This window comes from Hippocampus bargibanti, linkage group LG14, assembly GCF_051943395.1.
Source record: "Hippocampus bargibanti isolate YZ-2025 linkage group LG14, ASM5194339v1, whole genome shotgun sequence".
NCBI lineage: Eukaryota > Metazoa > Chordata > Actinopteri > Syngnathiformes > Syngnathidae > Hippocampus > Hippocampus bargibanti.
The window spans coordinates 10,435,108-10,579,286 of record NC_142747.1 but is presented as its reverse complement, the minus strand read 5'-3'; the positions used below and the strand labels follow the sequence as shown (position 1 = coordinate 10,579,286).

Sequence of the window (144,179 nt, the reverse complement as noted above, 5' to 3'; positions counted from 1 at the left end):
AAATGTTTTCCAAATATAAGGCTTCCTTCCTCACTCACTTCCTCTACAGGGGAAAAGGAATCTGTGTCTGTGAGTAGTAGTTGTGAGACCTGTAATGGCTCAACATGACTTCACATATAAGGCACACCTGTTTCATGGCACTGGGTTATCTTTTCAAGAAAATCAAGTCTTTTGGGTGCACCTTATACACTGGAAAATACGTTCTAAACGTGCTATCGTGTACGTACCGGACAGGTCATTCTTGGAGCTCAACTGTGACAATGACTCCTTTTTTTGCTTTGAGTTGCAGATAAAACGGTAGGTAACAGTGTGTTATAGGAGCTAAAAGAGCTTACAATTTCATTCAGCCATCCATGTTTGCATCTGCGTATCCCAACGCGGTCAATAAAAAGACTTAATGACACTCTTCCCGACAAGCTGTATGCACAATCCACACAAGCTTCATGTATTTGTTTTTTCAGATTCAAGTGGGCTTGCAAACGGCAAGGAAGAAATTAGGGTGAGACTACCAAACGGAAGGCCAAAAACCTAATTCACATGATTCAAGAGCAACTAACCAAACATGAACCAACAGTGTTTATAAGAACATAGAACCCAGTAAAACAAAACAAACACGTAAAGAGCAAACTGTCCCGAACAATGATCACTTGAGCAACAACATGAACGAGGTCAACAATACTCTGACAAACTGCTGAGAGTTTGTCGGTCCTTAAACAGATGGCTCCCAAATGACCAAATTGGCAGCAGGTGAGAACACAGCAGGGTGGGTTCCACTCTGTCACCCGCTGGTGAAACGAAGAACAAGTTTTTTTCTGATCATGTTTGAAATACTGCATTCCTGATTTCATCATCCATGCTCTACTTTTCAGTATGCTAGAGAAACTGTCTAAAATGGTCAAAACAAATGTCACATGCATAATATTGAAAATGTGGCCCCAGCATTCCCAGTTAATTGTTTGTTTTATTCATGGAAAACGCTTCTGCTCACAATTCCCTGAGCCGTTTGTGGCAAAAGTGAAAATAAAATGAAATAAAATAAAATAAATCAGATTATTGCTAGATTGGAGTCACATGCCAACCCATCTGACCTGGATCTTACTGATTTTCCTTCCTGAGCTCAAAAGATTGAAAGAAAGAAGATCGGTTATATTGATCGTACTGCTTATTACGAAACTATTTTCATTTCCCGGCAAATGTCTATTCTTTTATGTATAATTAGTTCCTGTTAATACGATACCTGATTATTACGTTAATCCGGTTACTACGGTGCCCTTTTCATCTCCCGCAAGCCAATTTGGTCTGCTTATATCGATACAAAAACAGCTTAAGCTGAATTGATACTTGCGTAAGGATTTCAACACAATACCACCATTAGCAAAATCTGTATCGGTAACACCGTTGGTCACGTGACCAGCTTTCGTGTCTTGCACTGTGTAGCAGAGCTGCAATAGCATCTGAAACATACTGTAGTCTTCTTATACAGTATACAGTTGTTCAACACCAATTTCAACCATGGGGAAACAAGAATTGTAACCTCGGAAAGAAGTATAAGGCAATAGTGGCTGTGTAGGAGAATCCAACAAGGAGCAAATCCTCCATTGCGAAGGAGTTCGACGTGCCGCAGAATACTTTATCAACGTAAGTAATGTAAACGTTTCAGTTTTGTATTTAATTGTGTTGTATTCAGATATCTTATTCGCTTGTAATAATTACTGTTTTTCATCCAGTATGTACATGCTGCCGTTCGTGGTTTCTCTCGTGTATATAGAACAATGTCGAGTGCTACTCAGAGTCACTATTGCAAGAGTGCGCTATGAAAATAAGAAATGTTTTTATCTAATGCACAAGTTTATGTTTCACTTCACTACAGTACAAAAGCATGCTAGATATGCAATCCACGAACTCAAGGAGAAAATTACATGCCATATCAAAGATCCCCCTTTTATTGACCACTTTTTAATGCAGTTTGGCTCAGGATCGGATATATCGGTAGTCCGGTTATATCGATATTTTTCCAACTCCTGAGAATATTGATATAACGAGACGTTACTGTAAAAGGACCTATTTAGAAGATATACACAACAATGGAAGCTACAGCTGCGTGTTTGCTTTCAACATTTAGCTTGTAGTAGACGTGCACATTGCATCATGACATCCCTGATACACCGCTGAAAAGGATGCTTTGATACTCTCCTCTTTCATCTAGAACTGCTTTATGTCAAAAGAGGGTACACCAATTGCTGAACAATGAATGACTGTGTCTTTGTGTTGTCATCCTATTTGTTATTTAGCTTTTTTGTACTTTTGACTTCAAGATGGCGCCCCGAGAGTTGCTGCCATTCCAGAAGCTCCTGTATTTTGTTTTTGTACTTCTTTCTTTCCTTTCCTTTTCCTTTCATAACTTTGCTGCTGTGGAATGTAAATTTCTCCACTGTGGAACGAATAAAGATACATCCAATCCAATCCAACATAAGGTGACCATGATGACGGAAATGTGGAGGATCCCAGAAAAATATTTCCAGGGATGAAAAAGGGAATGACAGAGAAAGTCTTGAAAAGTGTGTGAGAGCCCGCAGAGCTTTTTTTGATGGGGGAGAAAACTTGAAATATTTGTCGTGACACCAGTGCACAAACTTTTCCAACACTGCTGGTACAACAACTGCTTTGCTTGACTTGACACATTTGTCAAGGCAGAACTGAAAATGCTCATTTACAAGTAAAAAGAAAGACACTTGCTTTGGGTTCCAAGTACTCACTGACTCCATGCAAAAGATTCAAATTGTCAAACCAATCAGTTGATGAGCTTCCGCGTGCATTGCTTCCCTTCAAGCGCAGTGTTTAGGTTGCAATTTCCATGCCACGTTGATCCATTTATTGTACTGTATGTGCTCCCCTTATCCATATGGATGTCTGTGATTGCATGAAGGCTGTTAATGTGAATGTGAATGCTGGCATACTCAATGAGGCGTTCTCAATGAGAAGCTTCTGTTAAAAGCAGGAGATTAGATTGGCCATGCCGTGTTATAAAAGAAGAACCACGTGGAAGGAAACCTTATGGGTGCCATTGTCTCTTTACATGAAAAGAACCATTTCTCTTGCATTTTTTTTGTTGAAAAGATAATGGTGGCATAAGTTTGCCCAAGTACTCCAAATTGCCACTGTCATGTAAATAATTGACAAAACAACACTTTTCGGTACATCTGTATGATGCTTGATCTTTATTTCAATAAATACTTAGCCTCATTGAATGCACCATAGCTAATTTTGGAAAACTGTTTTTGCGACTGATTTTAACTGCCTCCAAAAAGCAGGCTATAAATTGTGTGTCAGTAAAAACGGGCTGTTGTGCAAGAACTGTCAGTGGGTGTGTTGTGCGTGATTTCCCAAGATCTCAATCTTTTACGAAATAGCGGTAGCTAAATTGCTTTTTCAGTCTCTTATAGATTCTGGGGTGCTGTTGGTGACTGGTTTCAAAATAATCAGTTGATCTCAGAAACATCAGTTACATATTCAAATCTTCAAGGCAAAGTACTACAGCACATTTTCTTTTTCTTTGTTTTCTTTTTTGGTCCTCGCTGTTCATGGTGAGTTTCAGTTTCACTTCAGGCAAGCAAGTTATGATGGGATGATCGGCACGTTTGTATCTGTTAAAACACTGTTTTGGGGGCATTGGGGTTGTATGAAAATGAAATTCAGAAAATAAATGGATGGCTGAGTTGATGGAATTGAAAGTGTTATTGGAAGAGACAAACAAACTTATTCCCAAGTTCCGGAAAAAAGAATACACCAATATCCACATCAAAGATATGCTTTGCTCTCTTGGGATCGTGCATGGCAGCTGGATCTAACATGGGTAAAGATTACATTTCTAAACTTAGGACAACACACCTGGAAACCACACGTAGGAGAGGCCAGCACGAATTACCGGCATCACGTGTCGCTAAAATGAACCAGACAATATAAAATGTCAAGCTCTGTCATAAGTTAGATAACTTCTTCTTGTGACTGGCTCAGAGTCAGCACTTTCGATGAGCCAGAAGCTTAAAAATTGGACAGCTAAATGAACAATGTGCTGCGATAATATTTTCCGTTGACATTTCATCAATGTTCACAGGAGCAGACATGTTCAACCTGCTGCCTTTCATATTGCCTGTGCTTCGCTGGCATTGTCTTGCATGCTATTTTACACCTGCCTTTGGATAGATGTGATATTTAAATATAAAATAGCAGCCAGTAAAATGTGTCTCATGTTTCAAATTGCATGAGCTGAATTGACCAATTTGCATGTACTGTGCTACTCCTACCACATCCAAATTGAACCGCGTGGCAATTTATAGCATTTGGCAGACAGAACCCAGGTTGTGACTGATTCTTCCATCAACTTCCACATCTGTCAGCTTCGACTCTGCACCCACAACAGATATGGTTTGACAAATAATGATCATACTGATACCCCTGTGTGGGTATTGTGATTAAAAGATGAAGAAACAGAGGTGTCGAAGGACTACCATATCCGAATGTTCCAGTGGCAGGCCGTGGATTTCATCGTTAGGCCTTCAGTAGTGCTCCGTTTCAATGAATCCAGACTGAAAAAAGTGTGGTGTGATTTATTACAAGTCAATTACAGGGTACCATTATTCAGGAAATAACAGACTGACCTTAATGATGTCCATTTTTTTTGAAAGGTCCGTCTTGAAAATGGCTTGAAAATCGATGAAAAGGTTTCTTCAGCCGTCATCTGTACTTCTTTGAAGGTGTCGGACGTTTCAAAGTCAAAAAGTCAAAGTTAAAGTCTTTAAATATCGATATAACCGGGACTATCGATATATCCGACCCTGTTTGCATGTAATTTTCTCCGTGCGTGCATAGAAATAGTATCGATATAACCGGGACTATTGATATATCCGATATCGATATAACGAGACTTTACTGTATATCCCTACTATCCAGATATGGCGGTGCCGGACTCTGCTATGATAGGTCCCTGCTCTCAGGTTGGGGGGAGCAGAGAACTACTCCCTGCCACTCCACTGATTGTTCCTATTGTTCTGACTAACGACTGGCCTGAATGCCTCACTTCCACCAGTATCACCTCATCAGTATTCCTAATCCTATTTTCCCTAAGTAAACTGTTGTACGAACGATCCAAATTGAACCTCACCCCACCAAACCGGTTTAATGAAGGATTTAGTTGTTTTTGTAAAATTGCTTCTTTTACTCCCATTTCAAACCATCTGTGTTCTTTCCCTAAGATATTAACCTCATTGTCGTCAATTGAGTGGTTGCTAGCTTTTAGGTGCATATGTACTGCCGATTGAGGCCCACTAGTATTATAGTTTAGTCTTTGGCAACACAAAATGGCTACTTATTTCAAACCGATAAACACTTTAAGGCAGAAATTAGTGCATCCAAAAGATAGGCTGCCAAATGTAAAACAAAGCAATGTAGTTTATTCAATACATTGTAAGAATGAAAATTGTAAAGAGCAGTACATTGGGGAGACTAAACAAATTCTCAAAAAAATAATTTATCAACATCGCAGGGATAATAGAGACTTGGGTCTCTATTGTTATGGGTCTCTAAGTCTGTTTGTCTCTTCCAATAACACTTTCAATTCCATCAACTCAGCCATCCATTTATTTTCTGAATTTCATTTTCATACAACCCCACCACCCCAAAAAAGTGTTTTAACAGATACAAACGTGCCCATCATCCCAACAAGAATTTATGGGCAAAATATTATTAATTAGTCGGTGATTCAGATATTTTAAGCCAGCAGAGAAGGCCTTGTAGGTTCTGAAGGCCCGCTACTGAATGTTCTCTCGCTTGGAGTGAACTACAATTGACACCAAATAAATCATGGTCACTAAAAACCATCCATATTTATAGTCATGCGACTCAAGAACGTACAGGGAAAATGAAACGGATCAGCATTCAGACAAACAAATAAAATCTGAAGGCGGTGTGAAGACCTCGGACGAATACGTGCCCTTTCTCCATCACATAGAATGGACCGTAAGTTAACACCCTTTGAAAATTAATCACTTTATTCGTTCTACACTGGGATGGAAAACTAGTTTTATAAAGCATAATTTTCATGTGAAATGACTTCAACGGTAGCCAAGTGGTTAGCACACCGGCTTCGCAGTGCAGAGGTCGCCGATTCGCGTCCCGGTCCGGCCTCCCTGTGTAGAGTTTGCATGTTCTCCCCGGGCCCGCGTGGGTTTTCTCAGGGTCCTCCGGTTTCTTCCCACATTCGAAAAACATGCATGGCAGGTAGATTGAACACTCCAAATTGTCCCTAGGTGTGAGTGTGAGAGTGACTGTTCTATGACTTTGTGTGCCCTGTGGCTGGCAACCAATTCACGGTGTCCCCCGCCTCGTGCCCGAAGACAGCTGGGATTGGATCCAGCACCCCCCGCGACCCTAATGAGAAATAAGCGGTACGGAAAATAGATGGATGGATGACTTCAACGTCACATTTCATCATTGTTGGTGAACATATCGCAGTGATATTTGAGAGGGAGTGATTCTTCTATAAAACTAAGGCTGAATGTCATGTCTTTCTGAGTCACGTCTCGCTATGAGCACGTGCGTGAAGAATCACGCACAGAGAAATGAATATGGTGCTATAACTCTGGGTAAATATTCACACTTTGAATTTCCCTGGCAGCTCCAGAAGCAGCACTTTTTCTGCTTCCACAGAGCAAGGTGAACTAACTTAATGAAAGGAATATTTGAAAATAGAAGCTCAATGCTAAGACCCAGAAAGCGATGCGGCTGGAAGCAAAAGTCATGACGAGACAATCGAGGAATGGGAAGAGGGCTAAAATGAAGTTGAGCTGGAAAAAAGCATGCATTCGACTGATGGCAGCCAGGTAGAGTTGAAAGAGGTGACCCGGTCTAAACCTCCATATCAAGGCTCCAGGTCATGCCTTTTTCCACCTAGTGTGGTCTTCCGTGCTGTCATGTATCACATGGCAGTCTTGTAACTGACTTAATGATCCAAATGCTGTCGGTCGGAAAAAAAACATATCTGAGAGGAGATGAAGGAGTACTGTCTTGGAGTTTTGTATGCACGAATAGATATGACTGAATGTTCCACTTACAACAAAAAACTGGCAAAGGCTAATGCAAGGGAATGACATGGCAGTCAACCCAGTTGTTGATAGCTTGGCATGCACAGACAATGTGACAAGTATTTTATAAATGAATCAATGTCCACAATGCTGCTGCTCGCTTCTTGACTGGTACTCGTAAGAGGGAGCACATAAATCCAACACCCCTTCACTGGGTTCCCATACATTTTAGAGAGTTTTTCAATATCTTATTATTTATTTTCAAATCATTAAATGGCCTCGATCCTCCTTACCTCTCCGATCTCAATCACCCCTACACAACTTCCTGGCGCCTCAGGTCTGCTGACCAGACATTAGATGTGGCAAAAACTAAACGGAGGCTCAGAGGGGGGTATTCAGATTTGATCTTAGTTTTACTCCCTTGTGCTTTCTACCATATTTGTGACTGCTTTATTTTCTGTATATGATAGTTGTCCATGTTAAGCGCTTTGTTACAGCTTCAGCTGTTGTTAAAGCACTATTTAAAGGACAACCTACGTCACTTTTTGGTTTCTTAACTGACATCAGAAAGACGTTTTATAGCATCTGAAATACCCAAAACACGCAGTATGATATTTTTATTCAAATGCAAAACACCAATAAAAATGACTTAAAGTGTCCAAAATCTGCAAAAAAATTGAGCTGCGAATTGGGCATTTTCAGAAAGTCCCGCCCCCAGTTCATGACGTCACGCCATTATACATACAATGACGTGATGGAAGGACCGCTACAATGCGTCTTTTTGCGGTCAGGGGCGTTCCTTTAGTGATGTCACGTACAGACTCGTCACCAACTCAAAAAAAAGACTTCCTGAATATTCAGCGCGAGAAGTCATTTGAAGCCATTTTACAAATTATGGACACAACTTGTCCGGAGACGTCGGTTGTCCTTTAAATCAATGTGTACTGTATTGTATTGTAATTAAACCGTTGGATCAGTTCAAAGCATTTTCAGTTCAAAGCGTTTTCAGATCAGTTCAAAGTGTTTTCAGTCTCCATATTCTACAGATTTGGTCGTTTGCAATGTCAGAAGTATCATGTGCATAACATCTTCCCGTTAAATAAGATGCACTGAGGTGGCTATCACAAAAGCAAATTGGTAAATATTGTCTCTGATCCACCGTCTCCTCTTTCCTCTCATTAATACCTGAATTTGGCACAGGATTGTTTGGCCTAAGAAAGCATTCTGAGAGCAGGTTCTTAGCATCTTAAAATACTAGCCAAATGAAAACGACATTCCACTCTCTCTCTGCATCTCTTGCTCCCATTCCTACTTTCTCCATGGGGAGTCTTTTATTATTTATTTCCACTCTTTTGTCCAGCTGCTCCCTGTTGTCATATAGCGCGTAGTCAGATCGAAAAAAAATGGATACATCTGGTGCCACCCCCCAACCCCTTCAACGCCATCTCACATCAACTGTTTTAGTGGAAGGCAGTCGACTAAGCTGTATTGTTATTATCTTTAGGACTGACAGACATCAGATTTTGATTACGACAGACTGGATTAACTGAATGACCTCAGAAGTAGGTAAACAATAAAAAGAATTGCCGGAGGAATGTCGGCCATTAGAATTACATACATAGATACTAATGGGTTTAAAGGAACTTCAATTAAAATGTGCAAACCGTTACCGAATAAAGTCCAAAGTTAGGTCTGATGATCTGCTACCGTTGTGAGAGGATAAGCGGTGCAAAGAATGGATGAATGGGTAGGTGAATCTATCAGCCCAGCCATCGCAATGAGTAGGACATTTTTGGGGTTCTGAAATATTAAAAGGTTTATATTCCAAGATTGGTGTTTGTCTAATTATATTTCAGATGAGTACTGCGTGTATAAAACTCTAGAGGACAGATGTATCTTTTCTTTGTCAGGAGAAAAGAAGACCCTGTGGCACATCACAAGATAGGATAGTTACATGCTCACAGTGCTTGTTGGTTTCTATAATCAAGGGCACGATTGTGTTTATAATTGGGATTTTCACTGGGTTAAAATGCATACGCACTCAAAACCATCTTAGACAGCAACAAAATCGTACATTAATGCCACACTGAATTGACGCTGAATAATTTATCTAGAGTTCTTAACTGACATGCCTTTCAAACCACCGTAAAAAATTGGTCATTGTGACGTGAAATGAATCCAAGCACTTGTGCTTCTTGAGATCGGTCTCGGTCTCTGCACACGTGACATATTTTGAGTGAAATACCTCTTCCACCTCCTTCCCTTAGGCGGGCCTTATTGAGATATTGAGATGTGCATAAAACCAGCAAGCATTCCAAAATCTTCTTCCGTCTGACCATGAAGTCATATAAAATTATAAAGCCCTTAATTACAAAGTATCAATAGGGATCGCAAAGGATTGAGAAATATTGCAAGATAAAATGAAAATAAACAAAAAACTGGACTACTGTATTGGTATAATTTAAAACAGATTATTTTCTTACATACAATGTATTTTAGGTGTTCTATAATGTATAATATCATAAATAGTGGCTTTGAAACTCTGCCTTTTTGCATAACAGTTTTGATCTCTATTTCGTACCGCTGGACACATGAACGTGTTCAAGGACTCTGTACATCATTTGCATCATCGTCATTGTATCATAACAAATTCCGTACTGCTCACTTTGAACCACATCATCAGCGCAGTTTTCATTTTATTATAATTACTGCACTACTCATCACCTCATTATATCCTTGACCCGCCACATCATTTGCCTGGCTGTCATTATTCGGTCCATCTGTGCAACTTGCTATTCTTATTTTGCTCAACACTCTCTTCCTGTATCCTTGGCCTTAAATGCGCTCTTTTTATATGCTGGTTGTTTGCTGTAATGGCAATGTGTCTCGAATGACCAGAGACAAACTCTTGAGATGTTTTTAACAACTTGGCCAATAAAACTAATTCTGAGAGACAGAGTGAATTTTGTTGTCATGAGGCCAAAAATGGTGAAACATCTCAGCGTGTTTTATGCAATCAAGTATTGTCACAAGAATCCACAAAGCAATCAAAAGCAGCCTTCTAATCAAGACTAACATGTTGATATAAATAAACCTGTATTTCAAGAAAGATGTATTGTATTGTATTCCCTTTAGGCATAGCGCCATCTCGTATAAACATAACTCACCCTATATTGTATGAATATTAATTGAAGGTATGCCTTCTAAGTGTCTATTGTGCAGAAAATACAGTAATTAATGCTTCATTTTTATCATCATATCCCACAATGCAAAACATATCTGATCTTGTTTGACATAATAAAGATTCATTGTTGAAAAAAAACATTACAAAAGGACCTTGGAAAAAAAGTAATAAATCAAAGGGTTACTTTATGGAAAGGAAATTGCAATTAAACTGTTTTTCATGACTGTTATATATAGATGGGGCTCAGTGAGCTGTCACAAATTTGCAAAATGTGCTGTAATTTCTTATTATTTTTATGAAAGTATCACATAGTTTGTCGAAAAAAAATTTTCCTATTAAATCCCAACTATATCTTTCTCAGTTTAAAAAACTGAGAGACGCGATATTGTATATTCACTTTTAAATTACCCTCAGTTTACAGACACTGTCATTCACACACAAACATGAAAGAGTTGAATGCTTAACCCCATTTGAAGTATGTCACTATAGCAGAACTAACTTAAAATGATTAAAGACATCCACTTGCATCCAATAAATGAGTTTATTAATAATGATCTTCGGGTGTATAGCGAGGGTTTCAATACTTACTATGAGCTTACCAACATAACCGAAACTAATGTTGTGCATTCTATTTCTTTTCTGCGGAGCTATGGAGTCTTTAGCTCAATTGCTCCCACTGTGCATTGGATCTTGCCGTTCACTCCTTTCTATTATGCAAGCATCTTTATTTAATGGTGAAAAAAGCATAATCTGTGAATGTTATTCTAAAAATGTGGATGCGCAAAAAAAGGCCTCTTCATTCCCTCCCTTGCCATTATGTGAGGTGATGTTAAGCCCCTTTTCCACTCGGCGATACAGTTGAATTATATTTTCCCTGGTTTGGAATAGTAAATACTTATCAGGCCCGCGTTTCCATGATGTGTAGGCGGGATGCCGCTTCAGTATATGGTACCAAAAATACTGTGTAATCATTGCAGCAAAACAACACCGAACTTGCCAATGGATTAAGAGCATGAATGCATCATGGTACAGCCGGTTCTGATATATTTCAGAAACAACGCTGCTTCATATTTTCCTTTTTTTCTGTATTTGGAGCCATGTCTGCGGTGCGGCACCTGTGTGTGACTTTCTACTAGGACATTAGTTCTTGATGTCGCTTGGCTGTCACTGCCGACTCTGACCGAATGGGCTGGGCTCATCTTTTTGATGATTCCGATTCGCATTAATGTGTGCAGGGAGTTAAGAGAGATTTGTTTTGATTTGAAACTCCAACCCAGTTTGTCAGTAACATTCCAGTGATAATATGAACATCAGATCACTCTTTTTTTCTGTCAGCTCCCTTCCTAATGATCGAGTGAACTTGTTATTTACCTAAAAAGTGTATGTGCGCTTTTACTTCCTCGAGAACCGAGCACATGCAGTGAATCTTTCCTCTTGTCGGATACAGGTACATTAAATGAATCTGTCAACAAAATGAGGCAGATAAAGCTGGAATGTGATATTAAGTCCCCAAATCCTCCTCCTCTTCTGTCAGTATAAAACTAATTGCTTTTGAGAGACCTTGAGTCAAGAAATTCAGATGCCATATATGTCACAAATATTATAAAATCCTGACAAAAAATGAGACTCGTTTCCAATTTTGAAAACAGACGACAGTCAAGGTCAGGAGCTTTAATTGTATAAGAAAGTCTTTTGAGTGCGTGTGTGCGTGCGTGCGTGCGTGTGTGTGTGTGCCCATACCCGGCCGTCGCCGGAGCTAGACGGCCGCGAGGGCTACGCCGCGACGACCAGGAAGCCTTGGGCGCGAGCCCGGGTGGAACCGCCGCGGGTGCAGATCTTGGTGGTAGTAGCAAATATTCAAACGAGAGCTTTGAAGGCCGAAGTGGAGAAGGGTTCCATGTGAACAGCAGTTGAACATGGGTCAACTAAGGGATGGGCAAGCGCCGTTCGGAAGCGCGAGGCGATGGCCTACGTCGCCCCCGGCCGATCGAAAGGGAGTCCGGTTCAGATCCCCGAACCTGGAGGGGCGGAGAGGGGCGCGCGGTCGTCGGCGCCGTCCGTTTTTTGGTTTTCTGCGCCCCCGCCGAGTCTTCGTCTCCTTTTGGGGCGCGGCGGCGCGAGACGAAGACTTGGCCGGGAGGGGGCCCGGGCGGGGGGCCGCGGTGTTCCGGTGCGGCGGCGGCGGTGCGCCCAGTGCAGTGACGCAAACGATCCCGGAGAAGCCGACGGGTGCCCCGGGGAGAGTTATCTTTTATCGGTGAAGGGCAGGGCGCCCTGGAATGAGTTCGCCCCGAGAGAGGGGCCCGCGCCCTGGAAAGCGTCGCGGTTCCGGCGGCATCCGGTGAGCCCCCGTCGGCCCTTGAAAATCCGGGGGAGAAGGTGTAAATCTCGCGCCGTACCAATATCCGCAGAAGGTCTCCAAGGTGAACAGCCTCTGGCATTTTAGAACAAGGTGGGTAAGGGAAGTCGGCAAGTCGGTTCCATATCTCCGGGACAAGGATTGGCAATAAGGGCTGGGTCGGTTTGGCTGGAGGGCGAAGCGGGGCTGGGCGAAGGGGGGCTGGGCGCGCGCCGCGGCTGGGGGAGCGGTCCCGCCGCCCGCTCCTCGTCTCTGTCCGACCCGGGGCGCTGAGCCGTCCCGGCGGGAATCGGGGTTGTACGCGGGTGGTGTGGCGTCGGAAGGGTGTCGCGGCGCACTCTGCGCTGCGCCCCCGACCGCACCCCCACCCGCCGTCGGCTCCCCGCCGGGCGTCCGCGCCGGCCCCGGGGGAAGGCGGTCGGGAGAGAGTGTCGTGCCGGCGGGTGTCGGCGGCGACTCTGGACGCGCGCCGCGCCCTTCCCGCGGATCTCTTCAGCTGCGGCGCCCGGCGGTTTCCCCTCGCGGCGGCCACCTCAACCCGTCCTTCGTCCGGCGGTTTCAACCCCTCCGGCGGGGGCGGGCAGCGGTCGCCCGGGGCGCGTCCCTCCGCCGGGTGGCCTCGGCCGGCGCCTAGCAGCTGGCTTAGAACTGGTGCGGACCAGGCGAATCCGACTGTTTAATTAAAACAAAGCATCGCGAAGGCCCGCGGCGGGTGTTGACGCGATATGATTTCTGCCTTGACCTCAAATAAAGCAAACTAAAAATATCCTTCCTGGATCTGGGTGAGTGAACTTTTATCTTTTTTTTACACCTGCATGCTGTCTCGCCACACAACAATTGGTGGCAGTGGTGGGATCGTTTCACCCTGCATGAAGAAGGTGGGATCGTTACACCTTGCTGAAGTGGAAAAGATAAGAGGAAGCCAAGATGCAGAAGGTGGGACGAGTAAGAAGTCGTGTAGCACGGGCCAACCAAACTGGACTGAAGAGTTCTGAAGGGGATCAAGGAAACCAGAAGCTTGAGTTGCTCCATGAAGATGCCGTTCTTCTTTTCCATGAGGCGTCTGACAGTTGCCAAGCCACGGATGGAACTGAGCAGAGTGAGATGGAACCAGTGGTGAAGCCTAAGACTCAGACAGTGAGTAAAAGCAGAGCTCAATTTGATGAGGAATTGGTGAAAGAAATCAGAAATTTCATGCAATATTCTCAACATAGAGAGGAGATGTTGATGAACAGATCAACCAATTAAGAGATCAGATGCACCACAACAAGCAAGAATGGACATTTGATAGTCGATCGAGTCAACATTATCCTCCTCTAAAACCACAGCCCCAAAACACTGACCCTCGAACATCCAGGCCAATAAACCTTCCTCCCGCACAAGAAGCTCCCATGTTGGATTACCTAACATGCCCAACCCCCACAGTGTCCTTGTCCAAGACAAGCTGCAATTCCCATGGTTTCTAAACCCAGAATTCCAGAAAGAAACGGAAGATGCAGAACGTCAGAAGCTGGAAGAGGATCTCCAGCGAGAACAACAGCAAGAATTTATCAGAGAGAGATTGGCACCCTGGACAGAAGGTGTTAATGTTACCTACGGGACCAAGTAAGCTACTGGCAAAGTGGCAGGGCCCATACGCTGTGACTAGGAGAATAGGACCTGTCACATGAGATTCTCTGCCCTGACAAACAGAAGAAAAATGTTATTGCTGATTATTTGAAAAGAATGTCTGAACTCTGAGGAGAGGGTGTGAATGATGTCATGATGCCAAAAGAAATGTTAAATAATGTGTTTTCTGGATTTTGGATGGGAGAAAGGTGCGCATTTCTCCCCATCCAAAACAGTAGAGTTGGGCAATCACTAATTGACTCTGAGAAGGTGATTGCAACCACCTGGTAATGGCCAATTGCTGCTGGGTCCTGATTGGCCAGAAGCTCAGGTGAAGCACCATTAATACCAGACTGAGCCAGTCACTTTGACGAGGAGGAAGAAGAGGGAGAAAGGACAGCCTGGAGAGCAGTGTTACCTGTGGTCAGCCGAAAACTGATATCCACCGCGACTTCAAATAAAGAAAATTCACAATACCCTTCCTGCATCTGGCTGAGTGAACTTTTATCATCTTTCCACCTGCTTGCTGTCTCGCCGCACGACAGTGTGTGTGTGTGTGTGTGTGTGTGTGTGTGCGTGTGTGTTTGTGTGTGTGTGTTGCAGAGGGAATGCTCAGGGAAAACCGCTATAAAAATGTATCTAGTAGTGTAAGGAGATGAAATAGAATGAAGGCGAGAGAAAGATAGTCGGCGATTGATGAATGTTATGTCGAATAAAAGATATATTAATTGGACACATAAATAGATTGATTCGTTTCAAATTGTCTTGAGTGCGTGACTGTGTAGCAGGTTTAAAAAAATAAGCGATGGGGAATTAGAATGATGGCATATTATTTATGCAACCCACACTCTAAACTATATTCATACGTACACATGCTTCTTCCTGGATCAGTGAATTCAGAATGAATCCGCATAAGAGTCTACCTGAAATACTTGATTGATTAGACATGCATTAAGAAGGCAGCGAAAGCACATCAGAAAAAAACAGCCTTAAGATCAAAAGAACAGACCTAGAATTAAAACAAGGCAATCAAGTAAAAAAAAAGAATATTGTGTAAAAAAAACAAAAAACAAAACAATTCACATTTGTGATCAAAAGCAAATGGATAAGCAGGACAGTCAGAGAAGAAAACATTGCATAAACGACTGACTCTGGGTTTATACGTAAGTGAGGGTTTTACAGGGCTACGTTTGATTCCATTAATACCCGTATGATTTTGTATTTAACATTTCTAGCACAATTTAGTCTCTCAAGTGCTGGTACTGGTAATGTCTCCATGAATAATGCAACAATTCAGAAATCACTCCAGCACATTATGACACACAACACAACCTGTCATCCTACATTTGTATAATCATATGTTACCTTTTGGCATAATGGTGATTCTATTTCTCATGAAATACAAGTTATTTTGGCGGCTATTTTTCCAACTCCCAAAGTAAAGTGCTTGTCTAACTCAAACCCCTCATGTCCATGTTTGTGGTTTTCATGAAGTTGCTATGCACTCCGCCCAAAAAACAGTAAATTTGCATTAAAAACTATTTAAACTGCAATTAAATCCAACAAGCAAATCTATATCAGCCCTGCCTTGTTTTGGTAGAATCTAACCAGTTTGTGACATTTTGATTGAAAATTCAGTCACCCGAATAATAAGGCAGAAAGGACATGAATCCACAGGCAGTAAATTTCAATCAACTCCCCACTGCAATGTCTAATCTCATCTCTGATTAGAATGATGTAATCTTCCTCAATGATTATGATCAGAACTTTGTTTAATGAAAAAAAACAATAATCGTCTTTGTTGCTTTCAAATCATGTATATATATATATACAGTAAAGTCTCGTTATATCGATATTGGATATATCGATAGTCCCGGTTATATCGATACTATTTCTATGCACGCACGGAGAAAATTACATGCAAACAGGGTCGGATATATCGATAGTCCCGGTTATATCGATATTTTTTCGGACTCCCTTGAATATCGATATAACGAGACTTTACTGTATATATATATATATATATATATATATATATATATATATATATATATATATAGTGGTACCTCGGTTCTCAACCATAATTCGTTCCAGGATCGTGTTCGAAAAGCGATTTTTTCGAACACAGAAACCACCTCTTTGCTCCTGTCACTTGCGAGTTGAAAGCGGAGGGGGAGGGGGGCTGCCTCTCCCGGCCGTTCTCCACCCGCTGTGATTCTATAATCACGGACACGGGGCATTTATACGGTTCGCGATCACCTCGCCAATGCCGGATGATTGACTCAACTCGCCACCGTGCCTGGACTCTTCCTTCGATGCGCGAGTGTATCCGGTCCGAGGTAGTTTCCCTGCGTCCTGTAAATTTATGTCATCTTCCGGGATTGCGTAATTTTGCACCCTTGTGTGCCATGTGCTTTTTGGCGTAGTAAGCGGGTCGGATGCCCTGCGGATGCCCTGCCTTCTTACTCGCTGTGTTTTCTTTTATTTGTGAATAAACATCCTGCTTGGGTAGTACGTGTCTGCTTTGGGATCCCAAACATTCCACTGCCACAGCTGCAGCTGCCGTCACTCTCGCTCGGAACGTGACAGCCACGGATGACTCGGCTACAGCATGTTCTTTTCTCTTAAAATATCTGTCCAATGACACTTGCTCTCACGCCCACAGTCACATCACTAGATTTCACAGCCTCCTTATTCTTTAATATCGTACTGATCGTAGATTTCGCCATGCTGTATTCCCTCGCCAGATCAGACACTCGCACACCTCCTTCATATTTTGCGATTATTTGTTTCTTAAATGCAATCGTTGTACGCACTTTTCTTTTGTCACTTTAAGCAGCACTTACTTTCTTTGGAGGCATGATTAGGGGCTAAAACTCTTCGTACACCGATATTAAACGCTAGAGCAAAACGCAGCATGTCCGCTAGCGACAACAATTGGTCACGAACAGAGCGATACACTCGTGCGCCGCTCAGCTCCCCACCCTCGCGTACGCACACACACGTCATATTGGCGTTCGAACATCGATTGATGTTCGAACGCCGAAGCAAGAATATCTCAAATATTTTGTTTGAACACCGATTTGTTCGAATAATGAGGCGTTCAAGAACCAAGGTACCACTGTATATATATACAGTAAAGTCTCGTTATATCGATATTCAAGGGAGTCCGAAAAAATATCGATACAACCGGGACTATCGATATATCCGACCCTGTTTGCATGTAATTTTCTCCGTACGTGCATAGAAATAGTATCGATATAACCGGGACTATCGATATATCCGAGACTTTACTGTATATAACTGCCAGTGATCAGATACCCTGCAGGGATAATAAGATGGTCAAAGGAAGAGATTCAGACCACGGATGTTAAGACCCGAAAACTCCTCACCATGCATGGAGGGCTCCATCCCAGATCCAGCACACTGAGACTGTACACAAGCCGTAAGGAAGGAGGCCGGGGACAAGTGAGTGTGAGAGCCACTGTCCAGGATGAAACATCCAAGCTCCATGAATACATCAAAGAGAAGGCTCCAACGGATGATGTTCTCAGAGAATGTCTCAGTCAATGGGGAACAGAGGATGAGGTGCTGGAAGAGGGACAATCATGGGAGGAAAAGCCCCTACACGGGATGTACCACCGAACCATAGCAGAAGTGGCTGATCTCAAGAAGTCCTATCAGTGGCTAGAGAGGGCTGGCCGAAAGGACAGCACTGCCCAAGAGCAGGCCCTGAACACCAGAGCCATAGAGGCAGGGATATACCACACCAGACAAGACCCAAGGTGTAGGTTGTGCAAAGAGGCACCTGAGACAATCCAACACGTAACTGCAGGGTGTAAGATGCTGGCAGGGAAAGCCTACATGGAGCGCCATAACCAGGTGGCTGGCATAGTCTACCGAAACATCTGTGCGGAGTATGGACTGGAAACCCCAAGGTCAAAATGGGAAACACCTCCCAAGGTGGTGGAGAATGACCGAGCAAAAATCCTGTGGGACTTCCAGATACAGACTGACAAGATGGTAATGGCCAACCAACCAGATATCGTGGTCATAGATAAAGGGCAAAGGAAAGCTGTTGTCGTGGATGTAGCGGTCCCGAGTGATGGAAACATCAGAAAGAAGGAACATGAGAAAATCGAGAAATACCAAGGGCTCAGAGAGGAGCTGGAGAGAGCCTGGTAGGTAAAGGTGACAGTCGTGCCTGTGGTGGTCGGAGCACTCGGGGCAGTGACCCACAAACGAGTGGTTGCAACAGATCCTGGGAACATCGGATATCTCGGTCCAGAAAAGCGCAGTGCTGGGGACAGCACGAATACTGCGCAGAACCCTCAAGCTTCCTGGCCTCTGGTAGAGGACCCGAGCTAAAGATGGGGGACAGACACCACCCATGAGGGGTGAGACGAGGATTTTTTTATATGTATATATCTGGCTTGGGCCAGAGAAAAATGAGCACAAAAACATCATCCAGTGTGGGTCCTTGAGCAAGACCCTTCACGCTAATGCCTACCTCACACAATGAGACACAATAAATTGAATGACATGCCGGCTCAGACGTCGCCCGGCCAAACAAGGTAACAAGGTAGAGGACCCGAGCTAAAACCAACACAGTGCATAAACTCACAACCGAGATATATATATATATATACAGTAAAGTCTCGTTATATCGATATTCAAGGGAGTCCGAAAAAATATCGATATAACCGGGACTATCGATATATCCGACCCTGTTTGCATGTAATTTTCTCCGTGCGTGCATAGAAATAGTATCGATATAACCGGGACTATCGATATATCCGATAACGATATAACGAGACTTTACTGTATATATATATAATCAAAATTCTATTTAAATCTAGGCAATGGAGGAGTCTACTTCTAGCTTTATTTTGTATTTTTTTATGAACAATTGAAGCAAACTATTTCAGAATCAGAATCAGAATCATCTTTATTGCCAAGTATGTAGAACACACAAGGAATTTGTTTCCGGTAGAACACGCTGCACTAGTATCGTCGTCAAAAAACTGCTAAGTGGCACTATACAGTTCCATTTTGGCTACTGTTGAAAGAGTTCAAAGAGTTAATGGCTTGGGGGAAGAAGCTGTTTAAATGTCTGCTGGATTTGGTGTGCATGGATCGGTAGCGCCTGCCTGACGGGAGTAGCTGGAAAAGGTGGTGGGCAGGGTGCGGAGGGTCCAGTAGGATTTTCCGCGCCCTAGTTTGTATTCTTACAGTGTGCAAGTCCTTGAGAGTGGGTAGGGCGGTGCCAATGATTTTTTCCGCCGTCCTAACTGTCCATTGAAGTCGGATTTTGTCCATTTTTGTGGCGGCCCCGAACCAAACGGTGATGGAAGAACACAGGATTCGATGACAGCCGTGTAGAAATGTTGCAGCACCTCCTGTGGCAGGCCATGCTTCTTTAGCAGCCTCAGGAAGTACATTCTCTGTTGGGCCTTTTTCAGAATAGAGTTGGTGTTGACCTCCCACTTCATGTCCTAGGAGACTGTGATCACCCTCTGCCAGATAATTTGGACCGTGAAGGTGAATGATGTGATGATAATGCATTTCGATGGTGCTAAACTAGTTTAAGAAATAATCACGTACATTTAAGGGATTACATCTCGATTCCTCTACTTCACCCTGATCCCATTTAGCTAATTGGATATTCCAAAACCACTTTCCAATGAAGTTGTCTCTTGTATAAAATGTAATATAAACACATAATATAATGCTTCATAAATCCACCATCAAATACACAACAAAGTCCCCGCATATTCACCCATTTTTAATTGCCTGCCACATTTCAAACAAGTTGAGACTGGCACATGTGACTGCTGTCTTTCATCGCCTTTCCTACAATCAACACTCACAAAGCATGTGGGAATTATTCCATATACCGTATTTTCCAGTGTATAAGGCGCTCCGGAGTGTAAGGCGCACCCCCAATGAATGTTGTATTCTGAAATATTTTCCATATACAGTATAAGGCACACCGGAGTATAAGGCGCACCTTCAACGAATTAAGAAACATTTTCCAAAAATAATACAGCATATAAATATAGAAATGTTTTCCAAATATAAGGCACACTACTGTATAAGGTGCTACAGTAGAGCCTGGGTTTACATACTACTTTTTGTAGAGGGCGAAATTGGGGTCGGTGGCTGCTGATAGGAGTTGCGAGACCTGTTGTGGCTCAATATTACTTCACATATAAGGCGCACCCGTGTTGGGTCGAGTCATCTTCTGAGGAAAATCAAGGCTTTTGGGTGCACCTAAACCGGAAAATACGGTACTTGCTTGATGACCAGTTTATGTTTCATTTTTTAAACTTTTTACACACACACACACACACACACACACACACACACACACACACACACACACACGCACACACACACACACACACACACACACTCACACACACCCATTCTCTATCTCGTGTGTGCGTGTTCTGGTGTGTGTGTGCATGTGTGTGTGTTCCGCATTAAATTCTTTCACAGATGTTGGAGTTACCAAGACACGGGCACTCATCCCAAACCATCAGAGATAGTGGCTGTTGAACCTGCTGATAGCAATCCAGACAGTCCTTTTCCAAATCCATGATTTCCCAGAGCAGTTTGAAGTACGGACTAGTCAGACCAGAGGACACTGTTCCTCTTTGCGCGAGTTCATGTTGGTTCATATTCATATTTCGGCATGTTGTTGATTGATTTTTTTAAATAGCTAAAGGCCTAAAAACCATTCTCACATGGTTGTTGAGTTTGGGCTATTAGGAAAAAAATCTTATTACAACATCTCGTCAATTTAAAATTGTTGGTTTGAAAATTCTTTGGAACCAGCAACATTTTTAAATAGATGCCATTCGTTAAAAAAAAAAAAAAAACATGTCTGGCTCCATTTGATTATATTTTATGCAACCACTTGATGATCTAAATGTAATTACATTGTTGTTATAGGGTTGAAAAGGTCATTCTGTCCACATCAAATTATTTCACTTATCACTTCCTGTTAAGTGAGCGCAAACCTTTACCAGTAGTCATGCAAATGGGCGAGTTCATATCAGGTCTTGCCTTTGAGAGACCAGTTCAGATATGTGTGGCTTCATCTTGGCAAGTGCCACTCTCATGTCATTTTCGCAGCAAAGTATGTTCCCTTTCTTCGATTTTATGTCCAGCATCGTCGAAAAGGATTGCTCGCAGAGATGTGTTGTAACAAATGGTATAAAAAAATAGAGGGCTTTTTTGGCAACAACTGGATACTTGTTCATTTGTTGACACCAAAACGTTGAGACCGTTGTTGTTTTGAAGCGTTGCTGTTGAACCTGGCTATGCAGAATTTCAATGATTCTTCTTCACATCTGCTGCCTTCGTTGTTGTTGTAAGAGGCTTACAAAATAAAAAGTATTCTTTTATCATGTCGTCTTTCACGTAGCGCACAAAAACAGCAAACTGGCTTAGATCAGCAACGTCTGTGGTTTCGTTGAGTTGAAGACTGAAATTTTGCCGGGCTTAAAATCAGTTCCGCGACTACTTGAGCGAAGATGTGTTTACTCATGTCTTCTATACTGTCACTGACAGTATCATTTGAAAGGGGAATTTGGGATAATTTACCTTCGGCCGCTGTTCCGAGTACCAGATTCACCATCTTAAATGCAGCTGGTTTTAACAGTGTTTCACCAATGGTGTGTGGCTTGCCTTGCTTTGCGATCAGGTAAGCAACTTCGTACGATGCTGTGAGGAGGGATTTGCTAACAGTACAAATCCAAGAACAGGCAGAGTGGCCCTTTCATCGAATCGAGCTATCTTCACCTTGAATTCAGCAAGTGTTGTGTTCTTGTATTCCCTGTCTCCATGCAGCTTGATGAAGTGTTCCTTTAGTTTTGCTGGTGCTAAGCTAGAGTTGCTCCATTTGGCGTTACAAATCATGCAAATAGGAGGTTCACTCCCATCATGTTCCGTGATATATGAGAATGTTGTACATATTCCTCCGGCCACTTTCTTCTTTTGCCCGACATAGTATTGATAAAATATAAAAACGATGTTTACTGCAAGATATGGGCTAGCACGTTCATTCGTTGTGAATGGGGGAAGCAGCAGCAGTCTAGCTGGCCCCTCTTCTTCTCTCCCTGTATTCAATTTTCCATTTTGGTACGATTCTGACTCTATACTGCCCCCACAATTTCCTGTGGTATTTCTGTGTTTTGCCCGGAGCTCTGCCGATTGCTAAACGGACATAACAACGGACAAAACGACCTCTGGGGCCGAATGAAATGTTCAGTTTCCGTAATTAACAGAAGTGTGTCAGCGGAGGCTCCGCCGAACCCCGGAGATCGTCCCACCAAACCCCAAGAGTTCGATCGAACCCAGGTTAAGAACCAGTAATCTAAGCGTTCTTACGCTACATTGAATGTTTATGTAGTCCTTAAACTCAATATTCTGTTGGTTCTTCTATTTGAGTGACAATGACAAAAACCCGGGCACTGGAGTGGACACATTTTTACACGTCTGGCAGTAAATGTGTTAAAAAAAACATGTCTTTTTTCATTCATTTGTATTCCATAAATGGAAAAGCCAGACAATTTTTGGGACTTTTCCTTGAATCTTCTTTTGCAGGTTTTTTTTTTTCATTAAAACCAAGGAAATAGTAGAATCGTGTTTATAGTCTCAACTATGCTCTTTTTGTTTTATATTTCTTAACTATTTCCATAAAAAGTAGCGTGAAGCCTTTTCGGCTGTTACCGAGTTGAGTGTTTGTCATATCACTTCCAAGGGCTTTGATTCTCACTGCTCTGTCCGCTGCCTGTCGTATTTGCATTTTTTCATCCTCCTCTATAGAAATTAACATCATTCCGGACTTCCTGCCTGCCCTTGTGGTGGTTAGCTTCTATTTTCCCATGACTATCATTATAGACAATAATGCATCAACTGTGGAGCCCAGGTGTCACACTCCAAGCCCGGTGTTTGCATTCCTCCATCCCCCAACTAATTGACCGTCATATTTTTCTTCCCATCTGCTGAATATTCACCATCTAATAACTGCCTTCACCATGTTTTGTCACATTATACACATTAACCGTTGCCGATTTGGACTGTCAACATTGGTTTACAAATGATACTTGATGACTGGAGGGAAGGCCAAGGGCAAAAAATAGAGTATCCTTACCGTTAATTTAAATAAGAAAAAAAGATGGGAAACCGCCAGAGAGCTGATCTATTTAGGGCCACCAACCATCAACGTTAGGAGCAGTGTGGAAAGGCGCAGACAGTAGTTGTGTATTGTCATATTGACGGTGTATTAAAGTGCTGAAGAAAACAAGTGTTTGGTGGGGGTGAAACATGAGGCAGAAATGCAGGAGGAGAAAATAATAGGAGCAGAGGGGGGTAGCTATTGAATACTGATTTAGGCGATGTTCACAGTAGTCATGTAGTCATTAGCACCTGTGAAGAAGATAATGAGGACAACACATGACACGGCATCATGTTCAATCAAGAGGAATACTGTACCTACAGTGCCAATGTTCACACAGAAACGCTAAATTGAGGGGCATATATGATGACCGATTTTTGCAATGTGACTTTGATTGCTCTTCCCAATCCTAATTTCTTATACAGTTTATTCAGTCCCATTGAAATATTTCTTAAAGGACAACCGACACCTTTGGACAAGTTGCATACATAATTTGTAAAATCACTTCAAATGACTTCTACTGAGCACATTTTACAAAGATTCCACAGTATATAGCTATATTTTACGTTTTAAGACTCACACTTAATGTTCATGAAGTCTTGTTTTCGAGTTGATGACGATGCCTGAAGTGACGTCACATTTGGTACGCCCCTGACCGAGAAAGCGACACACGATGCATTTTGGGTACTTTTTTTGGTCTGAAAACACCGTGTTGATCGTGAAAAGTAGAAGGAAAACTACATAAATAACGCGATGGTGAATCGTTGTGTCGAAGCCAATTGCGGTAACACGCATAAAGAAGGTGTAAGTTTAGATACATTCCCAGGGGACAAATGAGCCAATTTCCAACGGAGCGGAGCAGTCGAGCACCAGCGGATCAAACGAGGAAGCTACCCAGAGTTAGCGATTTGGCGCTTGGATAGCGGAAGTCTGATGCATGTTTACTCATTTAGACACACTACATGCTAACTGTGAGCTCACCTGGTGAAAGAGAGCAATCACCATTTTAGTGGAGCAAACCGATCGGACAAACATCTACTTTCCACCGTGTCATTTTTTACTCTATAGCGCTGTCGGAGCTTTCTCTCTTGTCTCAACATCCATGATGTTCGTGTGCTTGTTTGAATTGTGGTGGTCTCCTTTGTGTGTGTGCGTAAAACCCACCCCCCAGTCTTCTACCACGGATTTTAACCAATCACGGGCGGCTTTACGGCTATACTATACTATAGGGATATATATATATATATATATATATATATATATATATATATATATATATATATATATATATCCCTAAGAAGCATGGCATACGAAAACAAAAACAAACAAACAAACAAACAACTACTAAATTGCAAAGTCCACCCATTTTTTTATTAAAATATTCACACACCATAAAAATTACATGTACAAAACTATAACATTTCAAATTGATTTATATACACATACAAAATATAAAGACCAAAGGAAAAAATAAAGGGCAAACATACTGTAAGGGAGGTGTGTTGGTTAGAGTGGAGACTTGTGTGAGTCTCTTCGACAAGAACTGTAAAGAATCAAGGTTCTTCCTCTGGAGCAGCTATTCTTTCAAATATTCTGCAATGATGATGATGATGATGAAGCAAATGACCATGATTTCAATGGAGGCTGTTTTGAGGCGGACATATCAGAGACAGTACTTATTGATCGTAAATTCCACCTGTATGGGCCAAAGCAGGGGAGGAGGAAAGCGATGCTAGTGACGGTCATGCGTCAAAATGCTCAATTGGAAATCTCTCCCAGAGAAATCAAATGAAACTCATGATTAGACTTCAGGTAATTCATGATGGCCGTAAACTCCATTCAATGGTACAAAATAATGATGCGATTACCATGTAAATGGAACCCAGACCACTGAAAACAATGCTGTAAGCAATTTGCAATCATAAACATTCATTCCGCAGTTGAAAATATTCAACGGCAGTGAATGACAAGTTTAAAAAAAAGATGAGACAGAGTTCTTTCATTTTTTGAACTGTGCTTTCCTCTTAGGACTTGAAAGATGTGGGCCTGAAAAGAGAAAGAGAAGATGAGTTAATATTGTTTTTCAATTCTTGTTTCCACATGTTTTTTTTTATGGTATTCATGATAAGTTGATAAGTTTTTCACGTGTGAGTGTCTGCGTGAGTGTGTGTGTGTGTGTGTGTGTTTGTGTGTGCGTGTGTGTGTGTGTGTGTGTGTGTGTGTGTGTGTGTGTGTGTGTGTGTGCATGCATATTCACAAATGTATTCATACAACCTAAGTGGACAAAATATGTATGACATAAACATTCCATTCACATCAGACGTCTGCAAATGTCCGCGACAAACATAATTCGAAACTGTGTTGTATTTACAAATTGATGTCTACCAATAAATCAACCTCCCTGTTTGATGCTCAGACATCTGCGTTCTGGTTAAATGTTACCCTCTGTGCAGTCCAGTAAACCCTCACTCATTAGCATTCTCGCCACAGCGGCAAAAAGTCTGCTTTGCATTGCTGTCATCACATTGCAGAGTTGCTTCACTGCTCACAATATCTTCAATCACATCACAATGTTTGGATTCACGTTTCCCGTTGCTTTGATTCCTTTTCTAAGAGCCCGCGTCATCTTGACTCATCTCATCTCGCCGGACAATATCGTTGTTTTTTTCCTAGTAATCCCGACAGTATCTGTCTGGCTGTTTCAATACTTCTCAACACTTGGTGTCTGTATATTGTTTTTTTTATGTGTCCAGTTTCTTTCACACCAAAGGTCTATCCGGGGTTGTTTTTGCAATCCCCCCTGCTCACTTCTGACATCTTCATGTCTTTCTCATCTTCAGCCTTCATGGCCTTCCATGTCAAGATGGTTTAATTTCATAGCGATCAGGACATCATCACACTTCTTGAAAGATCAAACCGCCTCGATGATACGGTGCCCCAAAGATTTGACACTAGCAAGAACAGGTAACGTCATTTCCTCATACAGCCTGACATTTTACATTAAAGCTCTGACGAAGGCGTAAGGTAATTGAACACCTAAAAAAAGCAACTGTCTGGAAGAAAATAATCTGTTTAAATTAAAAAAAATATTAAAACTCAGCATTTCTTGATATATGCTCGAAACTGACACACCAGGAGGAAACGAGAGAACTCCAACACTCCATTTTCCAAATGCTGCACACTGTTTCATCCTGCTCATAAACAAATGCACTGCGTCTGCACAAATACTATTCTTCTCATTAGAAATCGTGGGGATCAGTCATAGGCCATAACCTTCCACCTTAACTATCATACAATTAACACTAAAATTGTAAATGAACAAAATAATGACCATATTTACTCAGGTGTCAATGAAAAACTGACAGAGAGAAATAGTCGCAGTGAGTAGGAGACAATGCCAGAAAAAGTAAAGTGTTTTCCGGTGTATAAGGGGCACTGGAGTATAAGGCGCAACCTCAATGAATGATGTATTTTCAAATGTTCCATAAGTAAGGCACACTGGACTATAAGGCACACTTTCAATGAATGGAAAGCATTTTCCGAATAAAATATATAAATATATCAAAGTTTTCCAAATACTGTATAAGGCACACCACACTATTAGGCACTACAGTTGAGGCTGAGTTTATGCCTGACTTCTTCTACAGGGGGAAATGGAGTCGGTGGCTGCTGACAGTCGTTGCGAAACCTGTTGTGGCTCAATATGACTTCACATATAAGGTGCACCTGCATATAAGATGCAGGGTCATTTTTTGAAGAAAATCCAGGCTTTTGGGTGCGCCTTACACACCGGAAAATACTGCATTCACAACTCACAACAAATCCCAACCGTGTTGAAATGTTTGCAAGTTTAAAAAAACTCTGCTATTTTAAATTTAGCATTTCAAATCATTTTATTTTGCAATACTGGCAGAAAATTTCAGAATGCATCTCACATCTCCAACAGAACAAGGAACATCACCTCAACCGAGCCACTACGTATGTTCTTTCTTCCATTTTCCGCAGCCTTATCTTACTGACCAAACGTTGTGTCCATAATTTGTAAAATCACTTCAAATGACTTCTACTGGGCGTATTTTACAAAGATTCCACGGCCTATAGCTATATTTTTAAGACTCAAGCTGAATATTCAGGAAGTCTTGTTTTCGAGTTGATGACGATCCCCTACATGACATTACATTTGGAACGCCCCTGACCGAGAAAGCGACACACAATGCATTTTGCGGTACTTTGTTTGGTCTGAAAACTTCGTGTTGATCCGTGTTGATGGCGAAATTAGAAGGAAAACACATAAATAACGCGATGGTGAATCGTTGTGTGTTGCACCAAGACAACAATTTGATATTCGCTGACACAAATTCCCAGCAGACAAATTAGCCCAATTCCAACAGAGCCTGGGCGCCATCTTCTGCATTTTCTGGGTGCTACATTGCTGTCATTGACAGCTTGAATTGATATGAGAGGACCCCTTTAATCAATTGCAAACGTTTATGCTTTCATCTTCAGAACTATTTGAATCATATTCATAACTGGATGAGTAACAAGAAAGCATCTTCTCCGAATCTGAAGCCATTGTTTTGATTCTCGAGCAAGGCAAGACGTCTTGGCGTGACGTCACGAACTGGGGGTGGGACTTTCTGAAAATCCCCAATTTGCAGCTCAATTTTTTTGCGGTTTTAGCACACTTTAAGTCATTTTTATTGGTGTTTTTCATTTGACTAAAACTATCAGCCTGTGTGTTTTGGGTATTTTAGATGCTATAAAACGGTTTTCTGATGTCAGTTAGGAAACAAAAAATGGTGTCTCTTTTCCTTTAATTATCCTTTGCTTCTTCTTTCTTGTCCTCCTCCCTATTTTTATAATCACCCTCTTTCTTCCACTATTTCCTCAGTTCCCATAAAATAAAGCTGCTTATCATGTTCAGCTTTCACCTCTGCAGCAACACCAGTTGAAACCATAAAGTCACATTTCATGATAAGCTATCAGTGGAACATATGTACAGTACTTGTATAATACATTATGTATTACCAGGGGGGGGGGGGCACATCGATCTATAATGAGTAAGTGTGTGTACATACAGTCGTTTGTGGATGAACCTCTCTCAATCTTTTTGTTATTTTTATTTTCCTTCTATCACATTGTCACTCTGGCGCCATCTTAAACTATGAAATCTTTGGATATTTTTCTTCAGTCTTGGCTGAGTGTTTTTCTTTTTGCTGTTGGCGTTGTGGAAGAGCAACACGACATTGGTGGAAAGGGCATCGTAAACATGGTTTCCATTTCCTTTGTTTTTCCCTTCCTGGAGCAAACTTCCGGCAATGTTTGTGTCATTATGTTCAGGTGTGGGATCAATTCAGGAGCAAACATACCCGTTTATCTTGCTGTATGAGCCTTGTGTGAGTCTTTCCAGGCCATTTCCAAAATGGAGACTGCTGCAAAGGAAGAGATAGTTGATAGAGACCACAGTTACTTCCAGGACGAGTAGAAAATGGCATTTTATTTTTTTCACTGAAATACGAAACAGACTGGCTGGTTTCAACAATCGTATTTTCCGGACTATATGGCACACTGGGTTATAAGGTGGGCCAATGAATGACATAGTGTAAAACGTTTTCGAGCTTTTGAAAAAATATTGAAGGTTTTTATGTGTGCTTCATAGTGCAGAAAATAAGGTAATTTAACTCATTCCCTGCCATTCCCGATCATCATCATATACAGTAAAGTCTCGTTATATCGATATTCAAGGGAGTCCGAAAAAATATCGATATAACCGGGACTATCGATATATCCGACCCTGTTTGCATGTAATTTTCTCAGTACGTGCATAGAAATAGTATCGATATAACCGGGACTATCGATATATCCGATATCGATATAACGAGACTTTACTGTATTTGGGAATTTAAAATATGATGTTGAGCGCCATTCCCGAATTTGTTCGGGTTTTGGTTTTTCTTGTGGGGGAGTGCCTATCAAGCGCTGGTCAGACCTATGGCAATGCTTTTTCCCTTCCACAAGGGGCCTGCATTTGCCTTTTGTACACTTGCACCTCATATTACTCCAGACCCATATACTGTAACTTAGGAATTAACTTTTTTTTAAAGAAGAGAGTCTAAGGTTTCTTACGCTGCACTGAATTTTACGTAGTCCTAAAACTCGATATTCCATGGGTCCTGGAATTTGAGTGAAAATGACAAAAGCCCTGGCACTGGATTATACACATTTTTTTTTCCGTTTCCTTTCATTTTTTTTCTCTTACTTTCACAACTTTGCTGCTGCATGTGTTATTGTTATTATTATTATTATTATTATTATTATTATTATTATTATTATTATTATTGCACATGTGTTGCAGTGAATGAGTTAATATCAAGAATCACGACAAGATGGAAACTACAACAAAGCGGCCAGGAAGAAACACCGTGAAGAATAAAATTAACTGAAAGCTGAATGGTTGGTTCCTATGTTGGTTCACAGTTATTTTCATAAGACTCTCTTCTCATACTCTGTGGCCATATCTTGTCTTACTGTCAATTGTGTGACAGTTTGTTTCTGCGGCCAAAAGATGCAGTTGGTATTTTTGGCATTGACACATTTATTACAAGAGAGGAGCTAGACTTTTAGCCTCAAATCCACAGCCAGCCACTGTTGTGTGCAAGACACAAATATCTTCAGGAAGGACACGTCTGATGGACAAGAATCACGGAGACGGAGAGTGTGAAATCCATGTGAGTCAGACACCAAGAGAGCCAAACAATAGGGAGTAACGCTTTTTTTTTTTTTGCTGCATGTTGAGAAATTGCCAGCGAACTGTAGTAACACCACACTTGCTTTAGCATGAATGAGTCTCTTATTGTCTAGCCGACAGTAATTAAAAGACATTTAAGTAGCACTCATCCAGTCACTGTCAACTGCAAGTGTTGCTGTGTTTTGGAACGTGAGACACAGTGGACGGACGGGGTGACTGACTGTGGCTCAATGAATGAGTTTTCTCAGTCTGCTTGGGTTAATGGGCTGAATATGACTTACCTGGATTAAAGATAACCCCAAAACGGGCAGGGGAGTTTTTGAAGTCATACAGTCCCTTGAAGGATGAATCCAATGGAAAAAGGCAGGGCCATATTAAAATATTTTTGACTGGCACAAAAGATGCTCTGCTTGATCGAGTCCAGTTTCTTTTGCGCCACATTAGTGATGTAACATTTCCCATACATATCCAGGAGAGTCACTTCTTCTTCTGGAGGTATGAATTGTCCGGAATGAACCACTCAATTTAAGGGCTGTGTCAAAGTTGAAATCCATCTGACAGCAGCACATCTGCCTTTCATGTGATTAGCTAGAAGGAATACATGTTGGTTTTGCATCTGTCAGTGCTCCTAATGTCGGTTGCAATCTGGATGATTAATGTGTGAGCAGTCTTGACATCCAAAATACCAGTGGTCAGCATATGTAGTCGATACAAGTTGAAGGGGATTCAACAGCCAGTCTACTTTCTTCATCCACTTGATACTTGTCCAATCGGGGAGAAGATCGTTTACAATATATTCAATATGCATTTTATGTCAAGTCATCATTTGTTGCCATTATTTTCATTTTTTTCTTCTTTAATAATCCAGTGAAGTCTGCAGCATCTGCTTCGACTCGATCTAGTAGCTTTGCTTAAATAAGGTGAATTCTGCGTTTATGAGTGCACAATGTGAACTGATAAAGACGATCCTGCCAAGAAGTGGACCTTGCAGAAAGTGGTCAATCACCATTGGCACAAGCACAACGATGGTAATCCAATCCAGAAATGACACAACAACGAGTACAGGAAACAAGATAAAAGAGGACAGCGGTGGTTTCTTCTTCTTGGCTTTCTCTTATGTGTGCTCTTGATTTCAACAATTCAGAGCTGAAACCTCAGAGTTCTAGAAAAGAAGAAGAGAAGAGAGGACAACCTTGTGATTTGAATTCAGGTGTGAAATAACATAATTGGATAAAGACTGGAATCACAAGAAAACAAGGAATCACAAAGGGTGCCCTAAATACCTTGAAATGAAAATGTTTGGATAAAGGGGATTGGGAAGTCAGGGATTTGGAATACATTAACAAAGGTGAAGTCCCTTCAATGGGCCAGAATTTTGCAATTTTGAATTTGGAGTCATTCTAGGATGTGGCCTGAGGGCATTTTCTCCTCATCGTATTATTTTTAGGACATTTGATACCCTTCTATTGTCCATTTCTACTGTATCATTTATCATCTTTGCTGCTGTGAAATGTAAATTTCGCCACTGTGAGACAAATCAAGGCAAATCCAATCCAATCCAATCATGTTTGTCCCAGGAAAAATTATATCAACACCATGTTTTTAGAATCTGATATTGTCCATTGACTTAATTTGCTCACCATGCCAATGAAATACATATATGACCATCTACAACTGTGAACAAATTGCTTGACGGTTCTGTGTTTTGATATTCTCGCTCAGTAGTAATTAATGAGTCATGGTATGAATTCTCAGTAGTATCTATATTCTTTCTATTTTACCGACAGGTTATGTTATTTCACTAATTACAATGTGGACGATATGTGTGACAATGAGATAGATGGAATTGAATGGAGAGGGCAAGATGTAAAACAAGATTTAGGTATATAAAGTAATAACGTGTTGCAAGGGAAAATATTCAACAGGGAGAAGGTTGTGAATTGAAAACAGCAGCAATTAAAGACTCAAAAAATTGGAAAAGACTTGAAAAAGACACTTGGGGAAGAGCAGGAGACAAAGCGGGTATGAACAGTCTAAAGAAAAGGCTGCACGCGGAGGGAGCCTTGACAAAGGAAATTCATTCATACATGACCCTTGAGTTGTATCTTTTTTTGTTCATTGTGTTTTAAGGCATCGAACGTGTTGCCTCAGATTATTAAAACTAAAACAATACTGTTTTTAATCAAGCAGTCATTTCCGACCACTTAAAATATTTGTTACAACAAAAATAGTACTTGTGATCTTGGGATCACAATTAATTTTGTCAAATGAAAAAAAATCTCCATACTCAAACGATGAAAAGGTTTCTTCAGCCGTCATCTGTACTTCTTTGAAGGTGTCGGACGTTTTGCTTCTTAATCAAGATACTTCTTCAGCGAACTAAAGTCTAACTGGTAGTATCTGCCCTATGTATATATCCCTACTGTCCAGACATGGCGGTGCCGGACACTGCTATGATAGGTCCCTGCTCTCAGTTCGGGGGGGAGCAGATGACTACTCTCTGTGGCTCCACTGATTGTTCCTATTGTCCTGACTAACGACTGGCCTGATTGCCCCACTTCCTCCGGTATCATCTCATCAGTATTACTAATCCTATGTTGCCTAAGCAGGCTGTTGTACGAACGATCCAAATTGAACCTCACACCACCATATCGGTTTAGTGAAGGATTTAGCTGTTTTATGAAAATCGCTTCTTTTACTCCCCTTTCGAACCATCTATGTTGTTTCGCGAAGATTTTAACCTCATTGTCGTCAAATGAATGGTTGCTAGCTTTTAGGTGCAAATGTACTGCCGATTGAGGCCCACTTGTATTATCCCTGCGATGTTGATAAAGTATTTTTTTGTTAAAGTCTTAATTTGTTTACTCTCCCCAATGTATTGCTCTTTACAATTTTCATTCTTACAATGTACTGAATAAACTATATTACTTTGTTTTTCATTTGGCAGCCTATCTTTTGGATGCACTAATTTTGGCCTTAAAGTGTTTATCGGTTTGAAATAAGTAGGAATTTTGTGTTGCCAAAGGACTCTGTAGTTTTTCAGAAACTCCTGCAATGTAAGGTACTGCTACTCCTCTCCTTTTTGTATCTTAAGAATTTTTAGTTTCATTCCCTATTCTTTCTTTCTGACATTTGTTAAACGACAACTGAGTTGTGACCACAGTTTGTGAGTTTGTTGCGTCACACGCGTGTATGATTTTGAAGTGCGCTTTTCAACACTTTCATGTCTTTCAATTCCTTGATCTCCTTGATGTGCGTATCACCCTGACGCATAGCACACGCTTGCAAATTGTATAAAAGGAGCGGTCGCGGGACAGAGAGATTGGGCGAACCACGGGGCTCACGCCGGGCGTCGGACGGACATCACGGCACAACTTGCTCAACTCCACGCCACGATCAAGCTCTGCGCGTCACCTGCCTGGGAGATCTGACAACGAACCTACTTACAAATAAAGAGAAACATCAAACTCTTTAAGTTCCCTCCTGATATGTTTTGACTCATTTTTTCTACCTTTGATGCTTGATGGTATTAGTTTAGCCCTATGATGGAGGGTTCAGATAACTCCTAGTTTGTGTTGCAGAGGGTGGTTAGAATCGAAAAGTAAGTATTGGTCAGTGTGCGAAGCCTTTCCTAAAGACTTCTGTTTTTAGCGCTCTGTCCTTTTTTATAATTACTTTACAATCCAAAAAGGCTAGTTGGTTCTCTTTATTGTCCTCGCGAGTAAATTTAATGTTGATATCTACCGAGTTGAAGTGACTGTGAAGGATTGAATTTCTTGTTTTTTAATTATGACAAAAGAATCGTCCACATATCCAAACCAGTGTCTAGGTTTTGTCCCCATACTCAAAAGACATTGTAATTTAGAAAAGAAGAAATTTAAACATGCTTATCTTATTCTGACAAGCAAGACAGTTGAGCTCAGAACTGTACATTTTGTCTTGCCTGTCCATTTTTTTATATTGTCTTATTACTTTAAATGATTAGTGTTAGCAAGTTAGGAATTTTTACATGCCAACATTAGTCATATTCCAATAAGTTAGTGCAATTCTACATTGTTTATTCCATTGTTGTTTTTTGTTTATGACATTCTATAATTTAGGGGTTGAACTTATTAGCTGTGGTTATTAGCTGTGGTTCTTCACAATATTTACGATGCTGACATCGCTATCACAATCATGCTTTTAGACATCTTGTGGCGGCAACCAGCTACGTCGACTCTGAACTGCAGTGGTATTTTCATACAGAATGGTACGCTTATATCACATCATATCAAAATTTGATTTGGGAAAAATACCCATTTGCAAAAGAGGCAAGATACAAACTTTTGAGTCTGAGACAGACAGTATTCTACAAGCATTGGATGTCAATCATTACTCATCAAGTCATCTCATTGTGAGGCCAGGTGACTGTCACATCTTAAAAATTCTCCACTCGACCCTACGAGGCTGTCCATCATCTGCTGGTAGAGGCAGTGGAGAGATGGGGAAGGAGAGAAAGAATCAGCAGCAGAGACAACAAACCAGAAAGCAGTGAACAATTCAGACAGACAGCAATCATAGTGAATAGCAAAGGGAGAATAACAAACACAGCAGGAGGGACCAAGGAGATGTACAGTATTCATCGACGCAGGTGGTAGGTAAGAATGGAAACAAGCATGAGGGTTGAGAAAGAAAAAATAGTGATGGTATTTTAAGGCATGGAAGAAGGACAGGTTACAAGGTTATGGTTGGGCCACGGGAACAACACACACAGCTTTTCACGAATACTTAAAGACATCCTTGTGTGGAAATAAACTGTTTTCCAATTTTGGCTAACCTTGTGGGAGGCTGCACTGCTGCCCTTGCTTAAGGCATTTCAACCTCACGCATTATATCTCTCAAATGCATTCACAGTCCTGCAGGGTTTTGGGAGCTGGCCCTGAGTTTTTTTGTGCGCACACAGATTTCCACTCCACTGAAGAGAATGTTACGTTGACCTCCCAAGGGGAACTTTTAACCCCTTTAACATGAGGGACTACACAGGGCAAGCTGCTGATTGTTCACCAAAGGATTGCTATCTGACAATTCAACACATTTAACAAATATGATGAACAGATGTTCCACTTGTTTGACAATTCCAAACAATTAACTTTAAATAATGAATTGTGTGACAATAAGCTTTTACTGCATTATATTGTAATACAAAGGCATATTTCAATGGTGATCCGACCGACCGACCAAACGACCAAACGGCTGGACGACCGGCGGACCGACCGACATAGTAACACACACACACCCCAAAGCACCCTATCAAAACCCACAAGACTAATCTATAGAACCAAAACAAGCTAAAATCCCACAATCTACTGTATGAGTTTTCAATGTACGCTCCGTAATGGGGTTTCTCTTCTTATCTGTCACAAGCTGTGTTCTTCAGCAACTCTGACTCTGAGGCTCCCTCTGATCAGACCAATGTTTCCTGTCTCTGCAATGCAGCAAGCAGTGAAATGTATCATCGGCTCATTTTATACCCCCAGAAACCTAAATGTCTCCCTTCAAACACATTTAAGCGTGGCTCAACGTCATATGGTTTGCCCTAGAAGTGCCAACGAGTGAACATGCCAGCAAAGCAAATCAAAGTGCACAAAGGAGACCTGTCACTTTTTTGAGATTCAGAAACTAATCAAATAATTATTTTGTTCGTCTCTCGTGTGCATGCAATTTGCTGGATGTTCGTTACAATGAAAGTATTCAACCAAGTTTGGTTTGGAAGGGGATGAGGTGAATAAACTCTAAAGTGAAAAGATACTAAATACAATGGGATCAAGGTTTTTTACATGAAGACCAAATCTCATTATAGCATGAACTCAATGAAATATCTTCCAAAATTATAGCCTGATGTAGCTGCAATGAACACCCAAGGCCAATATGGCGAACTACTTTTGAAACACTTGAAGTACGCATGCAAGTACTTCTCTGCACATTAATCTTAAAAAAGGGGAGGTGGACATTTTCTCATGATATAATCGCAGACTTCATGGCAGCATATAGGTCAATTAACTGTTATAAAAGCTCATAGAGGTGAAAACGTTCCCTGAGCTCGATGGCTCTTTGCCGCTGCATTATCTCCCCTCTGCCCCGTGTACGTATCCTAGACTCAATGATACTTCATTTCCAGCCACTCATGGAAGCTAATTGAATGGCTAACCAGACCCCGATAACACATTTCAACTTCAGCTTTTTAAGCCTGATGTGTGAAATGGTTTGTCCATTTATTCCTTCTAATTTTCTGAGCAGATTTTCGTTTGGTGAAAATCTGCTTTTGAGGATTTATTTTTCCTTTTTTCCCCTACAAGATACAAATGATCAAACTTACAGGCAGATACCCTGAGTCCTTGTTTCAGATTGTGTTGTTTGAATATGTGCAACCAGGGAATAAGTCAGCCATCATAAACTTTTATTAGCTTTAGAATAGCCTGTTCTCCCCATGATTAAGTTGCTTAATAGAACAGTAAGATTCGTCTTGTATCAAGGACACATTTTTAACGGTGGCCCAGAGGCAAGATTAGTTTTTTTCCTCCCTTCTTAGCCTCTGACACAATCAAATTTGCTCTGTGATCCAAGTCTGCCGCATTTGGTAACTGATGTGCAATTGACAACGTTTAAGTTTGGAAAAAAATATTTTAAGCTTTACAAAATGTGACTCGAGATCAGTTTACAATCTTTGAATAACAACAATTTAATTTCAAACAGCATGACCAATGGTTCAGTTTGTCAAGCTTAACTCATTCACTGCCATTCACGAATTTATTCAGGAATTTAAAATATGACCGAGAGCCAGTGACGTGCAGTCAGTGGAGGCAGGGGAGGCAGTGCCTCACCTGTCATCATGGAAAGCTGTCATGGAAATATCAAATGAAAAAATAAATTAAACAGTTATATGTATTTAGTGATTTGTACTTTAAAGTTCTTGTCCATTTAACTTCACCGTTTTAGGATTTTTTTCTAAATCGCTGAATTTTCACATTTACCGTTCAAATACTAAGTAGAGACGAGCAGTGAGGCACCAGCCGGCTGATCCTCACTATGGATTGCGCAATCACTATGCTAACTGTGCTGGCTTGCTCTGCAGTTAGACCGCATTGCTGTCCTTCTACATATCGCTATTAAAGCGTTCAAACACGTTTAGTATATGAACTAAATTTCTACAGTTTAGCTGGTATATATAATGTAGAGTCATTGTACATTATAAACACTGTACTCCAGTGTTTATTTTGTTTTATTTTTATCAAAACGCTGTGCGTAGGTGAGGCACACAGTTCTCCCGCCTCATGACAGGCAGGGGGCGCTTGTGATTCCAGAGATACTTCTTACTCCACGTCTGCAGAATAATAGAATTAGAGACAGAAAGCTACAGTAAACAGTTAGCAAGTAAAGTGCAACCCTGCAGTCATTTTTTCGTGTTGCTTGGCCTCACTTTCAGAATGGAGGATTACATATCTAAATTGAAAGAATTTTCTAAACTGGACTTTCAATCGAAGCAGGAGGTAATAATTAAAGGAAGACCAACACCGGAGCTAAAAGGTTTGCCTCAGACAACGGGACACAATAATCGCTCTTTTCAGGCGGACTGGTACACACGAAAAGGCTGGCTGTGTGGATGTCCAGCAAGAAACCGCCTTTTCTGCTTTTCCTGCCTTCTGTTCTCAATTTGTGACAATGTCTGGAGTCAAATGGGATATTGTGACCTGAAAATTTTACAACGGAGCCTCATCAAAAATGAGCGAAGACTCAACATCAGCATCCACAATGCTAAGGTAAAGGAGAACCGGGAAAATATCTCATCAATGCCACCTGCTTCCTTGCCAAACAACAGCTGGCATTTCGTGGAAATGATGAAAGTAAGGGCTCTGCTCATCGTGGCAACTATGTTGAACTATTACATGCTTTCGCTCAGAAAGATGACAGGCTAGCGTCTAAAATTTGACAGAGGGGCCGGGCCAGGAGCATTTGGAGGGAGTGTTTGGCCGGAAATACTCCGAACAAGTTATGTCCATAATTTATAAAATCACTTCAAATGACTTCGACTGAGCGTATTTTACAAAGATTCCACAGCATATAGCTATAGTTTACGTTTTAAGACTTGCGCTGAATATATGAAGTCTTGTTTTCGAGTTGATGACGATCCCCATGTGACGTCACGTTTGGACCGCCCTGACCGAGAAAGCGACATACAATGCATTTTGGGTACTTTGTTTAGTCTGAAAACTTCGTGTTAATCCGTGTTGATGGCGAAATTAGAAGGAAAACACATAAATAACGCCATGGTGAATCGTTGTGTGTTGCACCAAGACAACTATTTGATATTCGCTGACACAAATTCCCAGCTGACAAATCAGCCCATTTCCAACGGAGCTTGGGCGCAATCTTCTGCTTTTTCTGGGTGCTACATTGCTGTCATTGACGGCTCGAATTGATATGGGAGGACTCCTAGAATCAATTGCAAACATTTATGCTTTCCTCTTCAGAAGAACAAGAACAAGAAAACATTTTCTCCGAATCTGAAGCCATTGTTTTGATTCTCGAGAAACCTTCTGAAACTGGCCATTTCCGGATTCATTTTGAAGTCATTTTTATTGGTGTTTTTCATTTAACTAAAAATATCAGCCTGCCTGATTTGGGTATTTTAGATGCTATAAAACGTTTTTCTGATGTCAGTGGGAAACAAAAACAAAAAATGGTGCCGGTTGTCCTTTAAATGAAAAAATAAATTAAACAGTTATATGTATTTAGTGATTTGTACTTTAAAGTTCTTGTCCATTTAACTTCACCGTTTTAGGATTTTTTTCTAAATCGCTGAATTTTCACATTTACCGTTCAAATACTAAGTAGAGACGAGCAGTGAGGCACCAGCCGGCTGATCCTCACTATGGATTGCGCAATCACTATGCTAACTGTGCTGGCTTGCTCTGCAGTTAGACCGCATTGCTGTCCTTCTACATATCGCTATTAAAGCGTTCAAACACGTTTAGTATATGAACTAAATTTCTACAGTTTAGCTGGTATATATAATGTAGAGTCATTGTACATTATAAACACTGTACTCCAGTGTTTATTTTGTTTTATTTTTATCAAAACGCTGTGCGTAGGTGAGGCACACAGTTCTCCCGCCTCATGACAGGCAGGGGGCGCTTGTGATTCCAGAGATACTTCTTACTCCACGTCTGCAGAATAATAGAATTAGAGACAGAAAGCTACAGTAAACAGTTAGCAAGTAAAGTGCAACCCTGCAGTCATTTTTTCGTGTTGCTTGGCCTCACTTTCAGAATGGAGGATTACATATCTAAATTGAAAGAATTTTCTAAACTGGACTTTCAATCGAAGCAGGAGGTAATAATTAAAGGAAGACCAACACCGGAGCTAAAAGGTTTGCCTCAGACAACGGGACACAATAATCGCTCTTTTCAGGCGGACTGGTACACACGAAAAGGCTGGCTGTGTGGATGTCCAGCAAGAAACCGCCTTTTCTGCTTTTCCTGCCTTCTGTTCTCAATTTGTGACAATGTCTGGAGTCAAATGGGATATTGTGACCTGAAAATTTTACAACGGAGCCTCATCAAAAATGAGCGAAGACTCAACATCAGCATCCACAATGCTAAGGTAAAGGAGAACCGGGAAAATATCTCATCAATGCCACCTGCTTCCTTGCCAAACAACAGCTGGCATTTCGTGGAAATGATGAAAGTAAGGGCTCTGCTCATCGTGGCAACTATGTTGAACTATTACATGCTTTCGCTCAGAAAGATGACAGGCTAGCGAGTCATTTTGGGACATCCACTATATTTTCTAGCCTGTGAAACAGAATACAGAACGATTTAATTGAAGCAGTTGATGATGTCATTAGAAATGACATTAAAAATGAGATCGGTGCAGCCCCATTTGTTGCTGGAGAAGTAGACGAGATCATTCTCAGCACTGAAAACATACAGTCGGAACAGGACTGATCAAGGATGACTTTCTTCACTGGCAGTGATCTCCGTTGAGACAGAGAGACTTTTAAAACTGAAGAAAGATAAGGAAGGCTTCTACAAAGAAGTTATTGATGCCTTTCTTCAGAAGGAGCGACGCATGGACTAAAGGTAACACGATAAAAACGTTTTTTTTTTTAATTATTTTTTTCTATGCTACAGTTTGTATATATAAAAAATGCTGACATGAAATTTTAAACAAAAGACGTTAACTGTTGCCAATCAAATGGTGAATAAACTACTCTGTAGAGTTCATATGTTTGTAAATCTGACTATGATGACGTCAGTGCCTCACCAGCCATGAACCTCATCGCACGTCACTGCCGAGAGCGGCATCCAGAATTTGATCAGGTTTTGTTGTTTTCATGCTTGGGTGCCGATAATGTGCTGGCTAGACTAGAGCAATGTTTTTCCCGTTCCAAAAGGGGGCAACATTTCCCTTTCTTTTCCCATGTTAGCACTTTGTTCCAGCTTCAGCTGTTGTCAAAGAGCGATATAAACCAATATGTATGTATTGCATGGTATTTTGTACAGGGGCCGCCTTTTCAAGCTCATATAACTGCAAACCCATATACTTTAGGAATTAACTCATTTTTTTCTGAGCCTGAATAGAGTCTGAGGTTTCTTACGCTGAATTGACTGTTTATGTAGTCCGAAAACTCAATATTTTGTGGATCCTGCAATTTGAGTGACAATGACAACAACCCTGGCACTGAAGTGGGTACATTTTTGCACGTCGGGCAGTGAATTAGTTAAAAGCTTGACCAAATGAGCCATTATTGCATCGTATGTCAATCTGCCCTGTGCAACTCATTCTGGTCTGGCGGGTCACTTGTGTGTTGCCAAAACCATTCACGTGGCTATCTTGACTTGCATATAAACTTCAGTGACATCCCATTTTTCATCCATGTGGCCATTTGTGTTGTTCGCCGACATTTCACAGTCATGACGGCGTGATTTTTCAGATCACACCCTGATGTTGGAGAAGCCGGCGATTGCCAGATGGAAAAAAGTGATTAGTCACCCCAGGGAGCGGGCGTCCCAGCTCTCGGGTCCGGTGGCACTGTACTGAATACAACAGTAAACACGGTGGGTCGCACTTGGTGATTTATGGCTCGGACGCAGCTGCTCAATCATAGAAACCCGTTCCATGAAGCCCTCTCTGCGTTGCTCTTGAGGTCATCTTAAGGTCATAAAAAGTCAAGTGGCAATTGCCTGTGCAGAAGGGTGCCAACCTCCGCACACTATCGACCTCAGCATCATTAACCTTTTGTCATTTGTACACAAGAAATATTTTCCTTTTGATATATTGCAATAACATAAGAGTAATTTGAATATCTCAGTGTTCGTGAGGCACGGCTTTCATGTGACTCATTCTCACAAGGACGCTTCTCCGCTGCACTCCTTTAAATGAGCATACGTCATTCAAATCATAGTCAATTCGTATTTTGTTGTTGTTTTTGCAAGACTGTTTTTTTTGTGACCTCAAAGTAAGCCATCTTTTTAATCGCTATTGATTAAATCCCACCACCGCCATTTTCAATTAAATACTGTCTATCAATCAGATCAGATTTCCCTTCCACATTGTTTGTGTGGTGTATTCCATATTGGTTAGTGTTTCTGCGCCTATTATACATTGTCACCCTGGAGAGGTTCACTTAGACTCTGACTGATTCCAAGGAGAATAGGCCATATTTACAACAATCACTTGAGGGAACGGAACCCAAAGTGTGAGTCGAAAAGTCATCAAAAAGCGCGAATAGACAGTCGGAAACTTGAGCTGTGAATTTGCCTCGTTATTTCCAGTGGTGCAAAGAAAGCAAGTGTGAAGAAGTGAATACTTTGTACTATATTAAGGTCAAGAAGTATATATTATTAATTATGACTCGGTACCTTGTTTGTTTATTTCTTTCGAGAAACAAAGTGGGGAGTAAAAAAATAGGAGTGTTTTTCTGATTTTGGATATTTTGCTTTGTATGTACTTTGGATATTGTCATGGGAGGCACACACACACGCACGAACACACACACACACACACACACACACACACACACACACACACACACACACACACACACACACACACACACACACACACACACACACACACACACAGACGCAACACTCTCATGAAGGCTTGAGAGTTTTAACAACTGAAAAAATGAAGAATGCTAACTTCTCTCCAAACAAAGAAACACGTATCCAAACGCACATCACAATCTATCAAATCACAAAGCGGATAAAAATACCTTACTTTCTGAGCTTGGATACCAACATAATCGAGGATATAATATATGAGTACAGAAAAAAACTGTAAAATTTGAAGTGAGCCGATTGTACGGAAGAGGATTAGGGCCACTGAAGAAAAATATGGTTGGCAAAATTCTGACTTTAAATCTCAGAATTCTGACTTTAAAGTCAGAATTCTGACTTTATTCTCAGAATTCTGACTTTGAAGTCAGAATTCTTTTCATTGCAACTTTAAATTCAGAGTTCTGACTTTATTCTCAGAATTCTGACTTTAAAGTCAGAATTCTGAGATTAGAGTCAGAATTTTGCCAACCATATTTTTCTTCAGTGGCCCTAATCCTCTTCCGTACGATTATGGGTAGTGGAGGTTCGGAATTTTTTTTTTTGTTTAAACACAGCTTTGTGTACTAACCCGCATGAATACTTTTGCATTTACCATTTATTTCATAGGTAGCATGAATTGAGTGTATAATAGAGAAGCATAATGTTATTCGTAGAGATGTAATTAATGTGTAAGCCACCTGAAGAATTTGTATAACGCAATTTGTGATGAAATACTTGCTCTACCAAAGGATCCAATATATGATTGTGAATGCACACATCACAATGTGTGTGTGTTATTCGAGTGTGGCCAAATTTGATCATTTTATTTCACACTCGCTCGGTTTCTACTACAGTATTTCCTTTTTCTTTTACTGTAAGACTTTTTTCTCGTTTCTGTACACTACATCAATTTTTTTCCCCTGTGAACTGTTTTTTTGCGTATTTTGCCCGCAGCTGCTTGCCTCCCCTCGCGGTGCTCCTTGTCCGTCGGCTCTCTACCTGCCAGTTCCTTGGGAGAGGTGGGCTCTCTGACGACAGATGGCGGCGGTCTGTTTTTCATCTCAATGGCCACCCTGGAGGCAAAGCGGGCTTTGTTGGGTGAAAGCGACTCTTCATTGCCCGTAAAGTCAGTCCGTGCTTTTATATTCCGTCCACCGGCGTCCTCTACAACCAATGCAACAGTGTCTCTCAGGTTGTTGCTCGGTGACATGGGCCCAGAAGGACCCACTGCTTCTTCATTCTGACAGTCAGTCACTTTTGATGCAGAGCGAGGCAGGACGTGGGCCTCACCTCCACCCCCTTGACCATTGCTCTGCTGTCTTGGCACGGTTGTAGAAATGGCTGATTTTCCATGGGCTGTCCCTTGCTGGCTATAAACTTTGTATCGTATCATTAGGATAATAATAAAAACCAAAACGGACGCCACAATAATTCCGCCGATGATTATGATCATAGTTCCTCCCAAGAAATGACTGTGTAATGCTTGACACTGGCTGAATTCTGTGTCTGTCGTGAATGACAAGCAGCCCAGAGGGCGCGTTGCAGTCAGTGAGGTGACAACATCGTCGAACACAGCAAGGACGCACAGGTCATAGCTTCTCCCGGCAGCAAGGTCACGAACCAGGAAGTCATTGGTGCTGGAGGGAATCATCCTGAAAAAGCAGAAACATCAGAGAAAAAAATATGTGAGTTTCAGGCATGAAAAAAACAGATGTCATTGAACACCAACAGTATTTGCTGTTGAAACTCAATCATCAGAACTTCATTTACAGGATAGACTTTTCTCAGAGCTAAAATGTCAGCATTGGATTAGATTAGATTGGATTAGTCTTTATTAGTCTCGCAGTGCATACATTTACATTTCACAGCAGTAAAGTGATGAAAGGAAGAGGGAAGGAATAGTAAGGAAGGAAAGTAGAAAAAAAAATAACAGAGCTGCTGTCAACATGACAACACAAATAATAATAATAATAATAATAATAATAATAATAATAATAATAATAATAATAATAATAATAATACAGTAAAGTCTCGTTATATCGATATTCAAGGGAGTTCCGAAAAAATATCGATATAACCGGGACTATCGATATATCCGACCCTGTTTGCATGTAATTTTCTCCGTGCGTGCATAGAAATAGTATCGATATAACCGGGACTATCGATATATTCGATATCGAAATAGCGAGACTTTACTGTAATAATAATATATTTTATGTCAAGCGCCTTTCAAAACTCTCAAGGACACTTTACAGTCACAGACAAGCATAGATACAATTATAAATAGAAACGAGATAAAGATACACAGAAAAGGCAATTTTAAATAGGTGGGTTTGGAGATGGGAATTGAAGGTGGGAAAATAATCAATGTTGCGAATGTTGAGAGGAAGTGAGTTCCAGAGTTTGGGGGCAGAGCAGCTGAAAGCTTTGTCCCCCATCGTGCTGAGACGGGCAGGGGGGGCGAGAGGGAATAGACATTTGAAGGTCAGGTAGGTATAGGGGACAAGGTTATGGATAGCTTTAAAGGACAACCGACATCACTTTTTTGTTTCTTAACTGACATCAGAAAAACGTTTTATAGCATCTAAAATACCTAAAACACGCAGTATGATATTTTTATTCAAATGCAAAACACCAATAAAAATGACAAAGTGTCCAAAATCTGCAAAAAAATTAGCTGTGAATTGGGCATTTTCAGAAAATCCCGCCCCCAGTTCGTGACGTCACGCCAATACGTCTTACATTGCTGGAGAATCAAAACAATGGCTTCAGATTGGGAGAATATGCTTTCTTGTTACACATCCAGTTATGAATATGATTCAAATAGTTCTGAAGAGGAAAGCATACATGTTTGCAATCGATTAAATAATTTATTCTGTGCCATTTTGAGGCAACATTGGGGGGAAATGGATCACAAAAAAGAGGCAGAAAATGGCGACCGAGGTCCTGTAAGGAATTAATCAGCCGTTTCCACAGGCTGATAAATTCCTTATATGGAGCTTGGTCGCCCTCTTCTGGCTCTTTTTGGTGCAACATGACGTTTTCAGACCAAACAAGCATAGCAAAATGCATTGACGTGATGGAAGGACTGCTACAATGCGTCCTTTTTGTCGGTCAGGGGCGTTCCTTTAGTGACGTCACGTACGGACTCGTCACCAACTCAAAAACAAGACTTCCGGAATATTCAGCGCGAGTCTTAAAACGTAAAATATAGCTATATGCGGTGGAATCTTTGTAAAATACGCTCAGTAGAAGTCATTTGAAGCCATTTTACAAATTATGGACACAACTTTTCCGGAGACGTCGGTTGTCCTTTAAATGTATAAAGAAGAATTTTAAAGTTTATTCTATATTTGACCGGGAGCCAGTGGAGCTCTTGGAGGACGGGGGTGATGTGGTTAAAGGATGAGGTTCTGGTGATGATCCGGGCTGAAGAATTTTGGACTAGTTGAAATTTGTGGAGAAGTTTCTGAGGGACACCAAGGGGAAGTGAATTGCAATAGTCAATCCGGAAGGTGACAAGACTATGAACAAGGATAGTAGTGGAGTGAGGGGTGAGAGACGAGCGAAGATGATTGATATTGCTTCGGTGGAAGTACGCAGATCGGGTTAAGTTGTTTATATGGGAGTGGAAAGATAGTGTGCTGTCAAGGATGACACCCAGGCTTTTTAACTGATGGGAGGGAGAAATGGTCGAATTGTCAATAGTGAGAGAGAAACTGTTAGCTTTGCGTAAGGTGGATTTGGTACCAACGAGGAGAATTTCAGTTTTTTCGCTGTTAAGTTTGAGGAAGTTATGAGTAAACCAAAGACACATTCATTCAATCATAAGCACTTTCTGCACCCTCTTTGTCGTATGAAGCAGTTCTAAATGAAAAAGGAGAGGATCAAAGTGTCCTTTTCACCAGTGGATCAGGGACGTCATGGTGAAATGTGCATGTCTGCTACGATCAGCAATAAAACTGATAGTTTCATCGCATACGTCTTTAGAAAGTAGAATCTGAAATATTTATTTATGGAATGGCAAATTACGGATGCATACTTGGTAAACTAATTTCAGCTCTGTTGAAAACAAATACAGTAGATTGTTTCATTTTTTTTTGTTTCTGGGGAGAATGTATTGGAAGACCACACAATTACAGAAAGCAGGATGATAATGTTTATATGAATGTGTTTCCTGTGTTCTCTTTTATGTTCTGTGTGTTTGTGGGAATAACATTCTTTTATTGTCGATGCAAGTCATTTTCTCTGGTAATCAGGCCGCCTGAGGCAACTCATAAATACATATACTGTAATTACTTTCCAGTCAGTGCATGAACTTTTATCACTTTCATTTATCACCAGTTTCCAAATCCAAAAGAAACACAAATGATATTTTAGATGTATCCTCAATTTACTGTCAACTTATGTACAGTTTTAAATGGAAGATCCTGTATATTTAGCTCCATCCTGACTTCAACCTGTTCCAGTGTTTTTCTACCCAGAAAATGTATAGCTTTGTCTGTCCTGTTATTTTGTCTTCTAATTTAGTACTGCAACTGTCTGTCTTGTCTACTTTATGATATCTTGCAATTCTGAAAAAAAAAACGGCTATGGTCACAAATGACATCAACAGATCCTAATCAAGCATCAGTGTTCTCGCTTTGATCTCACATCATTATTGTCTTGCAAAGAAGAGCGACAGGTTTGTGAGGCATCCTCGTTTTCAATGCAGTATCACAAGGCCAAATCCTATGTGCACATTTTCCAGTGGAGAGCGTGACTGACATTTCCCTTCGCACAGCACGTTAATGCAGATTGCCAGCTATGTCTGTCCACGAGATTGACCTTTTCAGGCTATCTGCATTCAGTTACGTTGCTTGATGGGAAGAAGCATTCTAAGTAAGTATTGTCCATCAATCAGCTGTAGGGCACTCAAAATGATGGCACGCACACGCGCGCGCACACACACACACACACACACACACACACACACACACACACACACACACACACACACACACGCGCACACACACGCACACACACACACACACACACACACACAGACACACACACACACACACACACACACACACACACACACACACAGACACACACACACACACACACACACACACACTAAATTTCATGCTGCCACATTCAGAGCCCCGGGTTGTGACTGTTGATATAAAAAAGAACGTCAAGTGAATATTTATGTTAATGCACTCTGGCTGTTTTTAAAATATTAATGTGCCAATTATTCATCAAGCGCAAGCAGGCCAGGACAGTGAAGGGTAAAGGTGTGATAGCAAAGTCATTGTAGCAGACAAAGTTTGTGCATTCAGCTCCATACATGGCGCCCTTTGAGAAAAAATAAATAAATCTAAAAAAAACTGATGTCAGCAACAGGAATAAAGTCTCATCTCATTATCCGTCCCGCTTATTCCTCATTAGGGTCGCGGAGGTTGCTGGAGCCTATCTCAGCTGTCTTCGGGCACGAGGCGGGGGACACCCTGAATTGGTTGCCAGCCAATCGCAGGGCACACAAAGACATACAACAGTCACTGTCACACTCACACCCAGGGACAATTTGGAGTGGTCAATCTGACTGCCATGCATGTTTTTGGAGTGTGGGAGGAAACCGGAGGACGCGGAGAAAACCCACGCGGGTCCGGGGAGAACATTATTATAAAAAATTATAACAAATATAGCATGACCATTGTCAGGTCAGTATCCACAGAGATCCTAGCTTTAATTCGGAAAACATGAATCTTGTAATTAATAATTCAGTGTCGTCATCTTGAAATTGGAAAATGTCCCCCTTCTTTTTGGGCTCAATCCAAAGCCCTGGAGGAGGAAGTCTCAGCACTTAGAAACTAAGGAGGGACATTTTTGAAGTTATTTAGGGCTGAGCGAGCAAAACAACACTCTTGGTAATTGAGGGTACTGTATACAAATGACACGCAAAGCATTCCATTTGGATCTCAACCCTCATCTGCCAAAAAGACTTGAGAATCATATTCAATTTGAACATAGGTGACAGTATGACAACATGAAATTATAACTTGACTCCTCACACAATTGTGGGAGACGCGTAATGGAGTCTAATGTTTCAAGCGGTGGAGCCCAGTCAAGGTACTAACTGATGGGTAGATAAACTTGACGTGTTTGGACAGTATTTGGCTGACAGAGGCAAATGCACTGCGTATGGCAAATTTCTACGTCCACGGGAATGATGCAAAACCAAAAACACTCAGACATACAAAATGACAAACAAAAAAAACTAAATAAAGGCTGCAGGGGAAACATGCTACAAATAGAAACAAAGTGAAAGCACAAACTGACAAGTGAATGAAGTGCCACATACTTTATTGCCATGAATTGTACAATGATGATTTTTATATGAAGTTAATAAATAAATCAGACAAACATTTCTTACCCCACTGGGAAAAACACACACATTATGCTCTGGTTTTCTTCTTTGATAGATATGCTGAGATGCCTTGTTATTTATTGAACATCTTTGTCACCGAACAAAAATCTACTCCTCTGCCCAAAAAGTAGGATAAGTAGGATCACACACAGGTGGTTGAAATATCCGTCATTACTTACCTCATTCACTGCCCGACATGTGCAAAGATGTGTCCACTCCAGGCCCAGGATTTTTGTCATTGTCACTCAAATTCCAGGACGCACAAAATATTGAGTTTTATGACTACATAAACATTAAATGCAGCGTAAGAAACATTAGACTCTCTTCTTTTATCAGAAAAAAAGAGTTACTTCCTAAATTTTATGGGTCTTGAGTTATATGAGCTTGAAATGCGGGCGGCTGTCCAAAATACATACATATGGGTTTATATAGTGCTCGAACAACAGCTGTAGCGGGAACAAAGCGGTAACATGGAAAAAAAGCCAATGCCCTTGTGTAAGGGAAAAAAAACATTGGCTGACCAGCGCTTTATCGGCAGTCCCAGCAAGAAAAAAAAAACTTGAACAAAATGTCGCTCCACGTCATATTTTCAATTCCCAAATAAATTTGGGAATGGCAGTGATTAAGTAAAAATATTTATTTTACAATTATTTATAACAAAACAAAAAAAGTATCATGACTTCTGCATCGTCCATTTCTATCAACTTTTGAAATCCACTTCGACAGACCATTGTTGAAAAAGATGAACACACCGCGGCGTTGTGATAATGATTCAACAAAATAAAATTTATGAAAAAAAAACAAAAAAAGTACATGCTCAAAATTCAGACAACCCCAAATGAATAAATAATGAACAATAAAATAAAATAAAATAAAATAAATAAATAAAATAAAATAAAATAAAATAAATGCATCATGCTCCATGCTGGCATGGAAATGGCTGGCATCAAACACAAACCTGTGGTAAATGTCATCTTTTTTCCCCCACAAATCAAGTCTTTAAAAAAACTTTCTCATTTTGACGATGCATTATTATTGGTTTAGTTGTCTGATCCTTTCTTTTTCATTCCAATATTGAGAATTGTGTGAACAGTAGCTTTTGTTTGAAGGTAATGCTCATATGACAGTTCAAAGACTTTCACTGCTTCAAATTAAAGAGTGCTTTGACAACTTGCCACTTCATGAATCAAAACATGTAGATATTGAAATACAGTTCTTATTTGAAGAATGTCAGTATCATTTGCAACAATTTAATAATAAATTCAAGAGGTAAGAGTAGATTTTAATGAAAATCCTATAATGAGGAAGGGGAATGGCTGCATGTGTTCTTTCTGGAGCAGGGAATTAACATCCCTCTGTGTTAGACAGTGGTCAAAAATGACATGACCGCATAAAGGCGGACTGCAGGGAATGGAGACGGCTGCAATAAAAGGAGATTTCATATTGCATTGGTGGCAAGAGGTAATGGAGATGGAAATATCAAATTTCAAATTATGAAATGTCCAAAATCTTTCACGTATCATCATGGGGAGAAAATGTATATATTTTGTTTGGCTATCAGGAATCAAGAAAAAATATATAGCCTCATGGCTTATGATTTAGAAATGCATGACTCATACTTTCACTCAGGGTGAGGACAAATGATTGTCGGGATGAGATCAAGTCAGCACTCATCCTGAATGTTAATAACGTCTTCAACAACAAGGTTTAACGTTTAACACTCGCAGATGGATGTATAAGTAATCCGGTCAAATAATAAGAGCGATACAGGATTTATGATGCCTTATCCTTGTGGCTCAGTCAGCCCCCTTTGTGAAAGAAAAACACGCTTGCCAAGGGTGTGTCCCGAGTACAGACACCTACAGTTGGAATAGGCTCCCTTGTGGCCACAACCCGTGTGAGGATGAAGATGTTCATTAAATGAATGTATGGATTAATGGTGAGTATACGTATATGCCGTTGGTGTCGGGAGGAATTCACATTCTCTCAAATTCTGCATTTTTTAGAACACCCCAAAACCAACGCCGTGTTTGGCTTGGCAGATTCCACTATTTTCCAGTGGCGGGCCATGCGTGTCACTCCTAGGCCTTTAGTAGTGCTACGTCTGAATCAATCCATAACTGTGACTGTGGTGTTATTTACTACACGACCAGGAAATAACTTAAGGAAATTTAAGAAATACTGTGATTAAACTGTTCAAAGTTTTATTATGAACGTGTGGATTCATGATAACCTCATGAATGTGCAATATTATTTGCTATTTTTGCTAGCTTCAGAGCTGTCCAACCTTGATGATTTCCATTTATTCACCAGAGAAGGCCTTGAAGGCCCACCACTGGTATTTTCTGTACAGATCTCAATTTTTCCTCTTTAGATGTCTGCGACCAAGAGTTTGCTTGCTGCAGGGCATTCCTACCAGGCTTCATCAATGCCCCACCCCCTTTCACTGTCATAAAGTTTGTCTGTGGGGAAATAAATAACGGCCAGGATTTGAATTGCTCTCTTCTGTCTCCCTCAGTTTTCCCTTCCATTCCTTCCTTCCCCAGGCAAACAGGAACAGATAATCTGGTCAGAGATTATTGTGAGATTAGTTAGGTCTGAGGTAGGTTATGCGTGTGCACTATCATGTGGCGAGAGCAAGAGTGTGATGCATGAGAATTGGGAGGTTGAAGGGGGTTAGAGTGACTGACTGTCGGAGGACAAATGAACAGTTGGCCAATTCGACTACAGAGAAATAGGCGAACAGATGCGACACCCACAATCACAAAGAGGGGGGCACGGCCGGACATGCAGCGTAATCTGCACGTGGCTGAGAGGTTGCTGAGCAGTCTGACTAATATTTATCTTCTGACGGGAGTTGAAAAATTAAAAAATAAAACTGTGATCTATTGTTTTCTTTCACTCACAGAACTCTCAGTCATTTTTCAGGTCATGTGAAAAATGCCAGCCACAACCATTTAGCTTCCATTTCTTCGATGTACTTTTAAAGAGAACACACCATTTTATAACTACAGTATTTTTCATATTTGATGATTTTTTTTCATGATGGCATACAAAATTCAACAACCCAACCATGCTAAACATTTAAAATGAGCTGACACGAGGAGGCAAGGAAAACATTTCTAAGATTGTGCGGGATGATAAAATACCATTTAGGTGTGTGTGTGTGTGTGTGTGTGTGTGTGTGTGTGTGTGTGTGTGTGTGTGTGTGTGTGTGTGTGTGTGTGTGTGTGTGTGTGTGTGTGTGTGTGTGTGTGTGTGTGTGTGTGTGTGTGTGTGTGTGCGTGTGTGTGTGCGTACTGTCACTCTCTTATGGTTTGAAAAGAAAGCCTCGATTGCTCGGAGTGTCTCAAGTGGAGTGAAAACAATACATCAGCAGTTGATGCGTGATAAAATATAAATGATGTCGGAGCTGTTAGAAGTGCATTAATAGACACCACCACAACAATTGATCGAGGCAAAAAAAAGTATATTTTTGGAACAATTGTATATTTTATTGAAGATGTGTCATAGAGGTTGTTAGGTTTCCCAAAAGTCAGTCTCTGCCTTCCTGAAATTTGCATTGATTCCTGATACAAACTTGCAGCCCATTTAGTGAGTTGGAAAGCTTATACTTTGTTAAATATTTTTTTCCGGACCAAAATTAACCAACCATTAGTGCAGGAAAAAACAGCCATTGACTCATCCAAACCCTTTCAAGTTGCAACACGTGTCACAGCTGCAATAGTCATTCCCCAATGTGCTCTAATTTCTGAGTGCCTATTTAATGCAAAAAAAAAAAAAAAACAAGACACAAATAAAAACATTCCCCCACTTTGCTTCTATGTGACATTACATTCGTTTCAACCTTCTTTCCTGCTACATGAGCTTCATGCCTGCTGTTTGAAGCTGCCCCACTTTAAACAGCAGGCAGGAGGTTAAGCATACACATCTTATTAAGATACGGACATGCATTTATCACAAGGTCGAAAAATAATCCCAGGATAAGAATCTTGGAGTGCTGCAGCTCTTGTTCAAGTGGATGTGAAAATGCACATCTGTTCCCTGCAAACTCTGCCCAGTTAGCTTTAAATGTTGACAATGTGCCAAGACATTAACAATGAATTTGTCACTGCTAAGGTGGTGCTTCCAGGGATGTTGTCGATTTGTTTTGGTTCGCGCGAGAAGTATAATTTCCATGATAAATGCTTCAAGATTGGCAAAGATTTACACACACACATACGCACACGCACACACACTCACACACGAACACTACAACATCCAGCAGCAGAAAAAAATACTGAATGATTCATTACTTAAAAGAGGCGAAGGTTAAAACCTGCTATAAAGGGAATTAATATTGTTTTTTTTTCAGTTTATTTGAGCTGCCAATGGTCTCACAGAGGTTTTACATGGCTCCAAATATGTAATGGCCAGGGAGCGCGGACACACACGCATACACACATTGTGGCAGACATAACCATACAGGGGAAAATGTCAGTCTCTGTCAAGCAGAACAATCTGACAGAATCAATTAGCGGATTGGGATAATGGTGAAAATGGCATTAAATTAAAGTGACAGTTTTCCCCATAGGCACAGTGCTTTTAAGAACATTAAACATCTAAACCAAGAAGGCGTGTGTATGTGTGTGTGTGTGTGTGTGTGTGTGTGTGTGTGTGTGTGTGTGTGTGTGTGTGTGTGTGTGTGTGTGTGTGTGTGTGTGTGTGTGTGTGTGTGCATGCGTGTGTGTTTGTGTGCATGTGTGTGATTCCAGATTTTAACTGACAGTGGCACGGATTACTCAAATCAAATCACTACGCTCTGAGTCTAACCTTTGTCTCATTCTTGGAATTAAGATGTCATTACCGAAGCCAACCCAACCAAAAACAATGACATGGATTATGCGATGTCTAACAATGGTGTTCAATCACCTGGCGTAACAACAATGGACAATGGATGTTTTGAGTTGCTCCTGGCTTTTCGCTCACACATAGTGTACACATGACTACCCAGCTTCTTGAAGGGACACAATTTGTCATCAGAATATTTTCTTCCAAACCCACATTTCATTTAAAAAAAACATTGGAGGAATACATATCTTGTATACTGCATGTGCACTATTTATACTTCACCAGTGAACCAAATTAGTGGGATTAATGTCACTGCACTGCAAAAATGGTTTGTAATATGTTTTTAGTGAATAGCTCAAACTCTGCAGTGGGAACACTCTAATTTTAAACAGATTCTTTTCTTACAGACAGTGTATTGTAGGTGTGTTCTGTTTTGTAGATGTATTCTGTTTTTTTAATACAACTATATAGTGGGAACATTCATTCGTGTGCCTTTCTGGTCAAATCAAAGCAGAGTCCCCTGTGCAATCTACAGCTGTAACAAATGAATAGGACTTGAAGATCGGATATCATTCCGATACCTTGCCAAAATGAAATGATTGGTCTACAGAAAAAATATCCCATATTAGCAATCCTATGCAAGCAGTTTTATCGTCCCTACTGAGATCTTATCAGATGGATATCTGTATCAGACAGTACTCTCGGCTGCCGTATCGGTATTGTATCAGAGATTTCGCAATTCATATAGGAGGTGTCAACACCTCCTATATGAATTGTGAAAAGGCCCGATCAGCTAAAATAGTCACAATTTGGGGATGCAATAAAAGGTCTCAGAACAGTGGCATATTTGTTGTGTCGGTTGCAATCTGCTCCAATGTGTTTTGTGCAGCAATTTCCGTTAGCATACATCTGACCGATCGACAATAAAATGCATTATTTGGTGTCAACTATTCTGTTTGTCAATTAATAATAATCATCATCATCATAAAAATAATAAATTGTATTTAATACATTAATTTATCTAAATGAACAAAAGTAAGCCTGGGTAAAAGACACAAAAATGTTCTCAAAGCATTACGGAAGAGGTGAGTATTAATTCTGCATCTACAGAAAGGAGAACAAACATCTGATTGTATCTCAGTCACTGTGCCACGATCAGGTTGGCGACCAACGGGTGCTGCTGTCGGCCCCGCCTGCACCTGCACAGGTGTTGGTCATTCCGATCAGTGGCAGACTGTCATGTTCTGGTTGGCGACCAACGGGTAGTGCTGTTGGCCCCGCCCTCAGTTGCACAGGTGCTGGTCGTCTTCATCAGTGGCAGTTAAAAGGACTCCCGGCACGACCATTCGGTGTCGGGTCATTGTAGTGTGTGTTTGCTGCACCCTGTCAGGTTTGTTTCATCTTGGCAGATTTTAACTCTCGGTTTTCTTTGATACTTTGTATTTTTCTGTTCAGATGATTTTGATGTTTTAGATTCTGTTCCTGCTGACTTTATTTTAATACAATTTGTCAAACACAACCTGCTGCTCCCTCCTGCCTGCTTTTTTTGGGATCCACAACCGCCATAACCACCTTGCATTCCGTGACACACTGTCTGTGTCTTGTGGCATTAAACTCTACTTATCTTGCAGACTGGCAAAGAGAAGTTATGAATGTATGAACGGAAACATTACAGAAATCAAACAATTGTATGAAGTAATTTTTTTCAGGATTTCAATGTGAATTTGGGGCACCTAAGGTTTTTTAAAATACAAAAAAAATGAATTCACAATATTCTAGACTCATGTTGGCTTTAGCAAATCTCTCAATAATGACGTAATCCATCTGTCAATATTTGAAATCAATTTTGCATATATAAACAATGCAACGCTGCACAGCTTGCACACAACATATCGCATGCCACATGAACCCTCCCAATAGTCAGAGATGCAAATTCAGTTTTTATTCAAACAAAGTGCAATCATAAAACCAGGCAAGTATTAAACCCTGATCAACCATCAGGGTTGATGAGAGATGGTGCAATGGGTGTCGAAGCATCCACCTATGTGTAGTTAATGCTCAGAATATATGTGTGTACGTGAGTAAAAGCCTCTCGGTGGCCTTTCAACCATATTGTAATGGAATTTGGGCCATCTCAGAAAGTAAAAGGCAAAAAAAAACTAACTTATTCATTCACTGCCATATGATGTGCAAAAATGTGTCCACTCTAGTGCCAGGGTTTTTGTCATTTTCCCTCAAATTGCAGAACCCACAGAATATTGAGTTTTAGGACTACATAACCATTCCATTCAGCGTGAGAAACCTTTGACTATTTTCTTTCATCAGAAAAAACAGTTCATTCCTAAATTATATGGGTCTGGAGTTATCTGAGCTTGAAATGGGGTGGTTGTACAAAATACAATACATTACCTACATATAAGTTTATATAGCGGTTTAAGAACAGCTGAAGCTGTAACAAAAGCGCTAACATGGACAAAAGGCAAATGCTGCGTCCTCGTGGTACGAAAAAAACATTGCCAGAGGTCTGACCAGTGCTCTATCGCCACCCACCCCGACAAGAATAAACAAAACCGAAACAAGACAACAAATTCAGGAATGATGCTCTATGTCACACTTCTTAATTCCCAAATACATTCGGGAATGGCAATAAATGAGTTAAGGACTCAATAAAGTTGATTGACTTGGTGAGTGTGTGCGCTAATATTTTTGTATTCATTACAGTGCTTTTATCCAGGTGTTTATTTATTATTTTGATTTTTTTATTTGTGTTTCCTGCGGCCACCACTGGTGGACTGATGGACTTTAAGATGTCTGGGATCTGCACCTGGCAGGAAGAGGGGGTGCTGTCTTGGTTTTTGTTTGTATTGTGTTTGGTTTTGTATCCTTGTGTGTCTGTTTTTTTCTTCTTCTTTAGGTTTTGTTTCCGCCTGTTCTTGTCACTCGTGTCCCTTGTGTTATGCAATCAGTTCCATTAACCCGCGGTGACTTGTCCTGCTTTTCCTTGTTGTCTCATCAGTTTGCTTGTATTCTGTTGTCTGGCTTCTGTCAGTCTTTGTCGGACCGTTTTTGCTGTTACGTTGCTTTGTTTTATTCTCAAGGGTTTTTGTTTGTTTGTCCCTTTCCTTTTTTGGGAGTTTTTTCAGTGTTTTGTTTGTATATTTGAGTTCGCCCTGGAATGTTTTTTTTTCTTTCAATACATTTTGTTCAGTACTCCCTGGTTCTCTTGGGTTTACTACCAACACGCACACATGACAGATTTACTTAACAAACAGACCAATTTGGAAGCACAGCTAGTCTGTGGCTGCAAATTAGTCTGCTGTGGCCACGAATGAGCGTACTGTTCTATACTTTGGGCCCAATTTGTTTATCTCCCCCATGCCATACCGGGCGTTCTTTTCCTTGTGTTTCTAAATAAGTTAGCAACAAGCAAATCATTTCATCCTTTACAAAGTACAGAGTGTATTGCGTTTTACCGTTATGCTTTTTTAAACTCAGGTGTTTTCACCTTTCCTTATTGTGCCACTTCTAAATGTAAGCCCCTCCGAAAAGGTATCTGCACATTCTAGGCATCAAGTCCAGTATACCTGACACTTATAAACAGATTACACTGTGGACGAGCCAGACAGGACAATTTTCTCCTCGCCTTAAGTTGTCAAAGTAGCATGTCATCCCATCTAACCACATACCAAGAAAGAACAGTTGTCAACAATGTTCAATTCCAGGTATCCAGTGATGAAAATCCACGGAAGGTGAATTGAAGGTCTAGCAAGAAGTGGATACATTATATTTGCACTTCTGACGTGACATCATTGAAATTGAAGCGTCATAATGGAATTGGAGTGGAACCCTATCATATTTTGCTTGTGAACCTAGGATACTTGATTACCTGAATTTCACATTGCTGTGCATAAACCACACCCAGGACATCCAATACACATATACTATATATAAACATATAGTATATAATAGTATCACAAAACAGATGCAGCAGAGCCACTGCCTCAATTGCCACCAACACCAAGGCACTATCCGTTTTTCTACCTCAGTTGGTTTGTGGCCTCTGTTTGTCCACTTAACTTAGTGAGTAAATTTTCCCACTGGCCGTTTTAAAAAAACAGCAAGACGCCTTTCGCATTCTGCACCCTTGAAACACCAGACTGCAGAAAAATGTGAGTTGCTTGCAAATAGGAAAACCTTTTTTGATGGGGATTAAAATTCACATCCCAGGAACACGCCACTCCAAACGAACCCATTGAATCTGTTTACACTTGTCAGTCCTAAACCAGCTTTAGGATGTATTATGGAAAGCATTTGCCAGTTTGAGTCCCAGTTATCGAGGCAATCGATCGGCAAATTGTCCATGGCTCATCAAACACAGGATGTACTGACCAGTTCCAAAGAGAGAAAGATATGCCCATGTGTGAGAGAGAGAGAGAGAGAGAGAGAGAGACAGAGAGAGAGAGAGAGAGAGAGAGAGAGAGAGAGAGAGAGAGAGAGAGAGAGAGAGAGAGAGAGAGAGAGAGAGAGAGAGAGAGAGAGAGAGAGAGAGAGAGAGAGAGAGAGAGAGAGAGAGAGAGAGAGAGAGTGCTTTCCATATTACATCCTAAAGCTGGTTTAGGACTGACAAGTGTAAACAGATACAATGGGTTCGTTTGAATGTATTGATAGAAAATGAGCCGTGAAAATAGGGGAGAATATAAATAGACTTTAAGAGAAAATGTGCACTGAAATACAGAACATTAGAATGACAAAAAGATCAGAAATGCGTGCAGAGGATGTCCTTTTTTTAATGAGCCGTTCTGAAACTCTTGGAAACGTATTTCGTTTCAAAGTTGGATTAAAGCCTAATTTTATATCAATCTAAGTGGGCCATAGGGGGAGAGAGTGAGAATGAGGTCAAGGGTTGTTCATGGCTTAAAAATCTTGTAAAGGCTGCAAAAGATTTCTTTGATTTCAAGTGATTTTCGATAGACAATGCAGGTTTAGAAGAGCTCAGGAAAAGCATGCTTCATTTCATACTGTCAAGTAGTTTAAACAGGCTTGTTTAAAATTCTGCTTGGAATGCATCTCTAATTCACAGCTCTGTAACTCAATCCAGCACATCCTTTTGTGAAATAGTTTTCTGCTGCTGTATATTACTTGAAATGGCATTGAAAGCATCAAAGCTGTTATCATCAGATGCTACAAATGATATGTTTGGTGTAATTTGGTTCAAATCTTGATATTCTTTAATTGCTGAACCCTTTGAACATAGAAATAAAAAGGCATTTTTATTCTTCTTGTGTCTGGCTAATCTGGGTCAAGCAGGGTTTCGTTTGTGGCCCAGTGTGGGCCGGCAGTAAAATGAGAAAGGATTAGAGGCTGTTTAATCTTAAATTTCCTACCAATAGTGCTCCAGCCTGGAATTTCACTGGCATATTTTTAAGTGACTGAGATAGAGTGACTGACAGTTAACTACATTCGCTGATTCAGTGCCTTTAAATAGCAAATATGATCTTATACTGGGAGATTAAGAAGTGCATTTCAAATTTACAGATTCTTCACATTTTCCTGATTTGAGAGACATGCATGAGCATCAGATTAATTTGAAAACACGATACTTTTTCAGGCGTGTCTAACTCAGGTCCTGCAGGTCCGTTGTCCTGTATGTTTTCCAAGTCTCCCTGTTGTGTCACACCTGATTCAAATGACCAGATAATCAGCAAACTCTGCGGAAGCCTGACATTAAACTCATTTGCTCATTTGAATCATTTGATGTGTTGCTAAAGGGAGAATTAGAAAACATGCAGGACGGTGACCCTGGACCTGTGATTGACACAGTCTAAATTTCCATTGGGTATTAATGTGTGCTACTTAACTCATTCACTGCCATTCACAAATTTATTTGGGAATTGAAAATCTGACGTAGAGCGCCATTCCCAAATTTGTTCGGGTGTTTTCTTGTTTGGGTCCTGATAAAGCGCTGACCATGGGCCCTGACAATGTTTTATCCCTTCCACAGGGGGGCAGAATTCCCATGTTGCGCTTTGTTCCATCTTCCGCTGTTGTTAAAGCGCTATATAAACCAATATGCGTGTACTGCATTTTGGACAGCCACCCTCATTTCACGCTCATATAACTTCAGACCCATATAATTTAGGAAGTTAGTAACTCTATTTTTCTGATGAAAGAAGAGAGTCTAAGGTTTCTAATGATGCATTTAATGTTTATTTAGTCCTAAAACTCAATATTCTCTGGGTCCTGGAATTCGAGTGACAATGACAAAAACCCTGGCACTGGAGTGGACACATTTTTGCATATCGTCTGGCAGTGAATGAGTTAAGGAAGAGGGAAGGTGAAAGCTTTTAACAAACAAAATGCAATGTCGATGTAAAAACTCCCACTGATTGAAAACCAATCATGCCTTACCACATTAAAAGAAAACCACGACAATATAATTATGTAGAGGGGCTGGCACATGTATTTTTAGAGGGGATCTTGGAATAAAGGACACAGAGGAGAAACCAGAGAATGGAGTTGGAGCCCAAGAGCATGAATAATAGAGCGATCAAACAAGGGGAGTGACAGTGAATGTTTTTAAAAAAAGATAGAAAGAGACACAGAGAGAAGCAGTGCAACCAATGTTCAGTTTCATATCCATACCAACAGGAAAAAAATACATCTTTCCATGACATGCAACCCTTTTCTCAAAGCACAATATATATATGATAGGATGTGGATTGATTTGTGCTCATGAGTGAAATAATTAACGCAAGCAAAGTAGGATATTTAAATCAAAAATTGGAATCCGAGACAGTCATATTTTTTCAGTTCCCCGAATCCTCAACAGATCAATTATCACGAAATCATTCATAGCTTGGGAGACACTCACTTGAGCTTTGGCAACAGAAGGTCATTCGTTTAAAAAAAAACATACACGAAAGAGCTCATACTGATGTTTTGTTGAGAGTTGTGGGTGCTAAGAGAGATCATCTATTATCCTCATTTACCATGCAAATCCTCTTTAATTCCTAAAACCCACATTAATGTGTCATCTTCTCCTCCCCTTGCACGCTCTTTAAGATATATCATCTTGCCTTTCGTCCTCTCGCTATCCACACTCTTCACCTCTTTTTTCCTTCCCTCCATTTTGGCACAGTAATGCGATGCCCGGATACTTTTGAACTATTTTCTAATCCGACCATGAGGGTCTGAAGGCTGGGTAGGGGCTGGGTAGTTAATGGAAAGATGAGTAGGAAGCCGAAGGGTTACAATAGTGGCGGTCATGTTACTGGATAATTAAACATTGATTTGGGACATTGATGAAAACAGAACCAAGATGCAAAACAAGGGGATTCTGGTTTTCTGATGCGTTCAGATATTTTCAAAGAGCAGACAGGAAATGTGAACGGAGGACAAGGGAGATGAAAGGCAAAATAGATGAGAAGCCACGAAAAATGACTGAAAAGTATGGAAAGCCAACCGCCAAATAAAAGGAGGACACACAGAAAGAACAAGTTCTGTGAGGCAGAAAAACTGTTTGGCGAGGAACGTCTTCTAGGCTGGGAGTCAAAGACACAATGAGTGCACAAAGACACACACCGCATGCAATGACGAAGTTGAAGCATACAAAAATAAGTAAAATAAAATAAAAAGGGATGAAGAAGCAGGGCAAGTTAGGCAAAAATGTATGAATGAATGTCAGTAGTCGTCATGAAACTACAAAATAAAAATGCAGTTAAAAGTTGGACTACCCCTTTAACATTCCTTAATATTTCCTGATTGTCTTTAAACATGAATGAAAATGTGCTGTAATTAATTTCCTCGCTAATTAATATAAATCAAGGATACGACATGCAACTCCCTACTGTACACCCCCCCTCACACAAACCACTACCCGCGTACCCTACTTTATCACCAGCTCCAACGTTATCCCCATTGAGACCAAGTTATCATCCACCAGCACTCATGCGCGCACACACACACACACACACACACACACACACTCATATACAGATGTCACTTAATTAACATCACAACTCTGGGCAATGAAATGTGGGTGGATTTCATGGAAGACTACTCTCAGCAGCGCCTGCAATGTGCACAATCTACCACCGGGAAGTAATGTGAGCAGTCCGGATAAAGCCCCCTGTGGTGTTCTCGGTAATAAGTTTTGAACATGCTTGTAAAGCAGATGAAATAATATACCTTGGCCTATTTTATGTCATGCCTGTTCAGTTTAAGAGTCATTAAGCTTCAGTCATTATTTAATCAGGAAACATTGCATTAGCATCGTGACAAAGAAATCTCCAAAATATAATATATGTGGAACATTTCATTCCATCAAACACTACTTTATTAGGATCTCTACAGGGTACTTGGGTTTTAACTGGTTAACATACATCGTATATAATATATCGTAACATAAGTCCCCATGGAGTAATCAGGGTTTAATTTACCTTGATCAATTCACCTTCCTTTACTTCTTTTACCGCCTCCACATATTTGGGAGCAGCTGTTGGTCATGGTGGCAACAACCTTCAATAATTTTTGTTTAGTCTCAGACTGACATTTGCATTAATTGTGAATCGTAACGGGTAAGTGTTACTGGATGACACAAATGTGATGTGACTGGACTACACATCCCAACATGTGTCTATATTTTTACTAATATGGTTATTTACCGACCAGTACTGGAGCGAGACCGTGTTGAAAAATGACCTCCTCATTTCAAACTCCATTTTTTATCTTAGATTGCAGTGTATTGCTGTCACTGGAGGCATTAAGAATAACATGGCTAACTAAGCCTTTTAGTATGGCTTGTAACATTTCTTGTTTAAATTAGATTGATGATACACACACACACACACACACGCACACACACGCACGCACACACACACACACTCAGCTCAGGAATTGATTTTTTCTATCCTAAGCAAGGAGAGTTCATAAAAGTCCATCCACAAAATACAGCTCTTTTAAAAAATAGTTTAGATGTCAATATTACACAAATACACACTTATGATTTTACAAACATTCTGAGACTGAAGAGATTATATAATATACACTGTATCATGAAATCTGACTGTCTTTATTTCAATCCACAAACAAAACACTGGACTCACTAAAAGGTTCTGTTATGAACACCATATGTATGTTTTCATGTCTTCTCTACCCCATTACACTTTTGTTCCCTGCCATCTTTCCATCACTCTGCTAATGGATCATCATTCTTCTAATGCAGTGGTCCCCAACCAATGGTCCACGGAATATACCGGGCCTCGGTTCATATGAGTGGTCATGCACCTGATTCGCAAAGGCTCATGGGATGCAGAAATAAGGTGGGTTGGTTTCAAAAGAGCACTCACAGGAAGTGCAGTGTATGCTTCATCAGCTGGCTAAACAGCATTTGATAAATCTACCTTGTAATTGTAAAATAATCACTGTAATGGGTAATTGCGGGTTGGTCTCCTTTGGCCCCATTTATTTATGCTCTCAGACTTCATCAAATAATCACTGATTTTAATTCTTATATGGAAATCCAATTGTAAATTGGATTTTAAATGAAAAATTCAATCTGAATGTTATTGAAGACAATTATATGCAACTTTTTTTTCCGCATACAGCGTTCATAAGCCGAAATATAAAACATTTAGACATGCAGACAGACTAACCTGTACACCAGTGTGTCATCCCCTGAGCTGTTGTACTGGACCTGGAACATCCTGACGCCTGACATAGTTGTTTGATTGCTCCATCTAATGAGGGCAGAGTTTCCAGTCAGCTCCACCAAGGAAACCCTGCGATCTCCTGCTCGGGTCTCATTGTTCGGCATTAAGACTTTTGATGAGATTAGAATATCTGAAGGAGCAGGCTCTCTGGTCTCTGATGGTTCTCTGCTACGGCTTGTGCTGTTTGCCAGGTGGGGCATTGGTGTAACAAACAGTTCCACTCTTCCTGTTGATTCGCCTGCCGCGTTAGAGGCAATGCAGGTAAAGTTCCCGGCATCCTTCAGGGAGGTAACGTTGATCTCCAAGCTTCCATTTGGGAAAACTAATGTCCTGAAAGAAATCATGAAGAAATATTCACTTCTTTTTTTACCCCTAAATATTCAAGATTCCTCGCACATGCCAAACTCACATGTGTTGGATTGAAGAGTCATTGCCGCATATGTGAGATTCAATAGTTATTTTGTCATGTGCCCTCTCCTTTGTACACCGCGCCACCAACAGTGTGTCATTTTCAGTTTAAATAAATAAATGCTAATATTCTTGGCATCTTGAATACTTTTTAGTACATCATATTGTCCCATCATATTCAGAACAGACAATCGGATTATCCATGTTGTCGTCAGAGCAAAACAAGTTTGACACAATAATTTTATCCCCTTTAATTTTTTTACATTGCATTGAGTTTGTGGTGTCTTTCATTGCATTCCTTCCCTCCACCTCCTCCATACGTAGCCACTTGCGGAGAAGGAAGAAGAAAAAGTTAGTCTTGCATTCATTGTTGCAAGCAGCCAATCATTTACACACCCTCAAAAAAGAAAAGAAGAGAGCATTACACATGACAGCCTGTATTCACGGTTATTCAAAGCCTGACTTTTTAAAAGCATAGTAAACCTGTAATTTGCCTATGCCTCAGTCTATCTCAGCTAACTTTCAGTGAAAAGTATTCATTCATTGACATACTGAATACTGAGTAGTCACAGGGCACATCCTCAATGTAAGTGTTTTTCAAACACTGTGGCGCGGCACACCGGTGTGCCGTGAATTTTTTTCTGGTGTGCGGTGGAAAATTATCCAATTAGTATGCTTGTGCAGTCTATCGCCTGGCCGAGTCATCATGAAATACTATTCCATATTGGTAAGTAGTAGCAGCAGCTACCTTATTGCCCTGTGACATCTTTCATTTGAATCTACTTTTACCAGAGAAGCAATAGACACCATATCATTGCACTTGGTACGTACTGAAAATCTCTCCAACAGTGCTATTCTCCAAAGTATGCTAAAACTCCATCTACAAAAAACACACTGAAAGCACCAAATTGTGGTTAAATCAAATAAGTCCTTGTAGCAGTGCAATTAATACTTCCTGCCTTCAAAGCCATTGGAAATGACATGTTGGGATCTGGGAAGTGGCTAAAGAAAGTCTGATACAAATTGTTAAAATACACTTTTTTCCCACATTTTCAGTTGGTGACTCATGCCTAACCGCGAACAAGATTGAAAAACAGGGCCGATGGATGTATGGAATAATAGGTATACATCATTGCACGCAATCTTTTAAAATGAAGAAGATATGAATCACTGCGGACGTCTATAACATTGACGAAAGATCAGAATCTCATGCAAGTACCTTGTGCCATTCGAGATGAGTCGTCCTTCAGGACTGATCCAGTGGACATCTGGTTCTGGATCCCCATTTGCTTTGCATTTGAGACTGGCTGGCTGACCTTCCATCGTCACCGTCTGAGGTGACTTACGAGTTAGCACCGGCGGATCACAAATAAATTCCTAAGGAGGGAGAAAGTATTGCATTTAAATAACATAGAAGAATAATTGTCTCCAATTTATTTTTATGTATTTCATTAATGTATTTACGGACTACAATCTCACCTCTTCAGATATTGTCCAGAAGTATTTGGCACTCAGGTCAGGTGGCGAAGCGCACGTCTCCAAGTCATCCTCTCTGGTCAGCCGCCTCAACCACAGAAGTTCACAATTGCAATGGAGAGGGTTTCCGCCAAAACTCAAAACTAAGGATGACAAGGGGCTGCCTTTCGATTTTGCATAAACTGGGATTCTCAGGAACAGAGGGTCAGGAGGAATTTTTTTCAGTTTGTTGGATGTCATGTCCAGTCTGTAAAAATGGTTTGATGGCCAGAGAAAAAGAGGAAAGAGATCGTCACTGTTCCAAATGTATTTATTCTTTCAATCCAGCTACAATATTTGCTGAGGATGAGAAACTTAAATCATCATACTTACGACTACACTTACTTGCAGTGATTGTTTTTTTTATGAAATATATTTTGTTTACCTTGCAAGTTTATGTAGATTGGTGAAAACTCCTTGAGGAACATTGTCAATGAGGTTATGATCCATATTTAAGGTATTGACATTTGTCAGGCGACCAATTGTGTCCCAAGGAACTTGTGCGAGGTTATTGTAGCTGAGGTCCAAATCCTCTAGTGTGGAGAGGAAGTCATCAAAAGCATGGGGAGATATGGAGTGGAGCTGGTTATTGGCCAAAATTAGATGCCGAAGGTTGGTGAGGCCATTGAAATGATCATCCTAAATCAAGCAAAGATAAGAATATATACAAAAACCTTTCAATAGCTTTGAATGTCAAACATCACAAAAATAATATGATCTTGAATGGATTTATTGAAACCATTCATTGAGATTACCTTTATAACAGTTAACCTATTTGAGTCTAAATGTAGCGCTCTTAATCGCCGCAGGTCACTGAAAGCTGAAGGAAGTATCTGACTGATGGTGTTTCTGGATAGCGTCAGATGCAACAGGCTGGTCATGTTGGCAAAGTCTTTCCTTCTGACTGCTTTAAAAGAGCACACATAAAAATAGTGAATTCACAGCGGCTTAAAGTTGTAAAAGGGAATCAATAGGTTTTTAATTGTTGGTATACAATTAGTTTCGTCTCAAGAGTGCTTTCCCATCAAGTGTAAACAACCATGTCAAGATTTGCTTCTCTGGCAGGTACCAAAATTTGTTGATGGGCGAGGTCTTCGGAATTTCACCAAATGCAAAGATTCCCTGACAATGGCTTGGTTACTATACTGGTCAAAGATCGGCCACTTCCAAAACACTATAATAAAGCCGAAATGTTGGTAGGAGCGCGGTGAGTTTTGCTGAGATTACTGCTCTGATTATTCGCTTCAAGTAAGAGACACATTGTTGCTCTGTGAAGTTGTTGCCGCAGTCGGGAGGCATGGAGGTAATATTTGGGTATGTTAATGTCACCACAAGTGAGCCCTGGTCAAAGATCGGCCACTTCCAAAACACTATAATAAAGCCCAAATGTTGGTAGGAGCGCGGTGAGTTTTGCTGAGATTACTGCTCTGATTATTCGCTTCAAGTAAGAGACACATTGTTGCTCTGTGAAGTTGTTAGTCGGGATAGGTAATAATATGTTAATAACAAGTAATATTACTTCGATATATATAATAATAATATATATATATATATATATATATATATATATATATATATATATATATATATATATATATATATATATATATATATATAGAGAGAGAGAGAGAGAGAGAGAGAGAGAGAGAGAGAGAGAGAGAGAGAGAGACAGAGAGAGAGACAGAGAGAGAGACAGAGAGCGAGAAAGATATATACAGTAAAGTCTCGTTATATCGATATCGGATATATCGATAGTCCCGGTTATATCGATACTATTTCTATGCACGCACGGAGAAAATTACATGCAAACAGGGCCGGATATATCGATAGTCCCGGTTATATCGATATTTTTTCGGACTCCCTTGAATATCGATATAACGAGACTTTACTGTATATATATAGTGAGAGAGATCTCATCTCATCTCATCTCATCTCATTTTCCGTACCGCTTATTCCACATTAGGGTCGCGGGGGTTGCTGGAGCCTATCTCAGCTGTCTTCGGGCACGAGGCGGGGGACACCCTGAATTGGTTGCCAGCCAATCGCAGGGCACACAAAGACATACAACAGTCACTCTCACACTCACACCTAGGGACAATTTGGAGTGGTCAATCTGCCTGCCATGCATGTTTTTGGAGTGTGGGAGGACATAGATATATATATAGAGAGATCGATATATATATATATATATATACACACACTGTATATATATATATATATATATATATATATTACTGACCTATTTTATTGAACGTGCATAACCAGAGCATCTGCTGTGACACAAAGTGGTCTGTCGTGGTGGACAAGGAGCAGAATCCAAAGGCTCCCAATATACTAGTCGATCCACGTTCTAGCCATCATCTATGGTCACCAGCAACAGGTCGTGATCGGAAAAACGAGATCAAGGACACAAGGGGGTGAAATGAGTTTTCTCAGTAGGCAAACTGGGCTGTGCCTTAGAGATAAGGTGAGAAACATCCGAGGGGATCTCAGTGTCAAGCCACTTCTCCTCCATAGCGAGAGAAGCCACATTAGGTAACTCCAGTGTCTGACTTGGATGCTTCCCTGGTGAGGTATTCTGGGCATATCCCACCGGGGACGACCCAGAACAAGTTGAAAAGACTATGTCTCCCGGCTGGCCTGGGAATGCCTCGGGATCTGCTGGGAACAACTGGAACATGAAGCTGGGGAGAGGGAATCCCAGACTTCCCTTCTGAAGCTGGTGCCCCTGTGACTCGATCCCAGATAGGCGGTAAAAAATGAAATAATGGATGAATGGGTGGATGAAGCAAGAAACATACTGAATCCCGTTTTAGTCACCAATATAATCAGCTACTCAATTACTAAACAGGAAATACTATGGTTCTTTGGGTACTGTACTGCGTGTACTAAAACAACCAGTTTAATTTGTACACTCCTAATACAGCTACTGTTAATCATGTTGGTGTTTCAGCAACAACAACTTCCTGTTATCACAAATGAGTTGTACAAATTCAATAACATTGCCACACTACCTGTGATGAAGTTCTCTTGGAGCCGAAGCTCCACAGTACGTCGATCGATAGCAACAGGAACAAATAGCAGACCTGTTTTCGAACAGAGGATAGCGAGCGATGGCGACAGACTCTGGCACATACAACGTTTTGGACACTGTTGTCCCTTGCATGCTGCTGCCAGCAACAGCAAAGACAACCACAGACGGTCCATGATCATCCACATGAAAACGGGAGGCTGAAAGAAAGAATGAAATAGGGATATGTTATTTTATGTTGAGATCACTTCTGGGAATCTAACATATGTGTTGAAGATGTGGTAGAGAAAGTGAATGGATGGACCTGCATATAGAATTTGAAAGCCTACAGTGCAGAATTTGAACTTCCTTTAGTGCTCATACAAAGATGATAGAATGAAATCTCAAGGTTGTCACGGTATTCCGGAGCAATTTGTGTCAGAAAAAATATGAATACATCCAGCTGGCCCGTCTTTCCTGCAACTTTTTAGTTTTGACTTCTGGGGATATTTTTTTCAGACAAATAAAATCTTAAAGGTGTGTTGTTTTGTTGATCAAACAAATTTAAGTATCCAAGTTTTGCTTTCTTGCAATGGTGGTATATGTGCTGAGTAAGAATTATTTTCCCCCGAATCAATGGAGCAATGTTGACTTTAGAATTGCTTCTCTTCTAAGATCCCGATTTAAGTCATAATGCAATAATTCCCCAATCCATATTTATGAGCAATCTCGGAACTCGGTACCTCGCCATGACAGAAATCGTTGTCTTCTTTATTTGTATACTGTACATCTTTTTTTCTTCTATGTGCCATTACAGTACAGTTAATTACAGAATGCAATGTATCACAGAGTAAACGAACAGATTCATGACTTGAAATGGGGGAGTAGAAAAAAAAGATTTGGCTATTAGTTGCAAAATGAGCGCAAGTGTGCGCGTGTGTGTGTGGGTGTGTATGTGTGTGTGCGTGTAAGTGTGGGTGTAGTGCAGGAGGGTGTCTGCCTTATGGTGTGTACTGTGCTTCCCTAGAGTACTTTATATACCACCATGGAGACAGATTACCCTGTCTGCCTCCACTAGTAGTAACCACCATATCCTGTCGTATGTGTGTGTGTGTGTGTGTGTTAGTTGTGTGTGTGTGTGTGTGTGTGTGTGTGCGCACGTACGATAGTGTGTGTAATTTCCCTGTATGTGAACCAAAGCATAAAAATACTCATGTATCTTAGCATGCACAGGCTGAGTGCCACCTCATACATAAATATGCAATGTACATATACTGTGTCCTCCAGCTTTGATCGAATTTAGTTCAACACCCTCTACCCCTTCAAAAAAATATCAAAATGTATGGCTTTTGAAAATCCCACTGCTGGTTGCATTTTGCATTTTGGTAAATTAATTCTGTCCTTTGTTCCTCAATCTTGCGTTTAATGGAATCCATGACGGCTAGTGTCTTGGTGAAGATATGAAAAAGGAAGCAGCAGTGAGCGACAACCTGGCAGCAACTACATGACAAACTGTTGGAGACAAATTGTGAAAAAAAGGGATCCTACAGAAAGGGGTTGCCGTCAAAACCATTGGTGGTAAAAAAAAAACTTGGAGGCCTGTATCTTAGCAACAGTCGATGACACATGGATGGTAACAGTGAGGAGGTGGGAAGAGTATGCGTTATGGTTGTGGGGGTGTTGTGAGTGTGTGTAAGGGGGCTATGAGAAAGCACAAGATCGGGTTTGAAATCTAGCAAGTCGTGAGTGTGTGTTATCGTCATACGGTGGTGGGGTGAACTGTTTCCTGAGTGCAGGGACTGCAACTGAAAAGGACACTCATGTTGGGTAAGGAATGCTGTTATACTACATAGTACGATATTTTTTTCAAGGTTATTGATGTCACTCATTTCAAACACAAAACACACACACACACACACACACACACACACACACACACACACACACACACACACACACACACACACACACACACACACACACACATTCTTTCACACAACAAACATGCATTACTTCAGTCCATGTCACATTAAATAAAAAAAATAAAAAACAACACAGAGAAAACTACTGACATTTGTTTTTTATTTAAACAGCCTGCAATTGATGCAGAAGATTTCACCGTGGACCACGTTTTTTGATTAATGACCATATGTTCCGGTGGATAAGGCGCCCTTGGATTATAAATCACATCCCCATTGAATGGTGGATTTTCAAACTGTTTCCATATATAAGACGCACCAGACTATTAGGTGCATTTTCAATGAAAGAAGAATGTTTTCCAAATAAAAGGCACACCACATTCTAAAGTGCAACAGTAGAGGCTGGCGTTACATAATACTGCTTCGACAAGGGGAAATTGAATCTGTCACTGCTGAGAGGAGTTATGTTGTGTGCACAATATTATTTCACATAAGGCAGAGTCGTCTTTTGAAGAAAAGCAAGGCTTTTGGGATGCACCTTATACACGGAAAATACGGTCCATGCATGTGGCACTGTATAGGTAAAGTTAATTGCATTATAAATGTATCCAATGTGAGACAAATGAAGCTGTCCTTGTCTTATCTTCGAACAATGTTTACTGCTGTCACAATCCATCATTTTTACTCAGACATTTTTTACGTTACATTCAAACACAGTACAGTGTGCAGTAGTGTGGACAAAAACTAGAGAACTTCTTGTGCAGACTGTGAATTATGTCAAGAATAATCGTAGCTCATCTCTACAATACATACAATACAATACAATACTATTGATTTAAAGTATATAGTGCTTTAATAACAGCTGAAGCTGTAACAAAGCGCTTCTCATGGACAGCTATTATAGACAGGAAATAAAGCAGTCACATAGATAGTAGAAAGCACCAGGGAATGAAACCAAGATCAAGTCGAAAAAGTATCACTACATTAAAGTGAAACTTTGAAATTCAGTATTTGTACAGTGAGAGCTCTATCCACTGTGGAGCTCACATCCACTGTGGCCCATTGGCCAGGACGAGATACCATGAGGTCACTTTTTGACACTTTTATGTGTGCCATTCTGTCACTGTTACAATGCTGCTTTTGCAACCGTGCATGTTATTTTTTTATGGATAGTCTGAAAATAGAAAATAGGGCTACAGAAAATATCAATGGCACTTGTCAAACAGTATAAAATGCGTCGTGCACACATTGCTGATTGCGAATGAGTCAAACCGTTCCTCTAAACATTCACTGGCTGAGACATGCACCCATATTTATTTAAAGACTTTTGCAGCAGGGGGATTTACGCCAAGAATGTTTGTTCCCTGGAGACAGAATGATTTACCTTGGAATGAAATGATGTATGAATGTTTGGCCTGTTTTTCAGATTGACAAGCAGAGTTTAAAACTTTATTTTCTTAGTATGACTTTGTAAAAGAACGACTGTGTCTTCAGACTTTTCAACTATAATTACTTGACTCACTCCAAGGGACGCTTAAAGAGGAAAAGTAATGGAACCAATCCAGAATCAGAGATCCAATACAAAAAGTACAAAATAAGGTTTAAAGTTGCACAGTTTTATGAAAGCGCAAAGTGCCCCCAAGGTAACGAGGTAATGATGAGTGCCACACCATAATCGGTGCCTACGAAGTAGGGGGTTAGCATAGAATGCGTGTGTGCGCATTACTCAGAAATACAAACCATTTAGTACAGCCTACTGGGCCGGTTTTAAGTCACAAGAAGTCACATTTTCCCAGAATTACTTTAATTGATGTTGCCACCTATGGCTTTGTTCATCATTTTGGTCCAGGGAACTATTATGTTGAGTAAGGGGGTCGTAATTCTTGCACATTTCCATTGTTATCCAAATCTCATACCAGCTGGGTGACTGTGCTAACAGCCCTGAGATACACACACGCACACGCACACACACACACACGCACGCACGCACGCACACACACACACACACACACACACACACACACACACACGCACACACGCGCACACACACACACACACACACACACACACACACACGCACGCACACACACAAACAAAACACAATGGTGAAAAACAAATCTCAATTTAAATACGCAAGGACTGATAAACAGAGTTGTTCACACAAACCTTCACCTTGACTGTAAAAGACACCCAAAACAAACTAGCATTATCGTGCGTTACACCACTCTTTTTTTACTCTGTACCTTTCAAAATACAGTAGTCAGCTGACTTTTGCACCATTTCTATCCAACCCTGTTGTTGGTGTATTATCTTTCTAAAATAGTTCTGCCAGTACAGTTCATAATGAAGGGATGCCAGCACACTGCAACAAAGCTGCAAGTTCATGTTCTGTTACAGAGATCTCGATCCTTTTATGTTCTGTGTGAGACTTTATACACGGTGAAAGTGCCAGAGAGCTGCTCATGTTGAGCGCAGTGTGTCAACATTGTCAAGTTCCAAAGCATGTGAGTGAATATGTTACACACGCTTTGCTTTTGCACATACCACACATTGAAAAATGATACTATTGGTTTGATATTTAGTATTTGAATTCCCCAAAAAATCTTGACCCTCCAACAGCTACTCTGACTTGTTTTTACCCAGCTCGTTGGTTAACATTTTATTTTTGAAATGCCATATTACCCAATACATGGCAGATCACAGGATTAACATATTCACTGTTGTCATTTGTTGCACAATGAACCGAGGAGAAATGTCGACCCTGCATTCACTCCTGTAAATTCAAAAGAATGTGTAACTGCTTTTCGTTCTTGTATGAACTTTTTACTTGCAAGATTTTTCAAAAATTGTGTCCTTGAGATTTACAAACTGGTGACCGTGAAGCATACTGATGTCTATCTTTCAAAGATGCATAAATGCTCGAAAACTGCCGAATTCGCTGGGTAGTTTTTGTATACTGTGCTGTGTAACTTCCAACTTCTCATGCCTGTGAGCAATTAAACTATCGGAGTATTCCTAAGAGAGCAGAGATAAACAATTTTGGGTTCATCAGCACATAGGGCAATTAGTTTTTCGAGTTATTGTTATCTAACTACTTGATTGTTTCCGTACAAGCCTACGTTTACCACTCTTGGACAGCTAGTTGTACTTTATTGTCTCCTCTTGACCCTCCCGGGACTGTGTATCATGGCTCATGGTGTTTAAAAGCTTTATGTGTGACTGATGTGTTTAATTTTCCAAAAAGCAATGGTTAGCTGTTCAGCGATTATGGCGATTAGGAAGGAAATGATCATGTGTAAAAATGAAAAGGGGGTGTAATAAACATAAAAGTGGAAATAGAATATGTAACAGGGTACCAGTGAAAAGGAAATGGGGGAAATAGAGATTAGAGAGCTCAGAACAAAGAGAAAACCAAAAGAGGAGGAAAACAGGTTAGATAATGATGCCGCTTGGCAGTCATCATGTTAAAATTTCACCATTCAGGGACTCTGTTTGCAGGTGACGCTGTGAAAAATTGATCTCACACTCCATCAAAGTTAAAATACCACACGATCATTCATACTGTCACACAGAGACATGCACAAAACGACACATGCTTGGGTTTGCTTCAAATGGATCCCGGCGTAAAAGCATACAGACAGTTGGCTCATGAGGCATTCAATGGCCTTCATATGCTAAAATGCTTTTATTGCTGTGAAAAAAATTGATCCGATGGTTTTCGGTGAGAATTATACGACTTCTTTGTTTGACATTTTTCTTTTTAATTTGCTGTTCAAGTATGGTAATTGAAAACCACAGAAGCTATTTACCTTTTTAAATAAAGGAAAGACAGTGTCCTTAAAATGACAAAAATGATTGACATGTATGTTTCTTATATAATGTTTTTTTTTTTATAACAATTCCTGATCAACCGACTTTAAAACCAATGATCAAAAAATGACGTTTAAAGCGTATTAATCAGCTAAACAATCAGTCCTATATTTGTCTTTGGTGTGAATTTGACCGTCATGAACTTCATCTATTAAATGTGTGGTGCAGATTATTGCTTGTCGTGCCATGGGAAAACAATCTGTTTTACAAATAATGTCTCACGTGCTTCAATAGTCCCACTCGAAAGCTGGGTAATGACATTTTGAAAGCGAAGCTGTTTGGGATGAAATTTGTAATTCGCTGACAGCCACATTGCTCGTCCAAGCAGGTGTGCCTGTTTGATAAATATCTCAGAGCACGTAATCATTCAGGGAAGGGCATAGAGTAAATTGATACCACATTTGCATGCGTGTTGCAAGTGTATGCGTGTTATTGTTGTCACAAAATTCAGTTTTTTTATGTTAAAATATTATGGCGGGCCAGAAGGAAAATGTATTTGGCGGTGAATATGCATGATATGGTAAGTGACACCAAGCATTGGCATGTTTTTTGTTGATATATCAGTTAACATGTTATGGGTCCAAGCAACGTGTGGACAGTGGTCAGTCAAGGCCTGAAAATGTGCATTTTATTAACTCATTCACTGCCAGACGATGTGCAAAAATGTGTCCAGTGCCAGTGTTTGTGTCATTGGAACTGTTGCGGCTTGGAATTGTAGCGGATTTATGTGGGACAGGAGATGTGAGACAATGTCTTTTCGTCAATGGATGCTACAGCTTCGTGTTTGCTTTCAACATTTAGCTTGTAGTAGACGTACAAATTCCACCATGACGTCCCTGATCCACTGCTGACATGGATGCTTTGATCCTCTCCTCTTTCAACTAGAACTGCTTCATGTCATCACAAAGAGGGTACAGCAAGTACTGAAGAATGAATGACTCTGTGTCTTTGTGTTGTCATATTTGTTATTTTTTCAAAAAAAATTTCCCCAAGATGGCGGCGCGTGAACACGCAGCGGCTCCCCTCTCCCGGCAAATTGGCGTTTTCATGTTTATGTTTGTTAAAGTAATTATAAGTGCCTTGCATGCTGGGTCCGAGAGGACAGTAATTTAATCTGTGCTGTATGTCATGCATATTAGCATATTTGACAATAAAGCTGACTTTGACTTTGACTTTGTTTGTTATTCAAATTCCTAGACCCACAGAGTATTGAGTTTTAGGACTACATAAACATTCAATGAAGTGTAAGAAAACTTCGACTCTCTTCTTTCATCAGAAAGAAATAGTTAATTCCTAAATGATATGGGTCTGAAGTTATATCAGCTTGAAATGAGGGCGGCTGTCCAAAGTACAATGCAATACATACATATTGGTTCATATAGCGCTTTAGCTGAAGCTGGAACAGAGTGCTAAAATGGAAAAAAAAGGAAATTTTGCCCCTTGTGGAAGGGAAAAAATCTAGAGGTCTTGCCAGCACTTTATTGGCACCCAAGCAACAAAAAACAAAACCCGAACTAATTCGGGAATAGCGCTCTACGTCATATTTTCAATTCCCGAATAAATTTGTGAATGGCAGTGAATGAGTTAACTTCTGGCTAGAAATAATTGTGTCTTATCATCAAGATATAGACACCTTAAACACTAGCTTACTGACCGGAGAAAATTGAAAATGATGAAAAAAAATCAATTTGAAAAGAGGCACGAGCACTTTGGAAAAGGTCAAAGTCAAGCCCTTTTGAATTGGGTCATCATTTTTGTTGCGGACAAGTTGCTTTTCAAGTGATATTCCTACTGGAACTACAACATTGATCCATATCATGAGGAAGAATGAATCTTGAAGGAAAGTGCTGAGGAAGGTGAAAGTCATTCGGTGTCGTGGTTTTCTTGACAGACTTCCTTCCGCACAGGTAGCATGGATCAATTTGCCACTCAGTAACAATGTGAATGAAAGCTTATGCGTCTTTATAGGTGACCTATGATTGACAACCATTTCACATAAGTGAACCAAGAAATGACTCGTGACCTGATATCTATGTCGATCCATCCGTTTTCTGATCCCCTTGTCCTCAAGAATGTGCTGGAGTCTGTTGAGTGTTCAATCAGCCTGTCATGCACGATTATTTTAAATGTTGGAGGACACAAGAGTAACCGCAGAAACCCCAAACCACGACAGTCTCAAGATTTCATCAGATCCCATAAAGTGCCAAATGTAACAGAGTGGAAACAGAACATTACAGAACCTCCTCCATGCTTGATAGGATAGAACGGTAGGTGTACATTAAGCTTTTAATACATGAGTCTGGCCAATAGGTAAATTTAAAACACAGTGACAAAAATGTGTATTTTAAGTTTACTTACATCTATGAAGTGTGCTGTGCTTTAATTTGGGTCAGCATGTGGTCACATGGGTCCTGTAGTTTGGCATGGGAAGCCAACCTGAATAAAAGAGCAAAGACACAAATAAGTATTTACGTTCTAAGGCTACTAATGTATTTTTGGAAGTCACACACTGATTCATACGATTGGACTGGAAGGCTGCCTCAAATACTTGTGCTCGATGTACAAGAAGGGCGCCCATCACGCCAATTGCCAATGATCGGTTGTTCGTCAAGGTAGTGTGGTTCGATCACATGGCATTAACTCAGCTAGCCCACCCAGTTTTAAGTTAATGAGATAACTTCTTGCCATTTGCTGCGCATGAGAGATAAACAAACAACAAATAAATAAATAAATACTTTATTTTCCGGTGTATAAGGCGCACCAGAGTATAAGACGCACCCCTAATGAATGGTGTAATTTCAAACCTTTCCCATATATAAGGTGCACTGGACTGTAAGGCGCACCTTCAACAAATAAAAAACGTTTTCCGAATATAATACACTGTATATAAATATAGAAATATCGAAAACAAAATCCACCACTTTATAAGGCGCTACAGTAGCGGCTGGGGTTACACACTACTTCTCCTAAGGGTGTACATGGAGTCGGTGGCTGCTGACATTAGTTGGGAGACCTATTGCAGCTTAATATTACTTCACATACAATATTACTTTACATATAAGGCGCAGGGGCGTTTTTTGAAGAAAATGTTTTTTTGGGTGCGCCTTATAGACTGGAAAATATGGTAAATGTACATTGCTGCCCATCATTTAATTTGAAAATTGTCGCATAATTAATGTAACAACACCAAAGGAAACTAGCAGTTGCCTCCAATTTATTTTGCCTACTCTAACAATAAAATAGAAAAAAACATTAAGGGACCAAGTAAGCTCAGTGTTTCCAAAGAGAAGATGATGTTTTTCAGATATTTTCAAAGTACGACAGGAGAGACAATACGCTCGGATATGTGTTCACGGTCACCGGAGTGCCTGTGGCTATTTTGCTGTATCATTGACAGACAATGCAAGTTTTTATTGCCATCTGCATGCTCCTCGGTCACAGGGATTCAATGTCGATACTTGGCCTTGCCCAATATGTGCAGATAGTTCTCTAAATTGTATGGATGTTACATAATAAAATCACTAAATTCCTTGCAATTATATCTTTAGAAATGTCAGACTGGTTATTCACATTGTTGTTGATAAAGTGAATACTTGCATGAAAACAACTCATATTTTTGGGGATGCTCCTTACATACGCAATCAAAAAATTCTCCTATTTCAATTCTATTTTTTATTTATATTTTTTTTCTGCCCATTCATTCCTTTTCTAATCCGCTTATCCTCAAAAGGGTTGTGGGCGTGCTGGAGCCTATCCTAACTGCCTTTGGGCAAAAGTCAAGGTACACCCTGAACTGGTTACCAGCCAATCACATCTAAACAAATAACCATTTGTGCTTCCAACCAGACCCAGGGACATTTTAGAGCACTACTTCAAGGGGAAGAGAAAATGGATGTATGGAGGGACATCAGACACGCCGGTACATCAAGGAAAATAAATACTGCCTATGACTCACAAAACTGATGACTACCCCATCCCTCCTTGCCCCGGACACGCACATATGATGTTCGCCTCTTTGACAAGAGATGACCACACACACAGACACACGCACACACACACACACACACGCACGCACGCACGCACACACACACGCACACACACACACACACACACACACACACACACACACACACACACACACACACACACACACACACACAAGCACAAATGATGTCACTTTTTTCGACACAACTCAATCAAAACAATGAATAAATATATTCCTGTATTTTCAGGATGGTTAAGAGTGGGCTCAAAATAAAGCATCCTTAATTAATGTCCACCCACAGAACCAAATAATTTGTCTTCAATTAAGGCACGTTTACGTGTATATGTGTGTGCTTTTGTGAACAACGACCTCAAACGACTAGCCACTTCTTTAGCATAGGCAGAACAATAACAATTTGCAAGAGAAGTGGTACTTGAGGAACCATCGCCAATCATGGGCCGGTCATGTTAAAACCTCGTGTGATTGTGGCGTGCACTAGGATGAGGCATCTCACCCAGCAGGTGCACAGCAGGGGGGGTGTTTATGTTCAGTATATTTCACTGCATTTTCTACGTCGGAACCAGATACACTTGTTAGCAGTCTGAATAAACACCTGTTTATATGCGGTCGTGTGTGCTCCTTCCTCAACGGCTACAGTGTCATGTTTAAAGGGACAACAGAGTGAGTGGGGGAGGAGGCAGCCGCAGAGTGGCAGAGTGACTGACTAAGGTAAATGTTTGTGAAAAAACTCTGGGAAAAGGGTGGGTGTTACAAAACACACAATCCCTGCGGCTGCGTCTGTGCATATGCTGATTTGTCACAGCACTTTGAAGAACGGTACCCGCAAACCTTGATATGAACCAACCAGGTCTTCAGGGTTAAAACCCTGTGGGATGACCAAAAAAACCCAGTCACCCAGGCATAATAGTCACAAAATTACAATAGCGACAAGCTTGTCCGTCAAAATATCTCCTCTTAGAGTCATGTCACACCAATAAGAAGCAACATGCTCGTCATGACAGCACATCCAAACCAATCAGTTCAAAGCTGCTGCTTGCAAATGGCACTAACGCCCCGCAAACGAATCACCAACCGCGCTTTCTTGTTCATCCATCCATTTACTAATCCGTTTATATTCACGAGTGTGGTGGGTATGTTTAAGCCAATCCTCTCTGTCTTCGAGCAGTCAGCGGGATTCACCCTGATATGGCCACCTGGATTTGAATTTCAAAGCAATATGCAGTTTCAGTTACATATTTCAGTTAGATGCCGATTTTTGCTTTTCTGGGACTGAACTTCATCCTTTCAAATACCATGAGTCCACTGTTCAGTGTATTTGTTGTAATATCGCCCTTCACTACTAGACACTCCCAGAAAGAAAGTGTGTGAGAAAAAAAATCCACTAGGGCAGACATATTCATTTGAGGGTACTATTGCTAATATAGCTCACTGGAATTGATATTCTGTTTCTTTTAGCCGTGCAGCTAATGTAGACTACTCACAATGAAATTATGCGAAGCAATTTCACTGTTCTGATGGATAAAACGGATTGACTAATTTGTATAATGAGACCTGTTTGTCAGTCAGCCTGAAATGGATGCTGGCACTTAATTTCGGACTTGAAAATAATGTCTGGCGTAATAAATCAGTGAAAGTTAAAGAAATGCCTCATCGCAAAGTTAAGAATGTCCCTAACCTCAGCAAATTGAGAGCAGAACATAGTTCAAAATGTACCGTACTCAAAATTTGTAAACACGCCCACACACAAACACAAATATACGATTGCAACAGTTCCTTTCATTTAAAACGGCGCATGGAATCGAAGCTAAAATGGGTGCGGAATGCATCCACTAGAGCAGGGGTCGGGAACCTATGGCTCGTGAGCCATATATGGCTCTTTTGATGATTGCATATGGCTCGCCGATAAAATTACATATATATTCTCGCTTTTTGGCTGTTCATTTCCTCTTGGGGCTGCAGTTGGCGGAAAGCACAATATTTATTGGATGACATTGACCTAGGTTGGCGGAAAGCGCAATTTTGATTGGATGATACTGGCCGTCATGTTGAAACAGGTAAACGCCCCTTTAAATGAGCCCAATGAGTAAAAAAAAATGACGAGTACACTCCAGCTTGAATGCAACGGAGCATTCGCGATTCTAATTTGCAACAACAATAACGACGTTAAACAATAACGTCAATGAAACAGTCGAATGTCAGTGATATTTTAACACGCCCCATGTTAACGTTAGCCTCAATATACTGCTGCGCGCGCGTGTGTGTGTGTGTGTGTGTGTGTGTGTGTGTGTGTGTGTGTGTGTGTGTGCGCGCGCGCGCGCACGCGTATGTGTGGCTCTTACTGAAAAACATTTCTAAATATTTTACTTTTATGGCTGTCTTAGTCAAAAAGGTTCCCGACCCCTGCACTAGAGGAAGGTGTGCTTGATGGAGTACAATACAGATTTATATCTATTGCGCTTTCACAACAGCTGCATTTAAAATACTGTCCAAGAAATTAAAATATTGATTCCGATAGAAGCTGCATCCAATTATAAGATGCACAGTTGGCTTTTGAGACAATTGAATGCATTTATGTGCACCTTATAGTGTGGAAAATGCGTACATTACTCATTCCACTATGCAACTTATATTGGATGAAAAGGAATAACAGCAGTTGATTGCTATCATCCTCCTTTTATCATGACCTACCGCCTCCCATTCCTTCTGTTTTATTTTGCAGAATGCCCTTCATTTGGTCATTTCTGCTTCCATCTGTTCCCCCCACCCCCTGCACTTTCACTCTTCCTTCTCCATAAAGCTGTCTTCTCCAATCAACTGCCCTCCATCTCTCAGACACCCTTGCTTGTACATCCACTGCTCCAAACGTATCCGGAAATTGCTGTTTTAGAATCAAAGTATTCATATCTCATTGATTTTACGGCCATCATTGATTTATTCTTGGACGTATTTCAGACCACTTTTTTTCTTCCCCCTCTCGATTGCATCCCCCGTTGGAGCCCCTCCTCTTTCCCCATATGCTTCTTGTGGCTCTTTTCCATTGAATATTGGTCAGCAAATATCCATTCATCCGTTAGCCCACTTGATGCTTGTTTGCATGAATTGGCAATAACTAGGCTTGGTGAGTGAAACTACACAATATGGCCCTTACCAATGCTCTTTGTAATTTTCCATGCGGCGAATCATTCACACAAATTCCCTTGAGCATTTACAGTATTAGACCGTAGTAAAACATGCACACGGCAGCCAAAACTCTCCACAAAAAAAGTAGAACTGCTTAATGTTGTTGATATTTAACCCCCCTACCCCCCAAAAAAATTGTAAGATGTAAGTTAAGAATGTACTGCTACTGCTATAACCACGATAAAGCCACATTACATTTAAATTATGCCAAATGGCTGAATTGGTTGGCCTTTCAGATGTTCCAACGTGAAGAGTTTGTCGGTATCACTTACTGTGCACAGTTGACAGATTTTCAATTTGTTCAATTTGACCTTTCTGTTCCAAACATTTGGTTGAGTCGTCAGAGAAAGGGCGGAGTGAAATAAGCTCAAGCAAAAATAAGCTTTCACACTTCCAATGTAATATTTTAAAATAGATATTTGTAATATCACATCAGCATTTGACATTTACATCTATCCAGAATATCATTGTTTTTTGTTCTTCCTATATAAGAATGACTTGTCAAAAATAATTCCAAATTGGAAAACTTTAATTCAGTCGTTTGTGACATAGAATTGTCCCAAAGTGGCCACAATTTCAACACTGGCAAAATGCAATCAATTCAACTCCCCAGAGAAAGAAATCATCAGTGGTTGACCGTCAAGGCCTGCAAAGCCTTCTCTGCTGGCCTAAATATATCTAATATATATATATATATATATATATATATATATATATATATATATATATATATATATATATATATATATATATATATATATATATATATATATATATATATATATATATTTTGACCATGAATTCCTATTAAATAATTCCAAATTGTCTTTCAGCTTCCTTTCATTACTTTTCCCCTGTTGGCCTGCTTACAGGCATGTGCTGCTTACAGACATGTGTTTTTGGATTTAAGCATATAACCAATCACATTTCAGCCATTTGTTACCAGGGTCAAAAATCTACCAGGACGCCTTCACAATCAGTTTTGCGGGCACATTAAGTGTGTCGATCAAACTGTTGCTCTAACCAATCAGATTTATAGTTGGCCATCTTGAATGCGCTGGTTAACGTCAGATTTTTCGCAAGATATGATTGGCACCTCACGAACCAATCATAGTTTACGAAAACTGCTCTGATCACAAGCTGCTTGTGACAAGAGCATACTGGCCAGAGCTAGCACACTGTACCGGTAGCAAGCTGCATAAGCACATATATTGTGTTTATTTAATACCAGTTTTGTCAACCCACTGAAGGAAGAGAAGAAATTGATTTGGTTGGATAATTACTGTTAAAGTCATTTTCAAGACGGACTTTTGAAGAAAAAAAGGACATCATTAAGATTTCTGTCAGTTATTTCCTGGCTAATGGTAGCCTTTAGTGGACCTCACAGCCTCTAGTGGACCTCACACCACCATATCACCACCACCACCAGGTTCAATTTGGATCGTTCCTACAATACAATACAATAGCCTGCTTAGGCAACATAGGATTAGTAATGCTGACGAGGTGATATCGGAGGAAGTGGGACAATCAGGCCAGTCGTTAGTCAGGACAATAGGAACAATCAATGGAGCCGCAGGGAGTCATCTGCTCCCCCCAACCTGAGTACAGGGACCTATCATTGCAGAGTCCGGTACCGCCATGTCTGGACAGTAGGAATATATATATATATATATATATATATATATAGGGCCAAAACTACCAGTAAGAGTTTAGTTCGCTGAAGAAGCATCTTGGATAAGAAGCGAAACGTCCGACTCCTTCAAAGAAGAAGATGACGGCTTAAGAAACCTTTTCATCGATGGACCACTGCTGTACAACTGAGAGCTTACACAGAAATAAGACTCCTCTGATATAAAAAAAACACATATAAAAAAAATCTATTGGTGGACGTTGGACGACTGGTGAGCACGTCAGCGTTATCTAATCTCCTACACGCGGAAGGAGCAGGCATGGAGGCAGAAGTAGTTTCTACGCTGTCCACCATCCGATGACAAAATGAGTGTGTTTTATTTTTGGACCTGTAAAAAGTCCTCATGATATTTTATTTACATTAAAAAAAACATTTTCCATATATTAGATGCACCATGGTATAAGGAACACCTTCAATGAATGAAAACAGTGATCAAAAAATATCTAAATATATAAAAGTTTTCCAAATATAAGGCAAACAACATTATAACGCGCTACAGCTTAACTGGGGTTACACATTACTGTACTTCTTTTACAGGGGAACATGTAGTCGTGGCTGCTGACAGTAGTTGCGAGACCCGTTGTGGCTCAATATTACACCATGTCAAAGGTGCACCTGCGTGTAAGGCGCAGGGTCATCTTTTGAAGAAAATCAAGGCTTTTGGATGCACCTTATGCACCGGAAAATACGGCAGTATTAGCTAGTTCACAAGAGCAAAGTCTCAAAACGATCATCTGAACTAAGATCTAACATCCTGCTACCAGCGGCTCTCCAAGGATTTTCCGCACTTGAACATCACCAAAAGCTCTCACTTACGTCTCACATTCGTATGCACGCCTTCTCACACCCGCCCCCCTCAGCGAACACAAGTAACTTCCTTTTGTTCAAAGAAAGACAAAGCTGTAATTTAACTTGTACGTCTGTCTGCAGGGGTGTGTTGATTCCTGCACAATGTGTGTACTGTATCTTTGATTGAAATGTGCGGAGAAAGCAAATACCCTTGTATCATACAGTACAGTGAATTACATTATTTCAGAAGCCTAGGGTGCTCTGTTGAGATAGGGTTTCCTCTTTGGAACAGTTATTTAAAATAAATACAAATAAAAAAAAATTAAATACATAAAAATAAAAATAAAAATAAAAAAAACCTAATTTCCACACTAAAAAGTGCACCTGATTAGCAGCCTCACCAAGTTTTTAAAGGACAAACCATTTTGTACATACATAAGCCGCACCTGTCTATAAACTGCATGTTTATAATGAAAAACGGTACACAGAAAAAGTTTTCAAAGTTTTAATAATATACCTTAACTTTTCTTTCAAAACAGTGCCTGTTACGCGGCGGCAACACAACATGCATTACAGTAGTAACACAGCCCGAACAGGGCTGGTAAAAAACATCCCTATACAAGTGAGACATACCAAGTCACTGAGACACGGAAGAAATACGTTAGCAGAGTTGTCTAAAAGTTGCTCTTCGCATAAGGCCAGTTTTGGTAAACGATTAAGCAGCCCATTCAACACGGAGGGCCACTTTAAGTTAAAGTCAAAGTCAGCTTTATTGTCAAATATGCTAATATGCATGACATACAGCACAGATGAAATTACTGTCCTCTCGGACCCAGCATGCAAGGCACTTATAATGACTTTAACAATTATAATAAACATGAAAACGCCAATTTGCCGGAAGAGAGGAGCCTTTAAATGCACGATTCACACGCGTAGTTACCGTAGCTACATTAACTTGCGACTTCCTCGGCACATACATTCGCCGTGTCTCAGTCTTACCTTTTGTGCTCGAGCGCCCAATAGCGGCCATTTGAAAAAAATGCATAAATTGGCCGCATCTTTGCATAAACCGCAGGGTTGAAAGCTTGTGACAAAAGTCGCTGCTTAAAGTCCGGAAATTATGATGCTGATAATAAAAATAAAAATAAAAATAAAAATAAAAATAAAAATAAAAATAAAAATAAAAATAAAAATAAAAATAAAAATAAAAATAAAAATAATATTTTCTCCTCTTTTCGTTCTCTCTTCTTGAACCTGCACTCCTCAGTTTTTCACCAGTTTTTTTTTCCTCTGTCAATGCTCAATTCACATTATTTAATTTTACTTCTTTGATACATTTTCAACTGCCCCGCGTTGCGGTTTCCATTGACATCTGTGAAAAACCTTCCACTCATATTGCTTTTCATTTTGTTCTTTTTCTGCAGAAAAGTTCTCATTGCACTTTTTGGTTGATACTATGGGTGATGGAGGTTGTTAAATATGTAGCAACACATATAGACAGATAATACACCCAGGTGTGAATCATTTTTTCTCTGTGAATAACTCATCATTGTACTGATGACTGGGAAGTCAAAAGGAGACCTAAACTCAGAAATGTACTATATCCGTATGTCTGTCTTGTTTTGGACAGGTGGCCAGAATGAGCTGCAAATAGTGAATTGAAGGAGTGTTCCCTCATGTAATGATTTCAATACATTCTGCTATTTTTGGGGGGGATGCAGAAACTGATTATTGGCATTTCTATTCATTTTGATGGACACTGATGATTTGAGGTGTGAATGTTTGGAGTTATGAACATTAAGTATCAAATTAAACTTTTATCACTGGTATTAAAAAAAAGTGCCTGTAGGCATGACGCTCCTTGGAAAATAGATTTTGTTTCTATGGATTTTTGGCGTTGTCAAAATGATCCACATTTACACAGCAGAGTTGCAAAATAAGACACGAAGAAGATCCTCATCTGGTTTCATCACATTGCCCTAGTTGAATTATCAGTGAAATTTTAACTCATTCACTGCCAGACGCACAAAAATGTGTCCACACCAATGCCTGGGTTTTTGTCATTGTCACTCGAATTCTAGAACCCACAGAATGTTGAGTTTTAGGATTAGATAAACATTCAATGCAGCGTAAGAAACCTTCGAAGCTCTTATTTAATCAGAAAAAAAGATGTAATACCTAAATTATATGCGTCTGGAGTTATATGAATTTGAAATGAGGGTAACTGTCCAAAATACAATGCAATACATACATTTTGGTTTATATAGTGTTCTTACAACAGCTGAAGATGAAACAAAGTGCTAACATGGAAAAAAGGGAAATGCTGCCCCTTTTGGAAGGAATAACATTGCCACACGCCATGGCCAGCGCTTTATCGGCACCCAAACAAGAAAAATCAAAATCTGAACAAATTCGCGAATGGCGCTCTATGTCATATTTTCAACCACATGTGTGAATAGCAACGAAGGAGTTAAATGAATTATACTGATGATTATGCCTTCACACTCAAATGCATATTTTTTTGTTGCACACCACAGAGATGAACAGACTACACGCATGCATCACGGAAAGATGGCAAGGTGACAAGTGCCGTGCAATCGGTGCTGCAAACCTGCAGGTAAGGTTTGGAAGAAATCCTTGCTCAATGCCACTCCAATAGCTGTCAAAAAACTAGGTTAGCATCTCCTCAACAACTGACTACATTGACTTTGGTCCCAAAGGGCACCCAAATTGTCATCTCAGGTTTCCAAATTTATAGGAGGACTGCTGTGCCCCCCGCCAAACGTTATAGCCATCTCAGATGAAACAGTGAGGTAAATATTCTAAAATGATGATTTATTGCTACAGATTTTGACCAAACTAATGTTATTTCACACACATTTTGATTGATGTTCTGTTTTGGTATTCTAATGTCATTTTAATGCCCCGTGTCTCCTCTGTCTTCAGATTTGTTCTTGGGGTGATTTTGTGCTGATACGGGCTTGCTTTTCTCGTGCCGCGTGTCTCATGAAGATTGATTCATCTGCCATGTACTTGTGTAACAAGGGCTAATGATTTTTTCGTAAATGATTATTTGTCAGTTTGTTTTCCTAATTAGGTAGATAAGTGAGAGTGCAGAAGCACATGCATAAGTGGAGATCTATTGTGCCATTCTGCAAACACTATCTGTGATTTGACAGTACTTGCATTCTTCAGTGGTTGAAAGAAAATATTAGAGGATTACAAAACTGACAAACACTAAATGAATAGCCCTCAATCCATTAATGAATTTAATAAAATATATGAGTGTATTAGTCGGAGAAAGGTATTGTTCCTATTACTATTATACACTTATGCCTGTTGCACAACCAATTAGATGATTTCATTTCTCCTTAAAATTACTCTGAAGCATACCTGATCGCATTAAAGAAATAAATCTCACGTCGCTCTGTCAAAAGCAGACACATACACATTCAGAAGTGCTTATTTCAATTGCCTTATTGTCATCGCAGTGGTTAGCGGATAGTTAAGTAAATTGATGATGCATGATTTAATCTTCGAGAAGAACCACTTGCTGTTCGACAACTGCAAATAAGAAGTGGTTGTGTATTGTGCAGCACCATAAGAATAGCTTACCGATAGAAACACCATTTGCTTGTACAGTATTGTGTTTGGATTTAATTGGATTGGATTTGCCTTTATTAGTCTTGCAGTGGATAAATTCGCCTTTAAACTCACACACACACACACACACACACACGCACACACGCACACGCGCACGCGCACGCTCACGCACACGCGCACGCGCACGCACACGCACACGCACACACACACACACAGAACTGACAAAGATTATATTATTCTAAATCCGAAATCACATGCATGATTAATTAGACCATTGACCATTCAAAACCTATGCTCATTAGGCCGTCATAAATTAAAGAACCCCTCAAGTAAATGTCAAGTCAATTATTCACCTCAAGCACAATAATACTCCAAGAACTGCTATATTGCAATTTATTCTTCAAGCCCCAGATAGATCAAAATTGTAAGTGGTCATATTTTGTGAATGGAGTTTGACTTTATTGTAATGCAAAAATAACCAAAGGGACTTCTCATTGCATCTGCAATACAGAGTACTGGTGTAGCTTGACGGGGTTAGGTGGCTGGGGGTTTTAGATTTGGTCTGCCAGGCTTGTATAGCACTAATAGAAACCCTGCAAAAATATGGTTCTTATATTCTTTCTCCATTGTGGATTTACAGCTGTTGCAGGTGGCTTTGTAACACCCCCCACCCCGATAAATAGTTCTAAATTCAATCAGATCCTCGATTTGTGGTTTCTCTAGAGCCATATAAAGCTATAGCCATGCATAGTAGGTGTGTACAATGCAATCTGCACTGGCATTGTTCGCTAACCTAATTGGTGTCACCATAGGGCAAGAACTAGCACTCGCTAATTTTCGATTCTTCATTCCTCTATTTAGCATGTATTTACATTAATTTTCTTTCCTTTTGCTGCATTCTTAAAATAAGCCCTTTCCAAATATTAGAAGTAGGTTCATTTGTCATGTCACAAAGAGGGTACAGCAAGTGCTGAAGAATGACTCTCTGTGTCTGTGTCTTTGTGTTGTTATATTATTTGTTATTTAGTTTTTTGTTTGTGTTTTTTTTTACTTCAAGATGGTGCCGCGAGAGTGGCTGCCTTTCCAGCAGCTACTGTATTTTGTTTTTATACCTCTTTCTTTCCTTTCCTCTTCCTTTCATAACTTTACTACGGTGTTACTTCCGGCTAGAGTGAACGCTGGTGCAAATGGCTGCCGCTGCTCACCCCCACAAAGAAAAAAGTTCTTAGTTGAGAGTTTTGAAAGGCGCTTAGAAATTAAATGTATTATTATTATTATTATTATTATTATTATTATTATTATTATTATTATTATTAATATTATTATTTGGTGCAGAATTTCAGCAGATGTTATTCTGTAAGTCTGTAAACCAGTTTTCTGTTTCTGAATGCTGCAGATGAGGACCACACATAAGAGAAGTAAAGAGATGAGGTAAGAAGAGCATTGGTGACTTTGCTATTTACACATAGAACATATTTCATATATTTCTCCCAAGAAGACTCCTTTTTTTCTCAATTCGCTCCTTTCATTTATGAAATGATGTGACAGGATTCATTAAGCAACAGTGAGATGTTAGATTGCATTGGAGCCAAAATGGATGCCCTCCATCAGCCATATTTTGTCTTGGGGCTACACTTTGAACACTGCTCTAATGAGTGAAACACAAACTGAGGGGAGTATTGGTAGCAGTGTTGTTTTTCTCTCCGTCGCACACGCACACGCACACACACACACACACACACACACACACACACACACACACACACACACACACACACACACACACACACACACACACACACACACACACACACACACACACACACACACACACACACACATAATGCCCAAACATATACAGTTGAACCTCTTTTCAAAGTACCCATTTTTCACGCTGGGTCAGAGAGGACAGTAATTTCATCTGTGCTGTATGTCATGCATATTAGCATATTTGACAATAAAGCTCACTTTGACTTGATTTTGATTTACATTTACACTCCTATCACGTTCCATTTCAAAGTCTTGATTTCACGTCATTCATTTTCCAGTTGCTTACAAGGAACACCTTGACAACATAGACTTCACTATAATGACCAGAATTTCGCCACTAAATAAAAAAAAGACCATGAAACCCAGTGGCCATGAAAATACAGCCAAATATGTCAAGGTACTGTGTGTGCGTGCGTGTGCGTCTGTGCCCTCTCCACACAACACAAAAACATTTTCAAATAAAAGCATGGAAGGAAACTTTGTAGGTGTGAAGGAACATGGTAGGTGGGAAGTGTTTTCATGGTGATCCACATGGGGATGTCGTGGTGTAGGAAGTACTGACGAAAAAAAAAACATTGAGAGAATGACTGATGCAAAGTAAAGAGAGAATATGGGAAGCAATGTTTTGGTCCAAATCAGTTTTGTACTAACAGACTGGAGGATGGACACAAATGAGGATGACAGTGCAGGTTATTGAAGTCCAGAGCCCAAATATATGGTGGCTTGGTGCATTAATTACATTGTCAGGTCACTCCATAGGTGCTAATCTGTAATCACAGCGCCCAATTCGGCTTATTGAAATATGTGTGATCATGCCTTCAAAGATTTCTAGCCTGACTATGTCACCATGAATTTGTGCCTCCTTCTATTGCACATATTTGTTTCTTAACTCATTCAGTGCCAGACGTGCAAAAATGTGTCCACCCCACTGCCAGGGTTTTTGTCATTGTCACTTGAATTCCAGGACCCAGAGAATATTGAGTTTTAGGACTACATGACATTCGATGCAGCATAAGAAACCTTAGACTCTCTTTTTTCATCAGAAAAAAAGAGTTTATTCCTAAATTATATTGGTTTGGAGTCATATGAGCTTGAAATTAGGGTGGCTGTCCAAAATACAATGCAATACATTACATATATATTGGTTTATATAACACTTTAACAACAGCTGAAGCTGGAACAAAGCGCTAACATGGAAAGACGGGAAATGCTGCCCCTTGTGGAAGGCCATGGCCAGCACTGCATCAGCACCCAAGCATGAATAAACAAACCTCGAACAAATTCGGGAATGGTGCTCCATGTCATATTTTCAATTCCCAAATAAATCTGTAAATGGCAGTGAATGAGTTAAAAAGTTTGATTGCAAACAGTAATTTTGTTTTTGTTTGATTTTGAATGTGAAGGGATTAAAATGTGTTTCCAAATAAGAATTAAAAAGCATTATTATGACCCCACACAACAACCTATTAAAAAACCTTCACATTAAAGTGGTAATTAGTGACCACCCCCGACAGACTTCTTTGACATTGCTCCCAAATTAAACACGGAAACCGATCTAGTTGATGGTCGGATTAAAAAATATTATTTTTGGGGGGGTTTGGTCATCCAATTCTTTCTTGGAACAATGCTTGCATGGTCATAATAAATCTTACACCGAATAAATAACCTATTCATTTGCCTGGCACAACAATTGTAAGGAACATGCATTTGTGTAATAAGCAGCAGAGCTGAGTAGGTGTGGAGCCCACAACAACATTGCCAAATCACTGCAAGAGCCAAAAAGATTATGTTGCTGTTCCTATTGAATCACATTTTAAGATTCTGCCTGGGGCGCTTAGATCATCCGATAGAGTACCGGAGACACATATAATGCTATGCGCCAATAAAGCAGCATTTTTTGGACGAGGTCGTGTGATATTTTGTGGGAAAAAAGAGCATGTCATCGTTGGAAGCAATATCAGTGGAGAGAGATACCAAGATGAGATTCTTCAACTTGAGGCTTTGCCACTTCAACGGCACATATTTATTACCAACAAACAAAGAAGTATTTTCCCAAAACAAATTTCCTGACTGACTTGCTGTGTTTTGTTGTATTTTAACTGATGCACGCATGGTTCTGTCCAGTAAGTGTTGAACATAGCCCAAATATGACACAGTTTACATAAGTGCTCCAGCTCCCACTTGGCTTTGCTAAACTCCAACTGCACAAGGTCACTGGATTCATGGGTCACTCAATCAAGCAGCCTGTTTTACCTCTCATCCATCCAAAATCGGTTAAGTACATACTTCATCCGTACTGTACATAGCCTAAGGGGAAAAATGTTGGCTAAAAAGTGATCGTTCTGCAGAATCTTGAAACTATTGGCAATTTGGGGAAAATGTAGGCTAAAAGGTGATCGTTCTGCAGAATCTTGAAACTATTTCAAAATGGTGCTTGGAAAATGATGGAAAACCTTTGCACTGGTCAGGCATTGTGTGAATCCACTGAAATGGAAATCGGAGCCTTTGACACAGACTCAATTCACTTCAGTCTTTGGATACTAATGCAAAACATTAGTAATTCAACTCTGGATGACGTGATGGTCGCATATAATGTGTTGGAGAAAAAAATAAATGACTGGAATCTCGAAAAGTACCTACAAATGGGAACGCACACGTGTTGAAAGAAATCACAGTCTGAGTAATCTTTGTGGGTTTCTGTGGATTAGTACGCGCACACAACCCTTGCACAAATCTGCATCACGTTGCCTCCTCCAATGTTGCAGAGGAGACACATGCTAAACTAAAAGTGGCATCACCAAATTGTTTATAAACAGTCAAGAGCATCGCTCTAATTGATCAGATATCGAAAGAGAGAGGAGTGAAAGACAAGGAGCACAAGTAGACAGCTTAAAAGCCCAGCAGTTTAACGCGTCACTTATCATTGGTAATGTTATGCAATCATTGGTATGTTTGCAACCATCTCGATCGGCCGTTAAGCCACTTACTCGAGTTTGTATAATTGGCAGCAAAGCCCTTTTCACCGGGTGTGTGTCTGATGTGTGCGAGCATTGGGGCAAGTGTAATTGGCTCTCCACTAAGTCCTGCTACGCTTGACTTTATTGAGAGCTGACACTTTTGGATAAATCATTCCACAGCACAACATGGATACTTAGGGAGCAACTGAGAGATAAATGAACGGGAGACAAAATGCTGAGTAAAAGCTCATAAAATCTTAGCCTTCGTGGGAATAGAGTGTTAAAAATACAGAAGAGTGCCTATTACCATGCTGCGGGGAGAGAACAGTTGCGAGCATGAAGCCTTAACTTCCTGAAGTGCTCTCTCATTTACCAGATAAATCCTTGAATAATCCAAGATACTGTGGAATGTAATCTACTTTACTTAGATTGTTGGCAATTGAGTTGTCATTATACCTTTATACAGTCTTTGATGGTCGAAGGTCATGTAGTCTTTAGCCAAGCGTTGATTTCGCAGACTATAATTTGACACATTTAACTCATTCACTGCCATTCACAAATTTATTCGGGAATTGAAAATATGACGAAGAGCGCCATTCCCAAATGTTTTTTCGTGCAAGGGTGCCGATAAAACGCTGGCCATGGCCTCTGGCAATGTTTTTTTCTTTTCCGCGAGGGGGCAGCATTTCCCTTTTTTCCACGTTAACGCTTTGTTCCAGCTTCAGCTGTTGTCATAGCGCTATATAAATCAGTATGCATGTATAGCATTGTATTTTGGACAGCCACCCGCATTTTAAGCTCATATAACTCCCATGTAATTTAGGAATTAATTAACTCTATTATTTTTCTTTTTAAAAGTCAATATTCTGGAATTGAAGTGACTATGCCAAAAACCTTGACACAGGAGTGGACACATTTTTGCACGTCTAGCAGTCGTCGTCTTCTTTTTCTTTCGGCTTTTCCCTTCAAGGGGTCGCCACAGCGAATCAGTGTCCTCCATCTTCAGAGGTTTAATCTGCATGTTTGTTTTGGCCAAGCTTTTCCATTGGATGCCCTTCCTGACACACCCTCTATATTTATCCGGGTTTGGGACCAGCACAAGAAGACTTCTGTCCCTTTGTGGCCACAGAACAAACAACTCGCTCAGTAAAAGGCTCCCAAACACAAAATGGTCATCGTCACAACAGGTCTAGCAGTGAATGAGTTCCAAAATAACAGATGTGCCCACAAACGTTTGTGGTGGCCTATGACGGTTGTGTAACATGTGAATTACACAGTAGCAAAGCTGTTTCCACAGAAACAATTTAGTAAAAATGCTAATATTGAGGTCTTGTTTGTCTGCATAACAATTCAGATCCAAACAAAAAATATTCAACCGACACATATCGATGTACAAGGATGAAAAGGTTTCTTCAGCCGTCATCTGTACTTCTTTGAAGGTGTTGGACGTTTATCCAAGATACTTCTTCGCTGAAGAAGCATCTTGAGAGAGAGGAGGGGGTGAGGAGCCAAGAGGGACAAAGAGAGAGAGAGCGGAAGGGGCGAGTGGATGGGGTGAGCCGCCTCTCTCTATGTATACATTCAAAGGTGTGACATAATTTCAAACAAGCCTATCAGCTAATGGTGATATTGTTTAAAAGTGTCTATCAGCTACAAACTATCTAGAAGTGGGAGCTTACAATCAAACCAAAAGTAAGTATACAAAAGTGTAGATCAGGGGTCTCAAACTCAAGGGACCCGAGGGCCGCTGGAGGCAGAGTCTGGGTGAGGCTGGGCCGCATCAGGATTTCCACAAGAAAATCACAGATAAAACATTCCAATGTTCTCAGAATCTTTATTTTTAACACACAAAAAAATGAATTAAACGAATACATGGAAAAATGAATAAAAAATAAATTAACCAGTCATAAATAAATAATTATAATAATCATAAGGCAGATACAGACGACTGAAAAAAACACTGGAAAATTAATTATTTTAATAAAGTTTCAAATGGCTGTATTCACAGTTCTTTAACCTTTAACTTTCTTTACATAAAATATTGAACATGAACTGTCCTAAACATGGATTCTCTTGCCTACTTGTTCAGCTCCACACACAAGTTTCATTCATATCAATCATGAGGGCTGCACCAACATTAATCTTTCATATCAAGGCGGGCCGCAAAAAATGTCTTTCAGGGACCGCAGTTGGCCCGCGGGCCGCGAGTTTGTGACTACTGGTGTAGATATTTAAAGTGACAACAGATGTTGAGAATTTGTTCGTAGAGCAAATTGCCCTAACAGGCAGCCATCTTATTTTTTTACACTGTAAGAAACAAAAAGGAACAGCCGAGACTGAAAGAAAGCCAAGTGTGAAAATGAGATTTAATTAGCATGTGAGTCAGAGGTGGAGTAAAAGAAGGATAAGGTAGTTGCAGTAGGACATTCTGAGTGTTGCAACCCACAATCACACACTTTGTGTGCGTGTGTGTGGTGTGACTTGAATGTGCATGTTTTAACACTAATTAAATAAATCCAAGTGACACCCCTTGGCCCCCCCATCTCTGTCATTGTGCTTAGAACAAATGTGATTACCACATGGTGGTTACGTCAATAGGATATTTGGTGTGTTGTTAGTTTTGCCATATTTCAAACTTCACAAGCAAATACTTGTACTCTTTGGCATTCCACTCAGCATTATTCTGACTTTATCTTGGTTTCACTCCCTGGTCCTTTCTACTATCTTTGTGACTGCTTTATTTCCTGTATCAGCTTCAGCTGTTGTTAAAGCGCTCTATAAATCAATATGTATTGTATTGTATGTTATTGTAAAGATAACTCACTCTGGCTCTTTTTGATCAGTTGTTGCACTGGCTATCGTCGGAAAGTGATAGTTTATTGATCTTATTTATGTAAGAGATATACTTCATCCTCACATGGGGTCAAGGGGTTCTGGAGCCTATCCAGCTGTCTTCAGACAGTCGGCGGGGGGTGAATCCTGAACTCTTTAACTGGTCACCAGCCAATCGCAGACAGACGTACAACCATCCATCGTCCTATTTTTGCCTGTTTTCTCGTGATGTATTTTACTGTCAGAAAATCAATTTTTCGCTTTTCATGAGCAACCTGAAACAAGAAAATGCTTTTGTCTGATAATGTTACAAAGTGTGAATCCACATTATAGAATAAGTATGAGTAAAGCGATTTCCCACATTGAGAAACATTTGGACTTGGGAGATGAAAATACGTGCACATAAATGCATCAAGTAAGGATAGCTTTGTCTGATTGAAAATGACAAAGTTCAGACCATCTCCGTGAGAAAGCCATCCATTTTACCATCCACCTTGTTCACTGTGACTAGTTCTCTAGAACATGAAGTGCATTGAGTGAACAATGTCAGCCCAGCAAAGCAGTCCACCGCTCAAAGAATTGCGTTAAATCTTTGAACTGTGGACTGGCTCATTCCTCAACACATTTCTTTTTCGAACATTCAACCCGAAGAAGATTATTCTGACACTTGCCTTCTCACATTTCTTTTTAGGTGAGGTGTAAGGTCAGACAACTTGGTGTAAAGGCTTTTGCGTCTGTCACCTCTGAGACACACTCACTCAATCTCATTTTCTGCAACTATCTGTTCTGGGAGTGCCTAGTATGAATGAACTATGTGTTGTGGGAGAAAATGTCTGTGTTATCATCATGAGAAAGAAGATGGAGTGCATGAAGTGAATGACAAGAACCATGAAAACAAAATTTGCGCTGACATTCAACTCAGACCATGCTGAGAGTCAGCATTACTTAAGGCACATTTCACAGTTTTACACCTGTTTCAATTATGTTATCTAATCTATAGTTTCAGGTTTTGGTTAGGGGTTAGGGCTGGGTTAGGGGGTAATGTTTAGCATTAGGGATAAGGGGATTTGAGTTCATGGTTAGCGTTTCAGGTTAGAGGTTCAAAGTTGGGGTTAGGAGTTAAAGTTGAGTTAGCAGGGATTAAGCAGGGTGAGGGTGGGGTAGGATTAGAAATTAGGGTCAGAGTTAGCGGGTAAAGGGAATGTTTTACGGTTTCGGATTAGGATTAGTGGTTAGAAATTAGGGTTTGGGTTTTCCTTAAATTGCTCAAAAATTGTCGGCCAATTCTTGACTCTGGAACTGACTTTGGTACAACTTGAAGAAACTTGCCTAATGAATGGTTTTTGTTTTGTTTTTTTAGGTGTCCATCATAAGTGGTGAATATCTCTTGTCTGATAGTGGTGTCTAATTTCAGGCTGTTTGTTCTTTGAAGAAGTCTTCTCAAGACAATGATGCACCACTTTAAGATTTCAAGAATTTAAAAATTGAACAGAATCAGCCTAATTAGAACCTGTCAGGGCTTCATCATAAGTGTTGACATTATTTCAGAGGAAAAATAAAATGCCAAAAGAAAGACAAAAAAATCCACATCAAGGGAGTTTAGATTCATGTTTGATCTCATATACTGTACATTTTCAAAATACCATTCTGTTCTGTTATGTTACAGAATGCGATCATCAAATAAGTCGCTCTCATGCAGTCCTTTGGTTATTTTTTTTCTATCAAGCTGTCTTGTATGCCTATAATAACATCCACCTGCCCACCACGTTTTTGTGTCACTTGTATTTTCTTTAAACAGTAGGCAGGAGTGAACAAATGACTTTTTTCTTATAGTCAATCTTTTTAATTCATACTTGTCATTCAGATTGGTCAAATAATGTAAATAATTTCAAATCTGTCCTGCAGGTGGCAGTGGGTGTAAAGCAGGGATCGGGAACCTATGGCTCGCGAACCATATATGGCTCTTTTGATGATTGCATATGGCTCGCCGATAAGACTAAATACATATTTTCGTTTTTCGGCGTTCATTTCCCGTTGGGACTGCAGTTGGCGGAAAGCGCAATTTTGATTGGATGTCACTGACCTAGGTTGGCCGAAAGCGCCATTTTGATTGGATGATAGTGGCCGTCATGTTGAAACAGGTAAACGCCCCTTTAAATGAGCCCAACTAGTGCACTTCAGCGTTAATGCATCGGAGCATTAGAGGAGAGAAAATGTTCTGATTCTAATTTGCAATGAAACAATACCATCGATGAAACAGTCGAATGTCAGTGACATTTTAACAAGCCCCATGTTAACGTTAGCATCGACATACTTCTGCGAGAAGTAGATTGCAGATAGCAAGTGTGGAAGTTTATGAGCCGTGTGCAGGCTAGCTAGCAGTAACTTCAACTCTGGACCGGCAAATTGAATTTCATTCCGATCGTTTGCCTGGATTTTTACCAATCACGAGGAACGGAAAACAATTCATGTTAACGGTAAGTACTATCACAAAGTTATTTTAAATAATACATTCTGATATTTTGTTGAAAAGTGGCCGCGCGTGTGTGTGTACGCGCGCACGCAAGCGTATGTATGAGCGCGCGCGCGTGCGTGTGCGTGTGGCTCTCACTAAAAAACATTTCTAAATATTTTACTTTTATGGCTCTCTTAGTCAAAAAGTTTCCCGACCCCTGGTGTAAAGGCTGAGTCAGGATAATGCTCTATAAGAAGTAGAAATAAACAATGAGGTTACAGTAATTAACACTTCCGGATGTTTTTTTTTTTTTGCATTATAAAGTCTTCCACCAATCATAACAAGGGAAATGAGGTTGCTGAAAGCAGGATGTTTTTATTTTTAAATATCAGGATTTACTTACTTATTTATTTATTTTTTTGCACTCACTACCTTGTGTAATTCTGACTGGAGATTTATGCAAAATATATTATCCCAAGTCATGTTTTTAATGCATTTTATTTATTCAGTTAAGCTGCTCTAATGGAGAATAATACGAACTAGACCAACCTACAGAATTTCAGTGAGCACATATTGGGAATCACAGGGCTCTTGCTGTATTAATCCCAAAGCAGAATTCAACCCGTATCTCCCTCTCATAATTCTACCTGTCATGGCTTTTTCTTAATGGAATTTATGTCTGTGCAAGTATATGTCTAGCGTGGATTGACTAATCCTATGTTCATCATATTCTCTAACACAGTGACCTGAAAGACCTTGTCTTGCAGGTACTAATCCAGATGATGCCATGTGGTGATTACATTCCAGATCATATCTCACAAAAATATGAAATATGCCATTGAGATGCATTTTTCCATTATTTGTTCCTTTCTTGTGTGGATGTTGTTATTACGTACCATGATCGCACGTGTGTGTGTGTGTGCGCGCGCAAGAGAGAGAGTTTAGATTAAAACTATGAGCAATGAATCATGCAAAATTTCTGCGGTACATCGATGAAGCGACTGAGTTCGTTTTATTGTGCCATCACAATCACGACCGAGACAGATCTACCCTCGATGCCACCACTCAAACACCCGGGCAGACTACTCTGAAAAGTTGCCTGCCCGGCCATAAAGTTGCCTGCCCCATTTTTCACAACTTGAAACAATAAGACGACTATTCGCAAAAAAAAGAGAAAAAAAAACATTGTTGCGAAGTATAAAGGATTTTTTTTAAATTAAGGAAGTACCTACCACAAATGCTCCCTTGCTTAATTTATGGTAAATATCTCTTGAAGATTTTACTCCAGTTGTCGTTTGTCGTCATGGTGCACAATGCAATATTTGCATTGCATTGTCTGCCTCAAGCGTTCGTTGGGCAATTTGCATACTCGGCACCGACAGCCACTCAGAAGCCTGTTTCGTGCTTCGGACTACACCTTGACTGAAAAGTGTACTTAAGACTTTTGAAAGCCGCTTAGAAAGAGGAGTCCACGTGGCTTGTAGCGGTTTGCTTCTAGCTTTTGCTTTATTGAATAAAACAAATGTTTGATTTGAAAAAAAAAAATCAGTTTTTTTTCCTTTTCTTTTGAAGAAGTTGTCGGCCACCCGGGCCACGACATTTTGAATGTTGTACACCCGACGTATAAGTTGTACACCCCGGGTTACCGGGCAGACGCTATTTCAAGCACTGTCATCAGGCGTGCTAATCAAAACACAAAAATTCATTCACTCATTCATTCATTCATTCATTCAATCACTTTCTAATCCACTTATCCTCATTTGGGTTGCAGCACGTGCTGAGTCTATTCCAGCTGACTTTGAGCATTAGGAAAGATAGGTCCCGTGGACAGCGGAATGTGACACCAAATGGCAAAAAAATGAGAACGTGTGTAAATGGTCGCTATCAAGCATGCAGATTCAGTTTTCTTTTACCCCATACCCTGACACAATTTTACAAAACATAATCTTTGTAGACTTCATCACTCCGTGATGCCACAGTAAAATCTATGAGTCCTACTTGGGTCAACTGTGAATGACCATAAAATGAATTCAAACCAGGGACAAAAATAAAGCTGATGAAGGCAAATTGCGACAGAGGAACCCAAATGATGCAAAGTTAAGAAAAAAAGAGTGGGAAAATAGCTGCCCGAGGAGAGGTCAGCTGTTACCAGAAGACACACGTTAATCTGTCATTACTCTCTTCAGGCCTTTGGCAGTGCCACACTCATGAGGGAGCATGCGTGCGGCTGCAAAAGCAAAAAGTCTCATTGGAATTCAGTTCAAGGGCTGGATGAAAGCTAAGTCACCATAACGATCTGGAACCAAGGAGCACAGCAGGATGGGGATGATACTTGGTAGAAAAAGAAATGGGATATCCTCATTGATATTTGGGCCACTGTCCCACCAGGAACTAAAGTCACAGGATATAAATAATCATTTTAAATAACGTGCAAATAGCTTCAAACCGCATTTTGCTTGGCTTTGTAAGTGATTCATTTCACCATCTAAATCATAGGCAATCAATTTGCTCCATTTTAACTGCTCACACAAGATATGCGATAAACCTTTGAAATCAAGAAAACGGTATCGTCAAATTTTCTTGACACTCTCCAATTTGAGGGCAATATTCATTGTGGAGACTGCTCCTTCATAGGTTTTTGGTGAGACAGAACTATTGTTGTCACCGTTTCATTGTACTGTACAGATGAGGAAAAATAGTTTTTAAGCTTTGATTGACTGAAATATTCTATTTTCATGACAGTGTCTGCAATGATTGCAACATAAATCGTAGTGTCGTTTATACAATAGGGCACAAATGCTATGTGTCTGTTAGTAGAAAAATCTTCCAGTTTGGCGTATGCCAGTGTCTGAAACTCATGACAAAAAGTTAGTGGACACCCGCGCAGACAACTCTGAAAAGTTGCCGGCCCAGCCATAAAGTTGCCTGCCCGATTTTTCACAAGTTAAAACACGTAGAAATCTAATCGCCCAAAATAATGAAAACATTATTGCGAAGTTTAAATGTTTTTTTTTTAATTTAGGAAGTACCAACCACAAATGTTGCCCTGCCCAATTTATGGGAAATACACCTTACTGAAGACTGTGCTCCAGTTGTCATTTGTTGTCATGTTGTACAATGTAACGTTTGCATTGTGTTGTCTATTCAAAGCTACATGGACTCCACTTTCTCAGCGGCTTTCAAAACTCTGAAGTACACTTTTCAGTCAGGGTGTAGTCCGAAGCAGGCTTCTGATTGGCTGCCGGTGCCGAGTATGCAAATTGCCAAAGGAGAAAGTGGAGTCCACATGGCTCATAGCATTTTGTTTGTGGCTTTTGGATTATTGAATAAAACAAATGTTTGATTTTAAAAAATATCCCTTTTTTTCTTGAAGAAGTTGCCGGTCATCCGGGCCGAGACGTTTTGAAAGTTGTACGCTTGACGTCAAACTTGTACGCCCCGGGCCATCGGGCAGACGCTATTTCAAACACTGCGTATGCCTTACAGCACTTTGGCATTCAGTGAGATGTCACTCAAATGTCTTTTGATCACATATGAACCAAATGACATAAATTACAGCAACGTGATTGAATGCTTCCGCTGGTCCATTTTCCCAAAATAATATCTCTCTTTTTTGATACATTCTACACAATCTAGCATTCAAGAAATGTCTGGGAGGTGTTGTCATGAGAATCACATTTTTGGGAGACCGGATGGGGTGAGCCAGATAACACTCATGAGCACGACTTCACCCTGAGAAAATGTTGCCTCTGGTCAGAGCTGTAGCCACAGCACAGGAATAAAAATAGAAAAATCCTATATTTGAAAGTGAGCCATCGCAAGAATTATGTCTTTCATACCACAAGCTTACATTCGTTGTTACATTTGGATCAACACAGCGATGCACTACCAAGCAAACCCAGGCAGCTAACCACTTGACCACCGTGCCACTGATAATAATAAGATAAAATAAGATTTGGGAAATGGAGAACTTGTATTGTTATTATTAATATTAGTACTTGTGTTAGTATCGGTATTAGTATTAGTATACAATACATATTAATTTATGTAGAACTTTAACAACAGCTGAAGCTGTAACAAAGCGCTTAACATGGACAGCTATCATACAGTATTAGTATTTGTTTTTGTATTTGTATAAGATTGGGGGTGTTGATGATGCCGATTCTAGCCCTTTTCAGATGACCCAGAGACACTTTACTGGTAAATAAAAAATATATATTTTTAAAACAGCATAACAGCATTACGAGGAGATGGCTAACAAAAGAACCCCTAACAGTCAATGACTGGATTAAGGTGGTGGGTGAAATTTATGAAATGGAAAATATTACTTTCGTTGTCCGAGGCGAGCGAGAGAACTTTGAGAGACTATGGGATACCTGGGAAAACTTCACAGCAACCTAAGTGCTAAGATATTTAAGTTAACCTATGAACCCCAATCCACTCAAGATCAAAATTGTTAATGATTGCTACTATAATTACTATTAGTCATTATTTTTATTTGTATTACTATTATTTGTTTCAGATTTTTTTTCATTATTTGTTTACTTTTCTTTCTTATATGGCACAGTGAACAGGACATTGCATCATCAGAATTGCAAGAAATGTAAAACGTCTTATTGAGATGGTCATGTGATCTATGAGAGACACAGAGAGACAGAGACAGAGACAGAGAGAGAGAGAGACAGAGACAGAGACAGAGACAGAGACAGACACAGAGACACAGAGAGACAGAGACAGAGAGAGAGAGAGACACAGCGAGACAGAGAAAGAGAAAGAGAAAGAGAAAGAGAAAGAGAAAGAGAAAGAGAAAGAGAAAGAGAAAGAGAGTAAAATGTCGCTTGTGTGTGTTTCATGAAGCAAGCAATAACACAATAAAACCCAACAGCAATTTTCTCTATCGTTTTTCACCGTGGCATGTCCGGACTAATTAATTTGGACAGAACACCGGGTCAGATGGAATAAACACCAGGTCATCCTTCACCAGGATGATGAATGAAGGGATTAATAAAGTTATGAGCATCAACACACATATGATTAAAGTCATCATGATCTTGCTATATGCTTGCAAGCCATTTTACTGATGATCTGAGAGTTTCAAGAGCTGCAAACTAAATTCCTTTTTTTTTTTTTGGGGGGGGGGGGCTGTCTCTTTAACAGATATTTCCGGCAGTCGAGGAGACAGACACTCTCGCAGCAATTGTCTTTGATATGTCACTCAAGGGAAGATGATACATTTGCTTTCAACATGTGAAAAATGGTTTCACACCCTACCTATGAAGTTACCACTGTCCAGCATTCAAGCCAAAGTGTCTCCAATGTAATTTCAAGAAACAAGGAGCCAGATAAATGGTGCTACTGCATTCGGTTGACACACATTGTGAATCAAGAGGAAGAAGAGGGCGGAATGTGCTGTTCTGGTGGAATAATGAGAGTTGACGGAACTCAAGTAGTGCATCACATGCAGTCGTGGTTAAACTGAATGATCGTCCTTCCATCGCCAAGGTGACAAATTAGTCTTTATAAATCTTTCAAAACGAAGATGCAACCAAGCCACTCTCATATAAGGGGTGAGTGGATCAAACATTTCCCCATGTACTGTATTTTCCGGTGGATAAGAAACACCCAAAATGGCTCATTTTCTTCAAAGGATGACCCTGCGCCTTATACACACGTGCGCCTTATATGCCAAGTCACATTGAGCCACAAGAGGTCTCGCAACTATTGTCAGCAGCCACCGACTCTATTTCCCCCTGGAGAAGAAGTAGTGCATAACTGCAGTATCTACTGTATTGCCTTATAATGTGGTGTAACTTATATGTGGACAACTTTAATATATTTATATTTTTTATTTGGAAACATTTTTTCATTGATTGAAGGTGGGCCTTATACTCCGGTGTTCCTTATATATGGAAAACGTTTGAAAATACACCATTCATTGGGGGTGCGTCTTATACTCCGGTGCGTCGTATATACCGTAAAATCCAGTAATATTGAGCAACAACAGCTCTCACCACTACTGTCAGCAGCCACTGATTCAATCTCCCTTGTAGAAGTAGTGCATGGTTGTGCTGGGATATATAAAATGTAACCTCAGACTCTACTGTAGCTCCTTATAATGTGGTATGCCCTATCTATGAAAAACAAATGAATATATGGAATATATATGTATTTATATACAGTAAAGTCTTGTTATATCGATATCGGATATATCGATAGTCCCGGTTATATCGATACTATTTCTATGCACGCAAGGAGAAAATTACATGCGCGCAGGGTCGGATATATCGATAGTCCCGGTTATATCGATATTTTTCGGACTCCCGAGAATATCGATATAACGAGACTTTACTGTATATGGAAAACTTTTTATAACGTGTCATTCATTGAAGGTGCACCTTGTAGTCTGGTGCACTTTATATTTGGAAAAAGTTTGAAAATACACCATTAATTGGATGTGCGGCTTATAGTCCAGTGCGCCTTATACCCCAGAAAATCCGATAATTTCAAATTATAATAGAGGTGATGGTTCAAAATTTGATATCTAACTTTGATGCAGATGTTATCAGACAACAGTATACTCCAGGCGAGCAAAAACACAACCGTTGACAGATATGTCATATGTAGGCACAATATTCCTCATGAGATAGACCAAAGAAAACAATAAGATTAATTCAACACTGGCATTACGGTATGAGTGCTCTGTGGAATGATTTAATACTTTGGGAACTGATGCTGCAGACAGTAAACAATGAGAGGTTTTGGTCCTTTTTTTTATGAAACACATGACCCTCTCAACATTGAAATGTTTCAGCACACAACAGATGGTGTGGGGGATTTTTATCAGATCTGCATTCAATGAAAATGTAAAATATTGAAACATTTTTTAAATTATCTCTTAAGCAATAACAATGGCCATTTTTTTCCACAGAGAAGCCTGCTGCAAAGCGTTTTTATCAACATTGCATTAATTCCCCGATAGATTTTTCTTTGAAGATTCATTATTCATGTCTGCTATTTTCAGCAATGGCCTATCACTCAGGGGATGGTGTGGAATGACTTAGTCACGTGAGATACTAACACTAAAAGTATTTTCCAAACATTCGTAAGCATCTCGGCATTTAACAATAGCTTGCACTTTGCTTGAACAACTCATCGAAAGTGGGCTCAAACTCGGGGCGGCTGACCCTTGAGAGCAGGGAATGTGTGTGCATGTATATGTGTGTGTGCAGAGTGCATGTATATATTCACCATTGTAGCTTGTCAGCTGAATTTTGCCACAAACAGCATCTTCATGGGAGAAAATACCATATGGCAGACTTAAAATACCAATAAGCGAATAAAGTACGCCAGCTGCTACCAGTAAGTCCTGGCGCAACAACTAATTAATAATGTTGTCTATATTCTGTGATTTATACAATGCCATGTGACTTCATACGAGTGTTTGTAGTATCTTTGTTATGATGCAAATATTAAATACGATAAGAAGATAAGTAAACCCTTTATTTGTCTCCCAATGGAGAAATTTGCAATTAACAGCAGCCAAATATTGAAGGGGAGGAAGTAAAAAAATAAAAGTGAGGAATTCACATACAATATAAAATCATCATGACTTGTGGAATACAATTTGAAATCATGTAAAACAAGTTCTAAATGTGTTTGTTTGTTAACTCATTCACTGCCAGACGTGCAAAAATGTGTCCACTCCAATGCCAGGGTTTTTGTCATTGTCACTTGAATTCTAGGATCCACAGAATATTGAGTTTTAGGACTACATAAACATTCAATGCAGCCTAAGAAATCATAGACTCTCTTCTTTCATTAGAAAGAAAGAGTTATTTCCTGAATTATATGGGTCCTAAATTATATGAGTTATATGAACTTGAAATGAGGGTGGCTGTCCAAAATCCAATGCATATTAGTATATATATCGTACTTTAACAACTGTAGCTGGAACAAAGCGGAAACATGGAAGAAAGGGGAATTCTGCCCCTTGTGGAATGGAAAAAAAATCATTGCCAGATTTCTGGCCAGCGCTTTATCGGCACCCAAGCAAGAGAAAAACTAAACTCGAAATTATTTGGGAATCGCGCTCAATGTCATATTTTCAATTCTCAAATAAATTTGTGAATGACAGTGAATCACTTAATGTGCAAAAGGCTCAGTCACTAAAATGCTGTAGTCTTGTGCAGGTTGAAAGGTCGAGGCACATTTTGTATGACTGAAACCATAAAACATTTTGCAGTATAGGCAACATGATTTAGTTGAGGAATATTGCTGCAGAATGGGTATTAAAATGCTCATGCTAAACATAACTATTTTCCCTACGTATCAAATTATATCTCTCGTGCAAATTCTATGAGGAGAAAGAATTGACAGAGTAAACTTTAGAAAAGTGCATTCACAAACAATGGCCGTTAGAAATAAGTGGCATGGTGCTGATGTGCAGGGTTCCATTAAAGCTCTGACCTTCCTGTGTGGAGTTTGCAGGTTCCCCCCATGCCGGGGGTCGGTTTTCTTCACGTACTCCGGTTTTCTCAACGCATGCCAAAAAGATGCGTGGCAGATAAATGGAACACTCTTAAATAGCTATGACCTCAGAAGGCCGCTTGCATCACACCAGGCTGAAACACACCTGATTCAGATGATCAACTCATCAGCAAGCTCTGAAGCAGCAAGAGAATGATCGTGATTATTTGAATCAGGTGTGTTGTTTCTAGGAGAGCTGGAAAACAGCTGCCGTTGAGGGCCAAATTTCGACACACCTGCTCTAAATTATGCCTCGGTGAAATTGTGAGCATTAATGGCTCTTTGTATTTGTGTGCGATATTTGAGCAAACCAAGTTCAGATTGCTGCCTGAAGGTAACTGGCTCCAGCACACCTTCAACCCTCTTGAGGGTAAAATGGATGGATGGATGGATGGATGGATGGATTGAAACTTGGGGCAAACATTTTCAAAAGCATACAATCCGCTTGTTGAGTCCCATTCATTTGAATTAAGAGCCACAGATGAGGCACCCGGACTAACGGTACACACAATGGCTCAGGTCAGCCTGCTTTACAGTGTTTGGACACCGAAGCGTGGTTAGACCGAGTCTAGCATTTTTTTTCTTTTTGAACAGTATTTTTACCTTTATTTTGCAGAGGCAACATACACAAAAGCAGGGACGCCAAGCTTCACTGCACTTTTTACATCCTGGGGAGGATCACAAAATGTGAGTAATTTCATTCATTGATACTGTCACACATGAAATATTTTGAGATTATTGGTGTCACACTGTGAAATACGATGGCCCCCACCATACGCGTCACTGAATTTGCTTGCATGCCCCTTGATGGAATTGACCAAAATGGTGTTACACCATCTTAACCACGAGTTAGATCTACTTTTCACAAAAATAACCCATATTCTTTCCATAACCAAATTTGCAGATGCACTGGTGGCTAAGGCTGGAATACCCTGTGAGGTGTAGTGCATCGCCAAATTGACAACTACGCAGAAGTAGACCATTACCAAGATATCCTCTCACAATTTGGTGTTGCTGCTGGAAAGAAAAATTATGTGTTTCATAGTTTCACAGTTTGCATAGTTAAGCCAAGACCATATGTGAAATGAAGGAGAAGTAAGCTTGAACAGCATCTGTCTCATTACAAAACCAGGCAAACGAGAAAATGTCCACTTTGTCTTCTCATGATGCGACCTAATTATTTCTTATATAATGTTCTTAGTTGATGACTCACCCTCTTTGGAGGGGAGAAGCCCAAAAATAATTATCATATTAACCTGCATAGTGACTGGTGAGTGTTGACCCAGAAGCAATGTTATCAACAAATGGAAGCATTGAAGTGCTTCCATTTTTTTTCACCTGATTATTATCATATGGCCGCGCGGAACAGCTGGCCGCTCAATGTCTTGGCAGCAAGTGACAGCAGCTGGGAGAAAGACTTGAACATCTTTTGCAGCGACACACATACCAACACACATGCCGCCTGCCTCAAGCGTGTAAATAATGGGCATTATTTACCTGTAGCTTCATCCCATGAGCACACTAATACATGGTGGATGCTTTTAAAACCCTGTCAAAACGTTGGATGCAAACCGTGCAATTAAATAACACAGATCATCCATGAAAGTTGTTCTAAAAAAAATTAGTATTTTATGGCAGCTTTCCAAGTGACATGCTCTTGACCTTTGGCTGGGCAGAGTAATTTGTACTTGACTATGAACTGATTTATTGGATAGTTAACACATCAGTGGAGAACACTTTCCAGCTCTGAAGGGGCATCTTCATGCGCAATCAGAAATGTAGCAAAATGAGTGCAAATCCCTTGCCAAATGTCTGACCTCATCCCGCCCCAATCCAGGGTGTTATTCATCAGAGCAAACATGAGTTTTTTTGTCAACATTCTCACCAAAGATATACTCTCAGAAACCAAATACTAAAAAGCTCAATTTGTGCATCCATTTTCTTTCGCTTGACTGGGGCAGGGCCAGGTGCTTCAGTATAGAAGTCCGGACTGCTTCAAATAAAAAAGAAATTCTGTAAAAAAGATCCTAAAAATATGCATGCAAGGTGTGAAATTTATGAGCAAACGAAGAGGTGCTGCTTCAGGCACGACGCAATGTCAGTTGCCATACTGATTCCTACCTTGTCTCTTGCACAGATACAGCCCTCTGCAGCTGTCAATCAAACCGTCATCTAATATGCATCAGGCACGCATGCCTGTAAATTTGGGATGGGGGGTTATTGCGTGTTAGGAAACCTCACATATTTCAGTACAACGTGACAGAAGCAGAGTATATTCACTCTGTGTTTGAGTGTGCGCATTAACATGTGCCTGACATCTCTATTGAAAGGAAATCTAATCTAGATTTTACTGTTGGTAAATGTGTTATTAGCATTTTTAAAGTCTAGCTTGAATAAAGAAGATCATTTAACTCATTCACTGCCACACGTGCAAAAATGTGTCCACTCCAGTGCCAGGGTTTTTGTCATTGTCACTTGAATTCCAGGACCCACAGAATATTGAGTTTTTGGACTACATAAACACTCAATGCAGCATTAGAAACCTTAGACTCTCTTCTTTCATCAGAAAAAAAAGAGTTATTTCCTAAATTATATGGGTTTGTAGTTATATGAGCTTGAAATGAGGACGGCTGTCCAAAATACAATACAATGCAATACAGACAGATTGGTTTAGATAGCGCTGGAACAAAGCGTTAACATGGAAAAAGTGAAATCCTTCCCCCCTGTGGAAAAGAACAAACATGGCCAGAGGCCATGGCAAGCATTTTATCGTTACCCAAGCATGAAAAAATTAAACCCGAACAAATTCGGGAATGGTGCTCTACGTCATATTTTCAATTCCCAAATAAATTTGTGAATGGCAATGAATGAGTTAAGAAATTAGCATTATTTAATATATCCGACTATATGGGGAGGTTTTTATTAATTTTACTGAATGTAACATTGCATTTATTCATAATTATGTGTACTAAGTGTGAAAATACAAAATCTCTCCTACGATGCTATTTAAACACATTGGCAGCACAATGGCTAAGGTTGGAAGTGCATCTGTCTCACGACACCAAGCTTCTGGGTTCATGTTTTCAGCTCAGGTCTAAAAAACTATATTTTCCTCTGATGTTATAAAATCATGAACGGTATTACAGTCTAAACTGCTCTTAGATGTGAATGTAAAAGAGAGGAAAATAATTCTTTAAAAAAATGTAGCACTTACTTGGTCAATAAATGGATAATGTGTCGTTATATTTGAGTGGTCATTTGTGAGGTGTCCCGGGTAAAGAAATGGATCAATTAGATATAACAAACTGACAAGTATTTAATTTGTATATAATGTGTCCTTACATCTCATGAGGGGAGGCAAAGAAGATCAACACATAATAGAGTGACAGAACAGTCAAATGTCAATGTCCAGGTGCAAAGCTCCAAAGTTGTACCTCCATAGAGAAATGGGGAGTCAATAAAAAAGTGTGTGTGTGTGTGTGTGTGTGTGTGTGTGTGTGTGTGTGTGTGTGTGTGTGTGTGTGTGTGTGTGTGTGTGTGTGTGTGTGCGAGTGGGTGCGTACGTATATTAAAAAAACTAATTATGTCACTAGATTAAGCAGTCAATATATTCTCCATGACCAAGCTTCTGATCTGTCTGCCATGTCATGTAAAAACCCATATTAAAAATTTGAAAAATAAATAAATAAAAAATAAAAATGATATCCTCAAATAGATTGTCCTTTGAAGCCTTCTTACACAGCTGTGCACATACTGTATGCGGAATGTACATAAAAGGGCAGTTGACATAGCATCTGATTCTATACGGGGATCCCCAGAAGGTATAAAGCATGACTAAACACACAAAGAAATCACATGACAGATGTGACATTGCTGGAGAGTGCACCAACTTTTAATTAAAGACATTTACAATGACAGCGTTGATGAGTGAGGTGACGGTGGCCCCCCGGCTTTAAAATGGTATAATTACCAAAGTCAACCACATATGTACATGGTTAGGTTTCGATTGCCATTTTTTGAGTCACTTCATTTGCAGAAGATCCCAAAAACTGTGGGCTAAATACAGTGGCGGGCCGGGCATTTCACCCGTCGTCTACGTCTAAGTCAATCCACAGCTGCGACTGTCAATAAAAAGTGTGGTGTAATTTACCAGAGGGTCCCGTTAGCCAGGAAATAACTAGAAAAAAGGAATACTGTCATTAAACTGTTCGAGTTGTTACCATAAACGTGTGAATTCATGATATGGGGTCAGAAGTCGCTCTTTCACACCGCAGAGAAAATTGAACAACAGGATGGTTAAGCATTAATAATAACATCATAAAATTGCTATTATTATTTGCTATTTTCTGACATATTCAGAGCAGTCCAACCTTTCTTGCTGCTGTCCATTTTTTCTTGAAAAGTCCGTCTTGAAAACGGCTTTAACAGTAAATCTGTAACCAAATCAATTTCTTCCCCTCCTTCAGCCAATGTGGGTTGACAAAATTGCAATTAAATCAACACAACAATGTATTTGCATATGCAGTTCACTACAGATACAGTGTGCTCGCTGTAGGCAGTATACTCTTATCACCAACTACTAGTGAGACTATGATTGACTGGTGACTAGACAATCAAGTTTGCAAAAACCCTGACATTACCAAGGCCTGCGAGAGGGCTGTTCACCAACTTAAAGTTTGATTGGTTAATGCAACAGTCATCGACACCGCATTGAATGCTCCAGGGCCCACAGAACTGATTATGAAGGTGTGCAGGTAGATTTCTGACCTTGGTAACAAATGATGGCTTAAATGTGATTGGTTAAATGGTTAAATATGAAAACACACGTCTGAAAGCAGCACAACAGGGGAAAATCAATGGAAGGAAGCGGAAAGACAATTTAGAATTATTTAATAAAGATCCATGGACAAAATATAATTAACATCAGTCGGTGAGGCCACCAGAGAAGGCTTTGCAGGCCTTCATGGTCTGCCACTGGCTAAATGGAGTATTCACTCAACCAGACTGCATGCGGTGGACAAATTGCACATGATCCACTCAGGCCCTGCCACACACTGAGGAATGGACTTATGACCAGAACTGGACAATCATGAACAGAATAAGTCAATGACTGGCTATTGCAGACCTGGCGGATAACACTTGAACACACACTAACACGTTGAAAGAAAAAAAAATGTTTTTACTTTCTATTGCTCTAAACATTTTCTGAATCACAAGATAAAATAATAATAATAATGACAATCGATATATTCGACCCTGTTTGCATGTAATTTTCTCCGTGCGTGCATAGAAATAGTACCGATATAACCGGGACTATCGATATAACGAGACTTTACTGTATATATATATATATATATATATATATATATATATATATATATATATATATATATATATATATATATATATATATATATATATATATATATATATATGTAGCCACAAGGGGGCACAAGCCAGTGTCTTATTGTGCCGGTCCCAAGCCCGGAGGAAGGGCATCCGACGTAAAAAAAATTGCCAAAACAAATATGCGAATCAAACCTATGAATCCCATACCGGATCGGTCGAGGCCCGGGTTAACAACGGCCGCCATTGGTACTGTTGACCTTCCGGGTGCCAGTGGAAAATAGACTACTGTTGGTCGAAGAAGGAGAGGAGGGAGGTGTGCCCGGAGGAAAAGAGAGAAATGGAACGCCAAGAGTATAGAACTAAGAGTAGGAACTTTGAATGTAGGAACAATGACAGGTAAAGGTCGAGAGCTGGTTGACATGATGCAGAGAAGGAAGGTAGACATGCTGTGTGTCCAGGAGACCAGGTGGAAAGGGAGCAAGGATAGAAGCTTAGGGTCAGGGTTTAAGTTGTTCTATCATGGTGACGACAGAAAGAGAAATGGAGTTGGGGTTATCTTAAAAGAGGAGTTTGGTAGGAATGCCTTAGAAGTAAAAAGAGTATCAGATAGAATGATGAGTCTGAAGCTTGAAATTGAAGGCGTGATGTTCAATGTTGTTTGTGGGTATGCCCCACAAGTAGGATGTGAGCTGGCGGAGAAGGAGAAATTTTGGTTGGACTTTGATGAAGTCATACAGAACATCCCGAGAAGTGAGAGGGTTGTAATTGGTGGAGACTTCAAATGACATGTTGGTGCAGGAAACAAAGATGATGAGGAGCTGATGGGCAGGTTTGAACTCCAGAAGAGGAACGCTGAAGGACAGATGGTGGTTGACTTTGCTAAGCGAATGGAAATGGCTATTGTGAATACTTTCCTTCAGAAGAGACAGGAACATAGGGTGACCTATAAGAGTGGAGGCAGAAGTACACAGGTAGACTACATTTTGTGTCAAAGGCGCCATCTAAAGGAAATCAGTGACTGCAAAGTAGTGGTTGGTGAGAGTGTAGCCAGACAGCATAGGTTGGTGGTGTGTAGGATGACACTGGCAGTGAGGAAGATGAAGAAACCAAAGGCTGAAGTGAGGACAAAATGGTGGATGTTGAAAAAGGAAGAGTGTTGCATGATATTTAGGAAGGAGGTAAGACAAGCACTGGGTGGGCAAGAGGTCCTTCCAGATGACTGGCAAACTACAGCGAACATAATCAGAGACACAGGTCGGAAAGTACTTGGTGTATCGAGTAAAAGAAAGGTAGATAAGGAGACTTGGTGGTGGAATGGGGAGGTGCAGGAGTGTATACAGACAAAGACGTTAGCAAAGAAGAAGTGGGACACTGAGAGGACGGACGAGAGTAGACAGCAGTACAAGGAGATGCAGCGCACGGTAAAAGCAAAGGTGGCAAAGGCAAAACAAGAGGCCTATGATGACTTATATGCTCGGCTGGACAGCAAGGAAGGTGAGACTGATCTTCACAGGCTGGCGAGACAGAGAGACAAAGATGGTAAGGACCTGCAGCAGGTTCGGGTAATTCAGGATAGAGATGGCAATGTATTAACAGGTGCCAGTAGTGTGATGGCAAGATGGAAAGAGTACTTTGAAGAATTGATGAATGAGGAAAATGAGAAGGAACAAAGAGTAGAAGACGTGACTGTTGTGGACCATGACGTAGCAAGCATTAGCAAGGATGAAGTGAGGAGGGCGCTGAAGAGGATGAAGGCTGGAAAGGCATTCGGGCCTGATGATTTATGGAAGTGTCTTTGAGAGGTGGCGGCGGTGTTCTTGACTGGGTTATTCAATAAGATCTTAGATGGCGAACAGATGCCTGAAGAATGAATACCTTTATTATTATTATTCGTCCCGCAATGGGGAAATTTGCAGTCCACAGCAGCAATTGAAGAGGGATGAATGGAGACAAAGTGTACTCGTGCCCATTTTTAAGAACAAAGGAGATGTGCAGAGTTGTACTAATTACAGAGGAATGAAGTTGATGAGCCATACAATGAAACTCTGGGAAAGAGTAGTTGAAGCTAGACTAAGAGCAGAAGTGAACATTTGCGAGCAGCAGTATGGCTTCATGCCAAAAAAAGAGTACGACAGATGCATTGTTTGCTTTAAGAATGCTGATAGAGAAGGTCAGAAGGAATTGCATTGTGTCTTTGTAGATCTGGAGAAAGCGTATGACAGAGTGCCCAGAGAAGAGCTGTGGCATTGCATGAGGAAGTCTGAAGTGACGGAAAAGTATGTCAGAGCGGTGCAAGACATGTATCATGACTGTAAGACAGTTGTGAGATGTGCTGTCGGTGTGACTGAGGAATTCAAGGTGGAGGTGGGACTCCACCAGGGGTCAGCTCTGAGACCCTTCTTGTTTGCTATGGTGATGGCCAGGCTGACAGACGATGTTAGACAAGAATCTCCTTGGACCATGATGTTTGCAGATGACATTGTGATCTGTAGCGAGAACAGGGAACAAGTGGCGGAGAAACTAGAGATGTGGAGATATGCCCTGGAAAGGAGAGGAATGAAGATCAGTCGCAGCAAGACGGAATATATGTGTGTGAATGAGAGGGATCCAAGTGCAAGCATGATGCTACAGGGTGAAGAGATAAAGAAGGTGGAGGATTTTAAGTACTTGGGGTCAACTGTCCAGAGCAATCGAGAGTGTGGAAAAGCGGTGAAGAAGCGTGTCCAGGCAGGCTGGAGCGGCTGGAGAAAAATGTCAGGTGTGATGTGTGATGGAAGGGTTTCAGCTAGGATGAAAGGAAAAGTGTATAAAACCGTGGTCAGACCAGCCATGATGTTTGGACTGGAGACAGTGCCACTGAAGAAAAGACAGGAAGCAGAGGTGGAGGTAGCAGAGCTGAAGATGTTGAGGTTTTCTTTGGGAGTGACCAGGTTGGATAGGATCAGGAATGAGTACATTAGAGGGACAACTCATGTTAGAGGCTTTGCAGAGAAAGTCAGAGAGGCCAGACTGAGATGGTTTGGACATGTCCAGAGGAGAGAGAGTGACTACATAGGGAGAAGGATGCTGAGCCTTGAACTGCCAGGCAGGAGACCGAGAGGAAGACCGAAGAGGAGGTTTATGGATGTGGTCAAAGAGGACATGAAGGTAGCTGGTGTGAGAGAAGAGGATGCACAAAACTGGGATAGATGGAGGACACTGATTCACTGTGGCGACCCCTGAGGGGAAAAGCCGAAAGGAAAAGAATAATAATAATAATAATAATAATAATAATATTAACATTAATAATATATAATAATAATAATACATTTCATTTCAAACGCCTTTCAGAACACCCAAGGACACCTTACAAAAAAACAAAGCACACAACAATAAAAACATAAGTAAAATGATAAATAATAAAATAGCTGATTGAACTAGACCATCAATGCAATTTTAAACAGATGGGGTTTGAGGTGGGATTTGAAAATAGGGAGGGAGTTAATATTATGGATGTTAGGTGGATGTGAATTCCAGAGTTTAGGAGCAGAGCGGCTGAAAGCTCTGCATCCCATCGTGGTGAGACGGGCAGATGGCACATAGAGGTGAAGGGAGGATGAGGATCTGAGTGACCGAGAGGGAACTGAGATTTGAAGCAGGTCAGACAGATAGGGAGGGGCAAGGTTATGGATGGCTTTGAATGTAAACAATATTTTGAATTTGATCCGATGTTTAACAGGGATCAAATGGAGGACAGGGGTGATGTGGCGAAAGGAGGGGGTTTTAGTGATGATCCGGGCTGAAGAATTTTGGACTAGTTGGAGTTTACGGAGAAATTTCTGATTGACACCGAACAGAAGTAAGTTACAATAATCGATGTGGGAGGTGACGAGACTATGGATAAGGATAGCAGCGGAGTGAGGGGTGAGCGAGGGACGGAGACGATTGATATTACGGAGGTGGAACTATGCAGACCGAGTTATGTTATTTATATAGGAGTGAAAAGATAGTGAGCTATCGAGGATGAAACCCAGGGTCTGGACACGGTTGAACTGTCAATGGTGAGAGAGAAACTGTTTGCTCTGTGCGGAGAGGTGTGTGACGACGTCAGAGAATTCTTTTAGAAAGTCACAATGTGGTTTCGATTCACGGTATACAGTGGCTACGATTGAGGGACAGGGTCCGGAAATTTTACATGCAAGGCATTCAAATGATAGCGTTTCCGGGAGTTAAATTTGGAGGACTTTCCAGTTCTCGCGGTAAAATATCGCGAGACAACACCCGCGGCCTGAGAGGCGGGGCTTAGAAATGTAAACAAAGCCTGGGGGAGTTGCGTCGTTGAGCTGGGAGAAGTCTCCCGTCGTTTTCCAGGTCTCCTTAATAAAAATCATATTTTGTTCGCGTTAACTCATCTTAATTGCTTGGGAATTTGAAATATCTGCACAATTGTTATCTACGTATCCATCTCTGGAAAATGTCTTATTACTATTATGATGATGTTGATTGTTATTATTATTTTTATTATTGTTATGAATAAATATTAATATTTTTAAGATTAATAATACTAATCACTGTCATTATTATTATATGTTATTATTTATTATTATTATTGCAATTTATTTTTATTACAATTAAATGAGGGGCAACATTCGGTTTGCCTTTTCATTTTGCCCCATCATCCTCCAGTAAAGCACACTTGTGGCAGCGTCCACCTGCCTTTCAGATGCACAATCAAAATCAGTCATCATATTTGTTCATCAATAGGATTGATTAATGCATTTACCTACACTTCTCCCATAATGTGTGTTTAATTTAAATACAGCGCAATTGGCAAACGCTAAGATGTGTGCAACTACTTTGAAGGTCACCTGCCACATCCGTCTACCAAAGCAATCAATATCGTGCGCTTTAATGCACAAGCAAACCTGTAATTAAAGCGCCACATAAATGTCAACTCTTTGAGGGACTGACTGTAGTCAGACTAAAGCAAAGCTCTCAAAACGAAAATCAGAACGTCAATGTTTTTCAAGAAATATATCTGTTACAGTTCATGTAAGCTTACTGCAAAGGGTCCAAGTACACTAAATCTTCAGAAAGCTCCGGCTACTACCTTCCATGAAGGTGCATTCAGGTGTCCATATCTCTACTGAAACGTGTGCCATCCAGAAACCTGTGCCATCTCTCCTTCACCCACCCAATCCTCTCCTCGGCAGGTATTTTACTGAAACCTGGAAGGAAGTCTTGATTCAGTGTCAATACAACATTGACCAAGGAATACAAGTTCAGCACATTTAGGGAGAAAATTTGGTTCAAATTATCCCCGAAAATGACAAAAAGTGATTCACTGTTATCTATGTTCCCCCTGTACTGATTTCCGCACATTTACTATTGCCCTCTACTTAACTCATTCAACTGCCAGACGTGCAAAAATGTGTCCACTCCAGTGCTCGGGTTTTTGTCATTTTCACTCAAATTTTTTTCACAATATTAATAAAATATTGAATTTTAGGACTACAAAAAACATTCAATTCAGCGTAAGAAACCTTAGACTATCTTCTTTCATCAGAAAAAAAGAGTTAACTCCTAAGTTATATGGGTCTGGAGTAATATGAGGTGTGAGTGGTGGCGGCTGTACAAAACATCTTGGGAGAGAAAAACATTGGCGGAGGTCTGACCAGCCCTTTATTGGCACCCCCCCCCCTGCAAGAAAAATCAAAACTCGAACAAATTTGGGAATGGCGCTCCGTGTCATATTTTCAATTTCCGAATAAATTCTTGAATGACACTGAATGAGTTAATATTAATCATTTTTAGGACTCAAGGGGAAGAGTATTGAGTGTTCAGTTTAGAGTTTAGATTGGCTCAATACTGAAGATTGACAGATTTTCAGCAAGTCAGTTGTTGGTTTGGGAGTGAGTCTCAACTTGTGCATTTTACTCCTGCTGTGACTGAAAAGAGGCTGTCAACACGAACCAAACTGTTTTTGGCTCCTATGGTCTAATTATATGGGGGAACACCATCAACAGTGAAAGGTTTTTTTTTCAAACTCGCTGTGAAATTACAATTCGCAACAACCAACACTGGACATGATCGCTTACGACAGCTTTCTCATTAGGAACATTGGACTTGTCTCGCTGGCATACATTCTGAGACTTTGATTTAAAAATAACAAACATACAGGAAATAAATGCATGTGCGTGCCATCAACCATGGTAAATGGAATTTGAAAATGATAAAAGCAGTCACAGCAAAAGAGTGCAAAGACAAACTACAAGGTAGAGAAGTGAGAAGCTGAAGAGAAAGCGTGGAGTTCCCAAGTATGGGGGGAACATGAATGAGTTAACTGATTGAGTTGTGAGGGGAATGCAGCTTTCATCCTTTATGTGGCATTGTTTCTTTCTGACACTACCAATTGATGAGGAGAGATAGAGGGCTGAGCACACAGTTCTTTTCAATCTATCTCAACTTGCTATCTGGCTCTGCTTGTTGGGTCTGCTTTGTCACAGCACAGCAATTACAAATGAGTTGGAGAAAAAAATGTCCATTGGAGTCTCACATATTCTAAAACGGAGGTCGCTAAACCTCTTTGATGGATTGTTCTAGTTTGTTAAACATGGTATGAAAATAAATGCAGCCGCCTGCAAGTCGTTCTGCCATCCTGTTTAGTATTTTTCAATGCCTGTGTACATAACTGCTTTTGAAAAGTGCAACAACAGAAAAGAGCACACAGTCACACTTCTTCTTGACTTTGGTAAATTTTCCTTTCTCCATTTGATGTTAGCGCTGTTGCTACTATGCCCGTTATGCTTTTTTCCAGTAACTGATCGCACCTCGTGAGTGCAGTGTCACCAGTTGTCAAAAGTAAGATGTGCAACTCAGAAGAACACAAGCTTGAAGCAGACGGATTAAATGTTATTTTTGGACTAAGCCGCGGGCAACGCAGGCCTGCTGTACTGATTCCGATATTACAATTAATGGTATCAGCAAACTCCAAATATGTCATGATTAAATGTTTTCTATGGATGGGAATAGTAAACAGTGAGCAAAATCATTGACGCTGCTCCCACTTGACCATCTTCTCAATTTATCGCAGGAATGGAAATGGGATTCAAAAACATTTCGGAAGAGGTTTTACAATCAAATGTAGCCATGTTCAGTGATTAAAATGGAATAACTTTACCTGTACAACTGTTCATGTAATTATTATTTTTTGAACAAAGCCTTTTTATGGAGAAGGATTTTTTTCTATCATCAATATAAGCATGGGCATTGTATACGTTATGAGTTCTCAGAGTTGTTTTTGTTTATCACCTAAAATACATAAATGGTAAATGGACTGTCCTTTATTTCAGGTGCATTCACTTAAGGCAGTTTTCATCGCGGGCCACATTTTAGTTCCCATTTCCCTTGGAGGACCATTATGACTGAAATCATCTAAATAAGTGAATAACGGTGAATGTAATGATTGTTGAAGTCACTGTAATAAGGTGCTTGGCAGCAATAAATTTCTTATGTTGCTCTAATTTATTAAATATGAGAATTTGAAATGTTGGTACATATTTTAGCAAGCCTCATGCAAGTTGCCACTTTTGATTTGTATTCGAGGGTCACATAAAATGCTTTGGCAGGTCAAATCTGGCCCCCGGGGCCTTGACTTTGACACCTGTGACTTAAAGGACAACCGACACTATTTTTTTGTTTCCTAACTGACATCAGAAAAACGTTTTATGGCATCTAAAATACCCAAAACACGCAGGCTGATATTTTTAGTCAAATGCAAAACATCAATAAAAATGACTTAAAATGTCCCAAAACTACTTCTAAATGACCTCAGAAAGTTTCAGTTTCAGAAGGACCCATCTCCTTGTTCGTGACGTCACGCCAGGACGTCTTGGCTTGCTCGAGAATCAAAGCAATGGCTTCAGATTCGGAGATGATGCTTTCTTGTTACTCATCCTGTTATGAATATGATTTAAATAGTTCTGAAAAGGAAGGCATAAATGTTTGCAATGGATTAAAGAAATCCTTCCATCTCATTTTAAGGCGTCTGGACTCCAATGTAGCGCCCAGAAAATGCAAAAGATGGCGCCCAAGCTCCGTTGGAAATGGGCTGATTTGTCTGCTGGGAATTTGTATCAAATAGTAGTCTTGGTGCAACACACAACGATTCACCATCACATTATTTGTTTTTTCCTTCTAATTTCGCCATCAACATGGATCAAAACGAAGTTTTCAGACCAAACAAAGTACCCAAAATGCATTGTGTGTGGCTTTCTCGTCAGGGGCGTTCCAGACGTGACGTCAGGCATCGTCATACACTCGAAAACAAGACTTCCTGAATATTCAGCGCGAGTCTTGAAACGTAAAATTTAGCTATATGCTGTGGAATCTTTGTAAAATATGCTCAGGAGAAGCCATTTGAAGTGATTTTACAAATTATGAACACAACTTGTCCGGGGGCGTCGGTTGTCCTTTATGGCAATACATATCGGCCTCAACTTACGAACTTAATTGCTTCCCAGACAGAGTGTGTAAGGCGAAAAGTGTGTATCTCCCAAAAAAATTCCATAGGAAACCATTAAAATGGGAATAATCCGTTCCCGGGTTTCCATAAAATATCCATAAAATATACTATACAACTCAATAAGCCTAAATAAGCCTTAAAAGTACACACAACATACCTTATTCTATGTATAATAAATGTGCTATTGTATTGTAATGAAAGAAATACACTGCATTGTATCATAAAGTCACTTTATTTACATTTGTGATAGCCATTTATGGCTTGATGGTATGGCGTTGGAGATCGAAGGTCAAAGGGAATTGCTGTTTGGAAAGAGAGGCGCATTACATGACGACTGTAATTAAAGAAATAAACTGTGCTGTAAAATAAAGTTTTATTTACCTTTTTGATGGTCGTTGATGGCTTATGGAAGGAGAGTCACCTTCCATAAAGACTGTTGGTAACTTAACCTCTGGTGCTGTTCGGTCGTGTGCTTCCGCCGAAGATCACTCCGCCAGCCGTGGTGGGTGTGTATTATGAAAATAGTGCTTATTATAAGGTTTAATTTTCATAAATTTGACGTTTGGAAGACAAAAAGTTTGTAAGTTGAGGTGTTTGTATGTAGTATGTATGTATGTATGTATGTATGTATGTATGTATGTATGTATGTATGTATGTATGTATGTATGTATGTATGTATGTATGTATGTATGTGTGTGTTTTTCTCCGGGTATTCCGGTGTCCTCCCGCATTCGAAAAAACAAGGCTGGCAGATTAATGGAATGCTCAGAATTGTCCCAAAGTGTAAGTGTGAGCAAGGATAATTGTTTGTTTATGTGTGCTGTGCGATTGGCCGGCAACCAGTTCATGGTGTCCCTCGCCTACAACCCAAAGACAGCTGGGATCGGCTCCGGCATCCCCCGCGACTCTTGTGAGAATAAGCAGATAAGAAAATGGTTGGATGGAACTAGTAGTTATAATATTAACAGAGTTGTGCTCTCATTTGTTTGAGCTCCCTTGGTGTTTAATTTAACATGACTACCATGAGTATTTTATTCCCTTGTCCATGTCTTAGTTTTTATAAAATACTTAATGGGTCCTCGTTTTCGGCAGGTCCACAGTATGAGACACAGGGAATCGACTTTGCAAAGAAAAGGAACTCTAATCTCTGTAGTACTCTCAAAACTCGGCAGAAATCCCAACAGGGTATTATGTATGCCAAGTGAACATGTGAGATACAAAAGCCTCATTTATTGACATACCAGAGAACGATTGTGTCAAAATGTGATTCAGAAAATACTGCATATCCTAAAATCACCTTCTCCTCTTCCGGCTAAGGTGCAAAAAAAGGCAGGTGGGTGGGTGATATAAAACTGTCCTCCTCTGGGATGCATTTTGGTAAGCTACAGGATGCAGTGGTTTGGCTGAGCAGTGATATATCAGCACAACACAGCACCTTTCTCTGACCATGCTGCTTGGCATTCTGCACACCACTCACTCCCTTGTGCTCTCTGTCTCTCTTGGCTTCCAGCCTGGCTGCTTCTCTCCACCTTTCATTTTTTTTCTCCTCACGCTCAGCCCCATCTCTCACTCGCTCTTCCCTGGTGAGCGGGAGATGAGCCAGCATCTGTCATCGCGTGCGTGGAGACACACAGACATGCATATCGGTGTCGACATTTCAACCCCTACTGCAGTGGACAACGTGTCGCTTACAAGAGAACATTGTGAAGATATCATCTGGATTTTACCAGACCAAATGATAAAACGGCCAGTTGCCATGTCACAGGCTTTATTGTTTTTTTTTTTCCTTTGGATTGCCCATCTTTTCTTCTTACGCTCCTTAAATAACCATTCGCTATTCAACCTACTATATTTTCCTATGTACAGTATAAGGTGCACCCAAAATCCTTGATTTTCTTCAAAAGATGACTCTGTGCATTATACGTGAAGTAATATTTAGCCACAACAGGTCTCGTAACTACTGTCAGAAGCTGTTTTAAATGTGGTAAATTGAAACATCAATGTAGTGCAGTTTGAGTTGAAAAGAAGATTCCTATTCAGTCTTGCACTAGATGTTGCTGGCAGAGCACGATGAGCAAAGGTTCTTAATTTGTATTAAATATAGGAAGTTATTTTTGAATCAATTAATTAAAATGGTACAATGTTCAACAACCCACCACATGACCTTTTGAGAGGAACTAAGATGCCATTTAAGTCATAAACAAATCCACCAGGTAAAGAAAAACCGACGGGCTGACACAGCACAGCATGAATATTGTTAGCTGTGTGCATCTCTAACGACAGCTTTATGTGGTTTCCGATATTCTCGATCCGTCTCCTTGTGGCGCGGCAAGAGCCATTACCCGGCAGACCATTAGATATTATCAAAGAGTAGCTAAAACACAGCATCGTTTAATACAGTTGGCCCCTATAGCACTCTGCTGCAATAGCTTTCAATGCAAGCTGCAATACTGGGCGGTTGTTGATTTTACACTCCTGTCTTTTGGGCAGCCTCCGCTATTAACCACCCCACACCTCCTTGCAACCCACGACCCCCAATTCCATTTTATGATTATCCACCATGCTCCCTTGTTTTTGCCACTCACCTTCCCAGCGGTCCTGCCTCTCTGCTACCATTACGCCAACCATTCCTGCCCATGAACACCCCCCACCTCTCACCTCCACTGTGCCGTCACCTGGACTATCGCTGCTCCCTTGTGCTGCTCTGTGTTCCATCTGCCCTCTTTCCTCTGACAACTCATTTTAAGTCAACCCAAGTCTCCTCTTCCCTCTGCACAGCCTGACACTTGTCCTCTTGGGCAATTTGCCCCTTTGATAATTATGCCCTCACCAATTCCCATACTTTGTATCTTTGCCCTGAAGACCATCTTCGTCTCTCTCTGCAAAACTCTGTCCATCCATCCAGTTTCTATAGCGTGTACCCATATTAGTGTTGATCTCAGTTTTAGCTTCGGGGGACAGCTGGTCACCAGTAAACAACATATCGGTATAGAACATTCACACTCACATGGAGAATTTATTGTCAAGCATTGACCTAATATGGCTTTTTAAAAAGTCTGAATCAAACCTCTGAAGATGGAGGACACTGATTTGCTGTGGCGCCGCCTGAAGGGAAAAGCCGAAAGGAAAAGAAGACTTTGCAGTACATGCAGAAAACACACTTAGAACTTCCAAACTCCATACAAAGGCTAAAATCAACATTCTAACCGAGAACTCCAGAACTGTGAGCCAGATGTGTGAAACACGTCTGTTGTGATGCACTCGGCTAAACTATAAAAGTAAAATTTGGGAATATAACAGTACCCCTTCTTATGAACGTCTCTTCAAAATGTCAAGTTAAAAGAAATTGCATTATGACTGGCCGCTTTGAGTTTCCTGTCGGCAACATACTTATCGCTGCTCTGCCGTTGGTTAATACGAACAATCATCTTGTCATGCCATTGGCTAATTGGGACTTCCATACCTTATTTGTATATGTGCGTATCTACATAGATATGTGTCAATGTATCCTCATCATTTGACTCTTGAGCCATGAGGTGTTCCAATAGTTTTACGTAAATGTGAATCACCCAGAAAAAGTGTTCACTTTTCAGGTGATCGCTCACAATGGACATGTCCAAAGGATTGTTTTAAGTCGGCAAAGTAAATGCTCTTGCATTAGTTCTTTACAAACATAAAAATAAAAAAATATGAGAGAGAAACTTGGCCTAGAGAAGGCCAAAAATAATGAGTTAAATGACCATTTATATCCTTTGCTTTTTACATGATACACCACTGTCATTTAGTGTGCAATAATGTAATTGTAATGTCTGTTTGTTACATATTTCTATGCATTTTTTATACTTTGGGAAATATTTATATTGAAATTTTGGGGGACTTGGAACGAATAAGGGCATTTACATTGAAAATGCATCTCTACTTTCAAAATGTAATGTAGTAAAGCAATTTCTTCCAGACGTGATTAATTTAACAAGTAGAGGTACCAGTATACCACCCTACCCCACCCATCCTCACTCCTTCAACCATATTGAGTCTCATATCCCACCTCTCTCACTCCATTGTCCCATTTGCCTCCAAATCTTCAAATCGGATATCATCACATCTCGACCGCATAGGAGAGAACACCAGCGCCATTATCTTCCCCATCGGGCCTCCCCTGATTCTCTCATATTTGTGCATTACTCGGATGGAGAGTGGGGCAATAATCAGATGGCTCAAAGTACAAAGGGAAACATTATACTGTATACTGTACCTTTGTGTCTCCCTCGTGTCCTCACTGGCACTAGGGGTTATTTGTCCGCTTATCTCCACTCTTGGGAAACCAAGCGCAGAACCCCTCTCAACCAAGATTGTGCAAAATAATCCCACTCTTGGTCAGAACCATTTTATACATAAAAATAGCCGGTGTCCACTTTTTTGTGAGTATGCATTTATTTTTCGTCAGTCTCTTGCCTATACCAGGTTCACTTTTCAGGTTGTCAGGCCACGTGACACGGTTCAGTCGTATTTAAATAAACGAACAGCCAACGTCCGTTCGAGATCCACCGGGACGCATCTCAGGGGCTGAGAAAACGCCGCTAAACCGGTGCACCGCTGCGTTCACGGTCATTTACTCTCCACACGAGCTCCCCTCTCTCCTCTTCTTCCAATCGCCCGTTTTAAGGAAAATATCCAATGCGTCTTAACCTGGAAACCACCACTTGGTTAGGCAATGACAAAGCAACGATAAAGGGATCGCTTGGAGATCGATTCCATCATGGGGACAGTTTGCTTGTCGCCTTGGTGGCCCGATTGCGGCTCAATGCTCGCTCTCGCAGCTCAAAAATGCATTGCTGTCCCGACAGCGGAGGTCTGCCATTTGCAGCTATATCAAACACCTCCGATGGTACGATAACCTCCCGTTGCCCCTCAAAAGATTAGGCTTCGCTGCAAGGTTATCCCAAGAGTCGTTGCCTTCTTTCCGCCTCATAAGTGACTTTGTCTTGACCCGTTGTCTGCGTTCAAGAGACTTACAGAAAACGTTGAAGTGGCAGCCTGCAGAGCAACGATCCATAAAGAATTCAGCCAAAAAAAATAAAATGAAAAAATCAACAAATAAATCCGTCTTGTAAGCAGCAAAGAACCCTCGCGCAAGGGCTTATCCCTGATAAAATGGGATATGCTCCGACACTGCGAGCATCCTTGCTGGCCCCGCCTGCAGTTACTTTCCCACAGAGCGGCTATGGGCTTTGTCCCAACGCAGTCTGTATCCTCCCCTCCACTCCCGTCTGACCATACGCTTCTGCTGGCGGATTGCGCAATGATTAATTGATGCAGGGCGTTTGCTTCAACCTCTGTTTTATAATACATTACGATAAAACGGGAGAACCGTCTGAAACAGATTTAAAATACGTAGTATGATGTTCGTTGGACGCAAACTTTCCAAGTAAGGGACAATGCATTCGATATTACATGGTTGATTATGTGGTTTTAACAATACAGAATTGTAATAACCGTAGTATATATATCCCATGGCCCCTAAAAAAATCCGAAAATAGTGCAGAATAAAAATCATGTTTAGTGCTAGAATACATCAATTCCAAAGGGCATCGTAACAATTGTGGCACTTGTACCACTAGGGGCTGTAGATGAGCTATTTTCCTCCACTGTTTTTTTTAAATGGCATCCATAAAAATGACATTTAGCCCTGATGAAAAGTAATTGAGAGAAGTTATGCAAATTAAATTCCACAGTGACACACATGCACAATAATAGCAATGATTAGTGCAATCTCCAATACCAAATCATAGATGTCTACAGATGCTGCATGTTTTTTTCATCTTGCCCTTAAATTATCTGATTATAGCTCGACATTGGGCAATTTCTATGAGAGGAAACATAAGATTAAAGATGATAAAGCCATGAAGATGATCCAATATCAGAGGAAACCCAACGGAAATAGACAAACATATGATGTTGAGTGAATAGCCTCATCTTATTTCGTGTCACTCAGTCAAACAAATATGTTTTGAGTATACTGATGGATAGGGGATTTGTTGGTGATTTATCATTTGTGGATGGATGGATGGATGGATGGATGGATGGATGGATGGATGGATGGATGGATGGATGGATGGATGGGATGGATGGTGTATGGAGAGATGGATGAATGGATTTTTGCAATTCATTGTGATCAAATATCACATATATTGCAGTGTATAATAAAATTGCAATCACCCTGCATTAGTATTGCTCAAATTATTACCGGTCATAAGAAACAAAATAGGTCAGAGTGTTGTTGTGATAGCTTCAGTTCACATTGGGGGTTGGAATTCATATCTGGTCATCTTGAAGTTTTTAAATAAAAGACCAAATAGGTAATTCAAAAGAGATGGAAACAGATCCTTGAGTCGCTTTAAAGTTGTAACGTTTCGGTTTGCGACCAACAGGTGGCACTGTAGAGGCCCTCCTGCAGCTGCACAGGTTTCTGTCGTTTTAATCAGTGGCAGTTAAAAACCTTCCCCGCACTGCCATTCAGTTGGGTCATTGTTTGTCTCGGCTCGTCATGTTTTATTAATGGACTTGTTTGCTACTTTGGACCTTTTTGTTCTGATGACATTGTTTGAGATTTTGTTCCTGCTCGCTTTATTTAATACAATTTGTCAAATACACCTTGGTCCTTTTTGGGGTCCACCACCACCTTGCAAATCTTGACAAAAGTTGAAAATTTATTTGAGGATGCATAGTCCAATTTTTACATAGCGCTATTTGTAGTCATGTGTACAAGTTTGACATTCAGAGTTGACCATTATTCATTCTGTGAGTCTGTCTGATAGCAGGTTTGCACCAACCCAGATGTCGGTTACAGTTTTATTGACATAAACAGTCGTGTCATAAACAGTTAAATGTATACGGACTGGCCAGCAGTAAATAATGTTTTAACACCCATGTCGGAATAAGTATTAACATCCATTTATTTATGATTACTGTTTGTTCATTAAAAATAAAATAAAACAACATTACTCATCCCATGCATGATACAGACTGGATGTATATTTTTTAATTCGATTCTGGCAAACGACTGAATAAATGAGTTTCCATGTGACAGGGTGACAAGTGCATTTGCAAAGGCAGAGACTGTGAGCGCCTGGGAGCCGAGTCTCTTCACATTAACACGGAATAGATTTGACTGATTGTCCTCATCTTGGGCGCATAGTGGTAGCAGCGGGTTCAATTGGACCACATTACTGTTTGGCTCATTGGCTTCTGGTGGCTATGTAAATGCACAAGCCATTGCGAAAGGAAGAGTTAGTCCTTAAGATGCTCAAAAAGAAAAAGTTTCATGAAGTCTTGTATGACATTTGTCATCATAATTCTTCGACTTTGTGCATGAACTCCATGTTGGTAGATTCATTGTGCTGTAAGTGACTTCTTAAAACTGATTAAGACTGTTTCATAGAAAACAGCAATCGAAAACAAGGTGTAAACTACAGTTTCGTTACTTTTAGCAAACAAAGGTGCAACAATAATGATACCAAATGTGACTGCAAGCCAGGAAAATACTTGAAAAAGGGAGGTAAAGAAAGCCCACCTCCACCCAAAAAAACAACAAAAACTCTAACAGTCATTCCAGGACTTTGGACAGCTCCACTGCAGGATTCCACAGCACAAGGCGGAAAAGCTTTATCCTCACAGAAAAAGAGCCAAAAAGCGCTTCTTGACATGCTCTCATCTATTCCTCTGTAATTCTCTTGCTACATCCCTCAAACACAGGCACAGACACATAAGCACACTCTTGCATATCTGGGTTATTTCTCTCACTGCACCTTTCCTCATATCACCACCGCTCACATGACGATTCATCCATTCTTGCTTCTCCAAATAAACTTCAACCGATTGTGCACCTGTCATAATTCCGCCAGGTGGTGTGGTGGTAGGTGCCTAAACACGAGGTAGAAATAACAGATTATTATCAGGCGTAGGAAGAACATTTTGCACACGTGTTGTTCCTCGGAAATGACTTGATATCAAGTAAAATGAGTTGCAGAGGAATTCTCAATAGGCTGAGTGACTTGTACATTTGACAAAATAATTGATGCAATGGCTGTTTGTCAGAAATGACAGTTTTTTGGGATCATTATACCTGCGCACAAAAACAAGTGTGACACAAAAAATACACTCATTTCTATCTCAATGTTGTTTCGGAAATGTTTGTCAGGGGCACAGCCACAAGTATAAAAGAATATTAAAAATTTAACAAAACTGCAACCCTTCTAAAATACTGCCTTTCCATCCAGTACTTGAGTGACATTCTGAGTGAGTTAGCTTTGGGAAAGGTTTTACTACAAAACAATTTACTTCAATTTCCTGTATCCCCTGCAATACCCTGGCCCATGATATAAATAATTATTCTTTGATTTATTATTATTATTATTATTATTATTATTATTATTATTATTATTATTATTATTATTATTATCATTGTTTTATGTTTTTCTTTGGACCAGTAAAGCCACCTGCACTATATCATAACAGCATATATTTTACTTTGAACATTAAATACCCGTGTGTTTGTATTTGTGTGTATTAAATTGAATAAATGTTGAAAAGGATTTGCATAAGCATTCTTTTTTTGATGTGCAACACAATTTTGCATCCTCGTTGGGATTTGGGTTTATACATAAAAAGACAGATCCTCCAGCACAGACCTTTAATGTTGTTTACAAAAATATGTCTGACATAGCCATTGCTGTTTGGATTTATAATTCACAAATTCTCATCCTCTGTCAGCATCATCTAAACAGCCAAGGCACCAAATAGATTTGGTGGGGCGGGGGGAGAAAAACAGTCACGATGTTGGGGATCATATGTATATGCTCATCAAAGCAGGAATATAACCGAAAGTTGCAATGTAAAAAAAAGAAAAAAGAACTGTATCAATGATATCATGGTAACGCTATATCAAATGAAGTGATGGGGCAGTGATGGATTTAAATAAAGTAATAAAAAAATAAAATATAAATTAATTGAATTACCTACCACATCTATATCTAGCTGCACTGAAAAAAAGGGTGTGTTGTTGCCTTTTTTCGCCGGTGGTTTCACACAAATATTTTTCTGATATGGATGTATGGTCTATCCAGATACATTTTAAGTAGATGCATAGTCTTTTTAAAGTGTGGATACGAATATAACAAATATACAGGAATAGCCATTGTATCATATTCATAATGTGTATTTGTTCTTGAAACCCATGCGATAATTTCACTCAGATGAAATTGCTGCTCAAAGGTTTGCGGGGTTTCTAAAATAGTTCGTGCCTGCTAACGTGTAATATTTTCGTTCCATTCACTGGAGCATGAGGAGCTGAGTACTCTGGCAGAGCTGCCTTCATCCCCACGCTGTATTACACAAGGCACTTTGCAGCACAGGATAGATATGGCCTGAGACTACTGTGTAAAATGACACCTCACCGCAACATGACATTGGACGTTAACGCACAGTGTGAAAAACTACGCCGCAGTTAAATACAACAAGGACAACTGTTTTCGAGATTAAAGGGGAACATATCAGAGTGATCTTTCATAGACTGAAACGTGGCATGTTATAGCTTGCAACGGCATGGCACCAAACGGCGTTTTTAGCATCAAGTCAATTGTAACGTGGTGGATTTTGTTCATTCCAGACACGAAACGGCCGCCAAATGATTTAGTTTTGGATTAACCAAGATTTACGAAAAACGACTCAACAACATCGCGATGGTCTTTGAGCTTGCTAAAGATAAACTCCTGGGATTGATGTAGCTTTGAGCTCAATTCTATGCACACCCCTTCACCCATTTCCGTCCCTGTTAGTTCCTAATAAGGTCTTATCTTCCTAACAAGTTCTTATCTTCAAATATGAGGCAAGTACTTGTTTTCACAATTACAATTCTCATTAGATCCGAACAAGATGTCCTTTATTTCAAGTCGTTCTCCTCACATCTGAGGCAAATACTTGTTTCCGGAATAGCAAATAAATAAAATGTGAGTTTTGATGCTTTGTGGTCAGCCTGACATCACATTTGTATCGTTCTAATTATTCGGGATGTCAGGTTTCCAAAGAATATACATTATGGGTGGTTGCACCGTCATTTGCCTGGGAGTAAATCCTTCTATCGCAATCTTGAAAACACTGCAACAGGACGGGATTGACACCACATTGCAAGATTATGGTGTCTGGTGACACATGTGTTTTTATTTATTTATTTATTTATTTATGTAATTACATATTTATTTATTCATTCTTTTTTTTATTTATTTAGTCATTCTTTCAGTGATTCATTTATTCATTCATTCGGTCAGTCAGGACCATTTAACTTCCATTCCATGTTAAAATTCCAACCCCAAGTCAGTAACAAGGCACTTATTGGCTGAAATATATTTTCGTAGTATTAAAAAAAATCATGTAAGTATGAGAGATATTTTTTTCAAACAGGTCCCCATGATTGTGCTTGGATCAGATTGAGCAAACAAGTCTGTTACTAATTGCAAAGTGAAATCGCTTACAGTGAGGACCGGAACGCACAGCACAAATGTGTGAGATACCCTTGCTACTCCAGAGAGCCCTTAGCCCTGCTGCGCTAACCTCTGTTCCGTGTTGAGGCATTCTGTTTCATGCCAAGTCGGCTAACTACAGCCTTCTGCTCCGTTGGTGCAGAACGTCAACCGCATCTGCTACTGCGCCCTGCCGTCTTGTGTGTATTGAGTGAATGAATAAATGCAAAGATAAACTGAGCCGGAAAGGGAAGGTATTAAGAATATCACTGAAAATGATGTGGAAAAAGATTCTGGCCACTATTTTACAGAAGGAAAAGTACACTACAATTCATGACAAAATAGAAGTGTGGAAAAAGATGACGGGATCATCTTAATTTGTTGTTATCGTTTAAAATTGAAAATATATTTCCTGTCGGAGTAATGGTTTTTGTTGCGGTGGAAACCCTACACTTAATCAGAACAGACCTTGACCATTTCTTTGATGAGCTCATTTCTAATACTAGCTAGCTTAAAGAAAAGCTTAACGTCTTCATTTCCTCCACCTTTCAGCCCTGCTTCCTGCGATTTCTTCAGAGCCACCGTCTCCAATCCATACATCACTTATGAACTTTTTTTTTAATTTACAACAGATTGTTTTCTTACAGACAGTGTTTTGTAGGTTTTCAATTACATGACATGTTTCAGCGTATACTTCCGCCTTCGTCGGAGTGTCACTTATAAACGTTGCTATTCATTTTCACATTGTTCAAATCACAAACAGTGTGACATGAACGACCCGTACTCCAATATATGTGTGAGCATTCATTTACTGTTTTGTGTATTTGGTTAAACAAAATATAAAGCGTAAGGGCTCAGTATACAGTGACCAAGCTTCATGGAATATGATCGGAACAAAAATACATAGAAAATACACTATTTTGTGGATTTGCTATCAGTGCGGTTTAGTCTAGCTACAGCCATATATGCAGCAACACAACGTAGAAGACATTGGTGTCGAAAAATGAACATTTGACCTCACAGCAAATTGCGGGAGTCACAGTGACGATGTGGACACTCCATGGGGCGGTAGGAAACGTTGCTGCTTTGTTGCACCTGGTCCTGAGTGAGCTAAAATGGCTCGCGCTTCAGTGTTTACTGACCCAAAAACACTCAATCCATTTAGTGACGACACGCACTGACGGATGAAACGTTCCCCTGAATGGATTCCTTTAAATGGCTCACCAGATGTCCTAAAAATTGGCATATGAGATGATATGTATCAAAATTGACCAAAAAGAATGCTGAATGTTTTCAACAATAGTCCAATCACAACCACTGTTAAAGTAAATGTTTCTTTGCAACTTTCTTCTGTATCAGTGTCATTTCCAGTAAAATATAATCCAGTGTTTCATCTTTGAGGCAACAGATGTTCTGAGTTAGCATCTGATCCTGCTGTACATTAAAGTCCTATTGTACAGTATATTAAATGGTTTATTTGCAAGTCCCTCTATCTTACATGTTGGTTTTAAATAACATTTACTTGATATTTCGAGCACTTCATCCAGTAATCCTCATGATATTAGTAACTCCACCTTTCACGAGGAATTATAATGGAGGCCAATGAATGAATGAATGAATGAATGAATGAATCGGTGAATGAATGAATGAATGAAAAACAAACAAATACATAAATAACACGGTGAAATTACATGTGGATAGTGTAGATTTTTTACAATTCTTAATGCATATTGATACAAAGATTAGTATTGTTCAGGAAAACAAATGCATTATTTAAAAGTTACATTGAACAAACAATTTTGAATTAAACAAAAAAAATTTCTAACAAACTCTATTGTAAAATGTATTTTAACGAACAAGAGCTAATGATTTTTATAGCTAAGGTGTTCCTTGTTTTTTTCCCCTTTGGTAGTTAATGTTGCGACACAGCTTAAATGTGTTTACAAAGCATGTAAAGAACATCCACATTTTGCATACAAAGCATTGACAATGGAAGAAAAATCAGTCATGCAGAAAAAATGAGTTCAGACAACAAATCCATTCTACAGAAACAGTAAACACCCCAAAATAGTAAAACAATGCTGACTCGAACGCATTCAAAAGTCATGCTCGAAGGGTCGTCAAGCGACGAAACATAATTAAAATGGGCGCTGATTAGTGATACGTTAGCGAGAAGTAGAAAGGAAAACGGGTGAATGATATCTTCAGCAGGAAACGCATGGATGGCCCTGTGGGTAGACTTTTGCCACAGCAGCTGGCCCCTCAAATATGTTGCGTCGGGCCATAGCCTTTATGCGCATAAACGTCTCGAGCTGAAAGCAGGAAGTGCTCAAGTCGAGCTAAGTGCGCAAAACGTTCACGCTGTATTGGCGGCCTTTGTTCCTGGGCCTTTGGCTATTTTCTATTTAATATGCGAATATGGTGGCATTAAGGATGTAAGCGTGCTTTTGCTATCATTATTAATATGCACCATAAGGCTGCTGTTGCACAGTGCTGTGCGCTGCGAGCTGCAATGCCCTGGGAAATCCCCGCTGCTGACCTTTCGCTGACAGGATGAATCCCGACACGGACACACACATGGTAATGAGGGCTGTAAAGAGAGCAAGAGGAAGAGTGAGAATAGCCATCTCGAGTCAAAGAGAAGGGTGTGTGAGTCGAGAGCGGTCATATGAAAATGCAAACAGAGACCTACAGGAAGGATGGGACGGATACGGTGATATGCGGTCATGAACGGAACTGCATTTTATAACTTTCGGATGAACAATAAAGCTCATCTGAAGTGAATGAATGCCATTTCCAAACAAAATGTGACAGAAATGGAGACCGGCATACGGAAAGAAGAAATCCTGATGTAATAAGGTCACAGAGAAAGAGGGTTGCATGTGATGGGCCGATAGTGGAAAAGGGCAGGTGTCTGTCAAAAAGAGGGAAAAAAAGACTATGGTATGAACATAAACATCCAAGAGACCAAAATGTTACTCATGGAGAAGAAATAGCAGTCGATACAGAGCAGACAGGAAGGAGATAGAGGGGCAAAGGAGACAAAGACCTAAGACTGTAATCGGTGCAGACCGTTACGATTCCCTTGCAGCATTCTGAGCAAGCCTGCAGTTTATTGCTCTGGCAAGTCGCAATGAGCTTGTCTATGCATGCATTTGTGATGTGAGAGTGGGCCTGAGGCAGGCAGTTTGACACCCACTGGACTCAAAGGCTAAAACAGAAATGAATGAGTCCACATCACAGACTGAAGGAGCAGATTGTTTCTCTTTATTCAAATGTGCTTTCTGTTTCAAAGATCAAGATAGAGAATGAGTCCATCGAGAGAAGTTGAGAAACGAAAAAGGCCAAGAGAGAGGAAAGTAGAGGGCAATGAGAACAATGAGAAGATATGCAAGGAGCAGGAACACGTCGAGGAAAATGGATGAGGCCAAATAAATGGACAGCCTTGTTGAGCCAAGGAGAGAATGTGAGGGGAAAGCAGCACGTGTTAGGGAGAGGCGTAAATGAAACAAGGAGAAGAATGAAGACAGGAGCGAAAACCGGGGTTGATCAACGCCAAATCGGGAGAGAGATACAAAGACGAGGGGATGATGAAGGATGCGGTCCGGGGGTGGAACAGTCGTAGAGTAAAGAGGATAGAGGGAGGTGAGGATTGGAAAAATAGGGAATGAGATGTGGCAGTAAATGGAGCGGAGAAGAAAGCAAAAGCGGAAAAAATTGAGGAGAGAAGATAGGATTAGAGGGTTGGAAAGGGGAGAGGGGGTACGGAGCACCATATGGGACAGGAGATGAGACCAAAGTCAGTTCCATTTTCATCCAAAATAGAGTAATCCTCTACAAAACTATTGAGATAAAGGAGTTGAAATAACAAGTTGGGGTAAATGGCTTTGACTTGCTCATGGTACGCTGAGTGGAGTTCTGCGTGGTTCTGTAGACAAATCTTGTGATGTTTGAATATCATGTTGTACATAGTATTATTTACAAGTATAATTACAATGCCAGATTTTCCGCACAAGACAAGCCTACTTTTTTTTCAAAAGCTGACCATGCGCCTTATTATACTGTATGTTTTTTTTTTTTTTTGTGTGTGTGTCATTCGTTGTAGGTGCGCCTTGTAATATATGCGCACTTTATAGTTCAGAAAATTCGGTACCTCTTAACTCTTTATCCATCCATTTTCCAATCCGCTTATCCTCACAAGCTTCGAGTGCGTCCTGAAGCCTATCCCAGTTGTCTCCGGGCACTAGGCGGGATAAACTCTGAACTGGTTGACAGCCAATCACGGGGCACTCAGGGACGAACAACCATAGACGCCAAGACTCACACTAAAGGACAATTTAGAGTAGCTTAAAAGAAGTCCAGTAAGCAGCTGTCAGCCAGTGCTCTCACAAGCTTTGCTATTTTTGTTGTTGTTTTGTGTTGTTTTCGTGTTTTTTTTTTGTTTTGTTTTTTTGGTCACTCGGTGTTGTTGTGCATCGTGTGGAATTGATATGGATTGTTTTTTTAGCATTTTTGGCCACTACATTCATCAAGGAAGAGACTCTGCTGAGCGGTTGCGTCTTTTTGGCAGCACGAATATGCCAGCACTGTTTTTGATTTGGGAGGAATGTCGGCACCATTTGACTGTTATCGCTGAACAGCTCTGGGGCGATTGTGCTTTTCTGTGCCTGGCATGAGCAGCACGTCTGTGTAAGCTCTCAATCATACAGGAGTTGTCCATCGATGAAAAGTCTCTTGGATAAGAATCGAAACATCCAACACCTTCAAAGAAGTACAGATGACAGCTGAAGAAACCTTTTCATCGATGTCATGGGCAGCATTTTAACAGCACCACTTTGTTCAGCGGAAAGGTTGGTGCTGTTGGACAGTCTGCGGCTGGATGGATGAATGGCGATGAGAAGAAAGAAGCGTCAGCGCAGGGGCGCCGATGCGTATGTGGAACTGTCGTGGCTTGGAATTGAAGTTGATTTACGTGGGACAGGAGATTTTTCGTCAATCGATGCTACAGCTTCATATTTAGTTTCACATTTAGCTTGTACCAGACGTGCACATTCCACCATGATGTCCCTAATCCACTGGTGTAAAGGATGCTTTGATCCTGTCCTTTTTAATCTAGAACTGCTTCATGCAACAAAGAGGTGCAGAAAGTGCTTAAGATTGAATGACTATCTGTGTCTTTCTTTTGTCATACTATTCTGTCATTTTGTTTTTTTGTTCTTTTGACATCAAGATGGCGCCGCAAGAGTGGCTGCCTTTACAACAGCTTCTGTATTTTGTTTTTCTATTTCTTCCTTGCCTTTCCTCATCCTTCGATAACTTTGCTGCTGTGAAATGTCAATTTCTCCACTAATAAAAGCAAATCAAATCCAATCCAAATATGTTACCTGATGACAGGGAAAAATGATATTTATAACTTAGTTCAGTCTAGTTTTCATATTCACAGGGAAGTGGAAATATGTATCTCGGCCTAATCCTTCTTCTTCATAAATTATCATGTTAATACACTCGTAGATTATTCACATAGTCATCTCATCTCTCATCTCTCATTTTCCGTACCGCTTATTCCCCATTAGGGTCGCGGGGGTTGCTGGAGCCTATCTCAGCTGTCTTCGGGCACGAGGCGGGGGACACCCTGAATTGGTTGCCAGCCAATCGCAGGGCACACAAAGACGTACAACAGTCACTCTCACACTCACACCTAGGGACAATTTGGAGTGGTCAATCTGCCTGCCATGCATGTTTTTGGAGTGTGGGAGGAAACCGGAGGACCCGGAGAAAACCCACGCGGGTCCGGGGAGAACATGCAAACTCCACACAGGGAGGCCGGACCGGGACGCGAACCGGCGACCTCTGCACTGTGAAACCGGTGTGCTACCCACTCGACTACCAGGCCGCCCTCACATAGTCATGTATCCCAAAATAAAAACTAAACAAAAACACACTGCTCTTCCCATTTTTTTCGTTTTATTCAGTTTTTAAACATGCCGCTATGATTCTCTTCAGCTATTTTTTGTTCATATATATTTTTTTGCGCGACTGAGAGCACACTCATTTGTGGTTTTCCCCATCCATCTCTATGTTTAAATGAGCCGATTAATAGTGTCATAAATTCTCCAAGCTTTTGGAACAATGTCCCCATGCTGTTTTCTTTATCCCTGAATGAGCTTTTTGGAAGGATGAAAGAAACACATCTTTAAATGTGCGTCTCCCATCAGTTATGCTGCTCTTTTGTGTTTTACTAAATAACATAAACATGTTATTAAAATTCATACACCCAATAAAGTTACTGCTGTGAGACAGTGTAATATACTTGTACTTTCTAAAATAAACTAAAAAAATATTACTGAGGAAATGTCACTTGGGTCTCATTAAGGACGAAAAAGAACAGAGGGGAAAAAAGATGGTTAATTATACCGTGGTGATCGTGAAGTCCCGAAAAATTGTGGCCCTAATGGAAGGTGGGAATTGGATTTTTCCATCCAGCATGACCACCTTGGCTGACATTATTATAGGATGTGAGTGATGAAAGAAGAAACATCTTGAGGAGGAGGACTAGGAGGAGAAAAATAAAGACTGAAACAAAAAAAAAGACAAGGTAAGGTCTTGTCATGTCTGGGTCTGAAATAATCACAAGTAGAAATACAGATAAGTGATGCCAAGCACAAAAAAAATGAACATAAGACCCTCGCTGTTCTTCAGGTGGATATCATCGAGATATTTTTGGTGAAGATGGGTCAAAAAATAATCAAACAACAGCATCAAGTGCCATGTGGGCCTCCAGGATGGAGAGAAGGTTCATTCAAGGGACTTGAGGGAGAATGATTCTCATACAAAATCATATGATGGATATGGAGTGGATGGACAAAACAGTGCACAAACATACATGTACTTCGTTTTTGAGGACATTGGTCTTTGAAGAGTGCATTAGGGAATGGAAAAAACAAAAATGGGAGTGAAATTCTTGAGATGAGGAAGCACTTGCGTCGTCGCTTTATCTCAGTGCATCCGTCCATGTTTCGATGACTTAATAATTAGGTTTCAGAAATTTAAGGTTGGAATTTGAACAACCCAGTGAGAATAGATTGTATGTCGTTTTTTGATGATGGTCTTAAATCAGCAATACTTGACGCAGGGCGTTCAAGTCAGTCACCTCCCTTTGAGCCTGTGACGTTTTCTACAAAAGCGCTGTTAAGGTTTTTGTCTCCAAAGAAGCCCCTGGGTGCACTTAATAATAATAATAATAATAATAATAATAATAATAATAATAATAATAATAATAATAATAATAATAATAATGCATTTAATTTCAAGAGCCTTTTAGAACACCCAAGGACACTTTACAATAAAAACAAAGCACACAACAATAAAACCATAAGTAAAATGATAAATAATAAAATAGCTGATTGAACTAGACCATGAATGCAATTTTAAACAGATGGGTTTTGAGGTGGGATTTGAAAGTAGTCAATATTACTGATGTTGGATGGAAGTGAATTCCAGAGTTTGGGAGCAGAGCGGCTGAAAGCCCTGCATCCCTTCTTGGTGAGACGGGCAGAGGGCACATAGAGGTGAAGGGAGGATAAGGATCAGGGACCGAGAGGGAACGGAGATTTGAAGCAGGTCAGACAGATAGGGAGGGGCAAGGGCAAACAGAATTATTCAAATAACGGTTACAGTTGTGTCAGTACTATAGCCGGAACAGCACTCACTACACCGCTGGTCAACAGTACAGTATTTAAAATTAAATAACAACAAATCCATATTATTGCAACCATCATATGGTTTGCATCCATTGTATTTATGTATGTACTGTATGAATGCATCTATCTATCTATCTATCTATCTATCTATCTATCTATCTATCTATCTATCTATCTATCTATCTATCTATCTATCTATCTATCTATCTATCTATCTATCTATCTATCTATCTATCTATCTATCTATCTATCTATCTATCTATCTCTACCTCGATCTATCTATATCTACCTATATCTATCTATATCAATATCTATCGATATCTGTCCATCAGTCCATCTCTCCATCCATCCATAAATCCATCCATCCATCCATCCATCCATCCATCCATCCATCCATCCGATCTATGTCCCATTGAGCGAAAAAGACACTTTTTTTTCATTAAGGCCCCTTTTATCCTGCCTCGAGGAAATCAAAACCTGGATGGCACAAAACGTCTTGAATGTCAATGAAAAGAAGACAAAGGTTAGACTGTTTGGTCCAACGTGCCCATGAACATCTCATCCTGTTGACTTGGGCCCCCTGGCTTCTTATCTGAAGTCAACAGTGTCAAACTTGGTTCTTAAACTGGACAATGATTAAACTTGACCGACAAATTGGTGCTGTTGTTAAATCCAATCTCTTTCATCTTAGGCAGCTGATTCAAATAAAATCTGTCCTATCTCATGAGCACATTGAGGGAGTAATTCATGCCTTTGTCACATCTGGGCTAGATTCATGTAATGCACTTTTTTTTTGATTCAGCCAATCCTCCATGAAGCGTCTCTCGCTGGTCCAGTATGCTGCTGCTCGGCTCTTGACGGATACTTGTAAGGAGCACATATCTCCGACTCTGGCATCTCTTCTCTGGCTCCCTATACCTGTACATTTTAGAGTCATTTTCAATATCTTATTATTTGTTTTCTTTTTTTCAATTTAAAGTTTTTTATTATTATTTCACATGTCCATACAGACAGTGAAAAGAAAAAAAAACATACAACTCACTTCTACATCCCTTAATACTCTGGAGTAGTTCCATCTTAAAATAACACAAACTAGGTGATCACACAAAACATGTAAGGACGAGTAATGTACTCAATAATACAACTGTGAAACCATTTTTATAATATAATAAAATGAAAACAAAGAAAGTTTTAAAATCTTTAAATGGCCTCGCTCCTCCTTACCTTTCCAAGCTCATGCACCCTTTCCACACCTTCCCGACTCCTCAGGTCTGCTGACCAGACATTATTAGATATGCCAAAAACTAAACGGCTCTGTTGCTGGTCCCAATTTCTGGAATGATCTTCCACTGAACATTCGGGAAGCCCCTTCGCTGCCGATATTCAAAACCCGTCTCAAACTCACTTTTACTCTTTGGCGGTGGACTTAGCATGATTCCGACATTATCTTGGTTTCACTCCATGGTACTTTCCACTATCTTTGTGACTGCTTTATTTCCTGTTTATGATAGTTGTCCGTGTTCAGCACTTTGTTACAGCTTTAGCTGTTGTTAAAGCGCTATATAAATCAATGTATTGTATTGTATCCTTCCATCTATCTATTTATTTCAGGCCATGTTCTACTTTTTTTCCACAGCAGATTTGGCTGCTGTAGCAGGGATTGAGTAAATCACTTGCTAGCTTTTTCCTCACTTTTACTTCTGCGTGACCAAACCAAAGCTGGTATTACCTCACTGCGTACTATGAACAGTAATTCGGTGATGCTCGGCCATGTAGCATGAAAGCGTATCTTTTGTAAAGTGGATTTGTGGCTTCTTAGCTGAAGGATGTTGACAGTTGAGGTGATGTCATTTTTTTCCCAGATCCTCTGAGTAGCATTTCTTCATCCAGGAGATTTTAGTACTTTGTCCATGCACACTTTGTCTGGATAGAATACTACCTTGTGTAACTTATGGTACTGCACAGCAATGTGACTGTACATAAACACATTTGGTCCAAACATAACATCATGTCAGGCTCGTATAACAGTGCTGCCTTCCAGTCTTCGTAAAGCTGTGTTCGCTGTGTCCAGCAGTCGGAGTTCATTTGGCAATCCTCTAGATTCATGGAAAGCTCAGAGGTTGCTCGCTGCACTTGATTTTTTCAGCTGCAGTGACTTTTTGTTCTTGTCATTTTCCGGATGTTGTTTTGAATTATGTTGTCTTTATAAATACATTTTGTTGGACTTTTGGTTTTCTTTCAACTAAATTGCAATTGCAATTGCAAAAGCCTGCCTCCCTTGACTACTTCCATGTATTCGAGGCCACCTGCATGTTGAACATCTGCGGGTCTCCTGATTGCTACCCCTCGTATCATGAAGTTTTAATGATTTGTACAGTATCTGTCCTTACATCTTCTTCACTAGTGAACCTCACGAGAGATGTGGATATGATTGATGGATGTGCAGGATGGATTCATTCTTACAATTTGGGATTTTAGTGAAATATTGAAATGATAATTTCAAATGTGACACATGCGCAAGTAGCACGCAAAACACGTGATTGAGCACCTATTTGGGATCTTGAGGAATCATGCCTGAGGTAAACTGAAGCTGATCAGGAAGGAAATTGAATATTCTGATGTTAACTCATTCACCGCCAGACGTGCAAAAATGTGTCCACTACAGTGCCGGGGTTTTTGTCATTTTCACTCAAATTCCAGGACCCACAGAATATTGAGTTTTAGGAATATGTAAACATTCAATTTAGTGTAAAAAACCTGAAAACTCTCTTCTTTCATCAGAAAAAAAGTGTTAAATCCTAGGTTAATGGGGTCTGGAGTTATCTGAGCTTGAAATGGGGTGGGCTGTACAAAAGGCAAATGATGCCCCCTCGTGGGATGGAAAAACATTGCCAGAGGTCTGACCAATGCCTTATCGGAACCCCCACACACTCACCCTGCAAGAAAAACCAAAACCCGAACAATTTCGGGAATGGCGCTCCAGTGGAGCGCCATTCGCAGTGCGACTCATTCAAACAGTCACGCGACGAAGCATGGCCTAATGTGGACGTGCAATGCCCGGCACAGGGGAAACAAGACCAGTCCTTAGCACCTGCGGGATCCATTGGTGAGTGGGGTCTCGGCCTGACGCGGACGTGGTAGGGCTCGTCGTGGATGTGACTCAATTCCAACATACACGACAACGCATGGCTGGACGTGAGAGTGCATTGCCAGACACCGAGTGTCACCCTGGACGGCCACCTGGAAAGAGGTCTCGGCCTGACGTGGACGTGGATGCGGCACAGCTTTTCGTGGACGTGAGTGTGACCCTTTTCACACAATTACACAACGAAGCATGGCTCGACATGGACGTTGCACTGCCAGGCACAGGATGGAAATGAGACCGGTCCGCTGTACCTGCGGAATCCGAAGGTTGGTCGGGTCATTCTGTCACGGTTTGCAAGGTGATGGTTCTGGATCCCAAATAAGCAGGCAGGAGGGAGCAGCAGGTTGTATTTGACAAATTGTATTAAAATAAAGTCAGCAGGAACAAAATCTAATACATCAAAGTCATCCGAACAGAAATTTACAAAGTGTCAAAGAAAACAATTAGTAAAAATCTGCCAAGATGAAAAAACCCTGACAGGGTGAAGCAAACATACAATGCATACAATGACCCGACAACAAATGGCCGTGCCGGGAGTCCTTTTAACTGCCACTGATTGGAACGACCAACACCTGTGCAGCTGCAGGCGGGTCCTAAAGCGCTTCTCCGTTGGTCACCAACCAGAATGTGACAGTCTGCCACTGATTGGAACGACCAGCAGGCGGGGCCGACAGCGGCACCCGTTGGTCGCCATCCACATCGTGACACAATAAAGCAAAGCCCAAATAAGATCGTCCGATTTGACTTATATGAACTGTGTGAATCAATTTTGAAACTCAAAGTGTTTGCCATTTTGTGACACACAAACTGGTCAAGCAATCTACTGCCCAGCATGCTTTTTTTGCAGAAGTGCTTGACACTCTTGTTCCAAATAACCAACACACGGCGAGAAAAACTATACACATTTGTCACGTACGTCCACGTACTATTCTGCTAACTGGGCAATGTGTCTTCGGAGAAAAGGGTTTTTGATCATCAGTTCAATTTGCAATCAGCCTGTTGACCATAAATAAACCACCGGAAAGCTTTCATTGCAATCGATTGCAATGAAAGGAGCAGGAAGAGCGCAAAGAGTGAGAATTTTGAGCGAAAGTGGGAGAAGGACAAGAATTTTAAGAAGGACAAAAAAAATAGAATTCCTGATTACTCAGATTTACAATAACGGAGCGTGAACTGACCCAGAAGGACGACCCATTGGAGATTAAGTTATTTTCCCCTCCCTACCTTTCAGCGTGTCTCTTTCAGTGGATGTTTACAGAATGGTGACAAAAGAATGACCTCAAACTGACATTGCCTACCTTGTGCACAGAGAAAGGAAAAGCCAAATGTGTTTTTCCATTCATAGTGTGTGTGTGTGTGCGTGTGCGTGTGCGTGTGTGTGTGTGTGTGCGCGCGTGCGCGCGCGCATGCGAGCGTGCGTGTGTGCGTGTGTGTGCGCGTGTGTGTGTGTGTGTGTGTGTGCGTGCGTGCGTGTGCGCGTGCGTGCGTGCATGTGTGTGTGCGCGTGTGCGTGTGTGCGCGTGCGTGCGTGCGCATGCGAGCGTGCGTGTGTGCGTGTGTGTGTGTGTGTGTGTGCGTGTGTGCGTGCGTGTGTGTGTGTGTGTGTGTGCGTGCGTGCGTGTGTGTGTGTGTGTGCGTGTGTGCGCGTGCGCGTGTGCGCGTGCGTGTGTGTGTGTGTGTGTGTGTGTGCGTGTGTGTGTGCGTGTGTGTGTGTGTGTGTGTACAGTATATGTGTGAAATGTGACTCGAATCTGGAAATAATCATTTGTTCGATATTAATGGCTATACACTTGTTTCATAACTCAAGCTGTCTTTTTTTCATAAACCAGAATCCTGATGATTACAATGGTCACGATGACCTTTGAAACACAAGCTGCATACGATTCACCCGGTAAAGTAAATTCAATACATTCGTGTTCCTGAACTAAAAATTGTGATGTGACTAAAACAGATATTTTGGAATTGCAGCTCTGCTTCATTTGAGTGTGTTGATGTGAAGAAATAGTCCCTGGTTTTCAGGACTTCACACGTTAAATGTTGAATTTACCCTGAATCAATCTACTACTGTGTTATAAACTTGTCATTACAGCCACAACATGTTGACATATTAACTTGATTTGCATTGTTTTCCTGTTTCTGCAACAGCAAACAATGAAAGCGTTCAGATGGTCTAGAACAGACATGGGCAAACTACAGCCCGCGGGCCACGAACGGCCCGTTAGGCTTTTTAATCCGGCCCGCCGAATTTGCCCAAATTATAGTACAAACAGTGTCTAAAACTCATGACAAAAAGCTAGCGAACAACAGGGCAGATAACTGAAAAGTTGCCTGCCCCATTTTTCACAACTTGAAGCAAAATGAGACTAATCCCATTAAAAAAACATTGTCACAAAGTACAGTTTTTTTTTTTTAATCAATAATGCACCAACTACAAATGCTACCTTGCTTAATTTACAGCAAATGCGCATGGCTGTAGATTTTGCTGCATTGCTTCCTACGAGCCACTAAGCCCCTTTCATAAGTCTCACGTACACTTTACAGTCACGGTTTAATGTAAATTTACGTTTTGTAGCGTCACATGTGATGTTAGCTTCTTTTGAATCTTTCTTCTGGACTGAGGTTCTGTGCATCTATTTTGGAAAATGACATGCAATTGCACGACTTTATAACGCTTGATAAAGTCCGGAAGAAAGAAGCAGGCTTCTGATTGGCTGCCGTGCCGAGTATGCAAATTTCAACTGCAGGTAGCGTATGTCTGTGTGCTCGGCGACGGTACACGTGTATTGTTTGCGCGTGAAGGCGAGGGCGTCAGTGATGAGTTTGTTGAGCGCGCGGTCAGGACAAACCATCTATGATTTGGCGGAATTTAACACAAGTAGGTATTATTGAGCTTGAATATTTCGTTGTGGAATAATATGTTTTGAATGTTAAAAGTGATTCCATTTTTCAATAAATGTTGATTTCTTTAACTTTGCCCCTTCGATGGAAACTTAAAAACAGACACAATCTTGATAAATCACAGTGCATATGTTATTTTAATCTATTTCCATTTCCTCCTCCAAGTATCTGCGAAATAGTATGCAAACGCCATATTCCTTGAGACAAATTTATTAACTGATCAGGGATGTTTTTAACATTTGAAAGACAGTTAATAAATTGGGTTGTAGTGTTCTTACTGTGCTATGAGGTTTGTACATACTACATTTAAAGGCACCGGCACCATTTTTTGTTTTTGTTTCCC

At 40.4% G+C, this 144,179-nt stretch overlaps 1 protein-coding gene across 4 annotated transcripts; it reads right to left on the bottom strand.

Annotated features, from left to right (window-relative positions):
- Window positions 1-24,774: 24,774 nt before the first annotated feature.
- LOC148888261 (leucine-rich repeat and fibronectin type III domain-containing protein 1-like protein) lies at window positions 24,775-124,793 on the bottom strand. 4 transcript variants are annotated; one of them, XM_089013880.1, is made up of 13 exons: window positions 123,832-124,793; window positions 122,647-122,684; window positions 76,278-76,355; window positions 68,135-68,351; window positions 65,876-66,027; window positions 65,506-65,759; window positions 65,085-65,328; window positions 64,825-64,982; window positions 63,141-63,527; window positions 43,245-43,897; window positions 30,447-31,327; window positions 28,787-28,849; window positions 24,775-25,463 (listed from the first exon to the last, which is right to left on the bottom strand). In XM_089013880.1, the coding sequence occupies exons 4-11, from the start codon at window positions 68,337-68,339 to the stop codon at window positions 31,320-31,322; spliced, it is 2,061 nt and encodes a 686-aa protein (XP_088870006.1). In that variant the 5' UTR covers window positions 68,340-68,351; window positions 76,278-76,355; window positions 122,647-122,684; window positions 123,832-124,793; the 3' UTR covers window positions 24,775-25,463; window positions 28,787-28,849; window positions 30,447-31,319. The 4 variants fall into 4 exon arrangements, with proteins under 4 accessions (XP_088870006.1, XP_088870005.1, XP_088870008.1 ...); XM_089013879.1 differs by lacking the exon at window positions 122,647-122,684; XM_089013882.1 differs by lacking the exon at window positions 122,647-122,684 and having other exon boundaries at window positions 28,787-28,846.
- Window positions 124,794-144,179: the final 19,386 nt, after the last annotated feature.

Bases quoted from the DNA above. Each gene is read 5' to 3' on its own strand.
- LOC148888261 (XM_089013880.1), bottom strand. From the start codon at position 68,339: ATGTGGATGATCATGGACCGTCTGTGGTTGTCTTTGCTGTTGCTGGCA. The intron at 65,760-65,875 runs GTAATCTCAATG...TGCTTGATTTAG, and splicing joins ATAGGTTAACTGTTATAAAG to GATGATCATTTCAATGGCCT. The intron at 43,898-63,140 runs GTTAGTCTGTCT...CTGCTTTTTCAG, and splicing joins GATGACACACTGGTGTACAG to GATGATTCCCTCCAGCACCA.